The sequence below is a fragment of the Nicotiana sylvestris genome, chromosome 10 (genome assembly GCF_000393655.2).
Source record: "Nicotiana sylvestris chromosome 10, ASM39365v2, whole genome shotgun sequence".
Classification (NCBI taxonomy): domain Eukaryota; kingdom Viridiplantae; phylum Streptophyta; class Magnoliopsida; order Solanales; family Solanaceae; genus Nicotiana; species Nicotiana sylvestris.
Genome location: NC_091066.1, coordinates 40,080,106 through 40,204,293, shown reverse-complemented (window position 1 = coordinate 40,204,293; position 124,188 = coordinate 40,080,106). Strand labels below are relative to the sequence as shown.

General features: G+C 40.6%; 3 protein-coding genes across 3 annotated transcripts; all 3 read right to left on the bottom strand.

Moving 5' to 3' along the window:
* Nucleotides 1-58,091: 58,091 nt before the first annotated feature.
* LOC104230534 (pathogenesis-related protein R minor form) lies at nucleotides 58,092-58,969 on the bottom strand. The gene has a single exon (XM_009783368.2). The coding sequence runs from the start codon at nucleotides 58,921-58,923 to the stop codon at nucleotides 58,243-58,245; it is 681 nt and encodes a 226-aa protein (XP_009781670.1). The 5' UTR covers nucleotides 58,924-58,969; the 3' UTR covers nucleotides 58,092-58,242.
* Nucleotides 58,970-70,896: 11,927 nt separating this feature from the next.
* On the bottom strand, nucleotides 70,897-71,556 carry LOC138879222 (uncharacterized). The gene has a single exon (XM_070158821.1). The coding sequence runs from the start codon at nucleotides 71,554-71,556 to the stop codon at nucleotides 70,897-70,899; it is 660 nt and encodes a 219-aa protein (XP_070014922.1).
* A 22,085-nt stretch (nucleotides 71,557-93,641) lies between these two features.
* On the bottom strand, nucleotides 93,642-122,083 carry LOC104228449 (thaumatin-like protein). Its single transcript, XM_070160422.1, has 2 exons — nucleotides 121,747-122,083; nucleotides 93,642-94,032 (listed from the first exon to the last, which is right to left on the bottom strand). Exons 1-2 carry the CDS (start codon nucleotides 122,025-122,027, stop codon nucleotides 93,642-93,644), a joined length of 672 nt encoding a protein of 223 aa, XP_070016523.1. The 5' UTR covers nucleotides 122,028-122,083.
* Nucleotides 122,084-124,188: the final 2,105 nt, after the last annotated feature.

Genomic DNA, 124,188 nt, shown 5'->3' with positions numbered 1-124,188 from the left:
ATTAAGCGTACGAAATTTTTTACTCTTTATATGAGATTAGGAAAATTAGAAGTTGAGAAAATATATATATTTCTACATGGATGTTTTAATGAAATAATAGTGTATGTATTTATTTTGTATGGTACCACATGGCCATGATAGTAAGTTATATAAAGTGTGTTAAAATTAAGCAGTATTTTAAGTAATTTAAGATAATTCTTAATTATATGGCTAATTGATCAAATAAGGGATAATAAAGTAAACAAAATTTTATATACATTAAGTACTTAAATGTGGCAAATATCCTTTGTCTTAGTAACCATTATACATGTCATAAATGTAGGACTTCCACCGCCAATACATGGCCAGGTGGAAGCCAAACATTTAATGACTTTATGCTATCATTTCTTGAAGACATGACAAAATATTAGGCATGTCCACCGATGAGGTCTTGGTTAACAATGATAACTTCAGGTTGAAAAGGAAGAAACAAGTAAAGAGTAAGGAAAAAAAAAGAGTAAGAAAAAGATAAGGCAAAAGATGAGCCGAGTGGTATGGACCAGTTGGATGTTGTTACACAACTGATAACACTTTCCTTTCAAACAGCGAGACTTCCAAGTAACAGGCTGTTAGGACTTATAAAATTCTTCATTAAGGTAAGTTTTTGTGATGATTCAAAAGGTCATCTTGTATTTTAGAACCCAATTCGTGATTCTGAGGCCCTTAAAATCTCATTTTCTTTCTCCTCGATTTGCGTGGGCAGTCCGGGCGCATTTCCGGAAAGCCTTTTTGTAAAAATTTAAAAAAATGCTAAATTTTACCTTTAAAATTAAATTAAGTTGACTTCGGTCAATATTTTAAGTAAACGGACCCGGATCCGTAATTTGATGGTCCCGGAGGGTCCGTAGTTAGGACTTGGGTGTATGCCCAGAATTGAATTTTGAGTTCCCTAGCCCGAGAAATGAATTTTTGAAGAAAATTATTAAACTGAAAATATAATGGTTTTTAGAAATTGAATAACGTTCGATTTTGTTGGTATCGGACTCGTAATTTGGTTTCGGAGCAGATACAGGTTTAATATGATATTTAAGTCATGTTTGTGAAATTTGGTAAAAACAGAGTTTATATGACGTGATTCGGACCCTCAATTGTGAAAATAAAAACTTTAAGTGTTTTTGAGATTTTCATTAATTTTGATGCTAAATCCGTAGTTTTAGGTGTTATTTTAGCGATTTGATCGCACGAGAAAGTCCGTATGATATTTTTAGACTTGTGTGCATGGTTGGTTTGGAGCCCCGAGGGCTCGGGTGAGTTTCTGACAGGTTTCGGGATGTTTTTGAACTTAGAGAATTTTGTTGTTTTGTTGTCGTAGGTGTACATGTATTTTGTGCTTCGTGATGGCGAAGTGTAAATTTCTTTGAGGGAGCAATCCTTCTACGCTTACGCAAGGCACTGGTCGCGGACGCGAAGCGTTGAGGGCAATACCCTTCGCGAACGCGGCATGGCTATCACAAACGCGAAGCATGGGAACTGGGGGAGGGGAAAATTACTCATCGCGAACGCGACACTTGGATCGCGAATGCGGAGGCTGGGGGGAGAATGCCTTCGTGAATGCGATGGGTATCTCCCGAACGCGAAGGCCTTTGGCCGCTGCATCTCACGAATGCGACAGGCTTCTCGTGAACGCGAAGAAGGCCTATCCAGTCTTTTTAAAAACAGAACCAGCACGGGGTTTATCAAAAATTTCACAACTCTTTCATAAAAACTTGACCTAGGGGCGATTTTGAAGAGGGATTTCAACACTAATTTATAGGTTTGTGTTCTTCTACTCATTTTCTTCGATTTCCATCAACACCATTAGATTTTTAGCCTTCAATCTTGTTCTTTCATGGTAGAATTAGGGATTTTGGAAAAATTTGGGGAGTTTTACAAATTTGGAAATTTAGACCTCGATTTGGGGTCAGATTTCGAAACTAATTGCATATTTGGGCTCGTGGGTGAATGGGTGAACGGGTTTTGGTTTGAACCTTGAGTTTTGACCAAGCGGACCCGGGTCGGTTTTTGACTTTTTGGGGGAAAGTTTGGAAAAACTAAATTTGTGCATTGTAGTTGATTCCCTTAGAATTGATATTGAATTAATTGTGGCTAGATACGAGTGGATTGGAGGTGGAATCTAAAGGAGAAGCGGTATTTGAGGCTTGAATTTGGCCGTGGAATCGAGGTAAGTGTCGTGGCTAACCTTAGCTTGAGGAATTAGGTGTTGTTGCCTTATTTGCTACGTGTTTAGTTGTTGAGTACGACGTATAGGTGAGGTAACGAGTATATATATGTCATTGTTGAGTCATAGCATGTATGTGAGCCTTATACTTGTAACTGTTGCTTCCTTTATACATACTTTTCATGCTAAATTGGTTAATTCTTCATGTTAAACAATTTATATTATATATTTCCCTGTTTTGGATATTGGTTGAGTATTAACTCAAGTTGAGATTTATATTGTGAAGTTAGATGTTGAAACGAGATTGGTTATTGCTGATTCCCTTGCCGGGATGTTATTGTTTCTATTGTCTGGATGAGGAAGAGTGTAAAGCACAAAGGGTGATACCGTACACGATATTATGAGTGAGTGTTAATGCACGAAGGGTAATGTCGTGCTATATTCTGTGAGTGTTAATGCACGAAGGGTGATGCCGTGCCATGATTGTGAGAGAGTTAATACACGAAGGGTGATGCCGTGCACATGTGGTTGCTTTATTATTTCTGTGGGTTCAAAGCATGATATTTACTTGTTTCTTTACTGTGTTATTCCTAAACCTTGATATTCCCCTTCAGCATGTTCCCCCATCGCGTTATTATCTGTTAAATTACTGTTTTTATTACTTTTTGTATATGATTTAACTGCACAGGTTTATATGGTTGTCGTGTCTTAGCCTTGTCACTACTTCGCCGAGGTTAGGCTCGGGACTTATCAGTACATGGAGTCGATTGTACTGATACTGCACTCTGCACAGGACTTCGGTGCCGGACCTCGTGAGTAGAGTTGGGTTGCTGCCTTCAGTCCACTAGGAGACCCAAGGTAGATCTTGTTGCGTCCTACAGTATAATATTACGATTATGTTACGCTTCAGAGTATTAAATTACGATGTTGCACCCTGTAGTATTGTACGTTAAATTTGTCATAAGGTAATTGACATTAGTTCAAGGAAAGAGATTATTTGGAGATTATATGGATTATACTATTTTAAATAAATGATGAGTAAATTCGTGAAGGTGAGAGGGGAAGCAGGTCAAAGAAAATGAATTTTTTGTCCTAGCTTGGCATATTGGGATGAAATACGGGCCGAGCGTTAATACTCGATATTTATGGACTAGTGCCATACAAGGTACTACATTACCATGCTAGTAAGGTGTACAATGTATGTTAAAAGAGAGTAGCATTTTAAATAAGTTGAGATAATTCCTAATTATGCGGGTAATTGATTAATTATTGGGTAACAGAACAGTACCTAATTAATTGGGAATATATTAGATAAATATTAAAAAGCATAAGGTGGCAGCCCCATGCAATTGGAATGACTCATATCTCAATTTGAAAGGTGTCATCTAGGTGTTGAAATGACAATTCCGTACAAAATCCAAACAGAATCAAGAATGGAATGTAGTATTCATTTATTACATTACTTCTTTCTAAATCCAAACAGATTGAAGAATGGATTGTAGCCTTCATTGATTATAAGACTTCTTTCTAAATCCAAACAGATTCAAGAACGGGAATTTTCATTCCAATAAAGAACGGACATTAATGTTGAAAAAATACAATTCCAACGAGATTTTTTAGCACCATAGCAAATTGAGATTTTGCGATTCTAAAGGAATAAAGTGCAACCTTTTTCAAGAATATCATACGGATGTTTCCTACCCAAGGTATATTAAGGCTGTCACTTCTTTCTTTTTGGTATGATCCAAATAATACAAATGAAACGAGCAAAATACGCAACTTTCGTAAATGACTCTATTCATAAAAATACTAGGGGTGTCTATATTATTGATTCCTCATGTGAATTATTATTATATCTTCTGTTCGTGGGTCTCAGAAAAATACATATTTGATAAAGTTTATCCGAAAGGTATATTGATTTTTATGTCATTCCAAGAAAATCTTATTAATGTATTTTTTATGCATTTCATGCATTTATACATGTACATTGACCCATGACCATATGACATTATATATGCGTATATATATGTATATGAGATATGGAAAAGATTATGGCGTTATATACGCACCACCACCCGATTAGCTGGTATACGTTGATGATGTTGCCCACAATGACCGAGAGATATGATGGGATGCCCTCAGAGGCTTGATGATATTATGAAACATGTACCTATGTACGATATGACATTCATATGCATGACACTATAATTATTCCATGATTTACAAAGTTATCCAAACTTATAGGTTGAGTCATTTACTCTATATTTCTTTCCACGTATGTTATATACTTATTTATGTGCCTTATATAGTCGGTACATTATTCGTACTGACGTCCCTTTTGGCTGGGGACGCTGCGTTCCATGCCCGCATATCTTGATAGACAGGTCGAGAATCCTCCAAGTAGGCTATCAGCTCAGCAGAAAGTGTTGGTGCACTTCATTTGCTCTGGAGTTGCTTCTTTGGTCAGTATGATTAGTACATGTATCGATTAGTATGACAGGATCATTTCCTGACCTTTGTGATGCTATGAATTCTTAGAGGCTTGTAGACAAATATCATGTATACGGATACTTGTATGGCCTTGTCGGCCTATGTTTCGAGTATATAAAGAATCATGCCGGCCTTATAGGGCTGTTCTTCATATATATAAGTTTGTATTCCCTCATGATTTACTCTGGTTCATTTACCTATGATAGAATGATATGAAAGATACATTATGTTGGTACTCGATTGAGTGTGGTATCGGGTACCCGTCGCGGCCCATCGATTTGGGTCATGACAAAAGTGGTATCAAAGCAGTTCTGTCCTAGGGAGTCTACAAGCGGTGTCTAGTAGAGTCTTGTTTATGGGTGTGCCATGCACCACACTTATAAGCAGGAGGTTATAAGGCATTTAGGACTGTCACTCTTTCTTCTTACTCTAGATCGTGTGGTAGAGCTCAGTTGTAAGAATTCAAATTCCTAACTTCTATTTTATTCGTAATAAGACAATACCTACATCTAGAAAGACAGTTGGCAAAAGACATGGCTATGGAAGAGTTGAGTCAGAGGAACACGACTTTGCATCATGCTTATGATAAGTAAATGTGAGGTCTTCAGCAAATCATGTGCGTACTGAAGATGTGTAAGTTTATTGATAAGGATCCCTAAGGCAAGAATGCTTATCCACTCTTACGGTAAAAAAAGAATAATGAGGGAAACACAAGTTTTAGCAAGTAAAATGAGCAAGGTGAAGAAGGGTACGAGGCACCCAGTTAATGAAGATTATCAATATTACAGTTCCGGCAGAAAAGTATAAGCATTGTAAGTTACCCTCAATAGTAACAGAGGTATGTATAACTGGCCACACCCATCTCATTTATATCCTATTGGCGGCTAACAGGTGTAGACTAAGAAAAGGATGGATATCAGGATCCGTCTAGGGTTAGAGCAACCCAATATGTTGGATGGATTGTTAGCGTTAGCGGACATTTTCAAAGGATACTACAAACGTGGTAATAATTCTCCTTGTGAGACACCCAGATGGTGCATTTTAAAATAGTACATCTGGATATGAGTACTACAAATATAGGCACTGGAAGCCTAGAATGGATAAATATTACCTTAGTATGGCTCCCGTCCCTAGTAGGGAGAGAATGTTAGGCAACACAAAGAGCCCAGGGATGGGGCAAGGGGAGTTAAAATGCAAAAGAATGTCTTGTCGAAGTTTTCAGAATAAAGTGATTGACAGAAATGTTAGCAAGAAAAAAGAAGAGAATTAATGGAGCATTATGAGTAAGACGTGATACATGGATGAAAACGATAGATAAAAAATGACAGTATTACAGAGTCTATAGTCGAGTGAAGGGAAATACTGTCATGACCCCGGTTCGCCCTCCGTGAACCATCGTGATGGCACCTAGCCTCTACGACTAGGTAAGCCTAACAATGCGGAAAATAAACCAATTTGCGGAAGAAATAATTTAAAATCGAAGTAGTAAAATAAAACAGTAATTTAAAGTGCCGCTTGGCATACACAATAATAACTCTCGAAAGCTAAACACATTTCCCAAAACCCGGAATCTTATGATCACAAGCCTTTGAAAGTCTACAACGTCTAACTCCAGAATATCTAACAAGAATTCAAAGTACGGAAGGGATAATACAAAAGGGAGAGTAGAAAAGGGACTCTTCGGTATGCGGACGCGGCAGATATACCTCGAAGTCTCTACGAACGCCTCGTCTCAAACGTGGAAAGTCTGAGTGGAGGTACCTGGATCTGCACATGAAAAATATGTACAGAAAGGACATGAGTACACCACAGCGGTACTCAGTAAGTGCCAAGCCTAACCTCGGTCGGGTAGTGACGAGGAAGGTCAGGGCCCTACTGAGATTAAATAAAATAAGGGATGATAGAATAAGATAATCAGTACAGTTGAAAGCTGACAGTAAGAATTTAATACAGGATAATAAGGAATACAATAACTGGAACAGAGATAAAAACAATCACAAGGAAATACCACTCTTCACAAGGATAATAATCGGGGATCTCTCAATATTCCAAGGATCTCTTAGTACCCTCAATATATACCAGGGATCTCTTGGTATCCTCAATATATGCTAGGGATATCTTGGTATCCTCAATATATGCTAGGGATCTCTTGGTATCTTCAATATATGTGCCAGGGATCTCTCGATATCCCGCACCTCCTCTCAAATCATAAATACGTATAGGGGATCTCCTGGGATGTCGTCCCGTAGTCCCAAAGTAAAACACACAGCATCAACACAAAGAATACTCAATTAAGCTCAATTTCGTACCAAGTAAAGCAGGTAATTCTAACCTAACATGCTTTACATAGTATAATTAAGGCAGTTTAAGCAAATAAGCAATCAAGTCAATTAAACATACTTTTTCTAAGCTAACAACAGGTTTAAATTGCAAGTAGTATAAAACAGGAAAAAGGAACACAATTGAAATTACTTAAAGAAAACTGGATTTTCAACAATTAGCTCAAGTACGCACTCGTCACCTCACGTACAAGGCATTTCAATTATCAAATATACCAAATCCTAAGGGGAAGGTCCCCCACACAAGGTTAGGCAAGCCACTTACCTCGAACCAGCTCAAATCAATCTGAAACCACGCTCTTGCCACGAGTACTCGACTCCAAATGACCCTAATCTATTCAATTCAATTTCATAATGTAAATAACACTTCAAGTAACTGATTCTACAATGAAATTCTTAGCTAATACGCGAAATTAGGTAAAATAACCAAAACGCCCCTCGAGCCCACATCTCGGAATCAGGTAAATTTAGATTTCCAGAATCCTCACACTCTCACAAGTTCAGTCATACCAAAAGTACCAAAATCGGACCTCAAATGGTCTCTTAAATCATCACTCAAAGGCCTTTAATTAGCCAAGCCCTAACCCCAAAATTACCACTGATTTTCCTTAAATTTTCATGTTTATAATGATAAAAATCACCCCAATAACGAGTTTAGGGACCAAAGACCTTACCCCAAAGAATTCCTCTGAAAATCTCCCTTGAAAATGCTCCCCAAGGCCTCTTCCCATTTGAAAATTGGTGAAAATAACTCAAATTCGCGAAGGCAAGTATTTACATGTTCTGCCCAGTTAAACCGCATCTGCGGCCCTGGGACCGCACATGCGGTCTCACTTCTGTGGAGCCACGGTCTCGCAGGTGCGTTACCCTTCTCTCACCTGCGGCTCCTAGAGCTGGACCAAATTTCCGCTTCTACGGTCCAATAGTCACTTCGCCGCACCTACGGTCCCACACACATAGGTGCGGTTATGACAGGTTCAGCAACGAAAAATCTTCCTAAGTCCAAATTCAACTTCTGCCAAGGACCCGAAACTCACCCGAGGCCCCCCGGGACCTAAACCAAACATGCCAACTAATCCTAAAACATCATTCAAACTTGTTCCAACCTTCGAAATGCTCAAAACGACATCAAAACACCAATTTAATATCGGATTCAAGCCTAAGAACTTCAAAAACTCACAAATTACGCTTTCGATCAAAAGTCTATCAAACCTCGTCCGAATGACCTAAAATTTTGCTCACGCATCACATTCAACACTACAGAGCTACTCCAACTTCTGGAATTTCATTCCGACCCTCGGATCAAAATCTCACTATCGAACCGGAAACTTCAAAAATTCAACTTCCGGCATTTCAAGCGTAAATTAGCTACGGACCTCCAAAACACAATCCGATCATGCTCCTAAACCCGAAATCACCCAACGGAGCTAACGGAACCATCAGAATTCCATTCTGAGGCTGTCTTTACACTGTTCCGACTACGGTCAAATTTCCCAAACTTAAGCTCTCATTTAGGAACTAAGTGTCCCAAAAACTCTCTGAAACTCAATACCAAACATCCCGGCAAATCAAAATAGTAGAAATAAATGCAGATAAATCAGTTAATAGGGAATCGGGGCGTTAATTTTTAAGACGACCGGCCGGGTCGTCACAAATATGAGAGGTGACAGGCCTTGAGAAAACAAAAGAGTATAGGCCATGAAGTCATATCCTCATTTTAAGAAATAAGCTCGTGATTCCAATACAACTACCAGAAGGAAAAGTTAGACCCAGAGTAATAGAACCAGTATGGATTGGTGAACAAGATAAATTAAACATGAATTAGAGACTGAGTGAATGATAATGGTCGACATCATGAGAATTTTAGATTACGTTATGACAATAATAGAATGAACAATAGAAGAATATTCATGAGAAATTCAGAGAACGGTCATTCAGGAAGACGCTTCCCTAAAGCAAGAAGCTTAAGGGACTGTATGTGCCAGTTACACTAAGTGTCACCCTCGTGAGTAAGTAATTTTGTCATCCTCGATACAGAAGGATTACCGCAAGGCGAGTAAGGATCATCAATGATGTGAAAAGAATAAAGATTAAGAGACAAAACATCTATAGGTAGATCGTTGTAGCATTAAATCTCACTACTCCCCTAAAAGGGGGGAATATGGAGTGATGTATCATTAAGTCAGAATTAAGTAGTTCTAGTAATTATGGAATGGTAAAAAAGGAATGCGATAAAATGGAGAAAGGAATGAGACTGCACTTATCCAAACCCTACAGATACGCTACGAGTTATGCAAGAACGACGCCAAGAAAAGGAAGTAAGGGTTCCTGCCTGGGATGTTTTTGATAAATAAGGAGCTAGTGCGAGAGTTAAGTTAAGACAAAGGAAATAACCCAAGAAAAATTACGCGGAATATGGATATGAGAATGGGCCAACGAGTAGTTAGTAGTTGATTCTGGAAGAGCCTAGTCATGACTGGACAAGAGGTTACAGGAAAATTAGCAAACCATGCAAGATAAATATAGTAAACCCCAATATAGAGAATTAAGCCTCGCAGTAATGTTATTATAATACTTGAGATATATTCAAATAAGAGTCGGGGTAAATAAGGTACTGTATGAGTGTTACGGAAATAAAAGAGGATGCCACTAGGAAGAGAGTCAAAATATTATTTCAGAAGCAACCCTACAAGCACAGGGGCATGGGGGTAGGTAACTACGGATAATTATAAATGAGGAAAGACATCAAAAAAAATTCCGTCGGATACGATATAATAAGCTCGCAACTTTACAAGAGTCAAGGGTTCTCCCTAAGTACTACAACAAAAGAGTAGCTGAGGAAATAAGGAAGAACGCTTCAACCTAAGCACAACAACCTAAAGAGGAAATGGTCGTGTAACAACAGTCTCACAACAACATTGTAAGTACTCCAAAGGTAAGTGGTACCTACCGTGGCTAGTGAACGGGAAGTAAAATTAAAAGTAATATTCGAGATCATATGAGTTGCACGAAAACTCTGGCATGTATGGGCACTAAGATATGCTAAGTATGGACGCAACAAGGGGGCAAAAAGACTAGGAAAAATATTAGCTTACATTGAAAGAAAGCTAAGATGGAAAGAAAGAAATTATTCAATCAATGATCCAGAGTTGGTTACATTATGAACGTACTTAAGGGTTTGAAGTTTTATAAATGCAACATATACAGTCGTAGAAGATTCCGATATACGTTAAAAAAAAAGAATTAAGCCCAGGTCATAAACGAAGGATTAAATTGTCAAAAGGGTTGTATCATGCATATTCCTCAGCGCCCATGAAAGGCTAAATAGAATAACTAATAGCATGAACCACATATCGGGAGATAACTTAAGCCGACATAAAGGCCGATCAGAAGAAGGAGGAAACTAAAATGTTACATCAATGAAGTAAATCAGGAATCTGATTATTGGACCCAGAAGTTATATGAATCATGATTGAGAACATAGCAGAATCACTCTTAATATTAGAGGCGCAAGAGAGATAGCACAACAACCATATTCTATAACGGCTCTACGATAAAGCCAATTAGAAAAATACCAGCCTCATAAGAATTCAGTATGAAACTCCCACCAGATTGTATAGGCACCAGAGGTGCAAGTATTATAATAGAGCTTCAAATGGTGGATGTGATTTATACCTGTGTGGGAGGGAGGTTATGAAAGAAAGATAGAAGAATGAGATGTGATATTTTAAAGTAAGTAAGATAAAGGTGAACAACGTACGGAATACTCAAGTATAGAAGGACGAGAGTGGTCTATACTTTAGGTAAACGACTAGAAGCGCTGGGATTCAGTATCCAGAAATGATAGTAGCATTGCCCGTGGCATACCTTCCGGCCTATGGTTTCTAAGTACCGAAAGGTCTAATTAGAGAGTAAAAGAAGAATTAGAGACAATGCGATGTCTCGCTTGATGTTCCAGAAAAGCATAAGGGAATCGATCGCAAGCTAAAGTATGATAGAACGACAAGGTTTTAGAAAGACAAGAGTAAGGATAAAAAGAAGGCAAGTGAGAATGTGACAAAATGGATAAGTCCTCAGGACTAAGCCCGTAAAAACAAAGGAGCTGATGGTTTCTCTAAGTTATAGAAAGCTCAGTATAGCTTAAATGAACTCAAAGGAGTCTAAGACTAGTAGCATTTAGAAGAGAAGAGATACTGCCCTGGTAGTAGAATGAGGGTGTGATTGTGATAGATAAAAGATGACGGTTGGCCTTCGATTGAGTAATGACTTGAAGAGGATTTCATGAATTGTAAGGGACTAAAATACCCATATAAGGTGAATCATATTGGGATGCTATAAAGTACAGTTATGGAAGTATAGTATTACCCCTAGGTGGATTAATCTAATTACTCCAGATGTCCTTGATGAGACGCGAGCCCTAGCGGCGGTGTTACATAAAAGATCAAGTTATCAGTGGTAGATGATGAATCAACATTAGGTGAATCAACAATAGATGGATAAAAGTCCAACAATATGATATGAGATTAGACCACCAGTCTTAAGGATAAGCAACAAGAGTAACCTAGAGTTGGTTGCAGACCTCAGTAATGATAAATCAAAGTAAGAATTATGGTATGATATGATGTACATAGATGCATTAAAGTCATACGAATGGATAACCAGATCTATGAAATAATATATGGCCATATTCGTAAATTCTACATAGTACCGAGCGAAGCACTTCAGTACACCTATAGATGCCCAGAGAGGCATCCTATTAAGCCTTGTATATGTTTACAAAGTAAGGCCTAGAGTTTGGCTAAAAGCTGGAGGAAAAAGGAGAAAAACGTCGCATAGGCACACTTACAAGGTCAGTATCATAGAGGCTGCATAATAGAAGGTAGCAACAGTTACGAGGTTGGAAGGAATTCGATCACAAATCATGGCGTGGGAAAGAGGCCTAAAGGGGGGAATGCCCTGGTTTTTGGATTCATTCACAGAACAAATGTCTAAATGGCAAGGGGAGTATTAAGGTATTCACAAGAACTATAAGTTATGAAAATGATAAGAATATCAGTCAACATTCGAGGACGAACGTTCCAAAGGGGGGAATGATGTTACGTCCCGCAGTATTATATTATAATGATGTTACGCTTCGCAGTATTAAATTATGATGATGTTGCACCTTGTAATAGTCCAAGGAAAGAGATTATTTGGAGATTATATGGATTATGCTATTTTAAACAAATGAAGAGTAAATTCGTGAAGGTGAGAGGGGAAACAAGTCAAAGAAAATGAATTTTTCGTCTAAGTTTGGCATATTGGGATGAAATATAGGTCGAGCGTTAATACTCGATATTTATGGACTAGTGTCGTAGAAGGTACTACAAGACCATGCTAGTAAGGTGTACAAGGTATGTTAAAATAGAGTAGTATTTTAAGTAAGTTGAGATAATTCTCAATTATGAGGGTAATTGATTAATTACCGGGTAACAAGATATTACCTAATTAATTGGGAATATATTGGATAAGTATTAAAAAGCATGAGGTGGCAGACTTCATGCAATTGGAATGACTCATATCTCAATTTAAAAGGTGACATTTAGGTGTTGCAAAGACACTTACGTACAAAATCCAAACAGAATCAAGAATGGAATGTAGTCTTCATTTGTTATAAGACTTCTTTCTAAATCCAAACAGATTCAAGAATGGATTGTAGTCTGCATTGATTATAAGACTTCTTTCTAAATCCAAATAGATTCAAGAACGGGAAATTTCATTCCAACAAAGAATGGGCATTAATCTTGAAATAAAACAATTCTAACGAGATTTCTTAGCACCATAGCAACGTGAGATTTTGCGATTCTAAAGGAATACGGTGCAACCTTTTTAAAGAATATCATACGGATTTTTCCTACCTTAAGTATGGTAAGGCTATCACTTCTTTCTTTTTGGCATGATCCAAATAATACAAATGAAACGAGCAAAATATGCAACTTTCATAATTGACTATATTCATAGAAATACTAGGGGTGTCTATATTATTGATTCCTCATGTGAATTATTATTATATCTTCCATTCGTGGGTCTTAGAAAAATATTTATTTGATAACGTTTATCCGAAAAGGTATATTTATTTTTATGGCATTCCGAGAAAATCTTATTAACGTGTTTTTTATGCATTTCATGCATTTATACATGTACATTGATCCATGACCAGATGACATTATACACGCATATATATATGTATATATATGTATATGGGATATGAAAAAGGTTGTAGCGTTATATACGCACCACCACTTGATCAGCTGGTATATGTTGATGCTGTTGCCCACAGTGGCTGAGATGCTATGATGGGATGCCCTCAGAGGCTTGATGATATTATAAAACATGTACCTATGCACGACATGACATTCATACGCATATGCATGACACTATAATTATTCTATGATTTATAGAGTTATCCAGACTTACAAGTTAAGTCATTTACTCTATATTTCCTTCCACGTCTGTTATATACTTATTTATGTGCCTTACATACTTGGTACATTATTCGTACTGACGTCCTTTTTGTCTGGGGACGCTATTTTTCATGCCCGTAGATCTTGATAGACATGTCAAGAATCCTCTAAGTAGGCTATCAGCTCAGCAGAAGGTGTTGGTGCGCTCCATTTGCTACAGAGTTGCTTCTTTGGTTAGTATGATTAGTACATGTATCGATTAGTATGGCGGGACCCTGTCCCGATCTTTGTGATATTATGTATTTTTAGAAGCTTGTAGAAAGATGTCATGTATACTGATACTTGTATGGCCTTGTCGGCCTACGTTTCGAGTATTTAAAGAATCATGCCGGCCTTATAGGCCCGTTCTTCATATGTATAAGTTTGTATTCCCTCATGATTTACTCTGGTTCATTTACCTATGATAGAATGATATGAAAGATACATTATATTGGTACTCGGTTGAGTAAGGTACTAGGTGCCCGTCGCGGCCCATCGATTTGGGTCCTGACAGATCTGCCTGCGTTCGCAAACCCTGGAGTCCCCTTCCCTCTGTCTTAGTTTTCTATTTTCTTTTATTTTGAGAACAGATGTATTTCTTTTAAGCTAGCGTTTGTAGAAAATTCTTAGAAGTTCGTGGATTGTGACACCAGATCTTTTGGGTATTCGTGTGTTAGTGTTTTAAACTGTTTTAAAGATTTCCGTACTTCATAATTGTTTAGTTTCAATTCTTGTTAATTACTATTTTGGTTATTGATTAATGTGTTAGACCTGTATCTATTGGCTTGCCTAGCATTCTAAGAGTTAAGCCTTATCACGATCCCAACGGTGGGAAATCTGGGTCGTGATAAGTTTATATCAGAGCACTAGGTTGCCTAGGTCTCACAATTCACGAACAAGCTAGGTAGAGTCTGAGGGATCGGTGCGGAGACGTCTGTGCTTATTCCTCAGAGGCTACAGAGTTTAGGAACAACTTCACTTATATTCTTCTCTGTTGCGCGATTTGATTTCTCAATGCTAATTGAACCTTCTACTCTTGTTCTTTCGCAGATGGCGAGAACACGTTCTATTTCATCAACTGATCAGTAGCCCGAGCCCCCAGTGGCAGCTCCTACGAAGGGCAGAGAACAAGTCCGAGGCCATGCCAAAGGCCGAGATAGGGGCAGGGCTCAGCCCAGAGCTCGAGTAGCAACACCAGTGGCGGAGCCTCAGGTAGAGTTTGAGGAGGAGGCTCCAGCCCAGACCGTTCCAGTAGGACCAGCTCAGGTCCTAGAGGGGTTCATAGCCACCTCAGTGCTTCAGGATACTTTGGTCTGTCTAGTGGGCCTGATGGAGAGTGTAGCTCAGATCTGCACATCCCCATAGCACTAGTCATTTCTCAGGCTGAGGTAGGAGCACAGACTCTCGCTACTCACACTTCGGAGTAGATGGCTCCTTAGTTTCAGACTCCAGCAGCTCAGCCAGTGGGAGTAGCTCAGCCAGTTGAGGTAGTCCCGCCTGGTGTGGTAGCACAGACCGATGATGGATCAACTATGTCTTCTGAGGCCATGCGTGACCAAGTTTTTCACCACTATTTATGAAGGTACATCTTTAGAGGATCCCTAGGACTATCTGGACAGTTGTCACGAGGTGTTGCGTAACATGGGGGTAGTGGAGACTAATAGGGTCGACTTTGCTGCTTTTCGTTTGTCAGGTTCTGCCAATAAATGGTGGAGGGATTTTTATTACCAGTTGGGTCGCCTGCTTTGACTTGAGATTAGTTCTCTCAGCTATTTCTGGAGAAGTTTCTTCCTATCACTCAGAGAGAGGACTACCGTAGGCGATTCGAGCATCTTCAGCAAGGTTCTATGACTGTCACTCAGTATGAGACCCGATTTATTGATTTTGCCCGTCATGCTCTTCTTATACTCACCAAAGAGAGGGAGAGGGAGAGGGAGAGGAGATTCATTAAGGGACTCACTCATCCTATCAGATTGCAGATGGCTAAGGAGACATGGAGCGAGATTTCTTTAACGGCCAATATGGCCAAGCGAGTTGAGGTAGTTCTAGCTCAGAGGAGTGGACAGGGGTCTGACAAGAGGCCTTATCATTCTGCTAGGTTCAGTGGTGCCTCATGTAGAGGCAAAGATTCTTTTAGTAGGGGCCATCCTCCCAAATCGTTTCATTCAGCACTTCAGGCTTCTCACAGTGCCCTAGGTGGTCATGGACCTCATATGCAATATTCTAATCAGCTACCCTACAGTGCACCACCAACTTCTATCAGTGCACCTCCGCTCCAAAGTTTTTAGAGTGGTTACTCAGGCCGTCAGAGTTAGTTTTAGGGTCAGTAGTCTCAGCAGCCGAGGTCTTGTTATACTTGTGGCGATCTGAGGCACATTGCTAGATTTTGCCCTCGAGCATCGAGCAGTTCTCAGTATCAGGGTTCTCGTGCCATAGTTCCTGCACTAGGTATTCCACCGCCCGCTCACCCAACCAGAGGTAGGGGTCAGACAGCTAGAGGTGGAGGTCGAGGTATTAGAGGTGGAGGTCGAGGTATTAGAGGTGGAGGTTAGGCAGCTAGAGGTGGAGGCCAGCCAGCATGAGGCCGTCCCAGGGATGTAGTTCCGAGTGGTGGGCCCCAACCCCAATGTTATGCTTTCCCAGCCAGGCCTGAGGCTGAGGCATCCGATGTCGTTATCACAGGTACAGTTTCAGTTTGCAGTAGAGATGCTTTAGTTTTATTTGATCCAGGGTTTACATACTCCTATGTGTCATCTTATTTTGCTACGTATTTGGTTGTGCCTCGTGATTCTTTGAGTACTCCTATATATGTGTCCACACCGGTGGGTGATTCTATTATTGTAGATCATGTTTATCGCTCGTGTGTGGTTATTATTAGGGGTCTTGAGACTCATGTAGACCTCCTACTTCTCGATATGGTTGACTTTGATGTTATTTTGGGGGTGGATTGGTTATCACCTTATCATGCTATATTGCACTATCACCCAAGACTGTGACCTTAGCCTTGCCGGTATTGACTCTATTAGAGTGGAGAGGGACTCCTGGTCATTATACCAGCAGGGTTATTTCTTATATAAAGGCTCGACGTATGGTCGAGAAGGGGTATTTGGCTTATTTAGCTTATATTCGTGATTCCAGTGTGGAGGTTCCTTTTATGGGTTCCGTACCAGTTGTTCGTGAGTTTCCAAGGGAATTTCCTGCAGACTTGTCGGGAATGCCACCCTACAGGGATATTGACTTTTGCATTAATTTGGCTATAGGCACTCAGCCCATTTCTATTCCGCCATATCGTATGGCCCCTCCAGAGTTGAAAGAATTGAAGGAACAATTGCAAGATTTGCTTGATAAGGGCTTCATTAGGCCCAATGTCTCGCCTTAGTGTGCACCGGTGTTGTTTGTAAAGAAAAAGGATGGATCGATGAGGATGTGCATAGATTATCGTCAGTTGAACAAAGTCACCATCAAGAACAAGTACTCATTACCGAGGATTGATGATTTATTTTATCAACTTCTGGGTGCCAAAGTGTTTTCGAAGATTGACTTGAGATCTGGCTACCATCAGTTGAGGATTACGACATCTGATGTCCCTAAGACAGCTTTTCGCACTCGGTATGGGCATTATGAGTTTCTAGTGATGTCGTTTGGGTTGACAAATGCCCCAGCAACATTTATGGATTTGATGAACCGAGTGTTCAAGCCCTACCTGGATTCCTTTATGATTGTTTTCATTGATGATATCTTGATCTACTCCCGCAGTCGGGAGAAGCATGAACAGTATTTTCGAACTATTCTTCAGACTCTGAGAGACAGCCAGTTATATGCTAAGTTTTCAAAATGTGAGTTTTGGTTGAGTTCAGTTGCATTCATGGGTCATATTGTATTAGCAGAGGGTGTTCAGGTGGATCCTAAGAAGATTGAGGCAGTCAAGGACAGGCCTAGACCTACATCAGCTATAGAGATCCGGAGTTTCTTAGGTTTGACGGGTTATTACTATCGGTTCGTGGAGGGGTATTCATCGACAGCAGCCCCGATGACTAGGTTGACACAGAAGGGTGCCCTATTCAGATGGTCGGATGAGTGTGAGGTAAACTTTCAGAAGCTCAAGACAGCTTTGACTACGATACCGGTGTTGGTATTGCCCATAGGTTCAGGGCCATATACAGTATATTGTGATGCATCTCGTGTGGGACTTGGTGCAATGTTAATGCAGAATGGCAAGGTTATTGCATATGCTTCGCGTCAGTTGAAGATTCACAAGAAGAATTATCCAGTTCCTGATTTGGAGCTAGCATCCATTGTTCACGCGCTGAAGATTTGGAGACATTATTTATTTGGCGTGTCGTGTGAGGTGTTCACGGATCACAAGAGTTTGCTGTATTAGTTCAAGCAAAATGAGCTCAATTTGAGGCAGAGAAGCTGGTTGGAGCTATTGAAAGACTATGATATCACCATCTTGTATCATCCCGGGAAGACCAATGTGGTGGCCGATGCTTTGAGTAGGAAGTCAGGTAGTATGGGCAGCCTTGTGTATATTCCAGTCGGTGAGAGACCGCCTGCTTTAGATGTTCAAGCTTTGGCCAATCAGTTCGTGAGGTTGGATGTTTCTGAGCCCAGCAGTATTCTAGCTTGTACAGTCACTCGGTTATTATTTGAGCGTATCAAGGATCGGCAGTATGATGACCCTCATTTGCTTGTCCTTAGGGACACAGTGCAGCACGGAGATGCCAAGCAGGTTCCAGTTGGAGATGATGGAGTTTCGAGGATGCAGGGTCGTATCTACGTGCCCAATATGGATGGACTTCGTGAGTTGATTCTAGAGGAGGTCCATAGTTCCCAGTATTCTATTCATCCGGCACCGCCAAGATGTATCAGGACTTACGGTAACATTATTGGCGGAGGAGGATGAAGAAGGATATTGTTGCATATGTAGCTCGGTGTTTGAATTGTCAGTAGGTAAAGTACGAGCATCAGAGACCTGGTGGTTTGCTTTAGAAGATTGAGATTCTTGAGTGGAAGTGGGAGCGTATCACTATGAATTTCATTGTTGGACTCCCACAGACTCAAAGGAAGTTCAATACAGTATGGGTTATTATGGATAGGCTGACTAAGTCAGTGCATTTTATTCCTATGGTAGTTTCCTATTCTTCGAAGTGGTTGGCGAAGATTTATATCCGTGAGATCGTTCGTCTCCATGGTGTGCCCGTGTCTATCATTTTTTATCAAGGTACGCAGTTTACCTCGCATTTCTGGAGGGTAGTTCAACTTGAGTTGGGTATGCGGGTCGAGTTGAGCACAACATTTCATCCTCAGACAGACGGACTGTCCGAGCGTACTATTTAGATTTTAGAGGATATGCTCCGTGCTTGTGTTATTGACTTTGGAGGTTCTTGGGATCAGTTCTTTCCATTAGCGGAGTTTGCCTACAACAACAGCTATCAGTCGAGCATCCAGATGGCTCCTTATGAGGCATTATATGGTAGACGGTGTCGATCGCCAGTTGGATGGTTTGAGCTGGGGGAGGCTTGGTTGCTGGGTACAGATTTAGTACAGAATGCCTTGGATAAGGTTAAGATCATTTAGGAGAGACTTCGTACAGCTCAGACCAAGAAAAAGAGTTATGCTGACCATAAGGTTCATGATGTGGCATTCATGGTCGGAGAGCGAGTGTTGCTCCGGGTGTCACCCATGAAGAGCATGATGAGATTTGGGAAGAAGGGCAAGTTAAGCCCTAGGTTCATTGGGCCTTCTAAGATCCTTCAGAGAGTGGGTGAGGTGGCTTACGAGCTTGCGTTGCCACCAGGTCTGCGGTGCATACAGTGTTTCATGTGTCCATGCTTCGGAAGTATCACGGCGATCAATACCACGTATTAGATTTCAACACTGTCCAGCTAGACAAGGATTTGACCTATGAGGAGGAGCCGATAGCTATTCTAGATAGGCAGGTTTGTCAGATGAGATCGAAGAGTTATCCTTTGGTTCGTGTGCAGTGGAGAGGTCAGCCTGTTAAGGCAGCTACCTGGAAGTCCGATTCCGATATGACGAGCAGATATCCCCATCTTTTCACTAGCTCAGGTACATTTCTATGTCTGTTCGAGGACAAACGGTTGTTTTAGAGGTGGAGAATGTGATAACCCAAAAGGTCATCTTGTGTTTTAGAACCCAATTTCTTCTCGATTTGCGTGTGCAGTCCGGGCGCGTTTCTTAAAAGCCTTTATGTGAAAATTTGAGAAATGCTAAATTTTGCCTTTAAAATTGAATTAAATTGACTTCGGTCAATATTTTGAGTAAACGGACCCGGAACTGTGATTTAACGGTCCCGAAGGGTCCGTAGTAAAATATGGGACTTGGGCGTATGCTTGGAATTGAATTTCGAGGTCCGTAGCCCAATAGATGAATTTTTGATGAAAATTGTTAAACTGAAAATATAATGGTTTTTAGAAATTGAATAACATTTGATTTTGTTGGTATCGGGCCCATATTTTGGGTTCGGAGTCTGGTACAAGTTTAATATAGTGTAATGTTTGTGAAATTTGGTGAAAAATGGAGTTTATATGTCGTGATTCGGACCCTCAATTGTGAAAATAGAAACTTTAAGTGTTCTTGAGATTTTCATTGATTTTGATGCTAAATCCGTAGTTTTAGGTGTTATTTTAGCGATTTGATCGCACGAGCAAGTCCGTATGATGTTATTAGACTTGTGTGCATGGTTGGTTTGGAGCCCCGAGGGCTCGGGTGAGTTTCGGATAGGTTTCGGGATGTTTTTAGACTTAGAAAATTCTGTTGTTTTGTTGTTGCAGGTGCACAGGTATTTTGTGCTTAGCGATTGCGAAGCAATTCTCGCGATCGCGAAGTGTAAATTTGTCTGAGGGGCAAATCCTTCTACGAGAACGCGAGGCACTGGTTGGGAACGCAAAGCGTTGGGGGCATTACCCTTCGCGAATGCGACCTGGCTATCGCGAACGCGAAGCATGGGAACTGGGGGAGGGGAAAGTTACTCATCGCGAACGCGACACTTGGACTGCGAACGCGGAGGCTAGAGGGAGAATGCCTTCGCGAATGCATTGGGTATCTCGCGAACGCGAAGGCCGTTGGCCGCTGCGTCTCGCGGACGCGAAGAAGGCCTGTCCAGTCTTTTAAAAAACAAAACCAGCACGGGGTTTATCAAAAATTTCACAACTCCTTCATAAAAACTCGACCTAGGGGTAATTTTGAAGAGGGATTTCAACACTAATTCATAGGTTTTTGTTCTTCAATTCATTTCCTTCGATTTCCATCAACGCCCATTAGATTTTTAGCCTTAAATCTTGTTCTTCATGGTAGAATTAGGGACTTTGGGAAAATTTGGGGATTTTACAAATTTGGGGATTTAGACCTCGATTTGGGGTCAGATTCTGAAACTAATTGCATATTTAGGCTCGTGGGTGAATGGGTGAACGGGATTTGGTTCGAACCTTGAGTTTTGACCAAGCGGGCCCGGGGTCGGTTTTTGACTTTTTGGGGGAAAGTTTGGAAAAACTAAATTTGTGCATTTTAGTTGATTCCCTTAGCAATAATTGTTGATATTGAATTAATTGTGGCTAGATACGAGAGGATTGGCGGTGGAATCTAAAGGAAAAACGGTATTTGAGGCTTGAGTTTGGCCGTGGAATCGAGGTAAGTGTCGTGGCTAACCTTAGCTTAAGGGATTAGGTGTTGTTGCCTTATTTGCTACGTCTTTAGTGGTTGAGTACGACGTATAGGTGAGGTGACGAGTATATATACATCGTTGTTGAGTCATAGCATGCGAGTGAGCTTTATAATTGTAACTGTTGCTTCCTTTATACGTACTATTCATGCTAAATTGGTTAATTCTTCATGTTAAACAAGTTTTATTATATTTTTCCCTGTTTTGGATATTGGTTGAGTATTGACTCAAGTTGAGATTTATATGGTGAAGTTAGATGTTGAAACGAGATTGGTTATTGTTGATTCCCTTTCGAGGATATTATTGTTTCTATTGTCTGGGTGAGGAAGAGTGTAAAGCACAAAGGGTGATGTCGTGCACGATATTGTGAGTGAGTGTTAATGCACGAAGGGTGATGTCGTGCCATATTCTGCGAGTGTTAATGCATGAAGGGTGATGCCGTGCCATGATTATGAGAGAGTTAATTCACGAAGGGTGAAGCCATGCCGATTTCTGTTGTTTCTTATAGTGAGAACGAGAGTAAAAACACGAAGGGTGATGTTGTGCACATGTGGCGGTATTATTATTTCTGTGGGTTCAAAACATGATATTTACTTGTTTCTTTACTGTGTTATTCCTAGACCTTGATATTCCCCTTCAGCATGTTCCCCTTCCCGTTATTATCTGTTAAATTATTGTTTTTATTACTTCTCGTATATGATTTAACTGCACAGGGTTATATGATTGTCGTGTCCTAGCCTCGTCACTACTTTATAGAGGTTAGGCTCGGCACTTACCAGTACATGAGGTCAGTTGTACTGATACTACACTCTGCACAGGATTTCGGTGCTGGACCTCGTGAGTAGAGTTGGGTTGCTGCCTTCAGTAAACTAGGAGACCCAAGGTAGATTTGCCGGCATTCGCAGACCCTGGAGTCCCCTTCCCTCTATCTTAGTTTTCTATTTTCTTTCATTTCGAGAACAAATGTATTTCTTTTAAACCAGCGTTTGTATAAAATTCTTAGAAGTTTGTGGATTGTGACACCACATCTTTTGGGTAGTCGTGTGTTAGTATTTTAAACTGTTCTAAAGATTTCTGCACTTCATCATTGTTTAGTTTCAATTCTTGTTAATTACTGTTTTTGTTAATGATTAATGTGTTAGAACTGTATCTATTTGCTTGCCTAGCATTCTAAAAGTTTGGCACCATCACGATCCCCACGGTGGGAAATCCGGGTCGTGACAGTTTTCTTTGTTGAAGACGACATGGTGCAGAATCTCATATAGATGTAGGGTTGTTCTTGATGGATGACAAAATAATTTCTCTCTGCAGTTTCTTGCAATTTTCCCTTAATGTTTTTTTCTGTGAGGATGGGTGTTGGAGAGATTGTCAAGAAAATTGGCTCAGGTATGTTAAGGCAAATAATCTTAGAGGCTTTGTAGAAAGAGGTTCATTTTGTACAGTATGTCAGATGCCTTGACGACCCATATGTATTCATGTTTTAAGAAAGATGGTTCATTAATTCAGTGTTTTCCACGTATAGTTATATAATACGAGTTGTGGCCATGTTGGCCCATGATAGTTACAAAAAAAAGTTATAGAGTGATTCGCTCGGGCCAGTGTGGCATCGGGTGCCAACCACACCTCCTCAGGTTTGGAGCATGACACAACAACAACCCAGTATAATCCCACAAGTGGAGTCTGGGGAGGGTAGAGTGTATGCAGACCTTACCCCTACTCCAAGGGGTAGAGAGGCTGTTACAATAGACCCTCGGCTCAAGCAGACGAAAAAGACAAAATATCAGTACTAACAGCAGAAAGCATAAAAATAATAATAGAATCAAAGTACCAGAAAATAGATGAAAAATAATAAATATCATGTTGATAATACATATAGTTATTATATCATGTAGCACTACAATTTTAATGTATTTCTTAATGTATTTTCAATTTTCACTTTTCAATTTTAGCAACATCTAATATTTTATATTTGCACGATTTATTTTCTGAGATAATTATATATATATATATATATATATATATATATATATATATATATATATATATATATATATATGCACACACACAATTATAACCTATAATAAAATTAACTTATAATTTTACATAAAAATAATAAATGCACGAAAATTAATTTATCAAAATTATATGCCAAAGTTAAGATGTAAAATTAATATAATAAAGATATTACATAAACATAATTAGGTGATATAAAGAGATAAATTAAAAGAGTTAAATAATGAAAATAATAATAAAGTAAGTGTGAATAACTAATTTTTGACTACACCCAAATTCTATACTATTTTTTGTATAAATATTTACTTTAGGTCTAATTTTAATATTTCAAACTTTTATTTTACTCTTAATAGGTTTTATTTGAGAAAAAATTTAAAAATAAATTACAAAAAAAAAAATATTCACATACTTATAGAATATATTTCATTTCTATTTGTAAAGAGAAAAAGAAAATTTACAAAAAAATATTTAGTTTCTTTTAATTAGTATTTTAATAAGTAAACTATGGTATTTTTAGTATTATTTAAATTATATGTAAATATTTAATTTTCCTATATTGTAAGAAATGTTGGTTAATCTTCTTATCTTTATAATAATTTAACTTATCTTTTAAAATAAAAGTAGAAGAAAATTAAACAAAATTGTACACGGTGAAATCAGAGGGTCCAATTTCTCATTATCAAAACACCTCGGAAGACCATCTCGAAGTCTCGAGGCTGCAAGGTTATGATCGAGTCTCCTCCCTCTAGGTTCGTCGGCACTTGGCCTTGGGATAATGTTGACCACGGCCACGATAGAAACGGGGAGTTCCCAAGGCACATGGCTAGGACTAACAAAGCCTAGAAGGCTACTCTAAGACCCGAATGAGAGTGTCATTTAGTTGTCACATCTCTGTAGCTTTGTAATTAATGTTTGTTGTACTATGATGGGATTCTCATCCTATATAAATGAGATCCTTGCCACTTTGTAAAGGGTTGTTGCTTCAACTACTACATGCGAAATATACTAGAAACATCCCATTTTACTCTCTAACACATTCTCTCGATATTGTAGCTTTCATTTATTATCTTCATATTTGTTCATCATTTATTGCTTATCATTGGTCATAAAGAGCCTTCATTGATTTTAATATAACTATTAGCCGTATCTCGATTACCTTCGACAGCTCCCATTCGAGCGCCAGAATCGACCCCGAGGCCCTGAATTGACAGGCTCGAGGCCCCGATAATTGGCCCATCGATTTGCTTATCACTTCTTCTTTTACTCTTATTGTGTCTCTAAGTCTCACATATGTAGCGTCAACTGCTTAACAAACTAGCATAAAAATAGATCACGTATTTTTAGAGTCCCATCAATAAATTTAATTGTTATTACCATTTTCACGGTAAACAAAAATTAAGTTAAACGTAAAAGAGATAAAGTTTGGGATTCAAAGATCTGATTTTTTATTTGCTAACAATTCCAATCAACATAATCCCCATTTTTAGCATAACTTCCCCCACCTTTCACGCCTCTCACTCACTTTACACTAGCACACACAATCACGCCTCACGATTCCCCCACGTCCCCTTTCTTCTTTTCCATCAATACATACATTCTATATATAGCTCAAACACAAACTAGAAGATGGGGAACATCTGAGAAAAACTACTTAAAGCACATCATATTTATAAGAAGAAATAGATCATATACACGTCTAAGCACTTCAAATACCTGGCACGAAGAATATTCAAGTTATATTCGACGAAGTTTTTAGTCGAGATTCCGGTTCGTAACCACGACATCGTTTAAAGGAATTTTCAGCTTTTAAAGGTTCATCCTTGATCTCGTTGCCTTGTATACATGTTTCGGATGATTTTGAAGCTTTAACGTATTATCACCTTTGGTTGAATGTTTCAGTGCCTTTACCGTGTTAGCTTTATTTTGTGCCTCTCTATATGTGTTTGCTTTTAAGTATTGTTAGTCGTAGTTGGATTTATGACATTAGCATTAATTTTTATTAAAGAAGGCATAAAGGTTTTTATAAAGAATTGTAGGAGTAGACCGAATTTGTTAAGTTAATGAACTAAGAATTCTATTGGATTTATGTTTTTGGCATTCTTTGCGGTGAAGTTTATTGGATGTAATAATATTGTTGAAAATCACATTAAAAGCCTGCTTTTGTTTGATGTTAATTGCTTAAATATTTCGGATAAGATCATGTTAATCTTTTGAGTTAAGTCAGGTGATGTAATGACCCGGGTTTCATGAGTTACTGCTCCATTTCTCCCATTTCTCCCATTTCTGCTTCTTTATGTGTTGTTTAGTTGTGTTATGCGGTATCGGGTTGGTTGGTTCGGGTTCGGAGTGGTTTTGGAGAGGTATGAGACACTTAGTCTCTTTTTGGGAAGCTTTAGTTGGAAAAGTCAACCGAAAGTTGACTTGTGAGTAAATGATCTCGGAACTTGGTTTTTATGGTTCTGATAGCTTCGTGAGGTGATTTGGGACTTAGGAGCGTGATCGGAATGTATTTTGGAGGTCCGTGGTAGATTTAGGCTTGAATTGGCGAAATTGGAGTTTTAGCGTTTTCCAGTTGGTAGTGAAAATTTTGATATCGGGGTCGGAATGAAATTCCAGAAATTGGAGTAAGTCTGTTGTGTCATTTTTGACGTGTGTGCAAAATTTCAGGTCATTCGGATGAGGTTTGATAGGTTTTTGAATCGGTTGCGAAATTCGGAAGTTTTAGAATCCTTAGGCTTGAATCCGAGGGTGATATGGTGTTCCGATGTTATTTTGAGTGTTCCGAAGATTGGAATAAGTTTGGATAGTGATATGAGACTTGTTCGTATTTTTGGATGAGGCCTCGGTGGCCTCGGGATGATTTCGGATGGTTATCGGAAGTTTGGAAATTGGAGAATGCAGCTGAAGCTGCTGGTTCAGTTATAACCGCACCTGCGATTAGGGGACCGCAGGTGCGACGTCCGCAGGAGCGAGGAAGCAGCCGCAGATGCGGCCACAAGTGAAAAGGGCAGGATCCGCAGGTGCGGAAGAAGGAACGCACATGCATGACCGCAGGTGCGGGTAGGGAGTCGCAGATACGGTTAAGGGAGATTAAGTGAAAACCACAGAAGCGGTTGGCTGGAGCACAGAAGCAGTCCCGCAGGTGCAGGAAATGGACCGCAAGTGCGAAAATCGCTGGGCAGAAGCTATATAAACCTCACTTCGTGACTTTCAGTCTCTTATCCACCATTTTTAGTCGAGTTAGAGCTTGGGAAATCCGATTTCAAGGAGAAATTCAAGTGTTTTCAGTGAGGTAAGCTACTTGGACCTTGTATCTGTTTGTGGCAATTATTCCATGGTATAATCATGAAATTAATGGAGAAATTAGAGAAGAAATTGGGAGATTAGGGCTTGAAATTGGAGAGTTTTCATTGGGGATCTGAGGGGCCATTTGAGGTCCGATTTTGATATTATTGGTATGTATAGACTCGTGGAAGGATAAGGATTCTAGTGATGTGATTTTATCGAATTTCGAGACGTAGGCCCGGGGGTCGGGTTTGACCAATTTTGGGATTTTTGATGTAATTTGATTACTTTCGCGTGGGCTTTATTCCCTTAGCATATATTGATGTTATGATTCTGATTTTGGTTAGATTCGGGACATTTGGAGGCCGAATCGAGAGGCAAGGGCGTCGCGGGCTAGAGTTTGGCTTGGCTTGAGGTAAGTAATGCTTCCAAACTTAGTTCTGAGGGTTCGAAACCCTGAACTATATGTTCTATGATTACTATTGAGGTGACACAAATGCCAAGTGACGGGCGTGTGGGCGTGCACCATGAGAATCGCGGCCTGGATCATTCCATGGCACCGTGTAGTGACTCTTTCTTGCTGATACCTGTGTTGTGATTATGTGATTAAGTTAATGAGCTGTAAATCATGCTAATTATCATGTTAAGGCTTCACGTCAATACTGTTGAGACCCGAGAGGTCATTTCTTGTTGTCATATCATTAGCGTCATTGATATTCTGTACTCAGTCCTGTTCATGCATTTTATATCATGCCTCAATCTCAGTTATTGTTATTTGGCATATCATATCATTGTTCGGGCTAGTACCATGACATTGTGAGCCCGTGTTTGTGAGACTAGAGAGTGATGACTGAGTGAGGCCGAGAGCCTGATTGTGAGTGAGAGCTATGGGATCGGGTTGCACACCGCATCAGTTATGTTGATGACTATGATAGCGTTTGGGCTGTAGGAGCCCCTCCGGAGTCTGTAACACACCCCCAGTGAGCGCAATTGATGATATAGAGGGATGAATCTTCCCTGGATATGGATCTTGTCCAAATTATTTATACCTGGAGATGGATCTTCTCCATAGGGCTGGAATGGCCTTCCTTGGTACTGGATGACTGCGGTCAGTGATGTGTATATATTCTGGGATGGATCTTCCCTGGGCTGGATAGCCATATACAATACCGAGTGGTTAAGCACTTTGTGAGTGGAAGTACACGGAACATTGGTCATGTTATTTGTGCATTGGTACATAGAGATCCCTGAGCTTTATACCCGTACTGCTCAGACTGTATTTATTTACTGCTGAGTTTTTACTTGAACTGTAAGCATGTCTACTTTTTTGTACAATTTAGTTGTATTACCTGTTGAGGTTTGGTTCGTCACTACTTGCCAGTCTATAGTTTGGACTTGTTATTTACTGAGTTGGTGTACTCATGTTACCCCCTGCACCTTGTGTGCAGATCAAGGCATCTCGGGCCACGGTAGCGGTTGTTGATCATTTCAGTCGTGGGCTTTCATTGGAGATAGCGAGGTAGCTGCCTGACGATCGCAGTCCCGCCTTTCTACTTCCTTATCTTCCTCTTAGTGTATTTGTTAGTTATTCTCAGACTATGTTGGTCTTGTTTTATTTCGAACAGTTGTAGTTTTTGCTCATGACTTACTGATACCCGAGGTCAGGCTTGTATTTTTCCACTTTTGTTAAACTTGATTTCATATCTTTATCGGATTTCTGTTGAAAATGGTTCTACTTAAGTTTTAAATGGAAAACGGTTCTACTTAAGCTTTAAATGGAAATGTGGATTGTTTTGGAAACCAGTTGGCTGGTCTAGTTTCACGATAGGCACCATCACGACCGGGTCGATTTTGGAGTCGTGACAATTTAGTATGAGAGCCTAGGTTACATAGGTCTCACGAGTCATGAGCGGGTTTAGTAGAGTCTCTCAGATCGGTACGAAGGCGTCTGTACTTATCCTCAGGAGGCTAAGAACCTTTTAGGAAAAATTTCTTATTCTTGAATTCTTGTCATGCGAATCTGTTGATTCTAGTACTAAACTTCTTTTATTCTATTCTCTCACAGATGGTGATGACACGTGCTACCGGTCAAGATGGACGACCACCAGTACCACTAGTTAGGTCCACTAGAGGCCGAGGACGCGGTCGAGGCCGTGGTAGGGGCAGGGGTATAGCCCGCATAGCAACTAGAGAAGCACCTACAGATCCATCAGCCGACCTAGTTCAGGATCAGGTCCCAGTTGTGGACGCTCCAGCAGTACCAGCTCAGGCACCGACTGTGCCTATTGTTATCCCAGGCTTTCATGAGGCCCTGGCTCAGGTTCTACCAGTGTGCACTGGCCTAGCTTAGGCAGTCTCAGTTACTACAGCCATAGCTACTTCTCAGGCCGAGGGAGGCACTCAGACTCCCGCCGCCCGTACACCCGAGCAGGTTACTCAGGGACTTCAAACACCGAAGGCACCACCAGCCCAGTCGGTTGTACCTACTCAGTATTATGTGGTTCCAGTTATGCTTGATGATGAGTAGCGTCGATTAGAGATATTTCGTAGACTTTAGCCTCCGACTTTCAGTGGTACAGAGGGAGAGAATGCATGAGGTTTCTTGGACAAGTGTCCGAGGATTCTACGTACAGTAGGTATTCTGGAGACTAGTGGGGTCTCGTTTACTACATTTCAGTTCTCTAGAGTTGCCTTTACTTGGTGGGAGGCTTATGAGAGGCGTAGTGTTTACCTCGAAAATGGTAATAACAATAAGATTTGATTTTGTGATTCTAAAAATATGTGATTTTTTTTATGCTAGTTGTTAAGCAATAGATGCTAAGTGAGGAATTAAAAATAAGATAAGAGCTAGAAGGTGGTATGCTGTGCAAACTGAGTGGCCGAGAGTCGGGGCCTTGAGCCAGACTATATGGGGCATCGGGGTCGAGCTAAGCATTAGGCTGCAGATGGTCGATGAAGGACTAACAATTCTAAGAGCTTTAACGAGGGCTCTTTATGATTAATGATGAATAATAAATGAAGAACAATTAATGGAACGCAATAAATGTAAGTAATAAATCAAAGGAAAGACAATAAAGAGTGTTTATGTTAGAGAGTAGAGAATGTTCTTGTTCTTGTCTTGAATATCATGTGTGCAAAAAATAACAAAGGTCCCCTTTATATAGAAGGGAGAATCCCAACATAGTAAGTATGCATTTATTACAAAGATATGCGGTTGGTACATCCATTTAATGCCATGGTACAGACTTGTACGATTCTTGTAGACTTGGTCAGCTCTAACCACTTGCCTTGGGAATCTCCCACTCATTCATCATAGTCGCTGATTTGCTCTGCCCCGAGGTCGAGCATAGGGAACCCTCGAGGTCGGGCCTCGAACTGTGCCTCGGGCCTCTTGAAGATGGGCTATGGTATGTCATGATGATCATAAAATCGAGCTCTTCGATTTTAGTCGTATACAGATAGTCCCCGCGTTTCTTAGAATGAAATGGAATGAAATGAAACGACTTTGACATCGATCTCCTCGAGCTTCTCATGATGATGTCATGCTTATCACGTAAGCTTTTGTGATGACTGAAACGTCCCATCAGTTCATCTTTCCAGAAGCATCCAGTGCATCGCCGATTCATTTCCCAAAAGCGATGATATCGTCGTCGATCCATTTCCCAAAAAGCGCTGATTGCGCCTATCGATACGTTTCCCAAAGGTATTGGTTGCACCGTCGGTTACGTTTCCCAAAGGTGTTGATTGTGCCGTCGGTTATGTTGTTGCCTTTCTATAAATTGAAGGTTACTTGAATCAAAATTCTACCCAGCCATTCTTCAATAGCCTTTAACCCTTTTCTTCTCTTCATCCTCATCTAAACTTTAACTTCCATGGTTGAAGCCCGTGACCGTAAGGTCACATGGAAGCGGTTTTACCAGCTATGCCATGACTCTTTTTCAGAACTTTTCCCCAATGAGTGGGATCATTCTGGTTTGTTATTGTTGTTGTTGGCCCGAAATAATGAGAGAAGGGCTTCAAATTATTCTCGTATTGGAGAATATGTGGACCATGAACTGCTGCTCATCTCTCTTAACTTCAACTTGGCGTGGTGCTTCACTCATTTTGATTTCCATGGAATGAGGTGGTGCCATCTACTAACATTTTCATCCCACACCAGTGCAATGTCTCAAGAAGTGGCTTCCCAATAGTAGTGTTGGCGAGACCCATACTCGCCAAATTTTTCACCAAGCCACAATTTTCCCTTCCTATTAAAAGCTTTTGCTCTTTGATAGGCTACAACCTCTTCCTCATCTTCTGCTGCTTCGGAAGAGATTCTAAAAGACGTCGTTTGGAAGATCGGAATGGGGTCCCCGAGGAAATGGTTCTCGCAGATGTTGCCCCCGAGGATGTACCTTCGGAAGTAGTTAGGCTTTTAGACTGTTGATTTCTGCTTCTTTGTTTCTGTGTAAGGACCCCTCGTGGGCTTTTGTAATCGCCTTTTATTAATTCAAAAAGTTTCTTCGATTTGCCTTTGTCTTGTGCTGAATTTCCACTTTACTTTTGATCGGTCCGAATACTGGACATGGGTATCGTAATCCCTTTAGTTCTCGATTGGTTAATATGATATTTCTTGAGATTCTTTGTCATCTCTCGAACTAAGTTTGGATCGATCTGATATAAACTTAGGTTACCGGGACTTCTGAGCTCGAGTTGAGCGAGGGCAGGGTCCCGATTTTCTTTAAAATAAAACTTGGCCCTTTTAGGCTCCGTTATGAGTCCTCGAGTTAGGGTTTGCTTGATCTCTTGAAAATAAATATAACCCTTAGGCTTTCACAAATAGTCCCCGAGTGATGACTGGCTCAAACTTGGGTATCTTGGGGGTTAAATAACAGAATGGGTGTTCGCTCAAACTCTAGGAAAGAAAAGATAACCCGAAGGCTTTATGCATAATCCTCGAGCGAGAACTAGTTTGAACTCGGGTGGTCTCCCACTGAGCGGAAATTTGCTTTGAACTTAAAATGAAGGCAACCACAAGGCATTATAGACAATCCCTGAGTGAGGGTTCACTTAAACTTGGGTGGCCCTTGGGCTTAACAATCGATCAGGCCTTTGTTCCAACTCGAAGTAAAGATAGCCCTGAGGCTTTATAAATAGTCCTTGAGTGAGAACTGACTTGGACTCGGGTAGCCCAGGGGCTAAATAATCAAGCGAATGACCCATACTTGTAGTAATAGAGATCCTCGAGATCAGGTACCATCTCGAGGCTAGATTGATGTTGATAGATTCATAGGGCTCATAGTTATAGTAATAGAGAACCTCAAGATCGGGCACCATCTCGATGCTGGATTGGTACAGATGTCTCCTTAGAGCCCATCATTATGGTAGCAGAGATCCTCGAGATCGGGCACCATATTAAGGCTAGGTTGACATGGGAACCTTTGACCCCTCAAACTTTGTATGACAGCATCATTCGTATGGCGTGGTCATGAAGCGACCGAGATGGACCCGCTGGTACACTTCCCGAAAGTGATAATGGCCTAGTTAGAATTAATTGTCCTTAAGAGTAGGTGAACAGTCGCCGCTTGCTCTATATATGAGTTTGCTCTCCCCTTGTTTGAGGAATCCGCTACTTTGAGCAGATATCCTTTTCATAGAGTTCTCCTTCCTTCCGTTAGCTCTTTCGTCATTTTAATTCAAAGCTTTCGCCTAAGTTTTCATTTCCCTTATCTTGATTCTCCATAGTTATGGTTGCTACTCCAAAACCCGCTCACCCAAAATAGAAGAGTTCCGCCTCTGCTTCCTGCTCGATCGGTAGTACACCACTAGCGTTCGGCGAGCTAACCTCGAGATGTTTTGTATTGAGGAGGGACCTTTCGTTAGAGAGACCTCCCAATGTTGAGGGCCACTGGGAGCATGCATTGAGGTTCACTTCATCAATAAGAGAGGGACACCTCGAGGCAGTGAGGAGAGACTGCGGATGGGGAGAAAAGGTAGTACTGCAGGTACCTTCCCCGGAAGAGAACATCATGGCTCATGTAGAGGGTTTTTTAACGTATACACGTATCCCTTCACGTTGGGCCCTCTCAATAGAGTCGTGTTTGACTTCTATCGATATATCGGGCTACTCTGGCACAAGTTCACCCGTCGTTCTGGAGGATAGTATTGATGACGAGGTTCTTTGCGAAGGAAGTCGGGCTTGAGTTCACCCTTAGCCATCTCATCAGATTGTACCAGCCCTTTAGTTACCGAGGTCTGAAAGCTTTACAATGTTGATCCACGAGGCCCTTTATTTCCGACAATGAAGAAAATGGGGACCGAGGGTGGATGAATAGATTTGTCCGAGTGCGGACTGTCGATATTATCCCCGTGGAGTTCCTGCCATTTCCTAAGAAATGGAATTTCATACATAAGTGGTACACTTATGTTTTTATCATTTTTGTTCATGGTGGAGGTGGACTCCGTAAAGATGTTTTCCTTTTCTTTTGTACACCAATCTCTTGGATGCCATACGAGGTTCCTGACCTGGCTGATTGGACTTGGAAGCTGGCAGCTCGCTCGACCTATGATAAGCGTAAGTGGCGAAACCTATAAAAGGGTAGATGGGAGGCAAAACACCATGGTACGTGTTGTGTGGTTTATTTTCTTCGAAAGGTCCTTTTTTTTATGTATATTAACTCTATCATTGCTGGCATTGGAGAATTTTCTGTAGTGAGACCGTGCCCCCTCGGAGGGGAGGAAGGATCGTCGGCTTCGGGGCCGAGGAATGATAACAAATGGAAGGAATCTTCTAATGATGAAGATGCTTATAGCGAGGCAAGCCCTGCTCGGAGGTTTAAAGGAGATGCATCGGCTGAGCTTGCAGCATCCGAGGCTTCTAGCCTTGGAAGAGTGGCTCCTCCTTTGCCACCATATTCTTTTCCCGTCGAAGGCACTTCAAGGGATACAAGTTTTCTGTCGTCGTCCTCATCTCCTGTCGAAGGTACTTCGAGGGATACGGGTTTTCTACCGTCGTCTTCATCTTCTGTCAAAGGTACTTCAAGGGATTACCTCCGATCGAAGGTACTTTGAGGGATGTTCGAGACCAGGATCCGCCTAAATCAAGCGGGGTCTCGAGCGACCATGTACCCACCAAGATCGGTTCATGTATGCTCAAATTTTGAGGAGGCTCAGTGGCTTTATTCTGTGGTGATCTTTGGTTGACTCTGTTGGTTTGTTGATTTTTCAGTTTCATTTTCTTACTGAGCTTCTTTTTCATAGGTCTTTGACAAGCTCAAGTTCGAGCTGCTCCGCTGTGAAGCCAGGTTGAGGAAAGCCTTGGACGGAGAGAAATCCCTCAGGCTTCTTTGTGATAAAAGGGAAAGGATTTGATACACCTTCGATACGAGGCGAATCGAAGCATGAACTATGAAGTCCACCTCGAGAAACAGGTAGCCTTTGTTTCGAGGGAATGCATATTTCTTCTTCTATACTCCGAGATTAATATTTTAATACTTCAGTTGCAGAGTAAGACGGAGGACCTGGAACGACTTTGGGGAGAAGTTGTCCAGGACAAGTATGAGTGTGATGAGCTAAAGGCTCAAACAGATGCCCAAGTTGCGGCCAAGAAGAATGCTTTGGCCAAGGCTTCTGCCCTTGAGGTGTAGCTTCAGAATGCTCGCGAAAATAGCTTGGTGTAGACGAGTAGGAATGCAAGTCTCAAGTCAGACCTTTTGAAGATGAAGGCCGAGGTTATGGATGCCCGGGCCGAAGTTGAAGAGATTCTAGCTAAGACTGACAAGAAAGTGGCAGTCTATTTAAAAGATGATGCCGATGCTCGGGCTGAGTTGAGAGGGGCTTCCGATCGGGAGAGTAGAAGCAATGAGTATGCACGGTGCAAATCCTGGAGGGAAACCCTTGAGGAAATGCATGCTAGGGGCTTCGATCTTTTGGAAGAGATTGAGCAGGCCAAGGTGAATGAATACGACGCCAAGTTCCTCGTATCTAATGCCGAAGATAATGAGAAAAGGGCCGACTAAGCCGTAGTCCTCGAGGGGAAGTAGAGTAGGCTTTGATTCTGTGTGTAATACTCTTAGAGAACATTGTATATGAAGCCTTGTATTGTTTCACAGATACATATATATAAGAAATCCTTTCGGTTTTCTCCTTCCATGAATTTTCGTTTGCTTGTGTACGTCTTTCTTTGTCTTGATTTTTGACATTTGTCAATGATTAGTTAGATGAATTAGCCTTCGAGTAAAAACCCTTAGGTTTACAAATCGGCCTTGAGGGTTGTTGTGCTGGCCCGTAGGTTTTTGCGCATCCGGTCGGTACGACCTCTAATTTGGGCTGGCGACAATGGCTCTTATGCACTGGGTCGGTATGACCTTTTAATTTAAGCTGGCGACAGTGATTCTTACGCATTGGGTCAGTATGACCTTTTAATTTAAGTTGGCGACAGCAGCTCTTACGCATTGAGTCGGTACGACTTTTTAAATTTAAGCTGGCGGCAGCGGCTCTTACGCATTGGGTCGGTACAACCTCTAGTATAGGATTTATTTTTCCCTCATTGAAGTTTTTGTGTTCGTCCAACTCTTTGATGGTTTGATAAGAACCTCGATTATGAGCCTTTATGTGATGATAGAGGAGCACCTCGGGAGGTTTCACTCGATGGCTGAACTGTTTCGAAGCCTTTTTGTCATTTGGAGTTGATATGATTGAAGCACTTTTGCTTATGTCGAGGGTAACCTGATTAACCAGTTCTTTCGAAGTAATTGAAGGCCTGTGATTTTATGGCGATGGTCGGGCGTCCCCGAGTCGTGTTAATTTTGTCGGAGCCTTATGACCGAAGTCATTGTGTATGGCCGTAGCCTTTTAGTCCCCGAGTGAATTAGTCTCGGCATCTATATCGAGGGTATGCCTTTTTAGGGGTCTTACAAGTTCGAATATATAGCCTTAACTTTAAGATTAGGATTATGCCTTTTGTAAGGTCTTATAAATTTGAGCATGCCTTGCTTGAGGTCTTATAGATAAGTTACTTGGTACAAGTATAATTCATGCCTAGCTTGAGGTCTTACAGATTTGGGCATGCCCGGAGGTCTTATAACATTGAAGATGCCTTATGGGGGGCTTACTTTGTTGATAATTCCTCATTAAGGTCTTATATTTTTGGGCATCGCCATATAGAGGGCTTTCGGGCTCGAGGTTTCCCGTTCGAGGTCTTATGGCCTAGAATTTTTGATAGCTCGATGGGGAGACAGTCCCCGAGACACCAAGAGTTCTTGGCTCTGGAGCCGTTTTTTGACGTTGCCTCATTGAGGGCTTATGAGCTCGAAGTTTTCGGCCTGGAGGTCTTACGGCTTCGAACTTTTGATGTCAGTCCCCGAGAGTTTGGGAATTTTTTGGCCCTGGGGCCGTTACTTGTAAAAATAGCAACTTCTTTGAAGCGTAGAGTGTTTTGATGGTAAAAAATCAAAAAATATTCCTTGATTACATGGTACAAGTATACATAGTCTTTGCCGCTGAAGGTTCGATTGTTCTATGCAGACATGGTTCTTTCGACCGTTTGGCCTGATATATCATTTTTCTATTGAGACCCTCTTTGGCTCGTCTTGATTTCTCAGGGGAGATGACCTCCCAAGGAGATGTCTCCCATTATTCGTGGTTGATTTAAGAGGATTCTTGAATACTTGTTGAGTTCTCCTTAGGTAGCATATAGATGTCGCCTCATTAAAAACCTTGCCGGCAAAACCCTTCTTTGGATAAAATACAATCGAAAGAAAAGAGGGCAACACATGCTTTAAAACCTAAGGTCTTCAAGTTGGAAGTGCTTCGATTCTTCTTAACCGGACGCCTGTGCAAAGATTAGTATAAAACGTAAATAAAAAGGGAGACGGTTATACCTTAGCTGTGATGGCACTCGAGCCTCAATATGTTTCAACCGCTCACTTCGGGGATGCGGTACGGTCCTTTGTTCGTTCGCTCGGGTGCAACCAAGGATTTAACTTGTGTTTGCTACTTTGTTATTTTCTTATCCTTTGGATCCCTCGTTATTGAAGGTGTCAATGTTAGTGCCACATCGTGCACTACGAACATCTCTTTTGCAGCATGTTGCTCCCTGTATACCATTTTTATTCTGTCCTTTGTTGGAAACTTCATCATTTGATGATGGTTTGATGGTACTGGTCTTATGCAGTGAATCCATGGCCTTCCGAGCAAGGCATTGTATCTCATGTCTCCTTCGATGACATGAAACTTAGCATTTTAGGTTGTTTCAGCCACGTTGACTGGGAGGGATTTTCCCTTTAGTTGTCTCGCTCGCCATGTTGAATCCGGCGAGCACGATCTGGTCGAGCAGACCAAGCTGATCCACCACCCGAGACCTGATAATGTTGACCAAGCTACCTGGATCCACAAGTACACGTTCAATTTGAAATGTATTCATAAGAAAAATTTTACCAATGCGTCGTTATGAAGTTGAGATATGGTCTCGATGTTCTTGTCGCTAATTTTGAGAGCGTCCTCGGGTGTGTAACCTCGAGTTTGCTTTTCCCTAGTGATGGATATTTTTGTTCTTTTGATAGTGGGTTCATGTGGGATGTCGACTCCCTCCAACAATCATGTGGAAACATGTTGTGGTTCTTCTGTTGCATTTTTCCTGTTCGCCTCTCTTTCCCGAAATTGATTTTTGGCTCGGTCGCTGAGGAACTATTGGAGGTGCCCTTTGCTAAGTAGTCAAGCTACTTCTTCTCGAAGCAGTCTGCAATCTTCAGTCCTATGACCGTGTGTGCCATGGAATTCGCACACCAGGTTAGGGTTCCTCTGCCACGGATCTTATTATACGGGTCTTGGCCACCTGGTGTCTTTGATTTTACATATGGCCGATACGATGTCCAAAACATGAATGTTGAAGTTCAACTCAGATAACTAGGGTGCCTTAGTCGGCCCTGTGTATCTGTCGAATCTGGCTTTGTTTACGAGTCCCCAAGGATTTTGACCTCGATCTGTCCTTCAGTCGTTTCGGGGTATGTTACGCCTTGGGGTGTTTCTTCGGTCTTCAGTGTATGGTTGGTACCTTTCCTTATTTGGCTTTGGCTCCTTTGCCAGGAGCCTGCTAGGATATACTGAGCCTGAGGGGGATCCCAGTTGATCGTCCTCGACCCTAATTTTCGACTGATATCGGTTGTGGCCATATGACCAAGTCGCGGTCGGATATTCAACCAAGTTTTGTTTTAGTTGCTTTGAAACTACCGAGCTTCATTCGTTTAAACCTTGGGTGAAGGCCTGCACTACCCAGTCATCAGAGACTGGTGGTAATTCTATTCGCTCCATTTGAAAGCGAGATCCAAACTCCCGCAACATCTCATTTTCTCTTTGTTTGATTTTGAAGACGTCGGACTTCCTTGTAGCAACCTTGATGGCACCAGTATATGCCTTTATAAAAGAATCTACCAACATGGCAAATGAGTCTATCGAGTTTGGGGATAGGTTATGATATCACATCATGGCCCCTTTTGAAAGTGTTTCTCCGAATTTCTTTAACAGGACGAATTCGATCTCGTCGTCCTTCAGGTCATTTCCCTTTACGGCGCAAGTGTAAGCAGTGACGTTCTCGTTGGGATCCGAGGTTCCATTGTACTTCGGAGATCGGGCATTCTGAATTTCTTTAGGATGGGCTTCGGAGCCGCACTTGATGGGAATGGCTTTTGTACGAATTTCTTTGAATCAACACCCTTCAGGATCGGGGGTGCACCCTGGATCTGATCGACCCTTGAATTGTAGGTCTCCACCTTTTTATCATTAGCTTCTATCTTCTTTTCCCCTGATTCAATCCTCTTTGTGAGGTCCTCGAGCATTTTTATGATAGCGGGGTCGGCTGCTGACCCGTTGTTGCTCGATCTTTTTGGTACCTGTTCGGCTCGTGGAGCCTCTTCCGGTGCTGCTGTGCTTGGAGTTTTTTGGTGGCTTTGCAGTTGAGCAATCGCTAGCTGTTGTGCCTACAACATCTCAAAAATGACGTGAAGACTAACCTTTTATTCCTCCCGGGCTGGGGTCTTCTGAGCTTCTTATTGGTTTTCTTGGCATATACTCATGTTAGTGTGGGAGCTTATATCGACGTGTTGGGTGTTGCACAAGACCACATCCACGGGGATTGGCTCTAGTGAATCCTCAAGGTTCTATGGTGGTACACCTACGCCTGGAACAGCTACGCCATTTACTCTATGGTCCTCAAGACCGTTGTTTTCATGTGCATTCACTGAGTTAGACATTTTGACCTGAAATCAAATATTCTTGGAGAAGAAAAAGTGTAAAGAATATCTTGCGTTTTTCAGTAAACTAGCACAAAAACAATCACTATTATGTTTAGACCCACGGTGGGCGCCAAACTGTTTACCTCGAAAATGGTAATAACAATTAGATTTGATTTTGTGGTTCTAATTATATATGATTTATTTTTATGCTAGTTGTTAGGCAATAGATGCTAAGTGAGGAATTAGAAAATAAGATAAGAGCTAGAAGGTGGTATGCGGTGCAAACCGAGTGGCCGAGAGTCAGAGCCTCGAGCTAGACAATATGGGGCCTCGGGGTCAAGCTAAGCGTTAGGCCGTGGACGGCCGATGAAGGACTAACAGTTCTAGGAGCTTTAACGAGGGCTCTTTATGATCAATGATGAATAATAAATGAAGAACAATCAATGGAACGCAATAAATGTAAGTAATAAATCAAAGGAAAGACAATAGAGAATGTTTAAGTTAGAGAGCAGAGAATATTCTTTTTCTTGTCTTGAATATCATGTGTGCAAAAAATAACAAATATCCCCTTTATATAGAAGGGGGAATCCCAGCATAGTACGTATGCATTTATTACAAAGATATGCGGCTGGTACAACCATTTAATGCCATGGTACGGACTTGTACGATTCTTGTTGACTTGGTTAGCTCTAACCACTTACCTTGGAAATCTCCCACTCGTTCATCATAGCCGCCGATTTGCTCTGCCCCGAGGTCGAGCATAGGGAACTCTCGGGGTCGGGTCTAGAACTTTGCCTCGGGCCTCCTGAAGACAGGCTATAGGATGTCATAATGATCATAAAATCAGGTTCTCCAATTTTAGCCGTATACATGTAGGCCTGTCGGTGCAGCGCCCCTTACCTGGCAGCAGTTCTCGCTCTCTTCCTGGAGAAGTATATGTCGCAGTCCCGTAGATGTCATAATGATCATAAAATCAGGCTCTCCGATTTTAGCCGTATACATGTAGGCCTGTCGGTGCAGCACCCCTTACCTGGCAGCAGTTCTCGCTCTCTTCCTGGAGAAGTATATGTCGCAGTCCCGTAGAGAGGAGTTATGCAGGCAGCTCGAGCAGTTGCGTCAGGGTGATATGACTGCGACGCAGTATGACATGAGGCTTTCTGAGTTACCCGTCATGCTGTTTGGTTGGTTCCTACAGACGGGGAGAGGATCAGGAGATTCGTGGATGGCCTCGCTTATCAGCTACAGAGTCTTATGACCAGAGAGAGGGTGTCTGGTACTTTTTTTGAGGAGCTGGTTGACATTGCTCGAGAGATAGAGTCGGTTCGCCACCAGGAGCGAGTTGAGAGGGAGGCCTTGAGGGTCTAGTAGTTTTGGTGGTGTTCCTTCGGGAGGTCAATTTCAGCACGGCAAAGGCCGTCCATTCAGACATGCTCGGCTAGACCATTTGGGCCACCGTGGTGGATCATCTAGACACGATTCTCACAGTTCACATCAGGGTCACTCAACTCTCAGCGCCCTTCCATCTCAGAGTTCGACTCAGGCACCATCAGTTCAAGGCTCATCTATGCCTGGTTCTTCTAGTGGGTATCCTAGTGCTCGGGGCTCCCTTCAGCCCCCACCGCCATTTGTCGAGAGAGGTTTCTTCGAGTGTGGAGATTTGGGTCATATCAAGAGGTTTTGTCCCCGTCTTATCGGAGGTTCATCCCAGCAGAGGAGTCAGCCTTCGACTTCAGCACCAGTTATTTCCCCACCCGTTTAGCCAGCTTAGGGTGGAGGTTAGTCAGCTAGGGGTCGCCCTAGAGGGGGAGGTCGATCAGGTGGTGGTCAGACCCGTTTCTATGCACTTCCAGCCAGACCAGATGTTATTGCTTCAGATGCTATGATTACAGGTATTGTCTTTGTATGCCGCAGAGATGCCTCTGTATTATTTTACCCCGGTTCTACTTTATCATATGTGTCATCATATTTTGCTCATTATTTGGATACGCCCCGTGAGTCTCTTATTTCATATGTTCATGTATCTACTCTGGTGGGCGACACTATTGTTATGGACCATGTATATCGGTCGTGTGTGGTGACTATTGGGGGTTTGGATACCTGAGTGGATCTCTTGTTGCTTAGTATGGTTGATTTTGATGTGATATTGGGCAAGGATTGGTTATCTCCATGTCGTGCTATTGGTTATCTCCAGATGGTTGGGAAAGGTTGTTTTTCATACATAGTCTTTGTGAGGGATGTCAGTACAAAGACTCCTACCGTTGATTCAGTTCCGGTGGTGAGGGACTTTCCAGACATTTTTCTGTAGACCTGTCGGGCATGCCACCAGACAGGGATATTGATTTTGGTATTGATTTGGTGCCGAGCACTCAGCCTAATTCTATTCCACCGTATCGTATAGCACCAGCAGAGTTGAAGGAGTGGAAGGAGCAGCTTCAGGAACTCCTTGATAAGGGGTTTATTCGGCCTAGCGTGTCGCCTTGGGGTTCGTCGGTGCTATTTATGAAGAAGAAGGATGGCACGATGAGGATGTGCATTGATTACAGGCAGTTGAACAAAGTCACAATCAAGAACATGTATCCTTTACCCTGTATTGATGATTTATTTGACCAGCTTCAGGAAGCGAGAGTGTTACTCTAAGATTGATCTCCGTTCAGGGTATCACCAGCTGAAGATCAGGGACTCGGACATTCTTAAGACAGCCTTCAGGACCTGATATGGTCATTATGAGTTCCTTTGATTAACAGTGTGTTTCGGCCTTATCTCGACTCGTTTGTGATTGTCTTCATTGATGATATTCTGGTGTACTTGCGTAGCTAGGAGGAGAACTCTGAGCATTTGAGAGTTTTGTTGTAGCGGTTGAGGGAGGAGAAGCTTTATGCAAAGTTCTCCAAGTGTGAGTTTTGACTCAGTTCAGTGGCTTTCTTGGGGCATGTGGTGTCTAGTGAGGGTATTCAGGTCGATCCAAAGAAGATAGAGGCAATTCAGAGTTGGCCTAGACCGTTCTCAGCCACAGAGATTCGTAACTTTCTTGGTTTGGTAGGTTATTATCGTCGGTTCGTTCAGGGATTTTTATCTATAGCATCACCCTTCACCAAATTGACTCAAAAGGGTGCTCCTTTCAGGTAATCGGATGAGTGTGAGGCGTACTTTCAGAAGCTCAAGACTGCTTTGACCACAACTCTAGTGTTAGTGTTGCCATCAGCTTCAGGTTCATATACTGTATATTGTGATGCTTCCAGAGGTTGTATTGGGTGTGTGTTGATGTAGGAGGGTAGAGTGATTGCTTATGCTTCTCGACAGTTGAAGCCCCATGAGAACAACTACCATAATCATGATTTGGAGTTGGCTGCCATTGTTCACGCGTTGAAGATTTGGATGCAGTATCTCTATGGTGTGTCTTGTGAGGTGTTTACTGATTATCGTAGCCTTTAGCACTTTTTTAAACAGAAGGATCTCAATTTAAGGCAGCGGAGATGGTTGGAGCTGCTAAAGCACTATGATATCACTATCTAGTACCATCCGGGGAAGACCAATGTAGTGGTCGATGCCTTGAGCAGGAAGGCGGTGAGTTTAGGAAGTTTGGCAAATATTCCTGTTGGGGAGAGACCTCTTGCAGTTGATGTTCAGGCCTTGGCCAATCGGTATGTGAGGTTGGATATTTCAGAGCCTAGTCGGGTATTAGCTTGTGTGGTTTCTCGATCTTCCTTGTTTGATCGCATCAGAGAGCGCTAGTATGATGATCCTCATTTGCTTGTCCTCAAGGACATAGTTCAGCACGACGATGTTAGATATGTGACTATTGTTGATGATGGAGTATTGAGGATGTGGGGCCGGATATGTGTGTCCAATGTGGATGGGCTTTGAGAGTTGATTTTAGAGAAGGCTCATAGCTCGCGGTATTCCATCTATCCGAGTGCCATGAAGATGTATCAGGATTTGAGACAACACTATTGGTGGAGAAGAATGAAGAAGGATATTGTGGGATTCGTAGCTCGGTGTCTCAATTGTGAGCAGGTAAAATATGAGCATCAGAGATCGGGTGGCTTGCTTCAGCGGTTAGATATTCCAGAGTGGAAGTGGGAGCGGATCACCATAGATTTGGTAGTTGGGCTCCCGCGGACTTTGAAGAAGTTCGATGCTATTTGGGTGATTGTGGATTGGCTGACCAAGTCCGCGCACCTTATTCCTATGTGTACTACTTATTCTTTAGAGTGGTTAGCAAAGATTTATATTCGAGTGATTGTTCGCTTGCATGGCGTCCCAATTTCCATCATTTCAGATAGAGGTACTCAGTTTACTTCGCAGTTTTGGCGGGTCGAGCAGCGAGAGTTGGGTACTCAGGTTGAGTTGAGCATAGCTTTTCATCCTCAGACGGAGGACAGTTTGAGCGCACTATTCAGATATTGGAAGACATGTTGTGCGCTTCTGTCATTGATTTTGGGGGATCATGGGATCAATTTCTACCACTCGCGGAGTTTGCATATAACAACAGTTATCAGTCGAGTATTCAGATGGCCCCATATGAGGCTTTATATAGGAGACTATGTAGATCTCCAGTTGGTTGGTTTGAGCCGGGAGAGGCTAGGCTTTTGGGTATAGACTTGGTGCAGGATGCTTTCGATAATGTGAAAGATTCAAGAGCGAATTCGTACAGTGCAGTCAAGACAGAAGAGTTATATTGACAGGAAGGTTCGCGATGTGTCTTACATGGTTGGGGAGAAGGTTCTATTGAAGGTTTCACCCATGAAGGACGTTATGAGATTTGGGAAGAAGGGTAAATTGAGTCCTCGGTTCATTGGGCCTTTTGAGGTGCTTCGGAGGATTGGGCAGGTGGCTTATGAGCTGGCCTTGCCACCTAGCTTGTCGAGTGTGCATTCGGCATTTCATGTTTCTATGCTCCAGAAGTATATTAGTGTTCCATCTCATGTTTTGGACTTCAGCACGGTTTAGTTAGACGGTGATTTGACTTATGATGTGGAGCTAGTGGCTATTTTAGAGCGACATGTTCGAAAGTTGAGATCAAAGGATATAGCTTCAGTGGAAGTGCAGTAGAGAGGTCAGCCCGTGGAGGAGGCTACTTGAGAGACTGAGCGGGAGATGTGGAGCAAATATCCATACCTGTTTGAGACTTTAGGTATGTTTCTTGACTCGTTCGAGAACGAACATTTGTTTAAGAGGGGGAGGATGTAACGACCCGGCCGATTATTTCATGAGTTATTGCTCCGTTTCCCCCATTTATGCTTCTTTATGTGTTGTTTAGTTGTATTATGCAGTATCGGGTTGGTTGGTTCGGGTTCGGAGTGGTTTGTAGAGGTATGAGACACTTGGTCTCTTTTTGGGAAGCTTTAGTTGGAAAAGTCAACTGAAAGTTGACTTGTGAGTAAATGATCTCGGAACTTAGTTTTTATGGTTCGGATAGCTTTGTAAGGTGATTTGGGACTTAGGAGCATGATCGGAATGTATTTTGGAGGTCCGTGGTAGATTTAGGCTTGAATTGGCAAAATTGGACTTTTGGCATTTTTCGGTAGGTAGTGGAAATTTTGACATCGGGGTCGGAATGGAATTCCGGAAATGGGATTAAGTCTGTTGTGTCATTTTTTATGTGAGTGCAAAATTTCAGGTCATTCAGATGAGGTTTGATAGGTTTTTGGATCGGTTGCAGAATTCGGAAGTTTTAGAATCCTTAGGCTTGAATCCTAAGGTGATTTGGTGTTCCGATGTTATTTTGAGTGTTCCGAAGGTTGGAATAAGTTGTATAGTGATATAATACTTGTTCGTATTTTTTGATGAGGCCCCGGGTGCCTTGGGATGATTTTAGATGGTTATCGGAAGTTTGGAAATGGAGAATGCAGCTGAAGCTGCTGGTTCTGTTATAACCGCACCTGTGGTTAAGGGACCATAGGTGCGACATCCGCATGAGCAAGGAAGCAGCCGCAGATGCGGCCACAAGTGAAAAGGGCAGGAGCCGCGGGTGCGGAAGAAGGAACGCACCTGTGTGACCACAAGTGCGGGTAGGAATTCGCAGATGTGGTTAAGGGAGATTAAGTGAAAACCACAGAAGTGGTTGACTGAAGCGCAGAAGCGGTCCCGCAGGTGCGAAAATCACTGGGCAGAAGCTATATAAACCACACTTCGCGAATTTCATTCTCTTATCCACCATTTTGGCCGAGTTAGAGCTTGGGGAATCCGATTTCAAGGAGGAATTTAAGTATTTTCAGTGAGGTAAGCCACTTGAACCTTGTATCTTATGTTTGTGGCAATTATTCCATGGTATAATCATGAACTCAATGGAGAAATTAGAGAATAAATTGGGAGATTAAGGCTTGAAATTGAAGAGTTTTCATTGGGGATTTGAGGGGCCATTTGAGGTTCGGTTTTGATGTTATTGGTATGTATAGACTCGTGGGAGGATAAAGATTCTAGTGATATGATTTTTATCGAATTCCGAGACGTGGGCCCGGGGGTCGGGTTTGACCAATATCGGGATTTGTTATGTAATTTGATTACTTTCGTGTGGGCTTTATTCCCTTAGCATATATTGATGTTATGATTCTGATTTTGGTTAGATTCGGGGCATTTAGAGGCCGAATCGAGATGCAAGGGCGTCGCAGGATAGAGTTTGGCTTGAGGTAAGTAATGCTTCCAAACTTGGTTTTGAGGATTTGAAACCCCGAACTATATGTTCTATGATTACAATTGAGGTGACGCAAATGCCAAGTGACGGGCGAGTGGGCGTGCACCGTGAGAATCGCGGCATGGATCATTCCATGACACCACTTAGTGACTCTTTCTTATTGATATCTATGTTGTGATTATCTGATTAAGTTAATAAGCTATAAATCATGCTAATTCTCATGTTAATGCTTCATGCCGATACTACTGAGACCCGAGAGGTGATTTCTTGCTGTCATATCATTAGCTTCATTGATATTCTATACGCAATCCTATTCATGCATTTTATATCATGCCTCAGACTCGGTTATTGTTATTTGACGCATCATATCATTGTTCGGGCTAGTACCATGACATTGTGAGCCCGAGTGTGTGAGACTGGAGAGTGATGACCGAGCGAGGCCGAGAGCCTGATTGTGAGTGATAGTTATGGGATCGGGCTGCATGCCGCAGCGATTATGTTGATGACTATGATAGCGCTTTGGCTGTAGGAGCCCCTCCGGAGTCTGTAAAACACCCATAGTGAGCGCAGTTGATGATATTGAGGGATGGATCTTCCCTGGACATGGATCTTGTCCGAAGTATTTATACCTAGAGATGGATCTTCTCCATAGAGCTGGAATGGCCTTCCTCGGTACTGGATGACTGCGGTCAGTGATGTGTATATATTACGGGATGGATTTTTCCTGGGCTGGATGGCCATATACAGTACCGAGTGGTTGAGCACTTATGAGTGGAGGTACACGGAACATTGGTCATGCTATTTGTGCATTGGTACATAGAGATCCCTGAGCTTTATACTCTGTATTGTTCAGACTGTATTTATTTACTGTTGAGTTTTTACTTGAACTATAATCATGTCTACTTTTTGTACAATTTAATTGTATTACGTATTGAGGTTTGGTTCGTTACTACCTGTTAGTCCATAGTTTGGACTTGTTACTTACTGAGTTGGTGTACTCACGTTACCCCCTGCACCTTGTGTGTAGATCCAGGTATCTCGGGCCATGGTAGCGGTTGTTGATCATTGTAGTCGTGGGCTTTCATTGGAGATAGCGAGGTAGCTGCCTGACGATCGCAGTCCCGTCTTTCTCATTTCTTATCTTTCTCTTAGTGTATTTGTTGGCTACTCTTAGACTATGTTGCTCTTGTTTTATTTCGAACAGTTGTAGTATTTTGCTCATGACTTAGTGATACCCAAGGTCGGGCTTGTATTTTTTCGCTTTTGTTAAACTTGATTTCATAACTTTATCAGATTTCTGTTGAAAAATGGTTCTACTTAAGTTTTAAATGGAAATATGGATTGTTTTGGAAACTAGTTGGCTGGCATAGTTTTACGATATGCGCCATCACGACCGGGTTGGTTTTGCGGTCGTGACAGGTGATTGGTACAACTGTTAGGTTAGTGTATTTGTCACGACCCAAAATTCATTAAGGGTCGTGAGGGCACTGGACACCACTGCCAGGCAAGCCAACACCAAGAAGTTAATTAAATTCTAATTTTAGCATTTCTGAAATCATCTCTTTTCCTACATTAAACAATAAACAATGAACTTCACCGAGTAAATAATGATGTCTTTAACAAATTTTCAACACTGAATAATCCCATATACATCCCAGAACATGGTGTCACAAGTGCATGAGCAATTTCTAGGGAATAAAATGTAACACAATAACTGTCCGGAATACAAATTGGATAGAAAGAAGATACATACTCTAAAAGAGACTCTACTGGTTGCGGGTCGTCTCGAGAGATGCAACTCACCTAAGTCTCTGTATCAACCATGTCAATGCGCCCACTAGGCCACTAGAGATACGTGAGCCTGTGCAATAAAAATGCACAACAAGTGTAGTATGAGTACGAAAATAACGCGTACCCAATAAGTATCCAGTCTAACCTCGAAGAAGTAGTGACAAGGGGTCGACTTCAGACACTTACTAGTGGTCCAATAATGTCGGGTACAGTAATGAAGTGAATAAATATGAAACAGAGTAACTATATAAAATAAACGAGTATAAAATACGTGATACAATTCCCCTCTTTATAATTTTACTCAATCTCTCAGCTAGCAAGTTCCCTCCGTAACCAAAGCATATATATAGATAGAATGGATTTCATTAAGGGAGTTGTCATAACTCAAAGCAGGGTAAAACACTCAGATACACTGGCTTCTAGCCAAAAGTTAAGCATGATTCCATGAGAATAATATATACATATAGGAAATGCCGAGGCGTACGGCCCGATCCAACATAAAAGTAAACTATGCACTGCCGAGGGTCGAACAGCGCGAACCATAGATGCATCTATTCACCCGCTCGCGAATCATTCCTGCGACGCGGTCCCCGCTCGCGAATCATACATGTGACGTGGTTAAATATATATTTAATATTTAAATCATATCTCTTTCTTGAGTCTTTTCAAAATATGGAAAATTCAACTTGAAACTTTTTAAGAAAAATTACCCCGCTCGCGAAACATACATGCGACGCGGTTGCCCCTAGATTTCTTAAGTTATCAAAATAATTTCTCAATTTCTTCGAAAAGGCAAAGTTTAATGGGAACTCTTAAAATCTTAAATTCCTCAATTCAAATTCCTTTCAACACAATTATTACGCAACTTTAATCTTGTTTCTTCTCGGGACAAATAATAACATAAGTTAACAACAAGATCAACAAGGTATGATGTAAGACTAAAACTACCCGGACATAAGCATAGCTAGTAGCTACATATGGACTCTCGTCACCTCGTGCGTACGTAGCCCCCCACAAATAGAAGCACATAATAATTTAGTTCACCTATGAGATTAATTCCCTCTTGTAAGGTTAGAAAGGGGACCTACCTCACTCCGAAAATCCATAATCGACATTCCACGCCCTTCCGAAGGCTCAAAGTGATGCACAACGCTCCAAAACTAGCCAATAATTCAAACCCATTAATTTATGATTAATTACTCATAATAATCCAATCTATAACAATTTCTAACTCCGATCGAAAAGTTGACAAAATTGCCCTCTACCCCACGTGCCTGGATTCCAATATTTTTCGAAAATAAAGTTTACCTACAACCTCACGAACTCAAATATATAATTTACTCTCAATTTCATGCTCAAAAATCATGGCCAAAATCTAAAAATACAAATTCTACGTCTACTACCAAAAACCCACAAATTCTACTGATTTCCATGTTTAAATCCTTTTAAAATCCATGTATTTAACTTATAATGAGTCGGAACAACTTACCTTGTGATGCTTGAAGAATATCTCCCTTTGAAGTTCTCCAAAATCGCCCAACCAATTGAAAATGGGAGAAAAATGGGCCAAGCCTCGTTTATAAAACCCTCTTCTGCCAGCGACCTTCGCACCTGCGGTTACTTGACCGCTTTTGCGGTTTCGCAGGTGCGGTTCCAATTCAGCTTCTGCGGGAAGCCTCCAGCTATCTCGGTCCGCTTCTGTGCCGCCCAGACGGCATCTGCGATCACGCAGGTGCAGGAATTCCTTTGCACCTACGGCCTCTGACCCTTCACTTCCAGCCGCTTCTGCAGAAGCGGTTACACCAGCAACCAGAACCCCCTTCAGCTCCTATTTCAAGTCCAAATCGATCCGCTAACTGTCCACAATCCACCCGAGGCCCCCGGGACCCCATCCAATCATATCAACACGTCCCAAAACACATTATGGACTTGCTCGAGGCCTCAAATCACATCCAACAATGCTAAAATCACGAATCACACTCCTATTAAAATTTGTTGGACTTTTGAACTTCGAACTTCCTCATTCGATGACGAAACTATCAAATCTCGTCTGATTGACCTCAAATTTTGCACACAAGTCATATTCAATATTATGGACCTACTCCAACTTCCATAATTGTAATCAAACCCCGATATCAAAAAGTCCACTTCCGGTCAAACTTCTCAACAACCTTCAAACTTCTATCTTTCGCCAAACGACTCCAAAATGACCTACGGACCTCCGAATCCACTTCCGAATGTGCCCCCAATACCAAAATCACCATACGGAGCTATTCCCAGACTCGAAATCCCAAACGGATGTCGATAACACTAAAATGCACTGCAACAATTTTATGAAATTCTTCCCAAAATGCTATCTTCCACAATAAGCGCCGAAATGCTCCCGGGTCATCCAAAACCCAATCCGGACTTACACCCAAGTCCGAAATCATCATACAAACCTGTTAGAACCTTCAAATCCCGCTTCCAAGGTCGTTTACTTCAAATCATCCCTTAGTCAGATTCTTCCAACTTTAAGCTTCTGAAATGAGAATTCTCTTTCCAAATCAACTCTGAACTCCCCGAGTTCCAATTTCGACTATGCGTACAAGTTATAATACCTGAAGTGAAGTTGCACATGGCCTCAAATTGTCGAACGACGCGCTAGAGCTCAAAACGACCGGTCGGGTCATTACTTTCTTTCCCACTTAAACATACGTTCATCCTCGAACGTGCTGAGAACTGTACTGTAGTTGTCTGAAATCACTGTTAAACACCTCGTGCACCTACCCGTGCTACCACAAGTTGAGCACATTAGCTCGAGCAAATCTGAAAATATTCTCTTTTATTCGAACAAATAAGCTTAGAACCCAATTCCAACATGCGGAATTCTCTGTCAGGCCTGCTTCCAACATACGAACACCATATCAATCACTACACGATGTACCGATACATGATTGCATACCTTTACTGAATCCACACCACGCACTGCATAGCTCACATGACCATAACAACATCCTCTTATAATAATAGCCGAAATTCCACGAATCTGAGGCTCCTAATGCACCCCATGATATATATAAGTCTGGTCCCAGCTTCTGCAATATCGCCACAACAGAAGAGGTGTGTAGAAATTCATAACCAACTACCGAGTCCACAAATCATTGAATCTATATTCTTGACGAGAATCATTACCTCATTCTGAACCAAATAATAGTATTTGCTCCTTAATATACTTCATATAATCCGATTGCACTGATCCTAGATCTAACAATCTCGTCTCACCCAGTATAAGCTGCTCAGGAAATAAGCCACCCCAGACATGACCAAAAATCTCATATGATGCCAAAATGTGCTGATACGCCACAAACTTGAATGTGATACATAAGGAAACAAACTCTGGAAGGGACTACTCAACTCACGCAGCTAATATGAACTTTCCTCAGAAAATGGGAAACAAAACACACACAAAAATTAGGATATAGAAAACTGTACTCAACATCATACTGTTGCGGTGTGCAACCCGATCCAAACAACCTACCCGTGGCGACATGCCACCCGATCCACACATAAAATTCACATAAGGAAATACACACCGAGCTAAATTGCTTATTACTACAAAATACCGAATATCGATCACAAGCACGCTAAGGGCATAATACCATCGCTGGGGAGACATATAGCGCCATAAAATACAAAACTCAAGCACAACTGAGGTGCGATATATGATCTGAATCTCAAGAGTCATCCTACTCACATAACATCATCGCTACGCGGAACCTCAACGGTCGTCTCACAACTCACATGGGGCAATATAGCATTACATGAAATAGCTAAAGATGAAATAACACCCAACGTCCGAATACTCCTCCCTAAGGAACGCATTGCTAAAATGAACACATCTGGCCTAATGCAGAGCCCATATTCATATTTAATTCCACCCATCGACCTCGAGCCAATTCTGACCGCACCATACTATGCTAATAACCTTTCAAGGGTCCATAATAGCCTCTTTTTCCCATGACTCACAAGAACAACCCTTATTTCCGGAGCAAACCTCAACAGTTCACAACCCAATAAAGCGAGTGCCCTCCAGGCATAATTTCACAAATTAGTGGTACTACCACAATCTTCACACTTGGTTTAAATCTTCAATGAATCAAGTAACTACATGTCACACTTATACAATATTCCCGTGAGACACGCTCCCACGACCTTCCACACCAGATAACAAGTCTGCACATCCATACCACTGGTCGCACTAACGCTATAAAGCAAATCAAGAAGCCATAACCAGGATGCAAAGCGCGTTTCACAAAACACCGATCTCATGTGATGCTAAAAACAATACCAGCTTACTCTAAACATTCAAATCCCTTTCCTGCTCATCCGAGCTCATGACACCCTTGCTAACACTGAACCGCAACCTTGATCCTCACTTTCAGTTTTTATACCGCTCACTGCACCTAACATGCCAATATGTGATGGTACAAGAATTTCATCATAACTCCTGAACCACTAATAGGGTAAACACTTCATCACCTAGAAACTTTTTACTGAATTCATTCCAAGAGGACCAAAGCAACACGCCAGTAACTTCTTAGAACCGTAGAACATTCAAATCCTCAAGTAGTGGTCTGAACCACCATAACTCTTTTGGGATCCGCCTACACATAACAGACCATAATACTTGAATACTACCAAATAAAATCAATTATGGTAGCCGTCAAGCCTCACGCGTACCGCCACAAATCACATGCATAACTTAATCACGCTGAAGGTACTGATTACTGCAACCAGTATGCCAACTCAACCATGGCTAACCAATCTGACTTCTTCTAACTTATCCTTAACTTGCCTTAGAGATAATAATAGCTCTGGTCAACACATAACAACTCAATCTGCACTCATCCTGAGTGACCTTGTATCACGAGATCATACTATCTCAAATCCCACGAACCATCTCACTCCCTCTTTGTGCGCATATTCGCATTCTCAATTGGTACACCCATTCTGACAATCCCTCTATGAATCCGAAGTCATTTTCTCCCATCCCTCTAAATGATAGACTGCAAGTTGAAAATATCATAGAACATTCTGATTTTCTTATCATGATCTGCTGCAAAAGCTCGATTATTAACCATATCGCGGGCTTGAAACCCTTAGGCACCGCATTTTAATCTTTGAATTCACTAGACCGTTGTTGAGAGCCACCCACTCTGACCTGGTCCCTAATATAATCAACTCCAAGGCTCTGCCAGCATATGAACCGATAAGGCCCTATATAGCACACATTCCTCAATACTTTTCTCAAATCCCCACTAATGTTTCTTTTCCCCTAGTCGTAATAACCCACCGATACACCAATGACAAGAAACCTCACAAGTAGATAACCACACATTCCAATCGTAGGCGGTGGGACTCTCCCACTTATCTTGAAGCTACCATTCCAATTCAAAGTCATGTTGTATCCTTCTTCATACCAAGCAAATCCTTCCCATTGCATTAAATCCTCCGTCGTATGATAGCCAACATTTAGAATTAAGCTCGTAGACTCAATCATTGTCCACTAAAGTTCCCAAATCACTCTAAACTTTTCTCAAGGTGTGTGATTATCCTACCACTGAACCCATATGCTACTCTGCCACTCTCCCACTTTGGTCAGACTCACTCCCTTAAGCCACTACTCAACTTTCGTTTCTTACACCTGGCCTTCTAGAAATTTAACCACCGGATGACACTTACCGTATGTTCTTCCTCATCCTTCATTGCCCAGCTGTTGTCTTAAATCAAAATCCATCCCTGTAGCACTTGAATCGATAGATCGCTACCAACTTTAAACCTTTTCGAAGATCATTTTTCTTGAGCCGTCAATATTAGAAACACCGATTCAATCTAGAACCACCGCACCCTGCAATCTCTGACAGCCTCTTCTCCAATACTATTTCACAATATCCTGCCCCAAAGCGAATTGTAGAAGACCATAACACCGCAAACTCAACGCCTTCAGTCAAGGATGACGACACCACATCACTGGTGAAAATTCCACCACGCTCGAAAATACCAAATTTCGTTACTGCATTAATCGGAACCTGAACATTCATAGTCCGATTGTCTTTCCTCGGCCGGAAATAAGAATATTGAATTTCTGAATCGCGCACTGAGTAGACCTCCTTTCGAGTCATTCACTGCCCCCACACATAGGCAAGCATCCTACCATCACATCAATATTGGGCATCATAGCAATCTGCGCATAGCCTCAAAGCTCTCAGAAGTGCAATTACTGAGCTGAAATGACAGAACATCCTTCCGCAAAGCGACGACAATAGTCCAATAGACTATGCAGGGGGAAACATCCCGCACCGCATCTATAGTGCCATTACACTTCCTCAATTCTTAATTGATAGCAAGCGCTTCCCGTCGCATAAGATTAAATAAAAAAGAAACAAAGGCATAAGCCTCAAAGGAATCAAACCACACGATGAAGAATCAAGAAGGGAAGTGCTCCTAACATCCATGTAGCCTATCGAAAATAAGTACTGACGTCTCTGTACTGATCCGCAAGACTATACTAGACTCGCTCATGACTCATGAGACCTACGTGAACCTAGTACTCTGATACCATATTGTCACGACCAAAAATCCATTAAGGGTCGTGAAGGTGCCGGAAACCACTGCCAGGCAAGCCAACACCAAAAAGTTAATTAAATCCTCATTTTAGCATTTCTGAAATCATCTCTTTTCCTACATTAAACAATAAACAATGAACTTCACCGAATAAATAATGATATCTTAAATAAATTTTCAACATTGAATAATCTCTTATGCATCCCAGAACCCGGTGTCACAAGTGCTTGAGCAATTTCTAGGGAATAAAATGTAATACAATAGCTGCCCGGAATACAAATTGGACAGAAAGAAGATACAATACTCTAAAAGAGACTCTGCTGGCTGCGGGTCGTCTCGAGTGATGCAACTCACCAAAGTCTCCGTACTAACCATGCCGCGACGCCCACTAGGCTACTAAAGATACATGAGCATGTGCAACAAAAATGCATAGCAAGTGTAGTATGAGCGAAAATAACGCGTACCCAACAAGTATCCAGTTTAACCTCGAAAAAGTAGTAAAGAGGGGTCGACTTCGATACTTACTAGTGGTCCAATAATGTCGGGTACAGTAATGAAGTGAATAAATATGAAACAGAATAAATATATGAAATAAACGAGTATAAAATACGTGATACGATTCCCCTCTTTATAATTTTACTCAAGCTCTCAGCTAGCAAGTTCCCTCCGTAACCGGAGCATATATATAGATATAGTGGATTTCATTAAGGGAGTTGTCATAACTCAAATCAGGAAAAACCTCTCAGATACACTGGCTTCTAGCCAAAAGTTATGCACGATTCCATGAGAATAATATATAAATATAGGAAATACCGAGGCGTACGGTCTGATCCAACATAAAAGTAAATTGTGCACTGTCGAAGGTCGAACGACGCGAACCATAGATGCATCTATTCCCCCACTCTCGAATCATACCTGCAATGCGGTTCCCGCTCGCGAATCATACATGCGACGTGGTCAAATATAAATTTAATATTTAAATCATATCTCTTTCTTGAGCCTTTTCAAAATATCGAAAAATCAACTTGAAACTTTTTAACGAAAATTACTCCGCTCGTGAAACATACATGCGACGCGGTTGCACCTAGATTTCTTAAGCTATCAAAATAATTTCTCAATTTCTTCGAAAAGGCGAAGTTTAATGGGAACTCTTAAAATCTTAAATTCCTCAATTCAAATTCCTTTCAACACAATTATTACGCAACCCTAATTTTATTTCTTCTCAGGACAAACAATAACATAAGTTAACAACAAGATCAACAAGGCATGATGTAAGCCTAAAACTACCCAGACATAGACATAGCTAGTAGCTACGTACGGACTCTCATCTCCTTATGCATACGTAGCCCCCATAAATAGAAGCACATAATAATTTAGTTCCCATAATAATTCCCTCTTACAAGGTTAGAAATGAGACTTACCTCTCTCCGAAGTTCCATAACCGGCATTCCACACCTTTTCGAAGGCTCAAATCGATACACAACGCTCCAGAACTAGCCAATAATTATGCAAACCCATTAATTTATGCTCAATTACTCATAATAATCCAATCTATAACAATTTCTAACCCCGATCGAAAAGTTGACAAAATTGCCTTCAAGCCCACGTGCCCGGATTCCAAAAAATTTCGAAGATAAAGTTTACCCACAACCTCACGAACTCAAATATATAATTTACTCTCAATTTCATACCCAAAAATCGTGGCCAAAATCCAAAACTACAAATTCTAGGTCTTCTACCTAAAACTTACAAATTCTACAGATTTTCATGTATAAATCCTTATAAAATCCATGTATTTGACTTATAATGAGTGGGAACAACTTACCTTGAGATGCTTGAAGAATATCTCCCCTTGAAGCTCTCCAAAATCGCTCAACCAATTGAAAATGGGAGAAAAATGGGCCAAATCCCGTTTATAAAATCCTCTTCTATCCAGCAACCTTCGCACCTGCGCTCACTTGACCGCTTCTTCAGTTCTGCAGGTGCGGTTCCAATTCCTCTTCTACGGGAAGCCCCCAGCTGCCCCAGTCCACTTCTGCGCCACCCAGACTGCATCTGCGATCGCGCAGGTGCGGGAATTCCTTTGAACCTACGGCCTCTGACCCTTCACTTCCAGCTGCTTCTGCGGTTCACTTCCTCGCTTCTGCGGGGCCGCTTCTGTGGCGAAGCTTCTGCATAAGTGGGTACACCAGCAACCAGAACCCCCTTCAGCTCCTCCTTCAAGTCCAAATCGATTTGTTAACTACCCGGAATCCACCCGAGGTCCCCAGGACCCCATCCAATCATACCAACACGTCCCAAAATACATTACGGACTTGCTCGAGGCCTCAAATCACATTCAACAATGCTAAAATCACGAATCACACTTTCAAACTTGATGGACTTTAAAACTTAGAACATCTTCATTCGATGCCGAAACTTATCAAATCTTGTCCGATTGACCTCAAATTTTGCACACAAGTCATATTTAATATTACGAACCTACTCCAACTTACGGAATCGGAATCCGATCGTGATATCAAAAAGTTCACTTCCAGTCAAACTTCTCAAAAACCTTCAAACTTCTAACTTTCGCCAAACGACTTCAAAATGACCTACGGACCTCCGAATCCACTTCCGGTCGCGCCCCCAATACCAGAATTACCATACGGGGCTATTTCCAGACTCGGAATCCCAAACGGACATCGATAACACTAAAATGCATTGCAACCCAATTTTATGAAATTATTCCCAAAATGCTATCTTCCACAATAAGCGCTGAAATGCTCCCGGGTCATCCAAAACCCAATTCGGACATACACCCAAGTCCGAAATTATCATACGAACCTGTTGGAACCTTCAAATCCCGCTTCCAAGGTCGTTTACTCAAAATCATCCCTTAGTCATATTCTTCCAACTTTAAGCTTTCGAAATGAGAATTATCTTTCCAAATCAACTCCGAACTCCCCGGGTTCCAATTCCGACTACGCGTACAAGTTATAATACCTGAAGTGAAGCTCCTCATGGCCTCAAACTGACGAACGACGCGGTAGAACTTAAAACGACCAGTCAGGTTGTTATAATATAAGCTTGCTTCCTTAACATTGTCTGTTAGTTCTTTTAGCTATAGTGGGAACGAATTTTAATTTTGAGACAGAATGTTGAGTTATATTTAGTAACTTGTTAATAGTAGTCAAATTTTACACTTCTTCCACAATAAATTTCATACTTCATGACTTTGCAATAATCTAAAATTAGTTTAGGAAAATACTTTGACTATGATAGAAAAGATTTAGACGTATTTTAAATATTAGCTCATGTGTTCACACCAGAACCTTGAATTGATATGCTTAAAAATAAAAGGATCACGCGCGCACTCCCGCGTCTCGATGCCTTTAAATTTAAAATTATTATGTTTTAGCCATTTTTATATTCCGTACCTTTGTTTAATATCTAGCTTCAAAGACGTGCCATGTGTGCATACCGCATCTAGGCCAAAATAATTAATAAAATATACTAATTAATTAAGTGATAATAGGCAAATTATAATCAATAAAATATAAGAATAGCCAAAAATTAATTTAAGCCTTACATTAGTCAATAAAAGCGATCGTGCTATAACCAAGGGACTCGAGGGGTGCCTTACACCTTCTCCTCGGTCAACAGAATTCCTTACTAGGTCTTCTGTTTTCGTAAAGCATAAATTAGGAGTCAAATCTTCCTTTTGATAAGGGATTCAAAATAAAAGGTGGCTTGGAACACCAAAACTCAATTCCAAATGACGACTCTAAATAATAAATAATCTTTTCTCAAAATGTCACTTTAATTAGAAAAACTCGTCGAACTCAACCTCGTAATAAGGGTGGAAAAAAAAGATGTGTGACAACTCAGATGAATAGTAATGGAGGAGATGAATAGTGTCACTCAAAATCTGGAGTAACACTATTCATCCCCATTTTGCAGCAAAAAATGGGGGAGAATTAGAGCCACATTTCGGCAAAAACTGACTGCATTTTGGAGAAATGCGGAGATGCTCTAAGTGGGATGCCTACTACCAACTCACCATAAAATGATGAAAATATAAATGCTTCTTTTTGAAAATTCTTTACCGGAGGGCAAAAGCTACTCTTTTAGTACCGTTCATAACTTGTTTGACATAGGTCCAGTACATAATTTCCTTAGCATAATTTGATTAGCCACGAAAATGAAGACTTTAAGAACTTGTATAAATTCCATAACATTTGTTTTGTGATCGACAATTCTCTTGCACAACACAACCCATTTCATATTTTTTTCGATTTCAGTAGACAAGTCTAAATGAAGCTTAACTCATTTAATAATTTAGTAGATATATATATCTTCTTTATTTCTTAAAACCAGAATGCAACAAAAACAACAGCGAACAAGAGAATCTGACCCACGGCCCTCTCCTCTTTGTCACTCTCTTTTTATTCAATATTACTTAGCACTATATGTGTAGCTTATATATTTCAAACTACAAATAACATAGTCATAATTTTGCAGCTTTCAATTTCAAGGGCAGAAGACAACCCTGTAATTAGTACCAGAAGGACAAGTAAACAAACTAGTTGGATCATCCTGTGGATAGCTATAAGCATCTGGGCATCTGGCCTTAAAAAATCTCGACAAATCCGTAGGCCCACATGATCCAGGCCCATTTGTACAACAAAATTCATTGGTTTTTATCACAGTACATGGGTTGTTACATCCACCTTGTGTTTTCAACTGTGCTGGGCATTGCTCGTTAATAGGTGCTGTGCATCTAAGATTACGGCAACCGCCATTAGTTGGGCTGAATTCCATGGGGATGTTAAATCCATCAACAAGAGAGATGTCGACGAAGTCCTGATTGGGCTGATTAAGTGCAAATTCAGCTAAAGTGTTGGGTGGTTTACCATAGCCTTGACACTCTAGCATCCCGTTACAGTCTCCAGTCTCACAATTACCTCGGCCACTGCCATCGAAGTTGCAATTGGTTCGACCCCAAATGCGAGCCTGGACTGTTCCTGGGTTCACGTTAATGCTCCAAGATTGGCCCGAGTTGAGCTGCCTGCCTCCACCTGGAGAGGCCGCGGCCCAGACTGTGTAGGTGCATTGGTTGACAATGTCAAAAGTGGCAGCATGAGTAACAGCTACAAAGTATTGGCCAAAACAAAGGAAGGCATAAAAGGGGAAGCTTTTGAGGAAGTTCATATTTTTTTCTTTTGTAAACTTGAGAATGTGTTTATTTGGAGACACTATCGATGGGTTTAAATAGCTGATCAATTAACAAGCTCTGAAATTTCAGAGATTATGATATTCTTGTCCTTGTTAGTATTGTGCCAATAAATTCCATCTCTCATTTTTCCATTTCGTGCCAAATACACTAATATTGGCGGATCCAAGATTTCAAGAGGATGAATGCACTTACATTAGACGGATTTAACTATAGTCTTTTTCCATGAACTCACTATCCTTTTGAAATTATAGGTTCAAAATTTTATATATTTATATATATATATTTGTTGTTGAAATTTTAGCGATTTTCACTTATATATCTATACTTCATGCCGGAAACAAGCCCGTCCGGAGTGGGATTTGAACCGCCAATTTCACTTATAGAGGTGCACCGAATAACTATTGCATCATAATAGTCTTTGAGCAAAGGTGCACGCACATGTATTTAAGTAATTTAAAAAAAAACATTATTATACATGATTAAGGGAAAGGAGCATGATTTCATGTGAACACATATCCCTTCCCTAAATACGCCTAGATTTACACGCAGTCTGTTTGCGTGGCTAATTTTTGCTCGTACTTCTCCTGGAAAATTTTGCTTCTTGACATGCAAGTCAAGCCGACACTAATTGTATTTTCTGAGCTATGCTAATTTCATTGGCTTGGGAATTGAGGTCCTGAAACTAGCTGGACAGCGCTATAGAGTGAATGAACATTTATACCTCTTTGCTTGTGACTTGTCTACGATTTTATTGTTTGAATATAAAGATTTGCTTTTTATATTTTTCATGTGGAGATATATTAATTACTGAAGCACAACGTTTGATATAGCAGGTTTAACTACTAATGCTCATTGTTTTCGGTGGTGAAGCTAGGAATTTTTTCAAGGGTGTTCAAATTTGAAAGAAATAAAAAAATTACTGACAAAGAGTGTGCAATATACGTTATATACCTTTAAAACTTTAATATTTTACTTATGTACGCAATGATCAATTACTTATATACGTTATATACCACCCTTACCAGAGGATTGCTTCGCCCCTGATTGTTCCTCCCATCACAAAAGAGGGTTCAGAGCTGGAGAGTCAGAATATATATTTTCTTGTGTGAATTTTGGATATTGATTTTCTTAAATATTTTTTGAAATACATAAACCGAAACTATACAAAAGTTTGGTTACTTATAATATTTTTATAATTAGAAATTCTTTTTTCTTTAAAGAAAAAAAAGTTGACTTCTAAGACGATACAACACATATATATTGGTCGAACAGAGACAAAAGTTGGTCATAGTGATCTGGGAGTCCCGTGTGGAAGGGCTCTCGCTCAATGAATCAAATGACACGCCAGGATAATAGGCTGATAACTCCCAAGAGCTCTTATTTATCAGAGTTGTGTGACACCTTGATTTCGGCTCACCACATCTTGGGGTTGAAGAAGATCCCAAAGGTTCGATTGTTTATTGATTCAAGTGGTACGTGAGTTGGACGTAGAACATGGTGAGACAGTTATGTTCCTATCTATTGTTGGTGTCAAAGGTAGAACTGTGAGAAGTCAACCCTAGTACAAGAGGACTTGGTTGGAGTTGTTATGCCAATAAAAGCACCAGGCAATAATATTTTCCTAGAATATGTTTTCATGGAAAATGAGTGGTTTTATCTCTTATTTTTCTTTGTTTGGATGGTGAGTGAAACTTTTTCCGAAAAATATTTTCTAGTGTTTGGTTAAAGAGTAGAAAATATTTTTTATGCTACTCTCCTCACCGCAGTCCCTTCCCCCAAGTCCCCATGTTTCATGTGTCCCCCCACCCCCACCCCCTCCCCAAAAAAAAAATATTCAACGTTTTCAGGACTCTGTTTTCTTCAAAGAATTTAATTATTCTTCTAACAATTCACATAAACCCAAAGGAACTAATGTGCTGCTTTACTTTTTACGCAAAAATAACGTTGAAATTTGTGCTCCATAACTAAAAAGAAAATACTCATTTTTTGTTTGAAAAAGAAAGTACTCTTTTTATAACATAAAAATAAAGTACTAATTTTGTTGAAATGAAAAAAAAATTCTACATCATGAAAGAAAATATTCATTTTGTTGAAATGAAAGAAAATATTTTTAACTACATCATAAATTATAAAGCAAATTTAATACTAGAAACAAATTGCTTGTCATTTTTAGTGTTTTCTCTTATTGTCTTGATAGTAAGTAATGTTTTTATTTGTCTTTTTTGGTTTTGTGTTTTCAAGTTTATCAACTGGAGGCCTAGGCAATATAGTTTGAACATAAAAAAAGGTGGGGCAGGATTGGGTTTTGGGTAGGGTTGGGTGGGTGGGGTGAGGGTGGGTGGGAGGGGGGTGAGGGTGGGGTGGGGGTGCGGTGGGAAGTGGATAGGTTGGGGTGTGAGGGTAGATTGGTGCGGATGGGGAATAAGGAAAGGAAGGTTGAAAAAGAGCTTTGGAAAATGTTTTCCCTTCTCTTGATAGGGAAAATATTTTCCTTCAATTGGACGAAAATGAGATCATGAGAAAAATATTTTCCAAAATATTTAAGCCTATCAAACATGAAAAAATTGAAAAGTATTTTCCAAAAAATGTATTCCTCCCTACCAAACACACCCTGACGATCGAGGACTCCATTGCAATCGCCGGTTATATATATGTATGTATATTTGCTGTTGAAATTTTAATATTTTTCACTTATATATCTATACTTCGTGCCGAAAACAAGACCGTCCGGAGTGGGATTTGAACCGCCAATTTCACTTATAGAGGTGCACTCAATAATTATTGCATCATAAGAATCTTTGAACATGGGTGCACGCATATATATTTAAGTAATTTTAAAAAATATTACATTGTTATACAAGGTTTAGGGAGAGAAGCATGGGTTTATGTGAACCAGTGGCAGATATAGCGTAGTATCAATGGGTTCAACTGAACCCATAACTTTTGATGCAGAGTAAATTTTTATATGTTAAAATTACAAAAATAATGGATATGAACCCATAACTTTAAAAATATAATGGGTTCAATGCTAAAACTTTAAAAGTTGAACCCATAAAATTTAGGAAAACTTACCCAAATGTCTCAAATAAATCTCAACTTACCAACCTCTAGTCATTAGTCATAGACTTACTAAAACTAGCCAACAAAAATTGAAAAACCAAATAATAGGGTTCTTTCTCTCAAAAAATCACATGCAAAAATCACCTTCTATATTTTTAAGCGTGATTAGCAACACTAGATAAAAGACGGAAAGAAAATTTCACGGAAGGTTATGAAATACAAAAATATATACAATATTCCAAAAATCTAAACAAAAAAGGAACTTTTTCAATGGGTATAGTTGAAATTCATTGAAAATATATAGATAAGTCAATATACAAAATTTGAGGAAGATTGGAGATGATTTGGACTGGTTTTGTATCACGCATGTATCTCACACACAGGTATATATGGATATACATGTGATACATAATTGATACCAATATGATACATATGTGATACACAAATGATACACATATCATTTTTTTCATGTTCAGTCTTTACTTCGAATTTTCAATTCAAACCACCTCAAAACTTTACCAAATCATCCCAAAACTGAGATTCAAACTCCTTAAGTTGTGCCCAATCTATTCCAATAGCACTCACTCAAAACAAAGTAAAAATTTGATATTTTTTTGCTACAAATAGCTAATTGGCTAATTTGGCTAATTTGGCTAATATTAGTAATATTTTATCAATTGGCCAATTTTTATAATGAGCTGCTAATAAATGGATATAACTGGTAATTTTCCTAAAATTTAAATTCTGGCTCCGCCTCTAATATGAAGTTGTGAACTTATATCCCTTGCCGTAAATACGCTCCTATTTATACGCAGTCTGTTTGCGTGGCTAATTTTTGCTCGCTCTTCTCCTGGAAAATCTTGCTTCTTGAGGTCAAGCTGGCACTATATGAATTTTGTTAGGCATGCAGCATGCTAAATTCATTGACTCGGGAACGACTGTCCTGGAACTTCCTGGACATAAATATAGTAAATGATCATTCTACCACTTCATTTGTGTAGAATTTTATTGTTTTAATATAATGATATTTTTTTATAATTTTCATACGGAGATAAATAATTACTAACACAAGTTTATATGTTAGTATTTTTGTATCCGGTCAAAATCATATGCCTCCGATTTTGTAGGTTCGAGAGGTCGCATCGAGGACAAAAGTTCGATATAAACCAAGCTCGGGCTTGAAGGCAGAATAAGAGGCTCGAAGATCTAAGTGCTCGAGGAACATCAGAGTCAAGTATGACCAACTCTAAGATGGTGACATTATGAGTTTGCTACAGAAGGACAAGATTCCAGCCACGTCCCCAAGATTGTGGCGTAAATTCCAGAATTTATTCGTACAGCCTAGTACGAATCCATACTAGGCGGTTAGACAACTGTCCCAATAAGATTCCTTACTGTAAATAGAAATGTACCTTATTTAGGGTTCCCCTATTATATAAAGGGGACCACAATCATTTGTAAAGATCGTCAATCATTAGTAAAGCATATACTCTTCTACTTTCTGGTTCATATTTCATCAGAATCGTCCTTTTACTTGATTGTTCTTATTCTATTGTTCTTAATCAACCTCGAGGCCACCTAACTCCAGGTCGAGACTGTCTAGCATACTGGTTTGTTTTACTTATTTCTTTTATTTATACGTTATACTTCTTGGTTATTATTAGTATTGAACTAAATCACATATCCTTAAAACCACAAATCAAGTTTAATTGTTACTCATATTTTCGAGGTAAACTGTTTGGCACCTACCGTGGAACTAAAGATAATAGTGTTTATTTCGATACTGATTCTGATAACACATGTTATTTTTCGCACTTGTTCTTGTCAAAGATTCTTTGATTTCAGGATAAAACATGTCAAACTCGCAGAATTCGCCTATACACGGTGACGACGGTCTTGGGCTCCACGGAGAAAATGACAACGTAATTGCTCCATGGATCGATGTACCACCAATAAACCCTGGGGAAGTGCCAAATGTGGAACCAGTTGATGTTAGTTCACACATTGCTTTGAATGCAAATCTAGGCGCAAACCCTGGAGCAAGTGTATGTAGGGAAGTCAGATCTGGTAGCTAAGGAACACAGGGTATATGAGACAGGGGAGTCAGCCTCCAAGTAATATTCGAGATGTTACAAGCTCAACAGATTGATATCGCCCAACTTCAAAGTCAGCACAAAACTCCAAGTATAGTCGAACCAGGAAACACTTGACGTACTAAACCGATACCGGAAAGATCAAGCGCTAACGGCTCGGGGACTAATCCCACAATTATGAGGATGCTCGAGAAACTCACCAAGAGAATCGAGTCCGAGGAAAAGAAGATTAGGGATAATGACAAAAAAGTGGAGACTTATAACTCCCGTGTGGATCAAATACCGGGGGCACCTCCGGTCTTGAAAGGTTTGGATGCCAAAAAGTTCATACAAAAGTCGTTTCCTCCGAGTGCGGCTCTGAAGCCCATTCCTAAAAAAGTTTCGCATGCTTGATATACCTAAATACAATGGAACAACCGATCCTGACAAACATATTACCTCGTATACTTGCGGGATTAAAGGAAACGACTTGAATGATGATGAGATCGAATCAGTATTGCTGAAATGTCTAAGGGAGCCATGATTTGGTATCACAACTTTCCCCTGAACTCTATCGATTCGTTTGTTATGTTATCAGAAACCTTCATAAAAGCACACGTCGGGGCCATAAAGGTGGAGACAAGGAAATCAGAAGTTTTTCAGATAAGGCAGAGGAACGATGAGATGCTAAGGGAGTTCGTATCCCGATTTCAAATGGAGCAAATAGAATTACCACCGGTCTCGGATGATTGGGCAGTACAAGCTTTTATGAAGGGTTTGAATGAGCGGAGTTCGATCGCTTCTCGACAATTGAAGCAGAATCGGATCGAGTATCTAGCTGTGACGTGGTTGGACGTACATAATAGTTACCAATCGAAGATTAGAGTCGAGGACGACCAGTTGGGAGCCCCTTCAGTTTCAGTTCATCATAATAGATTGGAAGCTAAGCCCTCGAGGGATACAGACTGGGAATCAAGATCAAACAAGGAACGGTCTCAGCCGTATGTCGATCGGAGAAACAACGGTTTGGGGCGTAATGCTCCTCGGAATGATCGAAGAAATGATCGAGGTCAAAGCTCCCGGGGACTCATGAGTCAGAATGGTTTTGACAAATATACCGACCTCGGTGAAGCACTTCGGTTGTTGGAGTATAACTTCAGCGTAGATGCATCGGGGATCGTGTCAGCTAATGGGAGAATCAAAGATACCAGGTGGCACAGGCCGATACAAACCGATCCTTCTCAAAGGAATCCAAACTTGATATTTAAATATCATGGCACACCTGAGCACAAGACCGAAGACTGCAGGCAGCTGAGGGAAGAGGTAGTCGATTGTTCAATGAGGGTCATCTTCGAGAGATTCTCATTGATCGAGCTAAGAACCACTTCAGGGAGAGAGATGCAAACAAAAAATGAGTAGGAAGAACCGCAACATGTAATCCATATGATTGTTGGTGGTGTCAATGTTCCTCAAGGGCCTATATTCAAACGCACCAATTTGTCGATCACCAGAGAAAAGCGGACTCAGAGCTATGTGCCTGAGGGCATCCTATCGTTCAACGACGATGAAGCGAAAGGCATATCTCAGCTGCACAATGACGCCTTGGTAATTTCTATTTTGTTAAATAAAATTCAAGTTAAACATGTTATAGTGGATACAGGTAGCTCAGCAAACATAATCAGATCGAGGGTCGTAGAGCAGCTCGGCCTACAGGATCAAAGTATGCCTACATCTCGAGTCATAAACGGCTTCAGCATGGCAAGCGAAACAACAAAGGGGGAGATAATCCTACTAGTGAATGTGGCCGGGACCATCCAAGATACAAAATTCCATGTCAAGGCTACATGAGGTACAATGCACTTCTCGGGAGGCCATGGATCCACAACATGAAGGCAGTACCTTCAACCTTTCATCAGATGATGAAATTCCCAAAAGAGATGGTGTGAAAACAGTTTATGGAGAATAACACGCTGCAAAGGAAATGTTTGCAATCGATGAAGTGATGTCGATACCAATGCCTTCGACCTCGAAAAATCGGGGGCCAAAGATAAACAGGCATCTAAATAGCAATCACCGATCCCATACAGATTGAGCCGGAGGAACAGGTAATCGAAGAAGAAGAAGAGGATTTCCTTACTCCTCGAACCTTCGTTGTTCCCGAAGAGTCAGACGCAACCAAATCAACGGTCGAGGAACTGGAACAAGTCATATTGATCGAGTACATGCCCGAGAAAAAGGTATACCTGGGAACGGGGTTAACCCCCGAACTCAGAAAAAAACTCATTCAATTTCTTATCGATAATATGGATTTGATTTGCCTGGTCCCATTTAGATATGACATGGATCCCACCGGAAATAACAACACATCGGCTAATCATCGACCCCAGGTTCAAACCAGTGAAGCAAAAGAGAAGGGCCCAGTCCGAGGTAAAGCATGCATTCATAAAGGATGAGGTAACCAAACTTCTTAAAATAGGGTCTATTCGGGAAGTAAAATACCCTGAGTGGTTAGCCAACATGGTCGTAGTTCCTAAAAAGGGAAACAAACTTAGAATGTACGTATATTATAAGGATTTAAACAAGGCATGCCCTACGACTCTTTTCCATTGCCTAACATCGACCGCACGATCGATGTCACGGCCGGCCATAAGATCCTTACCTTTCTTGATGCCTACTTTGGGTACAATCAGATTCAGATGAACTCGGGGGACCAGGAGAAGACCTCGTTTAATCACTAAGTTCAAAACTTATTGTTACAACGTAATGCCTTTTGGGCTAAAAATGTAGGAGCTACGTACCAACGCCTAGTTAACAAAATGTTTGAGCAACAGATAGGTAAATCGATGGAAGTTTACATCGACGATATGTTGGTCAAGTCCCTACGCGCAGAGGACCATTTAACTCATTTACAGGAAATATTCAAAATCTTGAGGGAGTACAACATGAAGCTTAACCCAGAAAAATGTGCCTTCGGATTCGGCTCGGGCAAGTTCCTCGACTTTATGGTATCTAATCGGGTAATCAAGATCAACCCCGATAAGATCAAGGCCATCGAAGATATCATAATCGTGGATAGTATGAAAGCCATGCAAAGGCTAACAGGACAAATAGCTGCCTTGGGTCGGTTCATTTCGAGGTCATCAGATCGAAGTCATAGGTTATTTTCCTTGCTCAAAAAAAGAAAGGATTTCGCAGTGATCCCGGGATGCTAGCAAGCCTTAGAAGATTTAAAACGGTAATTATCGAGCCCACCTTTGCTTCACACCCCGAAGGTTGATGAAAAACTTTACTTATATTTGGCGGTGTCCAAGATAGCGGTAAGTGGAGTACTAGTTCAAGAAGAGCAAAGTACGCAATTCCCTATTTATTATGTGAGTCGAACTTTGGGAGATGCTGAAACTAGATACCCTCACTTAGAAAAATTAGCACTTGCATTAATAAGTGTATCTAGAAAGTTAAAGCCATATTTTCAATGTCATCCAATATGTGTATTAACCACTTATCCTCTCTGAAATGTTTTGCATAAGCCCGAATTATCAGGCCGATTGGCCAAATGGGCAGTCGAACTTGGTGGGTACGATATCGAATATCAATCCCGAACAGCTATCAAGTCTCAAATCTTAGCTGAGTTCGTGGTCGATTTTACGCCGACCCTCGTACTCGAAGTGGATAAAGAACTTCTGCTAAAATTGGGTACATCATCGGGGATATGGACCCTTTTCACGGACTGTGCCTCAAATGTGAAAGGATCCGGATTCAGCATTGTTTTGAAACCACCAACAAGTAGTACTATTAGACAATCTATTAAAACCTCTAGGTTGACTAATAATGAGGCCGAGTATGAGGCCATGATTGCAGGTCTCGAGTTAGCCAAAAGCCTAAGGGCAGAAGTCATTGAAGCCAAGTGCGAATCCCTGTTGGTCGTAAATCAAGTAAACAAAAGTTTTGAAGTTCGAGATGATATGATGCAAAGATATTTGGACAAATTACAAGTAACCTTGCATCGCTTGAAGGAGTGGACTCTAGACCATGTGCCTCGAGAACAGAACAGTGAGGCTGATGCACTCGCCAACTTGGGGTCATCAGTTGAAGACAATGATATTGTCCCGGGGACCGTCGTCCAATTATCGAGATCTGTGGTCGAAGAGGGTCATCTTGAAATAAATTCTACAAGTTTGACTTGGGATTGGAGGAATAAGTATATCGAGTATTTGAAAAGTGGAAAGCTACCATCGGATCACATAGAGTCGAGGGCTCTGCGAACCAAGGCTGCTAGGTTCACGTTGGATGAAGATGGAACGTTATGCAAAAGGACATTCAATGGACCATTAGCGGTATGTTTAGGGCCGGGGAACACCGATTATGTTCTACGAGAAGTTCATGAAGGTACTTGTGGGAATCACTCTGGCGCCGAGTCTTTCATTCGCAAAATTATTAGAGCGGGGTATTACTGGGATAACATGGAAAAAGATGCTAAGGAGTTTATCAAAAAATGTGATAAATGTCAAAGGTTTGCACCGATGATTCATCAGCCCGAAGAACAACTTCACTCAGTTCAGTCCCCATGGCCTTTCATGAAATGGGGAATGGATATCGTCGGCCCCTACCAACGGCCCCAGGTGTCACACCCCTTTTTTACAACCTCACTTAACCCTCTTAAAAATAATAAAAGGATTTGTAAGCTCAAAAAGGGTTTTTAATTAAAAAGTGATAAAATTATGTTCAAAAGAATTTTTCAGAGTCGCCACCTGACATTGGTTTCGGTGTGCCAGGTAACCGTTTTTATAAAAAATAGTTTTTCCTTTTAAAATACTTTGTACTCCAAAACTAAGTTTGCACCAAAGATTCAGGTAAAGGGGTTCATTTGACTCGGGGAGAAGGTGTTAGGCATTCCCCAAGTCCCGTGAAAGTCACGGTTGCGTACTCAATCTAGTTGGCTTTAAAAGCATTCAAATTGAGGTAAAATCACATAAAAGGAAAATAAACAGAAAAGAGGCTCGAGGTCATCCCCACCTAAATGAAAGAAAATTAAAAGAAGGAAAATTAAAAGAAGGAAAATTAAAGTTGTAAATTATCTTACGCTACTTCTTCTACGATGTTCACCACGGCTTCCAATTACAGAATACTACGGGGCATTCCCCGTGATAACATATGTACAAATCCTTCGGGATATTTTCCGGATAAATTTAACTAAAGGGAACGACCTCTCACCTCGAAATCCAACAAAAATCCTAAGGCTTGCCTACCCAAGTGTGGTCGGTCTAGCATATTACTAGGGATCAAAAATAATAAGAATAAAATAAAATGATATTAAGTTTGATTCATAGTTTATGACCAAGAGCCAAATTCGATTTTTCATGGATTATTTTCCTGACCCAACACTTCAAAGTGATGCCATTTCCATTCAAACTAATCTCTTCTTGTTTTCATTTACAAGTGTATAGATATTATAAAATACAATTCAACCATTCAAAGAACAACTTAAACAAAATGACAGTAAGGCTAACCAAGATTAAAATTATAGTAGGTTCAAACTCACGGGAACACGAAATGTATCTATGGATTAATAAAAGGGATGAAAAGAGATGGACCTTATGAATGAAGTTCGAAACAACAAATCCAACCTGAATGAAACCAACGGACCGCACCTCGAACGACAACTCCAACGATCGAACACCAGTTTCAACTCCAACCCATTTCGGGAACCAAGACCCCAAAGAATAGCCTAAACTTTCATTATGTATCTCTAATGTGAAATAAAAAATGAAGATAAAACTAACTGAAATCTCTTTTTTTTATTTTATTATATCATTTAATTAAAACGAAATCAGAGAAGTAAAGCCAAAACCCCAGAATATCATGTTCTATTTTCAACATTCCCTTCCTTTGTTTCTCTGTTACTTGCTTTTTCTGGTTTTTGATGTTCGCTAGTTGGGTTCTCTTTTGTGTGAGAGATGAGGGGGTCTAGCCGCTGGTGATTGGTGGTGAAGGAGTGGGCGACAGGTTCTTAGGGCGACTGGAGGCGGCAGCTTTTTTGGGGATGTGAAGGAGATGATCTCGCTGCTTCTGTTTCACCGTTGCTTCAGCGTGTTTTGAATTCCTAACTAATGGAGGAATGGCTGGTGTTATTGGTGGAAGAGAGTGGACGACTAGTTTTCTATGAAGGAGATTGGCGTTTTAGGGTTTTTTGGTTCTAAGGGTGTGTAGGGGTTGTGAGTTGAAGAGATGAAGACAAGTATGCATAATCATGTAATGACAACAAAATAAACCAGAAGACAAGTATGCATAATCATGTGCATGTAAGGGATTCTATGCGATGTTCTGGATGTCACTGTCCTGGACCACAATTATCCCTTCTTGAATCATTCTTTCTATCTCCCTTTTCAAAGCATGACAATATTCAATGCTATACCCTTGGACATTAGAGTGGTACATGCACCATACAGTAGGATCAAAACCTTTTGCATATGGGTTCGAAGTATAGCCAAGGAGTGGCTCAATCAGGACATATTGTTTTAACTTTTCAAACAAGTTTGTGTAGGATTCTCCGATAGGAGTGAAACTACTTCTTTGCCTTTGTTACCCTCTATGCCCCTATTTTCTAGGGTTATTAGGTGCTCGGGAATGTTGTGAAGGCAAGAATGTATTATGCGGTGCTGGCGCTCGCCGTAAGGAGTGAACCAGTGGTTGGACAGATGACCGGACATTGTTTGGAGGATAATACTGAGGTAGATTTTGTGGAGCTCGGGGATAGGTTTGGGGTTGGGGTTGGGGTCGAGGCTGAGCATATTGGGGAGGCATACCCGTGGGGCCATGTCATGATCCAGAGACAACCATGGCAACATCATCATTTTTCTTCTGACCCGGCAAGCTTCCTATGTCGTTCTGAATTGCTTGTGTTGTGGCATTTAAGGCAGAATAGCTCATGATCTTGCTTGACTTCAGCCCATCTTCTACCATTTCGTCCATTTTTACCACATCGATAAAAGGCTTACCCACAGGCGATATCAAATGCCCAAAGTAAGTAGGCTCTTGAGCTTGAAGAAAGTACTCGACCATTTCATCTTCTTCCATCGGAGGATTAACTCGTGTGGCTTGCTCTCTCCATTTGAAACCATATTCCCTGAAACTTTCATTGGGTTTCTTCTCTATCTTGGCCAAGGACAGGCGATCCGGGGCAATATCTATGTTGTACTGAAAATGTCGAGTAAAGGCCTGAGCCAAATAGTCCCATGTGTACCACTTGCTGGCGTCCTGGCGGGTATACCATTCTAAAGTTGCTCCACTTAGACTCTGGTTGAAGTACGCCATTAGTAATTCGTCTTTTCCCCCGGCGCCTCTCATTTTACTACAATAACCTCTCAGATGAGCTACAGGATCCCCATGTCCGTCATACAAGTCAAGCTTGGGCATCTTGAACCCGGTGGGCAGTTGGACATCAGGGAACAAACACAAATCCTTATAAGCCACACTCATCTAGCTTCCTAACCCTTGCATGTTTCTCAATGATTTCTCCAGACTCTTTACTTTCCTAAATATCTCCTCTTGCCATGCGTTCTTGGGTTGTTTCTCAACTTCAACATGAGGCTCAAAGTAAGGAGTGTAGGAGTAAAGATCTGGTACTTTAAAGGTGGGTTCCGGGGCATAGTATTGGGTATCTGGAGCTTGGAATACAGGATCACTAGAGGATCGATGGAGGGTAGCTTGTGTAAGGGGTACAAAAATATGAGCAGATGTCGGAGCAGGGTATGAGGTTGTTTTGGCTAGTCGAGCATGGAAAAGGTGGGAGGAAGTGTTAGGGTTGTTGTGGTAAGGGGTAAAGCCCGGTGCATGTTGAGGGGAAAGATCAACGGTAGTGAGAACTTGGGCTTGTGATAGTGGTGGGATAGTTGCAGGGTTTTCAGTGTAGTTAGTGGGGAATGAAGGTGGAGGATGCCCCCTGATCCATGACTGATACATTTCTGCCATCTGTTGTTACAACCTTTGGACCTCCTCTTTCAATTCAAACTCCGTCTCCGCAAACTCCCTCGACGGGTCAACAACTCCTATGTCCAAGTCTTTGCTAGCCATGTCTACCTTGCTCTTTGACCTTGTGTTGTACAGATGACTCGCCAAAGTGCCACAAACTAACCACCCTCTGTTATAATAACAATGAAAGTAACAAAGGGGAGCGAAACAAAGCGAACATGTTAGCGTTAGGGCATTTATCAGATAGAAATATCACATTGCGTGCAATACCCCTAGCAACAATTAACGGTTCTAGAATTGGTTCGAGGGTCATAAGGTCATTTGGCATCATCCCAATTTTGTTCATTTCAATTTTCTCTTTTCTTTCTTTTCTAGCACTTCTTGGCTCGCTCCTTTTCCTTCCTCTCTTTTCTTTTTAATTGTCACTCTTTTCTTTCCTCTCATTTCTCACATCCCACAACTTTTCTCTTTTTTTTCCTTCTTTTTTTCCTCTTTTTTTAATAATGATTCGATCGAACCCTATGTAGGTTGTCTACGTATTATGTCCCTCATGAATCAGATCAAGCGTAGTTCTGGAAAAGTAATGGATAAAATAAACTAAAAAATAAAAAATCTTTTTGGATATTTCAAAAAAAAATTGATTTTTCAAATACAAAATGGGAAGTAATATAACAAAAGACTCGATATTACTGTACAAAACTACAAAGTAAAAGACAACATGAATGACAGACTCAAAACATAAAAGTATCTTTAAGCAGCTCCTGAATGCAGTGGTCCTAGGGTATTTGTCATGCTCGAGCTATGGTACACTGATCCATACCTGAATGAGAAAAATAAGACCAAACAGAGTTAGCGACTCAAGACACTATGCGATGCCACAACACCTCTTATGGGACACATGCAAGACACGATTGGGCTATTTGTGAAAACTAACCTATGTGGCCAAGAGTGGCTAGAAGTGTAAACTCAACAGATTGACCTCATAGACATTGAAAATGCCTCACTAAGGCTTATATGGATTCAAACTCCCAATATCATGGCCCAAAATTAATTTGCAAAAATGCCCTATTTTGCAAAAATGACCGATATGGCCATAAATGGCTAAAGATGCAAACTCAAAAGGATGGACCTTAAGGTAGTGGGACACTTAGTTGCGAACTCAGGATTCTGAGACATGTGTCAATGAACCACTTTTGCAAAAATGATCCCATTTTGCAAGAATGGCCGATGTGGCCAAAAGTGGCAAGACATGCAAATTCAACAGGAATGGACCTTAAAACTGAAAGTACACCTTGTTGTAAACACAAGACTCTAAGATACGGGATAACAAACTATTTTGAGAGAATAGCCCTATTCTGCAAAAAACGACCGATGTGGCCAAATATGGCTAAACATGCAAGATTTGGCTAAGACCCCGTGAAGCCAAGAACCTAAGACTCATTAGAAAGATCGAACCCTATGTGGGCTGCCTACGTATCCCGGCCCGAAAGACGAAAATCAGGTATGCGTAGTTCGGGCAGATTGGACATGAGAGAAAGCTTTTAAAAAAATTACAACTAATTTGGAAAAACCATATTTTTTCAACTTTTTTTTTTTGATTTTTGGAAAAAGATGGGAAACCGCAAAATCTTTTTGCATTTTTTAATTTTCATTTTTTGATTTTTTCTTGAAAAAGTTGTGAAAGAAAAATATAATTGGGTCCTACTTGCTTCATCTATATACCCTCAACCATTATTGGTCCGCCAAATGACTTTTTTACTCTTAAAGAATGCAGCATGTCACTCATAGAGATGATTGAATGTCATTTTGGGCCACGAACCCATTTTGACAAAATTTGGATAGGCCTCATACAAAGGGACACGGTACCTGAGACCGAGCCCTGCTAGATCTAAATGACATGATGCAAATAAAAATGACCTAAAGGCTGACCTAAGTTTAGGGTTCACTAACAAGGCAAATCGGAGGAGCGTATGGTCGATGGTGGCTGCTCAAGCTTTCCACCCACTCCATACGTCCGACGGCCCCCTCCTAAAATAAGGGTGACTCAACAAAGAGTTCATGCACGTGACGCGCACTCCGAGACTTGTTGCTGAAAGAAGATCTATGGTTATGCAAATGATGACAGTTATAAAGCGGTAAACACATAAGGAAAAGCGATAAACAAATAAGCAACAAAATGGTAAATAAGACAAACAAACTAAATAAACAAAGCAAATAAAGAAAACAAACACCTCAATCGAATATCCTAAAAGCCAACAAGATCAAGTATCAGCTCGAACTTGCAAATCCCTAATAGAGTCGCCAAAGCTGTCATACCCCTTTTTTGTAACCTCACTTAACCCTCTTAAAAATAATAAAAGGGTTTGTAAGCTCAAAAAGGGATTTTAATTAAAAGTGATAAATTTGTGTTCAAAAGGATTTTTCAGAGTCGCCACCTGACATTGGTTTTGATGTGCCAGGTCATCGTTTTTAAAAAAAAATCCTTTTAAACCACTTTGTACTCCAAAAAAAGTCTGCACCAAAGATTCGGGTAAGGGGGTTCATTTGACTCGGGGAGAAGGTGTTAGGCACTCCCCAAGTCCCGTGAAAGTCACGGTTGCGTACTCGATCTAGTTGGCTTTAAAAGCATTCAAATTAAGGTAAAATCACAGAAAAGGAAAATAAACACAAAAGAGGCTCGAGGTCGTCCCCACCTAAATGAAAGAAAATTAAAAGAAGGAAAATTAAAATTTTAAATTTTAGATGTAATTTCTGCGTTTCGAGGCCTTAAAACCCTCTTTCGGCATCACCTCAATTTGCATGCGCAGTCTGGGCGTGTAGCCGAAAAATCATTTTGTGTAAATCTGTGAAAATGATGAATTTTGCCTTTAAAATGAGTTTAAGTTGACTTCGGTCAATATTTTGGGTAAACGGACCCGGACCCGTGATTTGACGATCCCGGAGGGTTCGTAGGAAAATATGGGACTTGGGTGTATGTTCGGAATCGAATTCTGAGGTCCAAAGCCCGAGAAATAAATTTTTTAAAGAAAATTATTTTCTGGAATTGTTTACGAGTTTTGGAAGTGAAAGGTGTTTAAAATTTGATGGTATCGGGCTCGTATTTTATAACTTAGCCGAAAATCTTTCATTTTTTACACTCTTTCAAAACCAAAACACTTTTGGGCGATTTTTCTAAGACAACACTTCTTCCAAATCGATTGTAAGTCAATTTAACTCATTTCCTTCAATCATTAACATTTTTTCACATGATTTCAACTCAAAATCAATGATTTTCTTAGGGGAAATTGAGTGTTTTGGGTAGAACCTAGGTTTTTCAAAAATTGGGGATTTGAACCTCAATTTGAGGTCCGATTTCAAAACAAATTATATATTTGAGTTCGTGAGGGAATGGGTAATCAGGTTTTGGTTCGAACATCGGGTTTTGACCATGTGGGCCCAGGGGCAATATTTTGACTTTTTGGGTAAAACTTTGGAAAACTTATTTTCATGCATTAGAATTGATTCATTTAGCATTTAATGATGTAATTAAGTAACTTGTGGATAGATACAAGTGAATTGGTGGTGGAATAAAGAGGTAAAGCAATAGTAGAGACTTGAATTGTGTTCGTAGCATCGAGGTAAGTGTTTGGTCTAACCTTAGCTTGAGGGATTAGGAGTCGAGTCCTATTTGCTATGTGGTATTTGTCGAGTACGACGTATAGGCATGGTGACGAGTATATATACATTGGTGTCAAGCATGCCCGTGAGTCTTATATTGTGATTATTATGGCTTCGTTGTATTATTCATGCTTTGATGATGATTTCTATTGTTGGGCAAAGTTTGTGGAAGTAATTGTGACATTTAAACATTAAGGAGCGTTGGCTCGAGTTGTACAATGAAATGTGAAAGTATAAGCGGAAATTGAACCTTTTAGAGCATTGGCCCAAAGTTGGGAAGTGAGTTATGAAGTAAAAGTGAAAAAGAGAAGAGAATCATTATATTAACTCCCTTGCCGGGATATTGTTGCTTTTGATGTTATCTCCCTTGCCGGGATGTTGATATTTCTTTTGATGTTGTTCCCTTGTCGGGACTTGATTGTTGAGCTATTGTTCCCTTGCCAGGATTCTTATTGTTGTTTCATTTATTCACTTGCCCTATTGTGTGTGATTGTTGTTTGGGTAAGGAAGAGTGTTAAAGCACGAAGGGTGATGCCGTGTATTATTTTGGTGAGAGAGTGTTAAAGAACGAAGGATGATGTCGTGTATGATTTGCGAGGAAAGAGTGTAAAACACGAAGGGTGATGTTGTGCCGCACGATATACCATTTCGTGTTGATTTCATTGATTATATGGTGAGGACGAGAGTACAAGCACAAAGGGTGGTGCGTGCACATTTTCATTATATGATTGCTATGGTGAGGTCAAGAGTAAAAGTACGAAGGGTGATGCCGTGCACTTATTGATTTCTGGTTCTTTATTGATATTCGATATATGTTGTTTCTTTCAATTACCTGTTGTCTTTCTATTCTAAACTGATAGTTCCCCCGCAGCATGTTACCCCTCCCATACTTGACTGTATATTACTGTTATTCTTTTCCACTGTATATAGTTAAATTGCATAGGTTTATTTGGTAGTCTGGTCCTAGCCTCGTCACTACTTCGCCGATGTTAGGTTAGGCACTTACCAACACATGAGGTCGGTTGTGCTGATACTACACTCTGCACTGTGTGCAAACTCCGGAGCAGCAATTTTTGGACCGTAGATTGGGAGGCTGCCTACAGTCCACGCGGAGATCCAAGATAGTCCTGCAGGCGTCTGCAGGTCCTGGCGTCTCTCTCTATCCCTTTACTCATATTTCATTTCTTTAGTTCAGAAATAGTGTATCTTTTATCTTTCAGACTTTGTATATAGTATTCTTAGATCGTCTGTGAAACTGTGACACCAGTCCTAGGTGGTTGAGGCTCATACAGTTGTATTAGATACATATTTCAGATAGTTTACTGCATTTCTTCTGCTTATTGAAATTTCCGCTGTTTACACGTTATTGCTTTATAATTATTAAAGAGTATAAAAAGGGTAAAAAGGTAATTTGTTCAGTAGTCGGCTTGCCTAACTCACATTAGTAGGCGCCATCACGACTTCCGGGGGTGGGAAATCCAGGTCGTGACAAGTTGGTATCAGAGCTCTAGGTTACATGGGTCTCACAGTTCACAGACAAGCTTGGTAGAGTATGATGATTGGTACGGGGACGTCTGTATTTTTGCCCTAGAGGCTACAGAGTTAGGAAAAAATTTACATTTATTCTTTCCTGTCGTACGGTTTAGTTTCTCAATGCTAATTGAATTTCTACGCTGTTCTTTCGCAGATGGCGAGAACATATGCTTCCTCATCCACTGACCAGCAGCCCGAGCCCCTAGCAGTAGCTCCCACGTGGGGTAGAGGGCGAGGTCGAGGCCGTGATAGAGGCCGAGGTAGGGGCAGAGCTCAGTCTAGAGCAGCAGCACCAGTGGCGGAGCTTCAGGTTGATTTTGATGATGAGGTTCCGACCCCAGTAGTTCCGGTGGGCCCAGCTCAGGTCCCAGAGGGGTTTGTGCTACCCCCGTACTCCAGGATGTTCTGGTCCGTCTAGTGGGACTTATGGAAAGTGTCACCCGGGCAGGCTTGCTTCCTATAGCCCCAGTCGTCTCTCAGACTGGAGGAGGAGTTTAGACTTCTGCTACTCACACTCCGGAGTAGGTAGTTCCCCAGTTCCAGACTCCAGTAGTTCAGCCAGTTGGAGCAGCTCAGCCGGGTGTGGTAGCTCAGACTGGTGATGGAGCAGCTATGTTTGACGATGCTTTGTGGAAGTTGGATAGGTTCACCAAGCTCTTTACTACTACTTTCAGCGGTGCATCATCTAAGGTCCCCAAGATTATCTAGGCAGCTATCATGAGGTTCTCAGGAACATGGGGATAGTGGAGACCAATGGGGTCGATTTTGCTACTTTTCGCTTGTCTGGATCTGTCAAGACTTGGTGGAGAGATTATTGCTTGGCTAGACCAGCTGGATCACCAGATTTGATTTGGGAGCAGTTTACTCAGCTATTTCTGGAGAAGTTTCTCCCTATTACTCAGAGAGAGATCTATTGGAGGCAGTTTGAGCGTCTCTAGTAGGGTTCTATGACTGTTATACAGTACGAGACCAGATTCATCGACTTGGCCTGTCATGCTCTTATCATACTTCCCACCAAGAGAGAGAGTGAGGAGGTTCATTAAGGGACTTATTCAGCCAATTCGACTTCAGATGACCAAGGAGACTGGGAGTGAGATTTCTTTCTAGAAGGCGGCCAATGTGGATAGGAGAGTTGAGATGGTTCTATCGCAGGGAGGTGGTTCGGGGTCTGACAAGAGGCCTCGTCATTCAGGTAGATTCAGTGGTACCTTGTCTAGAGGCAGAGATTCGTATGGTAGAGGCTATCCTCCTAGGCATTTTCAGTCAGCACTTCAGGTTTCTCACGGTGCTTTAGGTGGTCGTGGTTTCTATATGCAGTATTCTGATCAAAAGTCCTACAGTGCACCACCAGCCCCTGTCAGTGCACCGCCGCTTCAGAGTTTTCGGGGTGGTCATTCAGGTCGTCAGGGTCAGCAGTCTCAGCAACCGAGGGCTTGTTACACTTGCAGTGATATGGGTCACATTGCTAGGTTTTACCCTCGAGCACCGAGTAGCTCTCAACATTAGGGTTCCCGTGCCATAGTTCAGGCACCGAGTGTTCCACAACCCACCCAGCCAGCTAAAGTTGAGGGTAGAGGTGCTAGAGGTAGAGGTATAGGTGTTAGAGGTGGAGCTCAGGCCGTTAGAGGTGGAGGCCAGCCAGCAGCAGGCCATCCCAGAGATGTAGTTCAGGGTGGTAGGGCACGACCTCGATGTTATGCTCTTCTAGCCAGGCCCGAGGCTGAGGCTTCCGATGCAGTTATTATAGGTACTCTTCTGGTTTGTAGTAGAGATGCTTCAGTTTTATTTGATCCATGATCTACATACTCCTACGTATCAACTTATTTTGCACTGTATCTGGTCATGCCTAGTAATTCTTTGAGTGCTCCTGTTTATATGTCTACACCGGTGGGTGATTCTATCATGGTAGATCGAGTCTATCGTTCTTGTATAGTTGTGATTGGGGGTCTTGAGACTCGTGTAGATTTGCTTCTTCTGGACAGGGTTGATTTTGATGTCATATTGGGGATGGACTGGTTATCACCTTATCACTCTATCTTGGACTATTATACCAAGACTGTGACCTTAGCCTTATCGGGTTTACCTCGTTTAGAGTAGAGAAGGACTCTTGGTCATTCTACCCGCAGTGTTATCTCTTATATGAAGGTTCGGCGAATGGTCGAGAAGGGGTGTTTGGCCTATTTGGCCTATGTTCGTGATTCTAGTGCTGAGATTTCTTCTATTGATTCTGTGCTCGTTGTTTGTAAGTTTCCTGAGTTATTCCCTTCAGAACTGCCGAGTATGCCACCCGACAGGGATATTGACTTTTGCATTGATTTGGCTCCGGGCACTTAGCCCATTTCTATCCCGCCGTATCGAATGGCCCCGCCTGAGTTGAAAGAGTTGAAGGAGCAGTTGCAAGACTTACTTGAAAAAGGTTTCATTAGACCTAGTGTTTTGCCTTGGGGTACGCCGGTGTTGTTTGTTAAGAAGAAGGACGAATGGATGAGAATGTGTATTGATTACCAACAGTTGAACAAGGTTACAATCAAGAATAAGTATCCATTACCAAGGATTGATGATTTGTTTGATCAGTTTCAGGATGCCAATGTATTTTCGAAGATTGACTTGAGATCTGGCTACCATCAGTTGAGGATTAAGGCATCTGATGTCCCTAAGACAGCTTTCCGCACTCGGTACGGGCATTATGAGTTCCTGGTAATGTCATTTGGGTTGACAAATACCCCAGCAACTTTTATGGATTTGATGAACCGAGTGTTTAGGCCTTACTTGGATTCGTTCGTGATAGTCTTCATTGATGATATTTTGATCTATTCCTGTAGCCGGGAAAGCACGAGCAGCATCTTAGAGTAGTTCTTTAGACTGTGAGGGATAGTCAGTTGTATGCCAAGTTTTTAAAGTGTGAGTTCTGGTTGAGTTCAGTTGCATTCCTGGGTCATGTTGTATCCGCAGAGGGTATTCAGGTTGATCCGAAGAAGATTGAGGCAGTCAAGAACTGGCCTAGACTAGCATCAGCTACAGAGATCCGGAGTTTCTTGGGATTGGCAGGCTACTATCATCTGTTTGTGGAGGGGTTCTTGTCTATTGCATCCCGGATGACCAGGTTGACCTAGAAAGGTGCCCAGTTCAGATGGTCAAATGAGTGTGAGGTGAGCTTTCAGAAGCTCAAGACATCTCTGACTACGGCACTGGTGTTGGTTTTGCCCCCAGGTTCAGGGCCTTATACAGCTTATTGTGATGCATCTCGTATTGGACTTGGTGCGGTGTTGATGCAGGATGGCAAGGTCATTGCCTATGCTTCACGGCAATTGAAGATTCATGAGAAGAACTATTCGGTTCATGATTTGGATTTAGCAGTCATCGTTCATGCGTTGAAGATTTGGAGGCATTATCTGTATGGCGTGGCATGTGAGGTGTTCACGGATCATAAGAGTCTGCAGTATTTGTTCAAGCACAAGGAGCTAAATATGAGGCAGAGAAGGTGGTTGGAGCTATTAGAGGATTGTGATATCACCATCTTATATCATTCGGTAAGGGACAATATGGTGGCCGATGCCTTGAGTAGGAAGTCAGCCAGTATGGGCAGTCTTGCTTATATTTCGATCGGTGAGAGACCGCTTTCTTTGGATGTTCAGGCTTTGGCCAATCAGTTCGTGAGGTTGGATGTTTCTGAGCCCAGTCGTGCGTTAGCTTGCACGGACACTCGTTCCTCTTTATTGGAGCGTATCCGTGATCGGCAGTATGATAATCCCCATTTGTGTGTCCTTAGAGACACGGTGCAACAAGGAAGTGCCAAGCAGGTTACCTTAGTTGATGATGGAGTTTTGAGATTACAGGGTCGAATTTGTGTGCCTAATGTGAATGGGCTTCAAGAGTTGATTTTAGAGGAGGCCCTTAGTTCCCGGTACTCTATTCATCCAGGTGCCGCGAAGATGTATCAGGATTTGTGGCATCATTATTGGTGGAGAAGAATGAAGAAGGATATTGTTGCATACGTGGCTTGGTGTTTGAACTGTCAGCAGGTTAAGTACGAGCATCAGAGGCCTGGTGGTTTGTTTCAGAGGATTGAGCTTCCCGGGTGGAAGTGGAAGAGGATCACTATGGACTTCGTTGTTGGACTCCCACGGACTCAAACGAAGTTCGACGCAGTATGGGTCATTGTTGATAGGCTGACCAAGTCAGCACATTTTATTCCTGTGGCAGTCTCCTACTTTTCCGAGAGATTAGCTGAGATCTATATCCAGGAGATTGTTCGTCTTCATGGTGTGCCCATGTCTATCATTTCAGATCAAGGTACACAATTTACCTCCCATTTCTGGAGAGCAGCTAAATGAGAGTTGGGCACACGGTTTGAGTTGAGCACAGTGTTTTATCCTCAGACGGATGGGCAATCCGAGCGGACTATTCAGATTTTGGAGGATATGCTTCGAGCTTGTGTTATTGACTTTGGAGGCTCGTGGGATCAGTTTTTGCCTTTAGCAGAGTTTGCCTACAACAATAGCTACCAGTCGAGTATCCAGATGGCTCCGTATGAGGCTTTGTATGGTAGGCAATGTCGGTCGCCGGTTTGATGGTTTGAGTCGGGGGAGGCTCGGTTGTTTGGTACGGATCTGGTTCAGGATGCCTTGGACAAGGTCATGATTATAAAGGATAGGCTTCGTATAACTCAGTCCAGGCAAAAGAGTTATACCGACCGTAAGGTTCGTGATTTGGCATTCATGGTCGGTGAGCGGGTATTGCTTCGAGTGTCGCCTATGAAGAGCATGATGAGATTTGGGAAGAAGGGAAAGCTTAGCCCTAGGTTCATTGGCCTGTTTCAGATTATTGATCGAGTGGGAGAGGTGGTTTCAGCACGGCGATCCATCCCACGTGTTAGATTTTAGCACTGTCCCGTTGGACAAGGACTTGTTTTATGAGGAGAAGTCGGTAGCTATTCTAGACCGGCAGGTTCGTCAGTTGAGATCGAAGAGTTTTCCTTCTATTCGTGTTCAGTGGAGAGGTCAGCCTGTTGAGGCATCGACCTCGGATTCCGAGCCCGATATGCGGAGCCGTTATCCCCATCTTTTCCCCTACTCAGGTACTTCCTTCTTCTGTCCGTTCGAGGACAAACGGTTGTTTTAGAGGTAGATGATGTGATGACCCAAAAGGTCATCACTTGTTTTAAAAGTAAATTTTGTATTCCGAGGCATTAAAAACATCTTTCGGCATCACCTCGATTTGCATGCGCATTCCGGGCGCGTAGCTGGAAAGCCATTTTGTGTAAATCTGTGAAAAATGATGAATTTTGCCTTTAAAATGAGTTTAAGTTGACTTCGGTCAATATTTTGGGTAAACGGATCCGGACCCATAATTTGATAATCCCGGAGGGTCCGTAGGAAAATATGGGACTGGGGCGTATGCCCGGAATCCAATTCCGAGGTCCAAAGCCCGAGAAATGAATTTTTAAAGAAAATTATTTTTTGGAATTGTTTACGAGTTTTGGAAGTGAAAGGTGTTTAAAATTTGATGGTATCAGGCCCGTATTTTGGTTCCGTCATCCGGTACAGGTCTTATATGTGATTTAAGATAAGTTTGTAAATTTTGGTAAGAAACAGATTTGAAATGGCGTGAATCGGATCATTTTTGAGAAAATTGGAAAATTTGAGTTCTTAAGAAATTTCATGATTTTGATGCTAAATTCATAGTTGTTGATGTTATTTTAGTGATTTGAATGCACGAGCGAGTCCGTATGATATTTTTAGGTTGGTGTGCATATGTGGTTTGGAGCCCGAGGGCTTGGGTGAGTTTTGGATAGGCCACGGGGTGAATTTTGGACTTGGAGAATTGCAGGTTTTCAGTTGTTTCAATGCAGGCCTGCAGGCTTCGCATTTGCGAAGCCTGGCTTGCAAATGCGAGAGCCATGTCGCAAATGCGAAATGTAGCCCAGGCCAGCCTACCTTGCAATTGCGAGGATTTTATCGCAAATGTGATCCCCCCTATTTTAGCCAGTCGTCGCAAATACGACAAGTTGTTCGCTATTCCCAACTCGCAAATGCAAGAACATCTTTGCAAATGCGAACTTAGCAGAAGTCTGGGTTTGCAATTGCGAACCCTGGTCGCAAATGCGACATCTACAACCTGCAATTTTATAACTTAACCAAAAATCATTCATTTTTCACTCTTTCAAAATCAAAACACTCTTGGGCGATTTTTCAAAGATAACTCTTCTTCCAAATTGATTGTAGGTCAATTTTAACTCGTTTCCTTCAATCATTAACATCTTTTCACATGATTTCAACTCAAAATCAATGATTTTGATGGGGGAAATTGGGTGTTTTGGGTAGAACCTAGGTTTTTCAAAAATTGGGGATTTGGACCTCAATTTAAGGTCTGATTTCAAAACAAATTATATATTTGAGTTCGTGGGGGAATGGGTAATCGGGGTTAGGTTCGAACCTCGGGTTTTGACCATGTGGGCCCGGGGGCGATATTTTGACTTTTTGGGTAAAACTTTGGAAAACTTATTTTCATGCATTAGAATTGATTCATTTAGCATTTATTGATGTAATTAAGTAACTTGTGTATAGATACGAACAAATTGGTGGTAGAATCAAGAGGTAAAGCGATAGTAGAGACTTGAATTGTGTTCCTGGCATCGAGGTAAGTGTTTGGTCTAACCTTAGCTTGAGGGATTAAGAGTCGAGTCCTATTTGCTATGTGGTATTTGTCAAGTACGACGTATAGGCATGGTGACGAGTATCTATACGTTGGTGTCAAGCATGCCCGTGAGTCTTATATTGTGTTTATTATGGCTTCGTTGTATTATTCATGCTTTGATGATGATTTCTATTGTTGGGCAAAATTTGTGGAAGTAATTGTGACATTTAAACATTAAGGAGCGTTTGCTCGAGTTGTACAATGAAATGTGAAAGTATAAGTGGAAATTGAACCTTTTAGAGCATTGGCTCAAAGTTGTGAAGTGAGTTATGAAGTAAAAGTGAAAAAGAGAAGAGAATCATTATATTAACTCCCTTGCCGGGATATTGTTGCTTTTGATGTTATCTCCCTTGCTGGGATGTTATTATTTCTTTTGATGTTGTTCCCTTGTCGGGACTTGATTCTTGAGCTATTGTTCCCTTGCCGGGATTCTTATTGTAGTTTCATTTATTCTCTTGCCCTATTGTTTGTGATTGTTATTTGGGTGAGGAAGAGTGATAAAGCACGAAGGGTGATGTCGTGTATTGTTTTGGTGAGAAAGTGTTAAAGCACGAAGTGTGATGTCGTGTATGATTTGTGAGGAAAGAGTGTAAAGCACAAAGGGTGATGTTGTGCTGCACGATGTACCATTTTGTGCCGATTACATTGATTATATGGTGAGGACGAGAGTAAAATCACGAAGGGTGGTGCCGTGCACATTTTCATTATTTGACTGCTTTGGTGAGGTCGAGAGTAAAAGCACGAAGGGTGATGCCGTACACTTACTGAATTCTGGTTCTTTGTTGATATCTGTGATATGTTGTTTCTTTCAATTACCTGTTGTCTTTCTATTCTAAATTGATAGTTCCCCCGCAGCATGTTACCCCTCCTATAATTAACTGTATATTACTGTTCATCTTTTCCATTGTATATAGTTAAATTGCATAGGTTTATTTAGTAGTCTGGTCCTAGCCTCGTCACTACTTCGCTGAGGTTAGGCTAGGCACTTACCAGCATATGGGTCGGTTGTGCTGATACTATACTCTGCACTGTGTGCAGACTCCGGAGCATCAGCTTTTGGACCGTAGAATGGGAGGCTGCCTTTAGTCCACGCGGAGATCCAAGGTAGTCCTACTGGCATCCGTAGGCCCTGGCGTCTCCCTCTATCTCTTTACTCCTGTTTCATTTCTTTAGTTCAAAAACAATGTATCTTTTATCTTTCAGACTTTGTATGTAGTATTCTTAGATCGTCTGTGAAACTTTGATACCAGTCCTGGGTGGTTGAGGCTCAAACAGTTGTATTAGATACATATTTCAGATAGTTTACTGCATTTCTTCCACTTATTGAAATTTTCGCTGTTTACACGTTATTGCTTTATAATTGTTAAAGAGTATAAAATGGGTAAAAAGGTAATTTGTTCAATAGTCGGCTTGCCTAGCTCACATTAGTAGGCGCCATCACGACTCTGGAGGGTAGAAAATCCGGGTCGTGACATAAATTATCCTACGCTACTTCTTCTATGATGTTCACCACGGCTTCGAATTATAGAATACTAAGGGGCATTCCCCAGGATAAAATATGTACAAATCCTTCGGGGCATTCCCCGGATAAATTTAACTAAAGGGAACGACCTCTCACCTCGAAATCCAATAAAAATCCTAAGGCTTGCCTAACCAAGTGTGGTCGGTCTAGCATGCTACTAGGGATCAAAAATAATAAGAATAAAATAAAATAATATAAATTTTGATTCACAGTTTATGACCAAGAGCCAAATCCGATTTTTCATGGATTATTTTCCCGACCCAACACTTCAAAGTGACGCCATTTCCATTCAAACTAATCTCTTCATGTTTTCATTTACAAGTGTATAGAACAGATATTATAAAATATAATTCAACCATTCAAAGAACAACTTAAACAAAATGACAGTAAGGCTAACCAAGATTAAAATTATAGTAGGTTCAAACTTACGAGAACACGAAATGTATCTACGCATTAATAAAAGGAATGAAAAGAGATAGACCTTACGAATGAAGTTTGAAACATCAAATCCAACCCGAACGAAACCAACATACCACACCTCGGACGACAACTCCAACGATCGAACACCCATTTCAACTCCAACCTATTTCGGGAACTAAGACCCCAAAGAGTAGCCTAAATTTTCTTTATGTATCTCTAGTGTGAAATAAAAAATGAAGATAAAACCAACTGAAATCTCTTTTATTATTTTATTATATCAATGAATTAAAACAAAATCAGAGAATGAAAGCCAAAACCCCTGAATCCCTTGTTCTATTTTCGACGTTCCCTTCCTCTGTTTCTCTGTTACTTGCTTTTTTTGGTTTTTTATATCTGCTGGTTGGGTTCTCTTTTGTGTGAGAGATGAGGGGGTCTGCCTACTGGTGATTGGTGGTCAGGGAGTGGGCGACCGGTTCTTAGGGCGACTGGACGCGGCAGCGGTTTTTTGGATGTGAAGGAGATGATCTCGTTGCTTCTGTTTCACTGTTGCTTCAGCGTGTTTTGAATTCCTAACTAATGGAGGAATGGCTGGTGTTGTTGGTGGAAGAGACTAAACGACTGGTTTTATGTGAAAGAGATTGGCGTTTTGGGGCTTTTTGGTTCTAAGGGTGTGTAGGGGTTGTGAGTTGAAGAGATGAAGAACGGCTGGACCTTGTAGATGAGACGGCAGCGGTGACTGGTTCTCTCTAAGGTTCAGGGGTTATGTAGAAGAATGAAATGGAAAACGGCTGCGGGGATCCTCTAGGTTCAGAAGAAGAACAACTGGGGGGGTCTTCTTTTTGGTTTGTAGGGTTAGAGAAGGGTTAGTGGGTATTGGGCTTAATGGGCTAATCCAAAAATTGGGCCTAAAAAATGGATTGTATGAGCCCAAATTTTATTATTTCTCATTGGATAAGAATAAAAATACTACCTCATTTACTAATTAATCCTACTTAAGTAAAATAACTAATAAAACTGACCGTTAAAACAAGCCTATTTTTGGTATTTTTCAAATATCATACTAAAAGATAAAAATGAAATTAGATTAAAATCATTGAAAAATTAAAATAATATTCCTACCAAACTACTAATATTCCTGAAACAAGTGGAACTACTTTTGTATTTTTGAATTTTATGAAAGGTAGATAAATTAAAAGTAACAAGATAAAATATCAATTACCTAAATAAAAGAAAAATATTTTTGTAATTTTTATTTTTGTGACAAAATAAAGTAAAAGAGTCAAAACTAGTTGAAATAGCTATACTAGACCTAAACTAAATATTTAACACTAAAATGTGTAAAATCTTGGGGAGGGTCAAAAATTACATGTCTACATCAGGTAAAGCTAAGTTCGTTTTGTTTATGACTGACTACTTTTCTAAATGGGTGGAAGCACAGGCCTTCGAGAAGGTCAGAGAAAAAGAAGTTATTGACTTTATTTGGGACCTTATCGTGTGTCGATTCGAGATACCTGCCGAAATCATATGCGACAATGGCAAGCAATTCATCGGCAGCAAGGTAATGGAGTTCCTTGAAGCACACAAAATAGAGAGGATTTTATCAACACTGTACCACCCAACCGGGAACGGACAAGCTGAGTCAATAAACAAAACTATCATTTGAAACCTAAATAAAAGGTTGGACGATACAAAAGGAAAATGGAGAGAAGTTCTACCCGAGGTCCTTTGGGCATATCGAACGACATCGAAGTCCATCACGGGGGCTACTCCGTTCTCTTTAGTATATGGCTCCGAGACCTTAATCTCAGTCGAGGTCGAAGAACCCAATGCCAGGTTTCAACATGCATCGGAGAAATCAAATTACGAGGCTATGAACACCAACCTCGAGCTATTAGATTAAAAACGAGATGTTGCACTTCTTCGGATGGTGGTGCAGAAACAAAGAATCGAGAGATATTATAATAGAAGGACTAACCTTCGACACTTCGATATCGGGGACTTAGTTCAATGGAAGGTCACCCTCAATACTCGAGACCCGAATGAAGGGAAACTAGGCCCGAATTGGGAAGGACCGTACCGAGTCTTCGGAGTTGTCGGTAAAGGATCTTACAAACTTGACATGATGGGAGGCGAACAACTGTCGAACAATTGGAATGTATCACTACTCAAACAATACTACTGCTAAGGTATGACTTTCTCCTTCTGTCCATTTGAATTTAAAACTAACTCATTCCAAGTGTTCAATCAAAGACATTGAGAGCACCTTTTTACACAAAGACTTTAGGTTTTAAAGCACGCGTTGCACTCTTTTTTCCTTAGATCGGATTTTGTCCCAAATGGGTTTTACCGGTGAGGTTTTTAACGAGGCAACAACTATGTGCTACCTAAGGAGAACTCAACAATATCCAAGGCTTCTTTTTAATAAACCTCGAATACTGGGGGTCATCACCCTCGGAGATTATATTTTCAAGGAAAATACTTCATGCCAAAGAGGGCCTCGATAGGACAACTTTGTAATGGTCCAAATGGTCAGATGAGTCATGCCACGACGGCAAAACATGTACGCATGTATCAATTATTCAAAGAAGCATTTTTTCTATATCAAAACATTTTTTGTCCCAAAGAAATTTTCTACTATATGAACATCATACTTGTGATTTTGCAAGAAACGCCTCAAGGGCCAAAACGCAAATACATCTCGAATACTCGGGGACTTTCATCGATAGTCAACGCAGTCGAGTCATCTAAACTTGAATTCATAAGACCTCAAAAAGGCATCCTTTCGACATAAAAGCCAAGGCCATCATACTCGGGGACTAACCTTTTGAACAAGTTCGAAGGGTTATCGGAAAACAAGTTCAAGAGACATACTCGAAGTCTACGTCTATATCAACGGCTACAACCACATTAAAGACTACGGTCATATAAAAAAAGGCTACGACCGAAATAATGCGGCTCGGATACGACCGACTTCCGCCATAAGTTAAAGTCCTTCTAATACTTTGAAAAAACGGGTTAAGTCAGGCTACCCTCGGCAAAATCAAATAAAAAAGGGCTTCGATAATATCAACCCTCGAATAATTTAAAGGCTTAGATAACATCAGCCTTCAGAAAAGCCTCGAGAGGTGTTAAATTATCGTAACACAAATGGATTACAAATAAGGTACCGATCGATTGAACCTTCGAAAACCCAACGGGTAAAAAAATACATGCTAAGGCATAAAGAAATTTTCACAAAGTCTTTTAGCCGAAAAGAGGGGAAAATTATAGCCGTCTTAGAGGCCAAATTGGCCCAACTTAAAGAGCCTAAGGGCTGACCTAAAAGATCCTAAGGGCCAATATAAAAAGAGCTTAAGGGCCGAAACATGTAGAGTTTGAGACCTTGCTCTCACTCAACTCGAACTCAAGAGTCCCATCACCCCAGGCTCACATCAAATTGACTTAAGCATTGCTTGAGGATTAACAAAAAACCTTAAGAGGTATTCTATTATTATAAGTTCAAAGATCTCCCACTGATCACTAAAAAACCCAAGGGTTTATTCTGAGTCCGAACCAGTGCTCACTTGATCATTGAAGTTGTAACATCAAAACTTTTCACAAATGAAGACGAAGTAGAATTCAATACATATTGGAAATAAAGCAAGAATAAAGGGAATTCCTTATATTCACATGGAATTCCTTATATTCACAAGGTCAAAGCCACGAGCGCGCACCTCCTCGAGAGTTTCTCTCCGAGACTATCGCCTGGCATGGTCAAGAGCACATGATAACTTAGCTTCAGCCGCAATGGAGATCTCCTGTGCCCAAGTGTTAGCAGCTTTGGCGTCAGCTCAGTACGAGGATACAAATGCCTCTGCCTCAGATTTGGCCTTCGCAAGCTCAGCGTCTGATTTAGCTTCGAGCTCCTCAATTTTGCGACTCCGGACCAAGTTTTCATCCTTTGCATTTTGGCGTTGGTGTTCGATTGAAGTTAGTTGTTCCCGAAGTGTATCTTTCTCTGAGGCGAGACGGTCCATGTGTTGCCTCCACCCTAAGGTCTCGGCCTCTTTCGTCTCAGCTCTTCTCGAAGCTGCTCCACCAACTCGCCCTTTTGTTGGGCCTACAAAGTTGAAGTGTTAGTCGCCAAATCAAGTAAATGCATTACAGGCCCTCAAAGGTTATATTACCTTTTCAATAAGCTAGGTCTGTTCTTAACAAGCCTTCACCAATTCGAATTGGAGATCGCTGATCTCCCCATCTTTTTTAACGTAAAGGATCTTTAGGTTGCCCTCTCCTCCACGAGCTTCTTGAGTTCGGCTTCGCATCGGGTAAGCTCGACCCAAGATTTGGTAAATGCTTGTTGGTGAAGCAACATGACCTTTTCACAAAGAAAAAGAGTTAGACTTAGAAAGATGAGAATTAAACTCGAAGCATAATTATGAAGACAAAAAGTTACTTGTTTGAGAAGCCTTTGGGCCTCATTGAAAATAAATGAGGCATCAGGATCGGGACCATCTTCGATCCCCGCAAGGCACTCCTAAAAAATATCACTCCCTTCATGGGTCATTCCCACATGAGGAGTCCTCATGGCCCGAGCATCTCGGGATTGCCCTTTGGAGAACACCGGGCCTGGCGGTGAGTCATCTACATTGATTATCCCAAGTGATTCACTTGGGATATTATCCTCTCTTTGTAGGGCCTTAGAATTAGGCTCTTCGAGCTCTCCCACCAAATGTCCCCCGAGACGAGATGCACCTTTTCCACATGATAGCTCGGGGACTTTGCTCGAGCTCCCCTCCGAAATTTCTTCGGTTTGAGATTGAACCGTACCAGCCACCATCAGTTCAGCGGTCTTTGAAGCGTCAATGCTTCATCTTTTCCGAGCTATCAATAGGCATCTATCATCTTCTCCCTCTTCATCCACATCCCGAAGGCGTTGGGCCGTTTCTGGAGATAGGGACACGGAATCGGCCTTAGGATTTCGAGCCTTGCTTTTCTTTGGCTTCGGGGAACTTGCAGGCGACCCCCTTTTTCTTTTCTTCTCCTTGGCTGGCTTTGGAATTTCCTCTTCTCCGGACGGTGGCGGCCACATAGCAACATCGTCTTCGAGGCCTGCATAAGAGTAAGTCAGTATTTACTGAGAAACACCAGTATATGAACAAGGGAACTCACCGTGTTTCTTAGCTTCCCACCGACCCTTGGCCAAATCATGCCAACTCTGTTCCGTGTATGAAGAGATGGAGGTCAGTTGTCGGACCTAACCTGCTAGGTCCAGAACCGCACCACGGAACCAACATGCGGCTATATCATCAAAAGGGAGTTAGATCGAGAAAAAATAGGGAAAGCGGAATATTACTCACCATTGATAAATTTGTACTTACATTTCATGTTCCACTCCTTGGGGAATGGCATCCTCTCAGCAGGAATCAGATCGAAGGTCCTGAGTCAGACGAACCGGCTCATCCATTCTCGGTCCTTATGCTCATCGATGCTGGAGAAAGGAGGTTTCGAGGATCGGTGTTGCATCTTTATTAGACCACCTCGATAAAGGCGAGAGCTGTATAGCCTGACCAGGTGGTCGAGGGTAAAAGGCATCCCCTCGACCAGGCCCGAGAAATATCTGATCAAATTGACGATGCACCAGAAAGAATGATAGATCTAGCCAAGCGTCACTTGTTATTGTTGGCAAAAATCAAGAATGACTAGATCTACGGGGCCCGGTGATGGATCTACGGGACCCAATGTAAAAAGATAGGTATACACGCTTAAGTATCCTATCTTATGGGTGGTAATGTCCTCTTCGGGGGAGGGGATCACAACGTCTTTATTCTCTCAATTGCAATTGTTTTTTACATGCTCAAGTTCATCTTTAGTGATCAAGCAGATGTATCGAGACATGGGCTCACATCAGCCTGGTGTCGACGCAGGTTTATCGATTTTAAAATCAGAGGTTATTTCGCATGGCCCGGGAATGCACTCCTCGATACGAGGTGGCACCATTGTTCTATCTCTGGCCAGCCGCGATGATGAGGAAGACTTTTCTTTCTGAGGAAGGGTCTTAGATGTTTTAGCCATTGTTGTTGAGAAATTTAAAAGAGGAGAAAGAGTTGATGTTGTATTAAGAACAAATTGGGAAAGGGGTGAACTTAGAGGAGATGAAGAAGCTGGTGAAATTTTAAGAGTGATTTGAAAAGTAAAAGATGTAGAAATTGTGAGATTGACCTATTTATAGAGGTCGCCTTAACGATTTGGGGAAACCAACAGCCGACCACCAGCCGTCTTCAATTGATGGCCTTGGGAACTATGTAGACGTGACTTTTTCAGTCACTTCAGTCGCTGACGTCACGAGATTGACATCATGATCGAGGCATCGAAGGGTCAAGAATTAAATCGTTTCTTATCATTTTATTCGAAGAAATGCGGGGACTATCTGTATACGGTCAAAATTATATGCCTCCGATTTTGTAGGCTCGAGAGGTCACATCGAGGATAAAAGTTCGATATAAACCAAGCTCGGGCTCGAAGGCAGAATAAGAGGATCAAAGATCTAAGTGCTCGAGGAATATTGGAGCCAAGTATGACCGATTCCGAGATGGTGCTGTTATGAGTTTGTTACAGAAGGACAAGATTTTCGCCACGTCCCCAAGATCATGGCGTAAATTCCGAAATTTATTCGTACGACCTAGTACCAATCCGTACTATGCAGTTAGACAGCTATCCCAATAAGATTCCTTACTGTAAATAGAAATGTACCTTATTTAGGGTTCCTCTATTATATAAAGGGGACCTCAATCATTTGTAAAGATCATCAATCATTAGTAAAGAATATACTCTCTTACTTTCTGGTTCATATTTCATTAGAATCGTCCTTTTACTTGATTGTTCTTATTCTAATGTTCTTAATCATCCTCGAGGCTACCTAACTCAAGGTCGAGACTATCTAGCATACTGGTTTGTTTTACTTATTTCTTTCATTTATACGTTATACTTCTTGGTTATTAATTAGTATTGAACTAAATCACATATCTTTAAAACCACAAATCAAATTTAATTATTACTCGTATTTTTGAGGTAAACAATCTTGAAACTATAGTGTAGCATGTGTAATAACTGCTTATTTTTACTTTTTCAGGATTGAAGAGTCGGAATATCTATTTTTCGAGTGAATTTGGATGTCATTTTCTTAAATATTTTCTTTTAAAATCAAATAAATATTAAGAAACTACACAAAGTTTGGTAACTTAAAATACTTTAATAATTAAAAACACAAATTCTCAAATAAATTTTGACTTCTCAAATGATAATGCCATATAGATAACGACTCTGTTTAAGTGAGAGAATAGTACTGCAAGTGAAAGATATAAGCGTATTCGATTCCGAGTATAGAGTTACTTTTGTGAGCGAGTGCTTATCCCTTAATTCTAATGTGAAACTCCCAGGCAAGAATTCATTTAATCAAACCCCAATTTGGGTACCAGATACCAAGTGAGAAACCAGAAAAAAAAAAAAAAAAAAAAAAAAGAAGTTAAAAATGTCCAAAACAAGCGCATGGTCTTGCCGTGTACACAAGAATATTACTCCATTTCAATTGGTTATGGAACATCCGTTCAAGGGACATCCGATGAAAAAACAAATATTGATTATTTCATTTTCAATGAATGTCGTGAATACTTTGAAAATACAGCTTAAGAAATAGCAGGGATTATGACATAAACCAAGCAACATAGAAATTTCAAACGTCCTAAGATACATCAGTTAAGGGAAAAAAATGTTCCATCCATTTAATTTATGGACAGAAAACCACTCTGTAATTGGTTCCATTCGGACAAGTGAAGGTACTAGTTGAATCATCTTTAGGGTAACTGTAAGAAGTTGAACATCTATCCTTAAAGAACTTGGAATAATTGGTTGGACCACAATTGCCACCGGATGTGCAACAATATTCGTTAGTATTGAAAACAGTACAAGGATTATTACAGCCTCCAGGAATCCTTAGTTCATTCGGACACTGTCCTATGATGTCGGCAGTGCAGCTGATCCTAACAGAACAATTACCAGATGTTGGACTAAATTCCATTGGGACATTGAAACCGTCTACAAGAGATATGTCGTAGAAATCAAGATTGTTAAACTGCTTTAGGCTGTATTCAGCCAAAGTGTCGGAGGTGTTTAACCAAAAATGTGATTCTTTGGTCAAAGCTAAAGACAAATAGAAATTCGGGCTACTGATAATCAGGAGACGAAAAAAAATAATAGACTTTTTGAGAATGACAAATAAGCAATAAATAGGTTTGTATTCCAATGTAATGTTTATGATCTCCTCTTTTTATAGTTGATTCTAAGTAAAAGAGTAATACCTTAGTCTTAATGAGACAATTATGAGCAATAAATGACATTAAATAAAACGTTACACAATCATTCCTATTTAATACCAATTCTCTAACGTATTGGGTATTTAATATTGAATTTGGACTCCTTTTCGTCATCATATCCATGTCTTCAATGCCTTCTGATCTCTTGGCTTTAAATGACCTAAATAGGTACGAAGCTTGTATTATTCGAATTGCCTCTCGTGCCTATTTAGCTTTTCTTTCCCCGTATCTGTTGTCACTCGTGCCTCTTAACCGATCATCATGTTTTGACCATTCCTCGTGTCATGTCACGTCACCTTCAATGTAAATTCAGTTTTTTCCCAATACAGATAGTCCCCCCACTTTCCATTTATTTATCAATTAAATATCTGGGAAGTGGATCTTCATAAAAAGGGAATTTTTGCTGTAATTAATTCTATGACAGTACTGATGCTTCAATTGTCCCTTCTAATTAATGCTTTGCATATGTGTCACCTTTTATTTAATGCTCTACACACGTGTCACTTTCTGATTGGTTCTGCAATTCTGCACCCTTTTTTCAAGGCTTCTTCAAACCAATTTGAAAAAGATAAGGAGCTTTTGGAGTACTCATTTTCAGAACAATTATCAAAGGCAAGTGAAGAAATCAGAAAGCTTAAGGCACTTGTGGAGAAGAAAGAAGAATATGCAAGGGAGTTAGTGCAAAACTTGACTCAAGCTCAGACTGACTTAAGGATCTCCTCTGACGAGATACGTGCTTTGAATAGTTCTCATGACTCCCTTAAAGCTTCCCTTGATTCCCACTTAGCTGAACATCAGATATTGAAGAACGATCTTGCTATGTGGGAAAGGGAGTATGGACTTCTTGAGGAGAACTTCAACATAGAGGTAAGTTGGGCTTTTCTAAAATCTCGCCGTGATGCTTTGATGGAAGCTACTCAAGAAAACTTTGATTTGCAATCTGAATTAGCCAAAGTCTTAGACACTATTGAAAAAAGACAACAACCAGTTGATACTCCTTCTCCTGCACTTGGAACTCCTGGGGCAGAAGAGCTTTTAAATGAAGAAGTAGCTACTGCGGCAATTGGAGTTGCAATTCCGGCTCCCGAGGGTGAAACTTCTATGGCACAATCCTTGGAAGCTGAAGCTCCCGTGACTCTTGCTTCCCTTGGTGATTTTAACACTTCAGGCCCAGTTGAAACCGCTCCTATTGCTGCTCCCTCAGAAGTTATTATCGTGCCTGTGACTGCCCCTGAAAATGAGATTGCAACTTCTGATGTTCCAACCCCTTCAGTGACTAGTTGAATGTATTTCAAACTTTACTGTTTTTTTAATCGGTGGTGTTATCCCTTAGCAACTTTAAGGGATCTTTTGATGAAGTCCCCAGTTATCATAATGGGGCATTTGTAAAAAACAAATATTTTGCTGACTAAGTTTGTACTTAGTCTTTTATATTAAGAAGTTTTATCGGTACTTCTGTATATTCTATTCTTGCCTATTTATCTAGGACTTATAGAATAGCTTAGCATTTTTATCCTTTGAAAATGCTTTATGATTCTTCTCATGGATTATCAACATGAGGCTTATAAAAGAGGGCCCTTTTATTTTATCGACACTTAATGAAGAAGACGTCTCAACTTCATAATGGTGTTATAATACGATGAAAGAAATAGGAATACACATGTTTTGTATGAAACAACTTTGACAAGTTTTTATTCATGAACTTTAACAAGTTTTTTGACTATTACATGTATTAAAATACATCTATAACTTCCTCGTAACTGTTTTTCTTGTAACAGAATTTTTACATAATATAAAATAAACAAGGTTTTTCTTCATAACCTGTTTCAGTACATAGTCATGACCCTATCTTTATATGAAGAGTTTGAGAGGTGACTTCGTTTATGAGTTTGAGAGATGACTCTGTTGTTCTCATGGGAAAAACATTATGATGAATGCCTTGTGTTTGTTGAACACGATGATGAATGTTGAAGACTTCGTAACTTTTTCTCAATACTTGCCTCTTTGTGGCCGACTTTTGTTCGATATTCGTATCTGTTTTTCTACACATATTTGTGTATAATATGTAGTCCCCCAAGTGTTTGAGCGGTGAAGTATGAAGCCTCGAGCACTTGTTTATTTCTTTCAATTTGATCCTTTTCCTGAAACAGAAAAATATACGGGACTCGGAGGTGCGATTATAGATGAAGACTGCCTAACTCGTGTGTATTTCCATCAGATTAATTGTAACCCTGGGCTGGGAATTTTAGAGTACTCCATTTTGCCTTACAGGTCGTGACTCATCATTTGACACGAGTTAGGGTTTTTGCCTAGCATCTAAAATTGTTAGTAAAACTTTAATAATTCAAAAAAAAAAAATTAACATGGCGATACCTAACTGTGGGTACTTTCTCAGAAGTAATATCTCTTTAAATGGATGGCATTCCAATGCGAGGGTAAAACTTTGCCATCCATTGTCTCCAACTCGTATGCTTCTTTACCCGCAATGTCACGAACTCTGTATGGTCCTTCCCACGTTGGACTTAGTTTTCCTGAATTAGCAGCCTTTGCAGATTGGAACACCTTTTTAAGCACAAAGTCCCCAATTTTGAAAAATCTGAGGCGTGCTTTCCTATTGTAATATCATTCAATTACTTGCTTTTGTGCTGCCATTCTTATCAATGCAGCTTCTCTTCTTCCTTCAAGCAAATCAAGGTTGACCCGCATCTCTTCATCATTAGATTTCTCCGTTGCCTGAACGTACCGTGTGCTCGGTTCACCTATTTCAACTGGAATTAAGGCTTCTGTACCATAAACCATTGAAAATGGTGTTTCTCCAGTGCTTGTTTTTGTCGTTGTATGATAAGCCCATAGTACTCCAGGTAATATCTCAGGCCAATTACCTTTTGAATCCTGTAACCTCTTCTTCAAGTTGTTGATAATGACTTTGCTTGTGGATTCCGCTTGTCCATTACCCACTGGATGGTATGGCGTAGATGTTATCCTTTTAATCTGCCAACTTTGAAGAAATTCTGTGATTTGAACTCCTATGAATTGTGGTCTATTGTCACACATGATCTCTTTTGGTGCTCCAAAGAGGCATATTATATTTCGCCATATGAAGTCTTTAACTTCCTTCTCTCGTACCTGTTTAAATGCTCCTGCTTCTACCCATTTAGTGAAATAATCTGTGAGTACAAGTAGAAACTTTACCTGACCCTTTGCTTGTGGTAGTGGACCTACGATATACATTCCCCATTTCATAAAGGGCCACGGGGCTATAACAGGGTGTAGTAACTCAGCTGGTCTGTGCATATTATTGTTGTATCTTTGACATTTATCACATTTGGACACGAAGCTGTTTGCCTCTTCTTCCATCTTAGGCCAATAATATCCTGCTCGAATCAATGTTCTTACCAGTGACCTTCCCCCTGCGTGATTTCCACAATGTCCTTCGTGCACTTCCTTCATCACATATTCTGTTTGAGAGGGTCCGAGACACCTTGCTAGTGGTCCACCGAACATCTTTCGATAAAGATTTCCTTGATATAAACAATATCGAGCGGCTTTTTTGCGAAGCGCTTGAGCTTTCCCTTTGTCATTAGGCACGGTTCCGTGCTGTAAAAAAGCAATACTTTCGTTTCTCCAATCCCATGTTAAATGATTAAAATTTACCTCATTCTTATCAGGTTCGAGAATGGAATGAAACAAATATATGACTTAAGCATTTGCGTCATTTGCTACGTCAGTTGAAGATGCGAGATTAGCTAAAGCATCTGCCTCCACATTCTCATCTCTTGGGATCTGCATTACCTTCCAAGTTTGGAATTGCTTTATTAGTTCCCGTACCTTTTCGAGATATTCTTGCATTCGAGTTTCCCTGGCTGTATAAGTCCCCAGCATTTGATTGACCACGAGTTGAGAATCACTCTTGATTATAATTTTTGTTATGCCGAGTTCTCTTGCCAATTCTAAACCTGCAATTACAACCTCGTACTCTGCTTCATTGTTAGTTATAGAATGACATTTTATAGCTTGCCTAATAGTTTCACCCGTAGGTGGTATGAGAACTATACCCAGACCTGCTCCTTTTACATTAGATGAACCATCAGTGAATAAAATCCAAGTCCCCGGGTTTGCACCATTAAAAACTTGTAATTCTTTTTCTGCTTCTAAATGCATCCCCTGGCTAAAATCAGCTACAAAATCGGCTAATACTTGAGATTTTATAGCAGTCCTAGGTTGATAAATGATTTCGTATTCACTTAATTCTATAGCCCATTTTGCTAACCTCCCTGACAATTCATGTTTATGCAAAATGTTTCGAAGCGGAAAAGCAGTAACTACAACAATGGGATGGCATTGAAAATAAGGTCTTAATTTTCTAGATGCCATGATCAAAGCTAATACTAATTTTTCTAGCTGTGGGTATCGTATTTCAGCATCTAGTAAGGACTTACTTACATAATAAATAGGAGATTGTTTACCTTGGTCCTCACGGACTAAAACAGCACTTACCGCAACTTCAGACACAGCCAGATAGATGGGAAGCTTTTCTCCCACCTTTAGTTTTGCCAATAACGGTGGTTTTGATAAATAAGCTTTCAAATTTCTAAGGGATTGTTGACAATCTTCGTTCCATTCAAAATGATCTTGCTTTTTGAGTGTAGAGAAAAACTTAAAACAATTTTCTAAAGATTTGGAAATAAATCTCTCCAAAGCTGCAATTCTTCCCGTTAATCTTTGAACTTCCTTTTTATTAGTAAGGATATCAGGGATTTCTTCTATTTCTTTGATCTGAGAAGGATTTACCTCAATATCACGGTTAGAAACAAGAAAACCCAAAAACTTACCTGATGCAACTCCAAATGCACATTTTTCTGGGTTGAGTTTCATATTAAATTTTCGTAAAATTTCAAATGTAACAGATAGATGAGAAATATGATCATGAGACTGCTGGGTTTTAACGAGCATATCGTCTATATATACCTCCATTGTCTTTCCTAAATGTTCTTGGAACATTTTGGTGACCAACCTTTGATAGGTTGCCCCAGCATTTTTGAGACCAAAGGGCATTACTTTATAATAGTAAGTCCCCCTGTCTGTGATGAAAGAAGTTTTTTCTTCATCACTAGGGTCCATTTTAATTTGGTTGTACCCTGAATATGCATCTAAAAAACTTAAAAGTTCATGTCCTGCAGTTGCATCAATTAATTGATCTATATGTGGTAAAGGAAAAGAATCTTTTGGACAAGCTTTATTAAGATCTGTATAATCTACACAGACTCGCCACTTACCATTTTTCTTAGGTACAACAACTGTGTTGGCTAACCAATTAGGGTACTTTACCTCGCGGATTGACCCAATTTTTAATAGCATTTGGACCTCATCTTGAATCACCTGGTTTTTGAAAGCCCCTTGCTTTCTTTTCTTTTGCTTTATTGGTGTAAAGGATGGGTCTTCATTTAATTTGTGAGTCATCACATCCGGTGGTATCTCTGTCATGTCAGCATGGGACCAAGCAAAACAGTCCACGTTAGATTTTAGAAATTCAATTAACATACCTCGCATGTTTGAGTTTAAATTAGCTCCAACATAAACTTTCCGTTCAGGCCACTGCTCAAATAATATCACAGCCTCGAGTTCTTCGATGGTTGTTTTGATATTTTTATTCTCCTCAGGTTATTGAATTGTATCAGGTCTCGAGTCTAAATCTGTTTTCTCTTGCTCAGTTGAGGTTTTATTGCTGACACCTTCAATTGTTTCATGTAATTGCTATTTTTCTTTGTTGACGGTGCTCGTATATGTTACAGCGTTGATACTCCTGGCTGTATGCTGATCCCCTCGAATTTGACAAATCCCCCATGGTGATGGAAATTTAAGAACTTGATGTAGAGTTGATGGAACATCATCCATATCATGGATCCAAGGCCTCCCCATGATCATATTATAGGCTATTTCCATATCAACTACCTGAAATTTAGTTTCTTTAACAACACCTGCAGCAAAAGTTGTTAGAACTACCTCTCCTTTTGTTACCACACTTGAATTGTCGAAGCCTGACAAGGTATGCGCCTTGGGTATCATGTTGTCTTCAGCTTGCATTTCACGTAATACCCTTAGTAGTATAATATTTACGGAACTCCCTGGATCAATCAAAACTCATTTAACGTTAGTATCATGTACAAGTAAAGGTATTACCAGTGCGTCATTATGTGGGGTTATCACTCCTTCGGTATTTGCATCATCGAATGAAATACTTTCATTTTCTAAAACCTGCCGTACCCGTTTCCCGTGTGTAATTGTTACTTTAGAAACCTTGTTGGAAGCTGTGTAGGTTATGTCGTGAATATCTTCTCCCCCACTTATCACATTCACTATTCTCTTGGGTGAAGGAGGCTTTGGAGGCTCTTGCCTATTTTTCATATAGGCTTGTTTACCTTTTTCACTAAATAACTCAGTGAGGTACCCTTGCTTCAATAGATGATCCACTTCGCTCTGCAAGAATCTACATTCTGAAGTTTTGTGCCCGTGATCATTGTGGAATTCGCACCAATGATCTGGATTGCGTCTATTTGGATTTGACCGCATCTCTTTTGGCCATCGTACCTTATCTCCTATGCTTCTCAAAACAGCCATGAGCTCGGAGGTAGTGACATTAAAGTTATATCCGCCGAATCTTGCCTTTAAACTTTTGTCATCGTCTCGTGACTCTTGTCTGTTCCGATCATTTCTGAATCTTGATGAAGAACCAGATTCCATGTTCCTCAATTTTTGATCATATTGCTGGCTATCTTGTTTTGACCGTGAGTCTTTTCCTGCAGGTCCCATATATGGATCGTACCGGTTTTTACCTAATCTTTTTTCAGTTTCTGATCTTCAGGAACCGCCCCTTTCTTCATGATGAAACTTAGGTACGATATCTTCTTCAATTCGTAGCTTCGTACTGTACCTGTTGTAAACATCATTCCACGTGGTTGCAGGGAATTCTCGAAGGCTTTCTTTGAGTCTTCTCGTGGCTTCAGAACTTTTGCCATTTAAATTACTTGCGAAAGCTATTGCAGCCCAGTTGTCAGGTACACGGGGTAGAGTCATTCTTTCACGCTGGAATCTATCAACAAAGTCTCTAAGCAACTCTGAATCCCCTTGTTTGATTTTAAAAATATCTTCCATTCTTTTCTCAACCTTTTGAGCTCCCGAGTGTGCTTTAATAAAAGAATCTGCAAGCTCAGCAAAAGAATTTATAGAATTTTTAGATAAAAGAGAATACCAGGTTAATGCACCCTTGGTGAGTGTTTCTCCAAAAAATTTTGACCAGTACTGATTCAATTTCTTGTTTGGTCAAGTCGTTGTCTTTCACGCCTGTTGTAAATGCAGTCACGTGGTCACGTGGGTCTGTAGTACCATCATATTTCGGGATGTCAGGCATTTTAAACTTTTTCGGAATTGGAAGGGGAGCAGCACTTGGCTTCCAAGGTTGTTGTGAGTATCTGTCCATGTCTACTCCTTTTATTACAGGCGGAACTCCAGGGATTTTCTCAATACGCTCATTTTGTTCCTTAATCTGTTTCTGCAAGGTTAGAACTAAATTTTGCAAATAGGAATTATTTGAATTACCTGGTCCCCCTTCCTGTGGTTCACTGGTGGTTCCTCCATTTCCAGAATTAACAAGACCAGAACGAGGATTCTCCAATGTATTATTATTAGGAGTTGGTGTGGGTGGTGCAGCAGGCAATCGACTAACTAGAGCCTGAAGAGCTTTGCCGACCTGTGCATCAATTAGCTTTTGTAAAGCTTCATTTGCACCTCCTTCAAAATGTTCAGATTGTTCTTGTTGATCAGCACGGGATTCAGGGGAAGGAGTGCCTTCACGAGATTGACGTGGTGAATCTACAAGGGAGGGATGTGAGCACGTGATTTTTGCCCTAAGCAAATTATTCCCAAAATTCAAATAAAATAATTTTCTTATCATTTCAGGATTTTGTGAATTTTGTGTCATATTTCTGGTAATTGTTGCATTTTGTTTGTGTTTTTTTTAATTCATACGAAAAATACAAAAATACATGTGGCGTTTGTGTAGGATTTAATTTCATATTTTTAGTGTTAATTGGTAGTTTAGAATTGTTTTAATATAAAGAAAATGACAAAAAATGACTTTGTGCACCTTTATTTTAATTTGTGGAATTTGTTTAAATATAAAAATTAGTTGGTTTTGGAAAATTAAATAATAATTTTAGTGTTAATTTGGTCTATGATTTTCTATTTGTCATTTTAACAAAACAAAATATATATATATAAATGCAAAATGAAAAATATATATATAAATGCAAAATGAAAAAGGAAAATAAATTGAAAAGAAAATCAAACTACAAAGGGATGGGGGCTGTCCATATAAATGGACGAATTGGGCCGTTTAAATAAATTTCCCAACCCAATCCAATTCACCCTCGCCAGGCCCACACCCTAATCCGCCCCACTCGGCCTGTCCTCTTTCTCCCTGAAACGACACCGTTTGGCCGTAGTTAGATCTAAGCCGTCGAGGTCTCATGATCTAACGGCCAGGAAGTCCCCATCCTTTAATACTTATATGTCCGAACGCCCCCCCCCACCCCAGTATCTCCTTCTTCAATACACCCTAATGAGACCAGTGTTACACCGCCGCCGGAAATCGCCCACGGCGGCGGTAAAGCTCCAAACACTCCCAAATTTACACCCTAGATTCCTCATGAGACCCTCTTTCCAAGCCCCCTATTTTCATAACTCGGATCCCGCCCAAACTCCTCGAATAATCGATCTTGTGACTGACATCTCCGCCGCCCACGGCGGTGTTGACGCCAATGACCGCCAAAACAAACACCCTAGGTTCATCCCATCGTCCTCTCTCTGTATCTCATCTCAATTTCCCTCGAATCGGGGCCCATCTGCTCGAATGTTCATTTGAAGTTCAGGCCCAAAACGACACTTTGCCCAAATGGCTCCAAATTTGTACCCCACAAGCCCTTAACCACCCTCATGACGATTTCCATGCCAGAGTCTCTCGAATCTCATTAGAGCTCAGGAATTGTTGGATCTAGGGTTCAGGCAGTTTGGCTATTTTGGGAATAATTTAGGGTCGAGCAAGTTCTACAGTAAGTGTTCTGTTAATTTTATGTTTTATTTTGTTTATTAGTATAGTTTAAATTTTCTTTTGATTCCTTGTTCCATCAGTTTTAATCAGTGAAGCATCTTCTCATGGTTAGTTTTGTTTTAGTTTGATGCATGTGTCATTTGTTAGTTAATCATAGATTTAATTTCAGAATCGTCATAATTGATTAGTTTGGATTCGATACAATTTTGTCCATTAATTGTTAGCTAGATGTTTAGGTTAATTTCAACTTCTTTTTAGTTCTGAGTTTGATGTTCAAATGGTCAATTGTTAGCTTATTGGTTAAAAGTTAGTTTAATTTCATTTAATTTCGACTATTAGCTTAAGTTTTGCTTTGAGTGATCCTGGTCTCTTGAGTTTCTAAATTGCTTGAGTTTGTGTGATTGAATAATTGAGATTGGTTAGTTCAATTAGTTAATTTCTGAGTTCAAATTAATCAGTCTTAGTTAGTTTCGAATTAATTTAGGGGATTGGTTACAGCTGTTGAAAATTTAGGTAGAATCAGTAAATTTGAGAATCTTTCAGGGGTAGTTTAGGCATGGAAAAGGGTAATTCTGATAAGAATAGTAATTTCAAAGTAAAAGAAAGGATAGTATAGGTATTTCATGGGTAGAAGAGCACCCTAGGGCCTTCTAAAATAGGATTTTAGTGTACATTTTAGCACAATAGAGGTACTTACTTGAGTAACAAGTTAGAAATAAGAGGACTAAACTGAAAATAAAGAAGGACTAAAAAGAAAAATCCAAAAATCTGATTATTCACTCTTGGGTTGCCTATAAATTGGCATTCTCATGCCTTAGAGAGGGGGCTTGTCTTCAGCCATTTTGAGCTCCCCAAAAACTCTTTCCATTTTTCCAGATCTGAAGAAGAAATCTGAAATTCAAAAAAAAACAAAAAAAAACAATAAAAACCCAAAAAATATTACTGTTTCATTAAGATTCTGGGTGAATAACAACTGTTAGCTAATTGATTGGATTTTCATAGCTTAATCTTTGGTAATTGAACTGCAAAGGTGTTTCTGGTTGGTGTTCGAGTAAATTTTGGTTTCAATTGGAGGCATTTAGGATCGATCTGGGTGTTGTGTTGGTCTGATTTGAATCTAAGTCCATTTGGAAGTCATTTGAGCTCATTTGAATTAGCTTTGGGTTAAATTGTGGGTTCAATGCATTGGGCTGTTGGACTCGAACTGATTTGGTTTTTTTTACAATGTGTGAACTGGATAAACATTGGGCTGTTGGACTCGAACTGAGACTACTCCGATTCTGTAATATTTGAGGACTGTTAACTGATTAGCTTACAAACGTGTGAACTCTTCTGTTAGTAGTCATTTTCTAGTTTGATTAGATTCATGTTGTTGAGATAATAAAGTTTGAATTCATAACTGAAACACACGTGAAGTCAGTCATTTGTATTTGATCCTAATGTCCTCTTAGTTAGAAATCAAAACCATTTAGATAAAACTGCTTCAAAATGCTCTACTCATTTCAATTTGCTTTATAAATTTCATTAGTTAGAAACTATTTAAGGTTTAGCTGTCAAATTGCTTAATTAATTTAAATTTGAACTACGGCCTATCCACGCCAGGGGATTCGATCCTTCAATCCCCAGGTTGGTTATTCGGTTTGGGATAATGTCGAACCTGACCCATGTTGTTGAAAATTCGTGGTTGATATGCATATTATGGTGTGGGCCTTTGGGCCTAAGAGTGAATTGATGATGGTTTTGTTAGTAATTAAATGGCTAGCTATGGGCTTTGAGTTAAGCAGCGGGTTCAAGCTAAAAGGTGATCCCTTTTGTTTGAACCTGGACTTGAGCTTGAAGTCCGATTTTTATAATATTAATTAATTAGGATTTTTTTTATCTTTTAGAGACCAAACAAATATAGAAAGATATAGTTGCTTTTAGGTTTGCCCTTTTAAAATAAATAAGATGAGCCTCGCCAAATAAAACTACAAATTGCGGGGCCCTCAATAAATATTGTCTTAATTTCTTAGAATTCGGGATGGGCCGTTTAGCGAATTTCACGGTCTTCCCTAAAGACAATAACGCGTTAGACGTTTTAGGAGCGTTCTTAATAAATTACCCTCTTAAACTCGGGTGCGCATTGATGCGACCCAAATCCAAATCTCAACGGAGTCAAAATATATTAACAACCACGGGTGCATTGAGTGCGACGTGGTTCGAGACGTATTTTCACGACGTTGCAAGTTTTTTTTTTAAAAAAAAAATTGTGATAAAAGCGGTTTATAAATAAAAGTCACATAAGTTAGCATGTATTAAAATCGGATAAAATCTAATACAATAGTTAAGCGACCGTGCTAGAACCATGGAGCTCGGGAATGCCTAACACCTTCTCCCGGGTTAACAGAATTCCTTACTCGGATTTCTGGTTCGCGGACTGTTAACAGAGTCATAAATTTCCTCGGTTCGGGATTCAACCGGTGACTTGGGACACCATTAATATCCCAAGTGGCGACTCTGATTAATTAATAATTAAATCTCATTCCGATTGTCCTTTAAGGGGAAAAACTCCCTTATATTTATGCCCTTACGGGGTATAGGTGAAAAAGGAGGTGTGACAGCTCTGGCGACTCTGCTGGGGAATGAACCCAGAATCTCTGGTTCAGGGTTCAGAATTCGAGCTTAGATAAATTGTTGTATTTGGTTATATCTTATTTTCCTACATGTTTTGTGCTGAATATGCTAAATATTACCGCTTTGATATCATTTTAACTGTATATAAACTGTGCCAACACCCTTCTCTCTTCACCTCCGGGGATGTGCTTACTGGTTGAGACTCCCTATTCTGTTAGTGTCATACCCTGAAATAAAAAGAGGCTCGGATAAGTTGCAAAGCCGGACGATCTCGCGGGTCCCCGGTACGCTGCCCCCTCCTCGACTCGAGATGTCCGCTCGAGTGCACTGTTTAGAACACATACCCAGGTTTTGAACCTAGAATAACTTGACTTCATGTCGGATCCCTAATAGGAGCGCTTAATTGCATCATGCTACATTTGACTTAGGGGACTCAACACAGGGGTTGGGTCCGTCTAGGGCTAGCAACCTGAAGTGAAAAGACCATCCTGATCCATCCTATTTGTTTTGTACATATATTTGTTTCGAACCGGCATGTTGATCGGCTTTTGAATCTTGGGAATGTTGGAAAATTGAAAAAAAAAAAGAAAAAAAAAAAGAGAAAAGAAAACAAAAAGGAAAGAGAAAGCTTACAGTTGGAACTAAGGAAATGCCGGGATGACGCATGCGGTTGAACAAATGCATAATAGAAATGGTTAACTGTATAGGTGCATTCATGCCCAATGTACGGCTATCCAATCTATTGAAGCCTAATCGCTAACGGAATTGTTTTCTACATGTGTAAGTCCAGGTAGGTGGTTAGTTGTTTGGCATTCTGGCGACTCACCCGTACAACACCCGGTCGAAAGATAAAGTAAACATGACAGGATTCGGATATCAGTTTTGTGGATCCTTCAAATGAAATTGAGGTAACAGATGTGGGTGCTATGAAAGAAAAGATGCGGAAATTGAAAGCGCAAATGGTTGAAATGCATCGGGCATGATCTCAGGGGCATCCGGCATCACTATACCCCGCTAATTCATCTTACATCCCACCTCTGGCTCAGGCTCAGGAGCCTACTACTCCCCACGCATCTTCAGCCTTCCCCTATCACACCCAGGGCTATGGTACCACTTCATACGCTCCTCCAGCTCCACCATCCAAACAGAACCCTCCCCCACCCATGGTTCTAGTCTTTGTGGCACCTCCCCCAGCCACATTACATAGATCGTCCAGTGAGCCGCTATTCCAAGCTCACGACACCCAATATTACCCTCCCGAACCCATTTTTAAAGCGCCTGAGCCATATACCTATACACCCCATTTTGAGATCTCGGGAGAAGTTGAGAAACCGGTTAAGAATGCGGAACAGGAGGAAGTGATTCGTAAAGTCAAAAGCCTGGAGCAATCCTTCAGGAACATGCATGGATTAGGCAACCAAGTCAGTGTTGCGTACAAAGATTTGTGCCCTTTCCCTGATGTCCAGTTGCCCGCAGGTTTCAAAATGCCCAAGTTTGATTTGTACGAGGGACATGGCGACCCGGTGGCCCACCTCCGAGGTTTCTGCAGTAAAATGAGAGGAGCTGGGGGGAAGGATGAATTGTTGATAGCTATTTTGGTCAAAGTCTGAGCGGGTCCGCATTGGAATGGTACACGAGACAGGACCCCGGCTGATGGTATACACGGGATGATTTGGCACAAGCGTTCATTGGCCATTTTCAGTATAACCTTGAGATAGTCCCCGATCGTCTGTCATTGTTGAAGTTGGAGAAGAAGCCCGCGGAGAATTTTAGAGAATTTGGTTTCCGCTGGAGGGAACAGGCAGCAAGAGTTGATCCTCCGATGAGGGAGAGTGAGATGGTAGACTATTTCCTGCAGATGTTGGAGCCGACCTATTTTGGTCATCTGGTGACGTCCGTTGGAAAATCATTCAATGAAGTGGTAAAGATGGGAGCCATGATCGAAGAGGGATTGAAGTCTAACAAAATCTTGAGTTATTCGGCATTGAAAGCAACTACCCAGGCCATCCAAAGCGGTACTGGTGGTGTACTCGGAAAGAAGAAAAAGGAAGAAGTTGCCACAGTTGAAGCTAGTACTTGGTCCAGGCCCAACAACCCTCCGCCCTACTACAACCAACCCAGACCCCACCACCAAACTTACCAGTATACCCCATATGGCCCACCACAACATTACTATCCACCACCAGAACCACACTTTTTTGTCCACCACGCCCAGACATACACTCAGCCTCCGGTGCACCCGCAATGGCATGCACCGGCTCCCCAAAACACATATACACCCCCACAAAACACCTATCCACCTCCCATGACAAATAGACCAGGATCCGGGTTCCGCCCAAACCAAGCTTTTAGAAGTGAGAAGGCCCCGAACAGAAAAACATTTACTCCACTGGGAGAATCTTACACCACTTTCTTCCATAGATTGAAACAGTTGGGAATGTTGACCCAATTGATCCCAAAGCACCAAACCCCCCTCCCAGGAACCTGGAACATTCTGTTAGCTGTGAGTATTGCTCAGGGATGCCGGGGCACGATACTAAAAAATATTGGAAATTGAAAAATGCGGTGCAGGAACTAATTGATAATCGCCGTATTGAAGTACAAGCTCCGGAGGCTCCGAACATCAATCAAAACCCGTTACCAGCGCATCATGAAGCCAATATGATCGAACTGATATATAAGGGGATAGAGCCTAAAAAGCCCTCGCAGACGGTCATGATGATCCGTTCTACTGAAGCCAAGGTCAAATAAAAGACAATTAGTGCAAAGCCAGCGGTTCAGCCAAAAGAGATAAAAGATAAGCCAGTGGTGGTAATGGGAAAAGGGCCATTTGTTGCTGCAAAGAAGCCAGAGCCAGTCAAGTTAGTGGTACCAGGGTCATCATCTGCACCCGTGGTTGTTGTGAAAGGGGCCTACATAGAAGCAGTTGTCATAAAGCCGGTAGTCCAATTACCCGTGGTTGATAGCAAAGCCGTGTCGTGGAAATATGAAAAGGTAGTGGTGACATACAAAGGAAAGGAAATTGAGGAAGAGAGTTGTGAAGCACAGGGATTAACTCGGTCGGGACGTTGTTTTGCTCCCGAAGAGTTGAGAAAGGCTAGGGGCGCTAAAGACAATCCAGTGCTAGTCAAGAAGGCTGTGACGGAAGAAGAGGCAGAGGAATTTCTGAAAAAGATGAAAGTGCAGGATTATTCCATTGTTGAACAACTGAGAAAAACACCGGCCCAGATCTCGTTGTTGTCATTATTGATCCACTCTAACAAGCATTGTTGAGCTTTGATGAAGATATTGAATGAAGCTCATGTGCCCGACAAAATTTCAGTGAACCATCTGGAGACAATTGCCAACAAGATCTTTGAGGTAAATAAGGTAACATTTTCTGATGATGAATTGCCTGTGGAAGGCATAGAACACAATAAAGCTCTCTACTTGAAGGTCAAGTGTGAAGATTCAATGGTTACTCGGGTGTTGATCGATAACGGGTCAAGTGTTAATATTTGTATGTTGTCTAAACTGAACAAGTTGAAGATTGATGATGATAGAATCCACAAAAATAGTGTTTGTGTTCGAGGGTTCGACGGAGGGGGAATAGACACAGTGAGGGATATTATACTTGAATTGACTATTGGCCCAGTCGAGTTCGCTATGGAATTTCAGGTGTTGGACACTGCAGTGTCTTACAATCTTTTGTTGGGTTGACCATGGATCCACGCAGCCAAAGCAGTGCCTTCCACACTGTACCAAATGGTCAAGTTCGAGTGGGACAGACAAGAAATCGTGTTACATTGGGAAGATCCCACATGCGCTGTAAGTGATGCCATTGTGCCCTTTATAGGAACTGATGATGATAAGGGGCCATGGGTTTATCAGGTCTTCGACACGATCCCGGTGAACAGAGTGCCGGAGGGTAAAAGCATTCCACATCCCAGGGTAGCAGCTGCGACCGTCATGGTAGTATCAGAAATGCTGAGTAATGGGTTTGTGCCAGGAAACGGTCTGGGGGTTGAGCTTCAGGGCATTGTTCAACCTGTTTCTTTGCCCAAAAATCTGGACACCTTCGGACTAGGGTTCAAGCCAACAGCGGCAGATGTCAGAAGAACTCGTAAATTGAAAAGGAAAGCTTGGGTTCTTCCCAAACCGATTCCACGCCTATCCAGGTCCTTCGTCAGGCCGGGTGTCAAAAAGCAATTATTGGCAAAGGTGTCAGGTCCACTGATTGGTGCAGAGGGGAACTTGGATAAGGTGTTTGAGAAGGTATTTGCTGAAGTGAACATGGTCGAGGCTGGGGAAGGGTCAAGCAAGAGCAGATATACAGTACATCGGACCACGTGCTAATGTCAACAATTGGGAAGCTACTCCTCTTCCAATTCGGAGGGAGTCGTGGTAGTGGGTTTTGTTTTCCTTTTGTTTACCTGGATTATTCCAGGGTTTGTAATTCAGTTGCTATGTTCCATCCGTTTGGATGAGTTAAAACCATGTTATCTTTATATTCAATGAAATGCAATTTTTCTTCTTTCTTCATTCCTAATTTTGTTTTCATTTTTCTTTTCTTTTCTGTACAGTTCTTTTTATGTTTATATCAATGACGTGACATGCATGAGGAATCTTCGGCCCAGTTTTAAAAGTCAATCTAACTCATAAATAATAATACAAGAAATCGAGTGTGATGATGAAGTGGAATGTGATGATGACGAGGCCTATGAGGAAATTAGTAAAGAATTAAGTCACTTTGAAGAAAAACCCAAACCTAACCTAAGTGACACAGAAGCAGTTAATCTAGGGGACCAAGACAATGTTCGCGAAACTAAAATAAGTGTTTATCTGGAGCCATGACTCAAGGAGGAGATAATTAAAGCATTGTTCGAATACAAGGATGTTTTTGCGTGGTCGTATGATGATATGCCAGGTCTAAGTACCGATTTAGTGGTTCACAAATTACCCACTTATCCGGCACTCCATCTGGTCAAGAAGAAACTGAGAAAGTTCAAAACGAACATAAGTGTAAAGATCAAGGAAGAGATTACCAAGCAGTTTGATGAAAAGGTCATTCGGGTTACACGATATCCCACCTGGTTAGCTAATGTTGTGCCTGTGCCGAAGAAAGATGGCAAGACCAGGGTGTGTGTCGATTATCGGGATCTTAACAAGGCAAGTCCAAAAGACAATTTTCCACTGCCAAACATCCACATACTGATTGACAATTGTGCCAAACATGAGATTGGTTCTTTTGTGGATTGTTACGCGGGTTATCATTAGATTCTAATGGACAAGGAAGATGCAGAAAAGATGGCATTCATCACGCCGTGGGGAACGTACTATTATCGGGTCATGTCGTTTGGTTTGAAAAATACTGGGGCAACTTATATGAGGGCCATGACAACAATATTCCATGATATGATACATAAGGAAATTGAAGTGTACTTGGATGATGTGATCGTGAAGTCTAGACAGCAGTCCGACCATGTCAGGGATTTGAGAAAGTTCTTTCAAAGGCTTCGCAGGTACAACCTTAAGCTCAATCCTGCAAAATGCGCTTTTGGGGTGCCATCTGGGAAGTTGTTGGGATTTGTAGTCAGCCGTCGGGGTATTGAACTAGATCCATCGAAGATCAAATCTATTCAATAATTGCCGCCTCCAAGAAACAAAACTGAGGTGATGAGTTTATTGGGAAGATTGAATTACATCAGTAGGTTCATTGCTCAGCTCACTACAACTTGTGAGCCGATTTTCAAATTGTTAAAGAAAGATGTTGCAGTTAAATGGACTGATGAATGTCAGGAGGCTTTTGATAATATAAAGGGGTATTTGTCGAACCCACTCGTGTTGGTCCCGCCAGAACCGGGGAAGTCTTTGATTCTATATCTGACGGTTTTGGATAATTCATTTGGTTGTGTACTGGGGCAGCATGATGTTACAGGTAGGAAAGAGCAGGCTATCTATTACCTCAGCAAGAAGTTCACATCTTGTAAGGTTAAGTATACTCATCTGGAGAGGACATGTTGCGCCCTAACTTGGGTGGCACAGAAGTTGAAACATTATTTGTCATCCTACACTACTTACCTCATATCTCGCTTGGACCCGTTAAAGTATATTTTTCAGAAGCCTATGCCCACAGGGAGGCTTGCAAAGTGGCAGATCTTGCTTACAGAGTTTGATATTATCTATGTGACACGGACTACAATGAAAGCACAGGCGCTGGCAGATCATTTGGCAGAGAATCCAGTTGACAATGATTATGAGCCGTTGAAAACTTACTTCCCTGATGAGGAGGTGATGCATATTGATGAGTTGGAACAAGTTGAGAAGCCAGGATGGAGACTTTTCTTTGATGGGGCCGCAAACATGAAAGGTGTGGGAATAGGAGCAGTACTTATTTCTGAAACGGGTCAGCACTACCCTGTTACGGCTCAGCTTCGTTTCTATTGTACGAACAACATGGCAGAATATGAGGCATGTATCTTGGGGTTGAGATTAGCTGTAGACATGGGTGTCCAGAAAGTCTTGGTCATGGGTGACTCGGACCTACTGGTACACCAAATTCAAGGAAAATGGGAAACATGGGACTTAAAGCTCATACCGTACCAACAATGTTTGCACGAGCTTTGTCAGCGGTTTCAGGCAATAGAATTTAAGCATATTCCAATGATTCATAATGAAGTGGCCGATGCGTTGGCTACTCTGGCATCGATGTTACACCATCTGGATAAGGCTTACGTGGACCCTTTGCAGATTCAGGTCCGCGATCAGCACGCTTATTGTAATATGGTTGAAGAGGAACTCGACGGTGAGCCATGGTTTCATGACATCAAGGAATATGTCAGGATAGGTGCGTATCCGATACAGGCCACAGGTGAGCAGAAACGAACAAATCAACGGTTGGTAAGAGGGTTTTTCCTTAGTGGAGGAGTGTTGTACAAAAGAACTCCAGACCGAGGTGCATGGATGCGAGGCAGGCCACATCTATCATGACTGAGGTACATTCGGGAGTCTGTGGACCGCATATAAGCGGATATGTTTTGGTAAAGAAGATCCTATGGGCAGGTTATTATTGGCTTACTATGGAGCGAGATTGTATTAGTTTCGTACGTAAGTGTTATCAGTGCCAAGTGCATGGAGACTTAATTCATTCTCTGCCATCAGAACTACATACGATGTCCGCACCATGGCCCTTCATTGCCTGGGGCATGGATGTTATTGGGCCAATTGATCCAGTAGCGTCAAATGGTCACAGGTTTATTCTGGTATCTATAGATTATTTTACCAAATGGGTGGAAGCTAAGACGTTCAAGTCTGTGACAAAGAAAGTCGTGGTGGATTTTGTGCATTCGAACATTATTTGTCGGTTTGGGATACCGAAGGTGATTATCACAGACAATGCGGCTAATCTTAATAGTCATCTGATGAAGGAGACATGTGAGCAGCTCAAGATTACTCATCGTCATTCTACTCCATACCGCCCTAAGGCAAACGGTGCGGTTGAGGCAGCCAATAAGAATATAAAGAGAATACTCCGGAAAATGGTAGAAGGATCTAGACAGTGGCATGAAAAGCTACCTTTTGCATTGTTGGGGTACCGCACCACCGTTCGGACCTCGATGGGGGCAACTCCATACTCTTTGGTAAATGGCACAGAAGCAGTAATACCCGCAGAAGTGGAAATCCCGTCTCTCCAAATCATTGTAGAGGCTGAGATCGATGATGATGAATGGGTGAAAAGCCGCCTGGAGCAGTTGATTTTGATTGACGAAGATATTGGCATCCGTGTGTCACGGTCAGCTGTACCAGCAAAGAATGGCAAGAGCATACAACAAGAAAGTGCGTCCAAGTAAGTTTGAGGTGGGACAGTTAGTATTGAGACGTATTTTGCCTCATTGGACCGAAGCAAAAGGAAAGTTCACCCCGAACTGGCAGGGGTCATTTGTCGTAACCAGAGTATTGTCTAATGGTGCATTATATCTGACAGATGTGGAAGGAAAATGTGTAGAAATGCCCATCAATTCTGATGCGGTCAAGAGATACTATGTATGATTTCTTTATTTTGATTGTACTTGTTTGTATTTGGCATATTTTAAAAAGATTGAAACGATGAAGGCATTTTGTCTTCTATCTAAACACTTTTACCTCGTGTCACCCCTTTGAGCCTTATTTATTCTCTTTCATATCCCTCTTTCGGAATCAATGGCACCATTAAGAAATGCGAGTGCAGAAGAAAAGAAGATGAAAAGAAAAGTAAAACAAAACAAAAAACTAAAAAGAAAAAAAAAGAAAAGGGAAGAAGGAAAGGAAAAGAAGAGGAAAATTGAAGGTGAAAAGAAGAAAGAAACGAAAGGGAAAAGAAAAGAAAATGAAGAAAAGAAAAGAAAGCAACAACGTAGTCTCTATGACGTGAACTACGTTTGACTTGATCCCGAAAGGGTACGTAGGCAGCCTCTCTGAGGTTCAATCATATCCAAAATAAAAATCCAAAAGTCCCCAAGCAAGAAACTGGGGAAAAAATTGTGGTTGTTGTGAAAGATCGGATTCCGAAAGTTTTAATTTTAACCCATTTTAAAATTGTTTTTGAGCCTTTATACCTTTCTTTATAACCTATCCAAAAGCCTACATTATGGTCCAAAGAAAGACCTTCTGATCAGTTTTTGAGGAATGTCAAGTTGAGCAGGTAAAAGTAATTCATGACAAGGGCAACACTCTGGTTCAAGCAAGGAAAAACAAAGTAAAATAAATATATGAGAGAGTCTTATTGGTGAAAACCTTCACAGGCACCATAAGGCGACGGGAGCTGAGAGAAAAATAAATGAGAGAGTCTTATTGGTGAAAACCCTCGCGGGCACCTTGAGGCGGAAGTGAGTTGAGAAATGGTTAATTGAGAAGGTCTGTCGGGGAAAACTATTTCGAGGCACCGCAAGATGAACAAGGTTAAGGTTTGGGCAAAGCAACCAAGTGATGGGAATTCTGGGGCAATAAAGTATGGCAACTGGAAGCTATTTAGCTGGAAAGGTCGGGCCGATTAGTCCAAAATGCATGTCATGATCATTGGTGCCAGTTGTCCCGATCAGATAAGTTTCTTTTCTTTTTCCTTTTTACATTCATTTGGTTTTGGGTTTTTCTTATCCTTAACTCATTAAATCATTGCATTTCATTCTCTTTTGGGGTTTTGTCTGTCTAAGATGTTCCAATGTCAGTTTTGTTCAACGCAAGTAGAAAGGACTTCAAAGCCCACTACCAGCTTCCGAAAATTGTAAAGCATAAAGTGCTCAGAGCATGTCGACAACAATGTGATATAAGGTGGAATAGGGGAAGTCGCCGGAAGTTTCATCGGTGGAATAATTGGGAAGTGTTGGGGGAAATGTAAGGGTTCAGGCAAAAAGGATCAAAAAAGTGAAACAACAGCACGGGTACAAAAGTATTCAGGTTGTCAGAGATTGGGGAATTTGAAAGTCGGTCAGAAAGTCAAGCGGTTCAGAGGAAGTTAGTAGACACAAAGCAAGGCAGTGGAAAGATTGATCAGCAAGAATGTCATCAGCTAACCACCATTTTAAACTAACGGAATTTGTTGTGATTGAAACAGGGGCAGAAGAGTTGTAGGTTCAGGAGGAAATCTCCATGAGGGAAAAGCAAGCATTAATCAGGTTTGACCACAAGTGTGGCATGATTAAACACAAGACAATGAGGGTTAACATAGGAAAATGTAGGGTAGTCTCAGAGTTTGCATGTTTAGGACAAAACTTTAGTTTTGAAGTGGGGAGTCTGCCCCTATAACAAGGGAATACATTTCAGTTTGTAAATTTTAAATTTTGAAGTGGGGAGCCCGCCCCTATAACAAGGGAATACATTTTAGTTTTAAATTTTAAGTTTTGAAGTGGGGAGCCCGCCCCTATAACAGAGGAATACATTTCAGTCGGTAGATTCTAAAGCATGCAAGTTTTAGTTTTCAACCCTTATTAGTATGCGGTAACAAGCACCAGTTTTCCCAAACTGGGGCAGAAAGTTTTCTTGGTTCGTCTATTTTTGTGAAATCAGGAGCCCGCCTGGATAATAGAGGAATACATTTCAAATTTCAGAAGTCAGGAGTCCGCCTGGAGAATAGAGACATGCAATTCAAGTTGTAGTCGAAGTCAGGAGCCCGCCTGGAGAATGGAGGTATTAAATTTTTAAGTAGTCGAAGTCAGGAGCCTGCCTGAAGAACAGAGGTACAATTCAAGTTTCGGAAATCAGGAGCCCGCCTGTATAACAGAGGTATTTCAAGTCAAGTTTTAGTCAAATTCTTATTAATATCTAGTAACATGTACCCAATTTCCAAACTGGGGCAGAAAGTTTTCTTTGTTTTGTCTATTTTTATGAAATCAGGAACCCGCCTGGATAATAGAGGAATACATTTCAATTTCAAGTTCAGCAGTCAGGAGCCCGCCTGGATAACAAAGGAATACATTCAATTTCAAGTTTCGGAAGTTAAGAGCCCGCCTGGATAACAGAGGAATACATTCAAGTTCAAGTTTATTCAAGTTCATCAATTTAGAGAGAAGGAACAACATCTCAGTTAGCAATTGGAAGTAACAACAATGGATTTCACCAGGAGAACACAAGGCAACAAGGCAACAGGAAAACGCAAGATAACAAGACAACAAGGAAGTACAAGAACAAGTTTGAAGAATTTAGATAGAATTTTGTAATTCTTAGTTCATAGCTTAGGCTAGTTTTTTATTTTTGACACGGTGTAATAAGGGAGGTCAACAAGCAGTGGCAGCAGCAAGCGCAATGAAATCACAGTTCCTGGTAGTCCCAGCTACCAGACACTCCCGAACTACACTGACCTGATTCATGTTTAGCCCAGGATATGTAGGCAACCTCTAAAGCAGGGTGCGGTCAAACTTTTCAAAAATGCTTCACACGGAATATGCGAACGGGCAAAAATCGTTCGTTTCCACTCACTTGTCTTTGCACGAAAACTCTTCGTGTTTCCTGCAAAGAGGGGCAGTTGTGAGCACGTGATTTTTGCCCTAAGTAAATTATTCCCAAAATTCAAATAAAACAATTTTCTTATCATTTCAGGATTTTGTGAATTTTGTGTCATATTTCTGGTAATTGTTGCATTTTGTTTGTATTTTTTTTAATTCATAAGAAAAATACAAAAATACATGTGCCGTTTGTGTAGGATTTAATTTCATATTTTTAGTGTTAATTGGTAGTTTAGAATTGTTTTCATATAAAGAAAATGACAAAAAATGACTTTGTGCACCTTTATTTTAATTTGTGGAATTTGTTTAAATATAGAAATTAGTTGATTTTGGAAAATTAAATAATAATTTTAGTGTTAATTTGGTCTATGATTTTCTATTTGTCATTTTAACAAAACAAAAAATATATATATAAATGCAAAATGAAAAAGGAAAATAAATTGAAAAGAAAATCAAACTACAAAGGGATGGGGGTTGTCCATATAAATGGACAAATTGGGCCGTTTAAATAAATTTCCCAGCCCAATCCAATTCACCCTCGCCAGGCCCACACCCTAATCCGCCCCACCCGACCTGTCCTCTTTCTCCCTGAAACGATACCGTTTGGCCGTAGTTAGATCTAAGCCGTCGAGGTCTCATGATCTAACGGCCAGGAAGTCCCCATCCTTTAATACTTAAATGTCCGAACGCCCCCACCCCCACCCCCGTATCTCCTTCTTCAATACACCCTAATGAGACCAGTGCTACACCGCCGCCGGAAATCGCCCACGGTGGCGGTAAAGCTCCAAGCGCTCCCAAATTTACACCCTAGATTCCTCGTGAGACCCTCTTTCCAAGCCCCCTATTTTCATAACTCGGATCCCGCCCAAACTCCTCGAATAATCGATCTTGTGACTGACATCTCCGCCGCCCACGGCGGCGTTGACGCCAATGACCGCCAAAACAAACACCCTAGGTTCCTCCTGTCGTCCTCTCTCTGTATCTCATCTCAATTTCCCTCGAATCGGGGCCCATCTGCTCGAATGTTCATTTGAAGTTCAGGCCCAAAATGACACTTTGCCCAAATGGCTCCAAATTCGTACCCCACAAGCCCTAAACCACCCTCATGACGATTTCCATGCCAGAGTCTCTCGAATCTCATTAGAGCTCAGGAATTGTTGGATCTAGGGTTCAGGCAGTTTGGCTATTTTGGGAATAATTTAGGGTCGAGCAAGTTCTATAGTAAGTGTTCTGTTAATTTTATGTTTTATTTTGTTTATTAGTATAGTTTAAATTTTCTTTTGATTCCTTGTTCCATCAGTTTTAATCAGTGAAGCATCTTCTCATTGTTAGTTTTGTTTTAGTTTGATGCATGTGTCATTTGTTAGTTAATCATAGTTTTAATTTCAGAATCGTCATAATTGATTAGTTTGGATTCGATACAATTTTGTCCATTAATTGTTAGCTAGATGTTTAGGTTAATTTCAACTTCTTTTTAGTTCTGAGTTTGGTGTTCAAATGGTCAATTGTTAGCTTATTGGTTAAAAGTTAGTTTAATTTCATTTAATTTCGACTATTAGCTTAAGCTTTGCTTTGAGTGATCCTGGTCTCTTGAGTTTCTAAATTGCTTGAGTTTGTGTGATTGAATAATTGGGATTGGTTAGTTCAATTAGTTAATTTCTGAGTTCTAATTAATCAGTCTTAGTTAGTTTTGAATTAATTTAGGGGATTGGTTACAGCTGTTGAAAATTTAGGTAGAATCAGTAATTTTGAGAATCTTTTAGGGGTAGTTTAGGCGTGGAAAAGGGTAATTCTGATAAGAATAGTAATTTCAAAGTAAAAGAAAGGATAGTATAGGTATTGCATGGGTAGAAGAGCACCCTAGGGCCTTCTAAAATAGGATTTTAGTGTACATTTTAGCACAATAGAGGTACTTACTTGAGTAACAAGTTAGAAATAAGAGGACTAAACTGAAAATAAAGAAGGACTAAAAAGAAAAAACCAAAAATCTGATTATTCACTCTTGGGTTGCCTATAAATTGGCATTCTCATGCCTTAGAGAGGGGGCTTCTCTTCAGCCATTTTGAGCTCCCCAAAAACTCTTTCCATTTTTCCAGATCTGAAGAAGAAATCTGAAATTCAAAAAAAAAACAATAAAAACCCAAAAAATATTACTGTTTCATTAAGATTCTGGGTGAATAACAACTGTTAGCTAATTGATTGGATTTTCATAGCTTAATCTTTGGTAATTGAACTGCAAAGGTGTTTCTGGTTGGTGTTCGAGTAAATTTTGGTTTCAATTGGAGGCATTTAGGATCGATCTGGGTGTTGTGTTGGTCTGATTTGAATCTAAGTCCATTTGGAAGTCATTTGAGCTCATTTGAATTAGCTTTGGGTTAAATTGTGGGTTCAATGCATTGCTTTGGTTATCTGATTGTGTGCTAAGTCCTATAAATCATCTTTGATCTTTGTGGAACTATTTTGGGTCAAAACTCACTCCATTTGCTGCTGGTTGTAATCCTGTTGAATTTCTGTTGTTGCTGCGAGTTGTTTCATCTGCTGATTTCTCATTCTTCACTGTACTTTCGAATCCAGGTACACATTTCAAGCTTGACTCAACGTAGCACATCCTGCTGGGAAACACGAAATAAAATGAGCCAAGTTTCTGCTGCGGAATTGTAGTTTAAATAGTTCTGTTACGTGCTTAATTTCTGTTTATGATTGTGCTGATTGGATCGTGAAACTCGTCTCCAGTTTATGTGTTAAACGAAATTGGGCCGATTTGATTTGGTTTTTTTACATGTGCGAACTGGATAAACATTGGGCTGTTGGACTCGAACTGAGACTGCTCCGATTCTGTAATATTTGAGGACTGTTAACTTATTAGCTTACAAACGTGTGAACTCTTCTGTTAGTAGTCATTTTCTAGTTTGATTAGATTTATGTTGTTGAGATAATAAAGTTTGAATTCATAATTGAAACACACGTGAAGTCAGTCATTTGTATTTGATCCTAATGTCCTCTTAGTTAGAAATCAAAACCATTTAGATAAAACTGCTTCAAAATGCTCTACTCATTTCAATTTGCTTCATAAATTTCATTAGTTAGAAACCATTTAAGGTTTAGCTGTCAAATTGCTTAATTAATTTAAATTTGAACTATGGCCTATCCACGCCAGGGGATTCGATCCTTCAATCCCCAGGTTGGTTATTCGGTTTGGGCTAATGTCGAACCTGACCCATGTTGTTGAAAATTCGTGGTTGATGTGCATATTATGGTGTGGGCCTTTGGTCCCAAGAGTGAATTGATGATGGTTTCGTTAGTAATTAAATGGCTAGCTATGGGCTTTGAGTTAAGCAGCGGGTTCAAGCTAAAAGGTGATCCCTTTTGTTTGAACCTGGACTTGAGCTTGAAGCCCGATTTTTATAATATTAATTAATTAGAATTTTTTTTATCTTTTAGAGACCAAACAAATATAGAAAGATATAGTTGCGTTTAGGTTTGCCCTTTTAAAATAAATAAGACGAGCCTCGCCATAAAACTACAAATTGCGGGGCTCTCAATAAATATTGTCTAAATTTCTTAGAATTCGGGATGGGCCGTTTAGCGAATTTCACGGCCTTCCCTAAAGACAATAATGCATTAGACGCTTTAGGAGCGTTCTTAATAAATTACCCTCTTAAACTCGGGTGCGCATTGATGCGACCCAAATCCAAATCTCAACGGAGTCAAAATGTATTAACAACCACGGGTGCATTGAGTGCGACATGGTTCGAGACGCATTTTCATGACGTTGCAAGTTATTTTTTTTAAAAAAAAAAATAATGATAAAAGCGGTTTATAAATAAAAGGCACATAAGTTAGCATGTATTAAAATTGGATAAAATCTAATACAACAGTTAAGCGACCGTGCTAGAACCACGGAGCCCGGGTTAACAGAATTCCTTACTCGGATTTCTGGTTCGCGGACTGTTAACAGAGTCATAAATTTCCTCGTTTCGGGATTCAACCGGTGACTTGGGACACCATTAATATCCCAAGTGGTGACTCTGAATAATTAATAATTAAATCCCGTTCTAATTGTCCTTTAAGTGGAAAAACTCCCTTATATTTATGCCCTTACGGGGTATAGGTGAAAAAGGAGCTGTGACAAGGGAACCACGTCAATGTTCGGTAGGTCTCCTTGATTTTGATGGATTTGATTTTCATTGTTTCCCAATGTGTTATCACTGTTATTGTTGTTGTTATTGTTTGACATGTTGATAAAGACGAATAAAACGTAACTTCAAAGAAAAGATTATCAGATTCCCGGTAACGGAACCAATTTGTTTAACCAAAAATGTGATTCTTTGGTCAAAGCTAAAGACAAATAGAAATTCGGGCTACTGATAATCAGGAGACGAAAAAGAAATAATAAACTTTTTGAGAATGACAAATAAGCAGTAAATAGGTTTGTATTCCAATGTAATGTTTATGATCTCCTCTTTTTATAGTTGATTCTAAGTAAAGGAGTAATACCTTAGTCTTAATGAGACAATTATGAGCAATAAATGACATTAAATAAGACGTTACATAATCATTCCTATTTAATACCAATTCTCTAACGTATTGGGTATTTAATATTGAATTTGGACTCCTTTTCGTCATCATATCCATGTCTTCAGTGTCTTCTGATCTCTTGGCTTTAAATGACTTAAATAGGTACGAAGCTTGTATTATTCGAATTGTCTCTCGTGCCTATTTAGCTTTTCTTTCCCCGTATCTGTTATCATTCGTGCCTCTTAACTGATAATCATGTTTTGACCATTCCCCGTGTCATGTCACGTCACCTTCAATGTAAATTCAGTCTTTTCCCAATACGGGGGTGCCAGACATTCAAGGACTCCATTGCAATCGCCGGTTTGACATTGACCACGGCCAGATGCGTCAAAATTGCAATTGGTTCGGCCCCAGATACGTTTTCCATTTGGACCGTTTGAAGGTTGGAGTGTCCATTTTCCACCGTAGTCGAGACGTCGACCGCCACCAGGAATTGCTGCTGCCCATACGGTAAAAGGGCAGTTGTTTCGGATGTCGATCGTTGTAACTGCTTGTGTTGAGAAAAGCTGATAAGCCACAACAGAGAGGAATGTGAAGAAGCTGATCATCTTTACTTTGGGAGGGTTATAAAAAACAAAGATGGAGAGGGACTTTTCTAGCTAAGGAAGAATAGTCAATGGAGCTTATTGGTCAATAAATGGTGCTAAACTTCGTCCTAGAGAGGAAGACTAGACTTTTTGACTTCAGTACCGGCAAATTTTTAATTACCAAAATAGCCACAACTGTTTATTGAAAAATAGTTAAAAGTAATCAAAATTTAGTTATTTTTCCTTGTAAAGATAAAATCTTAATAAAAATACTCTTTAAACATCCAAAAAAGTTCCAACATAACATGTTGAAGTTTAAATTTTTTACATATGAAATTCCAGCATAATGTGTTGGAATTTTATATTATATTGAAACTTTCCGTGTTTCCGCAAAATATTGAGTATTTTTCAGTATTGCAAACGCTGGCTATTTTTTAATTACTAGTCCGAAAATTTGCTAGCCCGTGCTATTTTACTAAGAAACAGATGTAACGGGTTTGCTACCGGTACATTTATTTATATTTATATTTATACATGTATAATTATAAAAAATTCAAGGAATATAAATTGTAATCTCATACTTTTCAAAAGTGCAATAAGTTTAATTAAACAATCTTAAAGATCAACAGTATAAAGTTTATATACTAGGGTTGGGCATATATCGGGTAAAAATCGATAATCCGAACAGTTACTTTTTTATTGGGTTATCGGTATCGGGTTATTGGGTTAACGGTTCGATAATGGTTTAGAATTTTTTTTCTATTGGGTTATCGGTTCGGGCCTCTGTTTGCCAATTTTTGTTAATGGGTTAACCGATAACCCAATAAGAATTAATAAAATTACGACTTTATCCTTAAGTATATACAAATGTCATGGCTTCAGTTCATTCTCTCATATTCTTTCTCAACCCCACTCTTCAGTTGCTTCATCTTCATTCTTCATAGACCTTACTAGTTACTCCTAGCATAAGTCTTTAGTATGCTACATGTGAATTCTTCTCTTTTTTGCTTAACTCCGGTGAATTATCTTTTCTTTTTTGCTTAACTCTAAATTGAGTTATCTTATCGGGTAAACTGATAACCGAACCGATAATGATCAATAACCGATTAACCGATACCCGATAACCGATAACCGATATCTTATCAGTTTGGTTATCGGTTTATCAAATTTATAAACCGATAACCGATATGCTAAACCGATAATATTCATAACCGAACCGAACCGACCTATTGTCCACCCCTATTATATACTAGATCCATTTCTAATTAGTGGATGGCATGGTGCTTTAATAGAGATGATAAATCAAGGTGGAAACAGAGGAGTAGTATTTAGCGGCAAACACTTACAACCCTTGATCCTCTACATCAACCGTTTTACGGCCCCTTGATAATCATAAAAAATTAAAGATAATTCTCTTTCTCCATTTCTTTGGACATTGCCATAACAATAGTAATTACATAAAAGATTTTGAGAAAACTACCCTACGTAGCCCCTCAAAATTTTAGTAACCCATGTTTTTCCATATTTATATGAAATGGCCCTTCGCCCCAAACATATTACATTTAATAGACTGAAATGTCTATTTTGTATATTTTTCGTATAGTGACAGTCTATTTTGTATATTATTTGTATAGTGACAGTCTATTTTATATATTTTTTTATAGTGACAGTATATTTTATATAGTGACAATCTATTTAGTATATTTTTTGTATAATCTGTCTATTTTGTATATTTTTTGTATAGTGTCAATCTATCTTATATAAATTATATAGTGACAGTCTATTTTGTATATTTTTTTGTATAGTGACAGTCTATTTTGTATATAATTTGTATAGTGACATTCTATTTTGTATTGTGATAGTCTATTGTATATAAATTTTACATTGACAATCTATTTTGTATATTTTTGTATAGAGACAATCTATGTTGTATATATTTTGTATAGTGACAATCTATTGTATATAGATTGTATAGTGACAATCTATTTAGTATATTTTTTGTATTGTGACAATCTATTTTGTATATATTTCATATATATACTATTTGGAAGATCAATCATAGTTGTATATTAATCTTACTATGACATATAATCTATCACAACTCTTCTTGTAATATAGTTCTATGATCCTCATTCTTTTGAGAATTCGAAGTCTATTGTAACAAATAAGCACTTGAAGTAAT

What these genes read in the sequence shown, in the direction of transcription:
- LOC104230534 (XM_009783368.2), bottom strand. Translation starts at nt 58,923, where the DNA reads ATGAACTTCCTCAAAAGCTTCCCCTTTTATGCCTTCCTTTGTTTTGGC.
- LOC138879222 (XM_070158821.1), bottom strand. Translation starts at nt 71,556, where the DNA reads ATGAGTGTGGCTTATAAGGATTTGTGTTTGTTCCCTGATGTCCAACTG.
- LOC104228449 (XM_070160422.1), bottom strand. Translation starts at nt 122,027, where the DNA reads ATGATCAGCTTCTTCACATTCCTCTCTGTTGTGGCTTATCAGCTTTTC. An exon ending in GGAGTCCTTGAATGTCTGGC is followed by an intron (nt 94,033 to 121,746) that starts ACCCCCGTATTG and finishes AGAATCACATTT; the next exon opens with TTGGTTAAACACCTCCGACA.